At 37.2% G+C, this 144179-nt stretch overlaps 1 long non-coding RNA gene across 3 annotated transcripts; it reads right to left on the reverse strand.

The window, feature by feature from the left end:
* Nucleotides 1-29717: 29717 nt before the first annotated feature.
* On the reverse strand, nucleotides 29718-116941 carry LOC126936035 (uncharacterized). 3 transcript variants are annotated; one of them, XR_007719373.1, is made up of 6 exons: nucleotides 116867-116941; nucleotides 64861-64923; nucleotides 63535-63685; nucleotides 59853-59944; nucleotides 52521-52598; nucleotides 29718-29941 (listed from the first exon to the last, which is right to left on the reverse strand). It is a non-coding gene; the product is annotated as an uncharacterized LOC126936035 (long non-coding RNA). The 3 variants fall into 3 exon arrangements; XR_007719371.1 differs by lacking the exon at nucleotides 29718-29941 and adding an exon at nucleotides 46200-46299; XR_007719372.1 differs by lacking the exons at nucleotides 29718-29941; nucleotides 59853-59944; nucleotides 63535-63685 and adding an exon at nucleotides 46200-46299.
* Between the last annotated feature and the right edge of the window lie 27238 nt (nucleotides 116942-144179).

Genomic DNA, 144179 nt, shown 5'->3' on the forward strand with positions numbered 1-144179 from the left:
AAATTATTTTATTGTTTATTTAATTTCCATTACAATCTCATTAACTTTATATTATTAACAGTATCTGACTTAATTTCTAGGTTATGTCTTATCTTTAGTTATGTTTCTGATAATGATATTCAATTGTAATTACATTATGTTCAGAGGACATTGAGTGTAGAATAAAAAATGCTTGGAAGCAATTTGAATTTTTGCTTAAGAAGAAAAAATATTCTTAAACTGTTGTGTATAGGACTCAGTATATGTCTCTAAGATTAGCTACTACATTCTTACAATGTTTATCAATTATTCAAAGAAAAATGTTAAATTTTCTGAATTGATGAAAGATTTATATATTGTCTTGCAATTTGGGTAGGTTTTTTGCCTTATATTCTTGGTTCCTAAATCAGTAGCTGCTTATGATAGTCAAATTTTAAATTTCAATTTGAACCTCTTTAGTTCAAACAATAGTATTTTTTACCTTAAAGTTTATTTTTTCTCATATCAGTATAGACACTCCATATTAATTGCCTGTGTCCTTTTCCCCATTTTTGTTTAATTTTAAATACTCCTTTCTCTTTATGCTATAGTGTGGCTATAATATCCATGTAACTAGACTTTAAAAATCTAATCTGATGAACTCTTTTAAATAATCTTATTGATACATTTTATATATGTATATATAAAATACCATATCTGATTGGTACTTATTGTAATTACTGATATATTTTGATTCATTTATAGTCATTTTGTTTTATTTGTTCTGCTTTTTATTTTTCTTTTTTCCTGCCTTCTGCCTTATATTGAGTTAAGATTTATAATTAATTTTTCTTCTCATTCTATAAATTTAAAAGTTACACACACTTGTTTGTGTTTATTATTTTAAAAATTTCTTTGATCATATGAATGTCAGCATGGTCAGTTAACAAAGTCTAAATTTGTTACATTTTGTTACTCTACTTCAAAATAATATAATGAACATCTAAACTTCAATCTTCTTATGATCTTTATTTTTACTATATTTGGTCAAGATTTCAGGCATTTTATAATAATTTTTACTCCTAAATTAGACTGTATTGCTATAGCCTTATACAGTCATACACCTAATATCTGGGGTGATTTTTTTTGCTCCATTCTCCAATCATATTTTAGTTAGGAAATACAATTCTAGATCAAGAATTACTTTCTGTCAGCAACTGGAAAATGTTATTTTACATAAAATTTTTTAGTTCTTCACTTGAAGAATCTGCACCGGTATAATTGTTTTGATTTATTTATAATAAGATTTTTCTCATTGTATCTGAAAGCTTCTCTTTGTTTTTGGGTGTAGAAATTGTACTGCAATAAATATTTTGTGTATTGTTTTCATTTTAATTACTTTAGGTTTTTTATGTTTTGTCAATTAGAAGAAATGTGACTTTTATAAATTCTGGAAATTTTTCTTCTATATTTTTCCTTCCTTTTTAAAGGCTTTTATTTGTTTATCTTAATTGACACATAAACTTGTACAACTTTTTTTTGTACAGCATGATAATTTGAAATATGTATATGTATTGAAATGACTAAATCAAACTAATTATCATATTTATTACTTCATATATTTGCTTTTTTTGGGGTGAGAACACTTAAAATCTGTCAGCAATTTTCAAGAATACATACAATATATTGTTATTTAGTATAGTCACCATGTTGTGTAATGGAGCTCTTGAACTTACTCCTCTTATGTACCTGAAATTTTGTACACTTTGACCAATATCGTTCCAATACCTTTTCCCGGCCCCTAAAACCTGGTAACTTCTATTCTACTGTCTACTTCTATGAGTTCAACAGTTACAAGTGGAGTCATGCAGAATTTGTCTCTCTGTGCCTGTCTTTATTCACTTAACATAATGTCCTCCAGGTTTCCAATGACAGGATTTCTTTCTTTTTGAGGCTGAATAGTATTCCATATTATCTTTTTTCATTCATCCACTGAAGGACGCTTAGGTTGATTCCATATTTTGGCTGTTATAAATATCAATGGGTGTGCAGATATCTCTTTGATGTACTGATTTCATTTCTAGAAAAAAAATAAATGAATAAAACCATCCTATTTACAATAGCTGCAAAAACTACAATACTTAGGATAAATTTAACCAAAGACATACCAGACTTGTACATTAACAACCATAATAAAGTAGATAAAATAAATTGAAGACATAGTCATTCATTCCATGTTTAGAGATTATAAGAATTAATTTGTTAAAATGTTTATACTAATCAAAGTAATCTATAGGTTCAATGTAACCCCTATCAGAATAGCAATGCCCTCTTTCATAGAAAGAGAAAAAAATAATTTTAAAATTTATGTGGAACTACAAAAAAAAAAAAACAAACAAATAACCAAACAATCTTGAACAGAAAGAACAAAACTGGAAGTATCACACTACCTGACTTCCAAATTTAATACAAAGCTATAGTAATCAAAACAGCATGGTATTGGCATAAAAACAGACACATAAACCAATGGCACAGAAAGCACAGAAATAAACCCACATATTTACAGTCCATTGATTTTTGACAAAGGTACCAAGAACACACAGTGGAGAAAGGACAGTATCTTCCATGAATGATGTTGGACAACTGGATATCCATATGAAAAAGAATAAAATTAAAATCTTATATTATACTATATAGGAAAATATACTTAAAATGAATTAAAGACTCATAGGTAAGACTTGAAACTGTAAACCAACTAGAAGAAAACATAGGGGGAAGCTCCATGACATTGTTCTGGGCAATGATTTTTTTGGATATAAATCCAAAGGCACAGACAGCAAAAGTAAAAATAGACAAATGGGATTGCATCAGATTAAAAAGCAACGTAATCACAGAAAGCATGCATTGTATTTTCAGCAAGTACACAGAGGAAGAAGTATTTACAGGTCGTGTCATTTTGGATGTATTATTTAACCGTTTTACACAATAGTTTTCTTTTTTTTTAAGTTTTGTGGAACTTTTTTTTTTTTTTTTTTTTTTTTTTAAGATGGAGTCTTGCTATGTCACCCAGGCTAGAGTGCAGTGGTGCGATCTCGGCTCACTGCAAGCTCTGCCTCCTGGGTTCATGCCATTCTCCTGCCTCAGCCTCCCAAGTAGCTGGGACTGCAGGCGCCCACCACCATGCCCCACTAATTTTTTGTATTTTTAGTAGAGACAGGTTTTCACCGTGTTATCCAGTATGGTCTCAATCTCCTGACCTCGTGATCCACCCGCCTCAGCCTCCCAAAGTGCTGGGATTATAGGCGTGAGCCGCCTTGCCCAGCTTACACAGTAGTTTTCTTATCAGTGAGAATGGACATCATCATAACAAGCACAGGGGGATTTCAAAAAGTGCATGAAGATGTTTTTAAAGCAATGAGTTTTGTACCTAGTACATTGAAAACAGCAAAAAATGATATTTAGTTTTGGGTTACAACAACAATTATCATGGAAAATCTGCCTGGAAATGAAGATAAATGGATTCACATGAGAAAGGTAAGCAGGCGTTTCCCAGAGAGTGAGGAAACATGGAAGGGAAAATCTCCAAAAGGAGGAAAGCATTAGTTCATAAAGAGTTCATTCATATTCATTGAGCACTTACAATATGTCAGGCACTATAGCAGGGGTCAGTAAACTACCATCTGGTGCCAAATCCAGCCTGTTTGCTGCCTGCTTTTGTAAACAAGGCTTTATTGCAGCACAGCTGTAATCGATTGTATTTGTATTGTCTATGACTGTTTTCACACTACAACAGCAGGTAGAGTTGTAACAGAGACCATATGTCCTTTATTGCAGACAAAAATATTTATTATCTAGCCCTTTACAGTAAAAGTTTGCTGACCCTTGCACTGTATTAAGGAATAAAAGTAAAATTTCTCATTTAATTAGCTTTTGGCATCAAGGGAAATGAAAGGGTGCGGTCAGTTGCAGAAAAGTAATTATTTGAAATTGGCATAGTACCAGGGCACAGAGATGAAGAGTATGTATTGAAGAATAAAAATTGAGATAAGAAAGGTAAATTACAGATAGTGCTTAAATGTTTCATTCACCAACATTTGAAAATAATGACAAGGAATGTGTAAGACCAGGTGGGTCAGATAAAGTATAATTTTCTAAAAATATGTGCCCAGCTACCTGCTTCAGTGGCAAAGAAAAGACCTTATACGATTATTCCCCCCATTATAAGTTATTTTCTCTTCACACATTTGCTGTTTGTGTATCACCCCCTTTTTACTGCTTGCTTAGTCAGTATATGTCTCTCATTCCTAAGAATCTGTTTACAAAAATAACCTTCTTCATTCTTGCCAATACTTTCTTCAACACCCCATCCTACTCCCTCATCCATCTTCAGGATTTATATGTGTGGGTTATTTTTTTTTCTCCTTTTTTGCCCTATGTTTAGATCTTACATGAGCTTCTCGATTTTCAAACAGCCACATCCTACACAAACTCTGACTCTCATTCCAATCTATCTTGCCAAGATTTTTCTGAGCTTGTAAGTCAGTGTTTAAAATAACCTACAGGAACTGGGCTGTAATGATCTTAGGATATTTTACTCTCAGGGGAGTGTTACTGTTTCCTAAGACGGCAGACATACCTAAGTTGAGAATATCAACTCCAAGTCCCCAAAGCAAATCTGTTTGCATTGCAGGTCATTTTCAAGAAGGTTGCAATGCACCTACCTCTAGGAGCTCCCATAACACAATCTTTAGCATAACTGTTGAATTCTCATGAGTGAGATGAAGTCAGTATTTAAGATGTATATGAACTATATAGATCTAGAGGAGGAGAAAAAGGCAACACTGACTTAGTCAAGAAAGGCTTCCCAAAGGGGAGAAGCTGACATTAAAACAGGAACTGTGAAAAATGCATTATGGTCAAGTACAACTATAAGGATAATAACATATGGGAGGATATATAACCTTTGGGACTAATGAAGAATAGTGACAGCATTGTATTCTATCAATTTAGTTCGATTAATGTTTATCTATTTTTTTCATTCATTCATTATTTTGTTCATCCTATTTCCATTCAGCAATCATTTTAAGCACTATGCAAGTCAATGGAAATTTAGAGATAAAGAATTCATGGAGTCCAAAGCTCAGCATGGTCAACAAAGCATACACACACACGTAAACACATATACGCATATATAATTTATATGCATGCAATTACACAGCATATTTATACACATATACAGTAATTGCATAATGGTGACAACTACCATTTACCAAACATCTTATGTTGTTTGTTGCCATTCTCGTAACCCAGCAAATTTGATATTCATTTAGCCACAGAGGTTCATAAAAGTTAGCCAAATTGCTCAAGGATACACAGCTTATAAGTGGCAAAGCTGAAATTTTAACCTAAGTTTGTCTGTATCTAGAGCTGGCCATATATTTTTCCTCTATGTTGTGTTGCCTCTTTGAGAGATGTGGAAATTGCAACAACTTGAAACATATCCGAAGAATAGAGTTAGCAAAGAAGAGATGACCAGCAATAGATGTTGCCAGACAAGACAGTGAAGTGGTTGATAGGAAAATATTTAGCAAGATTTCTTAAGAACTGATAATACTTTTGGAGAGAAAATACCTCCTGCATGAATCAATTAAAGAACAGGCCTTTCTTTCATTTAGAATATTTTGCAACTTACATTTGAAGCTATGGGCTCCTCAAGCTAATGCTTTTTCCACTGGTTTTAAATCCCTGTCTTGGTTCTCTTCACTATATAATAGGAAGGTTGACCAGAGAGATCTTCTGGCCAGGTTCTCCATGTACCTTAGATTGGGGTTAATACGGGATAACTGAATTTGGCTATATTAAATTAAAAGAGCCCAGGGTGATTTACATTTCAACCTTTTCCAGTCTGAATTCCAGGCAGGCACTATGGTCTCTTATTCTGTTTAAGGAGTTCCACCATATAAGTAGCAAAAGCATGCTGAGAATAAGTTTAAAATCAAAATGAATTGAACTCGGGGATTTAGGTGTACATTGGCATTTTTTTTTTAGCAGCTGAAGCCCTGACTAATGAAATATGCTTCATGTTGCACTAAAGTTTTTAATGTTAGTGACATTCTTAGAAGCTTTGAAGTTTTTGACATTTTAGGAGCTTCCATATTAGTCTGAGCCAATGTACCTCGAACTTCAATGTGCTTACAAATCACCTGGGTTTGTTGTTAAAATTCTGCTTCTGATTCTGCAGGCCTGAGATTCTGCATTTCTAACCAGATGGTGCCCACATTGCTGATTAGCAGAGCTCATTTAACTAGCAGAGGTGAAGATATTGAAATAACAAGACACAAATATGGGTGGAACATGGTTTTCTAGTCATCTTGCTTGTTTTTTGTCTTGGAATATATAGTATTAACATATATATAGTGAAATTTATATAACACATAGAATATATCAACTATGAAAGGAACGTAATAGGTTGCCCAAAGCAGATTCTATTTTACTTCCAGATGCAATGAGGAAATACAGAGCTGGTCGAGAAATATTCCATACTCATGGCAGGGCCTCTGCACTATCTGTGGTGAGAACCAGTTTTCTTCCCATGCTCTCTTAGACGAATAGTTAATAAAATACATAAATTACTAGAAGAAGATACAAAAATAAGTATAAAATATAGTTTTAAAGTTATTTTTGAAATGCTACCTTCAGGATTTGAAAAGAAAAACATAATGTTTTTTAGGTCTGAAAAGAAAAAAATAACATTTTTTAATTTCAATGGTCATAAAATTTTCCTAATTTCATATAAAAGTTTTACAATGTTAACTCTAAATTTCTATAACAATTTCCTCGTAGACTGGCCCAATATGCAGACCACACTATGAGCAGCATGGTTCTTGTCATGACTAGTTCAGTAGGATACATAAATAAGTACATTCACCACAGGAGTGCGTATGACATGGTACAATGCTCTGCACACCACAAATACTTAGTAACAACCTGCTAACTGCTCACTGATGATTTTGGGTCTTTTTCATCTGAGTGATATTAAAATATTTTTATATTCTATATGTCATTTCTGTTTAGATTCCTTCAATTTGCTCCCTTTGGCCTTTTATTTTAAAAATACATCTAAACACCTTCACCGTTAGTGAATACAGAAAGAAATATAAGGTGAAGGATTACCCGTCTTGTGTGAGGTGATTACAGCAGAAAAGAACGATTATTTTAATAGGGTTTGACGGCTTCAGCAGAGAGTTGTCTGACGGCGACAAAGTTAAGGGGATATTTTTTTCCGGTCACGAATAGAGATAAATATACTTAAGTGATATGGGAGCAGGAATATAATGATTTCAATGACTCTAACAGGGTCATTATGACTAATAAAAAATTAGTAATAAAAGAACATGTGTCATATTTTCCAGTACTGGAGGAGTAAACACTGAAAATATAGGTAGTGTGATATGAGTGAAAGATGAGAACCCATTTTAATATAGACTGGCCAGAAGAGATTAAAATGCCATATTTGATGGTATTATCTTTTTCATTTTAAGAGACCTGGAGGCTGGGTAAAGAGATTGAATGTGTCTCATAATACGATGCAGATGTTGTCTCTCAAATTCACGATCAGAATCAAAAGGAGGTAGCAAATAAGAGCATTAGACTGGAGATAATTCTGGAGAGATTATCTTTATAAACTGTGAATTAGAAAAGGTGAGACATACCTGCTGATTTGAACATTTGCCTCAAAAACACCTTTCCTGCTCCATGTACCACTGTACATTCTCTTCAGCGGAAATAAAGTCTGACATATTTGGCTTGAGTATTCAATTATTGTGATACTGGGTGTTCTTAACTGTGTCTCCCCAGTGCAGCATTAATACAAGATTGGAATAAAAAAAACTATTCTTTTCCTTCTTTCACAGAGACCTCTCACCCAAACGGGTCATTGGAACCTGCTGGAGATGTTTTTTCACAACCCTCTTCATTTCATTTTCTGTTAGTCTTTGAGAAACATGAATGTATCACAATTTAGAAAATTGAGTAATACATTCAGAAATGACAACTCTGTACTTGGTTATGCCAAGAGGATTCCCAGATAATCTCCAAGATGTAAAGACTTAAGACATCATCAATAAACAAGGACTGGACGAGGAACGGTGGCTCACGCCTGTGGCTCCCAGCACTTTGGCAGGCCGTGGTAGGCAGATCATGAGGTCAAGAGATCGAGACAATCCTGGCCAACATGGTGAAACCCCGTCTCTACTAAAAATACAAAAATTAGGCCGGGCGCGGTGGCTCAAGCCTGTAATCCCAGCACTTTGGGAGGCCGAGACGGGCGGATCACAAGGTCAGGAGATCGAGACCATCCTGGCTAACACGGTGAAACCCCGTCTCTACTAAAAAAATACAAAAAACTAGCCGGGTGTGGTGGTAGGCGCCTGTAGTCCCATCTACTTGGGAGTCTGAGGCAGGAGAATGGCGTAAACACGAGAGGCGGAGCTTGCAGTGAGCTGAGATCCGGCCACTGCACTCCAGCCTGGGCGACAGAGCCAGACTCCGTCTCAGAAAAAAAAAAAAAAGATACAAAAATTAGCTGGGCATGGTGGCACGTGCCTGTAGTCCCAGCTACTCGGGAGGCTGAGGCAAGATAATTGCTTGAACCCAGGAGGTGGAGGTTGCAGTGAGTGGAGATCACACCACTACACTCCGGCCTGGGTGATACAGTGAGGCTCTGTCTCAAAAACAAAAACAAAAACAAAAACAAAAACCAAGAACTAGCTTTGAATATCTTGTTTTTTTGTTTTTTGGTTTCTTTTCAAAATATGACATTTTCACTCATATTTCTTGACTTTCTCGGGATCTCACATGATTTTCACAGGAATGCTCACTGTAAGAATTCCTTTTCAGACAACTAAATCTCTTTGTTATTGTTTGTTGTTTACATGTTAAATAATATCAGTTTATTGTAGCTTATTTCCTGGATACACTTTCATTAGACAAATAATGAATGGGTTTTCAATTTCTCTTTGTCATTGTTTCCTGTGGCCAGGTAAAGGATGCTGGACCACCAAGACATGGATGGCCAGTTTGGGAGAATCTAATTTCTTCATTATTTTTTCTTAATACTATTTATTTTGTAGAATCTGATAATGGAATATACTTCTTGGCATCACCTATATGCCATTTATAGATTTGTACAAAAGAGCAGTTTTTGCCATTGAAAGTAACGGCATATTACTTTTTCCATTGAAAGTAATAGCAAAAACTGTAATTACTTTATTGTAGTGTATCTTTATGCTGAATAAGTTTCATGGTTAAAAGTATTGAAGTCAATCAAATTCTGGTTCTACCCTTTACCAGCCACGAGAATTTAGGAATTCCTTTTTAGCTTTTCTGAACTTTAGTTTTCTCATCTTTGAGATGATTGTAATGACCAAATTTACATCACAGAGTTTTCCTGAGTGTGAAATGAAATATAACCTTTTAAATCCTTACCAGAGAATCTGGAATATAATAAACACTCAACAAATAGTAGCAACTATTTGTGAGTCTTTATTTACATATTTACAAAATGTATATGAGGTAAGTGACATTAACTCTTTTTTATCTATAAGGGAATAGACTAAGAAAGGTTAAGTGATTTTAACATCACACAGCCTGTTAATCCAAAATATTAAACCAATCTGAGGTATTGTTTTCCCTCTATATTATTCAGAAAATACCCTTTTCTATGCAATGCTATAGTTGGGTACCTCTGGCATCCAGCAATATCTTTGGGCTTGAATGCCACCTATTCCTCTCGCACCTATTCTATTGTTTATTTCCCAGATGTAGGAGCTAATGTTTATTAATCCACTAGTAACAGACCTGTAGATTTATATACATAATTCTGCTTTCAGCTATTTCATATCTAAAGTGTATTGAATAAAAATGTGAATTTCACTTCTACCGAGTGTATGCAATAATATTATCTTTTAAATTTTCAGCAAATTTTGAAGCCTGTGAACCATAGGGATATCTGACATGATGGAACTCTGAAAATACATATACATGCTTTTCTTTTGCCCTGCACAGCTTCCACCACAGTTGGGGATTGCCATGATCCTCAAATGGTGGCCAGATATTGATACAATGTGACTTTCTTGAAGTAATTATATCCCTAAAACCAGATCAAATAAGAGACTAAGGGGACCCAGTAGTTCAGATCCAGACTCTTCCCATAATGATCTCCTAGAATTAGGTTATTGGTAGTAATTAGAAATGATTGACCATATAGCACCTGTAAAGCCAAATAGGACAAGCTGACAAAAGCTAAAATGTCAAGAGAAGCTTCCAGTTTGGAAATCAAGGATTAGAACAAAGCCCAAAGGGCTTGGAATTTTCAATAAACAGAAATAAGTCCTTAATCTACGTGCAAGGGCATTTGGTCTATCAGGACCAGGGTAAGGCAATCCAGATAGTTCAAGACCAAAACACTGGAAAACAAATAATGTCTACTTCCTTCTAGGGGAGGATTTGTTTGGCAACTGCTCACCCTTCCGTGATTCCTCTTGGGTTTATATAGCTGTGGGTTGCCTCTTAAAAGTATAAATGATGTCTTTTGGTAGCTGTCAATCCAGAGTAATATTAAGTTCTATTTATGATAGCACTAAAAGAGGAGCCAGTGACTATATATTTAACAAACTGTTAGATGTTGGAACCTAATAAATTATTTCCCCCCAAATCTATCTCAACACCAATTCACCAAGAACCTGGATTGCTATTATGAGTTCAGAGGTCCCTGTTGCTCTTCTCCATAGCAAGAGTATATGACTTTCTCAAACCTCACTTAATGATACCAATTTCAGGTAACTACTGGAAGTCAACATTGTTCCAAGCACTAAATCTTAAAAATCAACTGTACAGACTCTAGTCTATATTTTCTGAGTTCACTCCAGGCTCTGCAATTTACTAACTCTGACCCTCAGCAAATTATTTAATTATGTTAATCTGTATATATTCAAAATAGGAATTGTAAGACTACATGCCTCAGATGATTGTTGTAAGAAGATAAAATGAGATAAAGCATATGAAATGTTCCAAATGATGATTGTCATCATTAATAGTGTGAGAGAAAAATAAAGTATTCAAAACAGATGGATGTATCAGGAACTGGCATGAAACTAAGAGGCCAGGCAGTCCTCCGAAAATTATACGAGAGCAAAATTTTCTGATGTAAGAGTATAAGGCAATCTCACATGAAATGGGTAAATAATGCAATGATAATTTCTTTAAACAATTTATCCTGAGAAAGACATTAAATTATAAAAAAGAATTCATTTAAAAAATGTGTCCAAAATGAGAAATTGACAAGAATCAAAAGTGGAATATCAAAAGAAAGAGAGCTACTGTCTGTTGCCCAACAATGAGCAAAGAACCAGTTTAAAACTTTTGCTTAACCACTGTAATGAATCCATCCCATCATCTCTGAAAACTCCATTTTCTGAATCAACATGGAAATAAAATTATTTGGAGTTTAAGAAGTAGTGTTTTGATGAGAAGAAGTTTCACAACTTTAGTAAGACTGGGTACTGAAGCTATAAACGGTCTTTTTGAGATAATGTTGCCTTGCTCAAACAATATTTCCAAATTTGGGAATATTTACGGAAATTTGGGAAATTTAATCTACAGAAATAAGTACACCAGGTTTTATATATACAGAAATCCATTTCAGTATTTTATGGCAACAAAAATAGAGATTATGCAGAAAGACAGAGTGGCAAAATGACGTATAATAATTTATCATATAAAATATTATGCAACTATTAAAAGCAATACATTAGATAAATATGCATTAATAAGGGAAGGAAATAGAAAGGAAAGAAGGAAGAGTGGGAAAAAGAAAAGAAGTGGTATCCCTGAATTTCTAAACTTAACAAATTAAGAAGCCCATTTCAACAAATCAGGAAAACCATGATACTTTCCCCCAGGGTTTATAAAAAACGTTCTACGTTTTTCGTTTTCTAGAGTTAATAACATGATTTAAAGCTGCAGCATTCACTGACTGTTGAATGAGAAGCAGTATACTCATCTAGATATCTGTGAAACTTCTTAATTTATTCGATATTAGCCTATCTATTTACATTTGTGCATAGTTCCCAGCTGTAAACCTGTAGTCCTCGCACTCTAACAGAATTAAGTTCTCATTTAAGAATATGATTTAAAGAAAAGAATGTAGCACATATACACAAATATAACTGAGGGAATATGTGTGAGAATGAGGCCAATAAAGCAGAACCAAGATAGGAGACAGAGCTCCGATGATATTGTTAGATAGACCTGTGCTGAAATTCAGCTCAATTTTCAGATGTTCGGATAAAATAAGCCAATACATTCTACTTTGAGCATGCTTGGGTTGGGTTTCTGAGACTGCAGGTAAATTCATTCTTTATCTAGTAGGAAGAAGAGATGGGTAAAGGTATGGTTAGGTGTTGATTTGGTGGCAGAAAGTCAGGATAATACCAATCTGTTGGCATCAGTTTTCTATATTAAAAGAAGTTAAGGTTATTCCTGAGAGAATAAAAAGATGATGGAGTTGGGTGTAACAAACAAACAAATTTGAAAGATAGTGGGAGAGTGCTGTAGAAAGCAACACAATGTAATGTCCTGGTTCAACTAATTTCTCAAGATCTAATTTCAAACATGCATTTCTTATTTTATTCAAAAACATATAAAAACCCAGCAATCTAGCAACTATTTAGAAGAAAATTAGAAAATATCCAAAATCCTACTACCTTAGGACGATATTTTTTTTACTATCTAAATCTCTTCTTGTGAGCAATGTTATTCTGTGTGGCAAAGATTTTACCATTTTCTGATCTTCCCTTTGTCGTTGAACAAGAACTCATATTGTACATGTAATTATTGTCTTAATAAGTAGATTGATTAAAAGATAAAATGAAAACCCATTACTTTCTGGTTTTAATTACTACCAAAATACAAATAGTATTTCCTTAGTATATTATTATAATTTTAAGGACTCACATATTTTAGTTTTTAATCTATATAATCATGAACATCTTCATATACAATGGTAAATATGGAATTTCACTGTTTTCTTTTCTTTCCCTTATAGTTACTCTGAAAATAGGTCCAATATATTTAATCACTTATTTCCCTAGGCTACTTCTTCAAAAGATGACACTAACAACTTGAATTCTATTTCCTAGTTCCTGTGAATTCTATTTAGTCATAGCATATATTTAGTCCCTTTCCTCCTAGGCCACTTCTTCAAAAGATGCCACCAACAACTTCAATTCTGTTTCCTAGTTCTTATTTTCCGTTTGAATCATTCTCATTTGTGTCACTGTACTGTGATGACAAAAAGACATTTGACAAGAAAAAAAATCAAGTACATTTTTCAGCCAGGTTCCAAAAACTGTACTTACAAAACTACAGTAACCTTAACATATATTTATATTCTTAAAAAATTTACATAGATTCGTCTTTCTAAAACTGTGCAAAAAGAAGGGCTAGCCGTAACCAATACAATACAAATGGGGAAGCAATTCCGTATTACATGGGCCCATTTATAAATACTGCTACCAATACTACTACATGCTAAACCATTTTATCTCTAAATATAATCCCCTTATTGATATCAAATTTTATGGGAAGAATGAGAATATGCATTTTTACAGGCCATTGAAATTTCTAATGCACTTTTGTTTTAAAGAGGAAGGCTTGCTATGTTGCCTAGCCTGAACTTGAATTCCTTGGCTCAAGGGATCCTACCACCTCAGCGTCCTGAGTAGCTGGGACTACAGACATGTACCACTGTGCCTGACTCCAATGCACTTTTAATTTCAGTTTTCTGTGTTTTTCCTTACAATCATCCTGGGGAGCAGATATGACCATTAATCTGCTTCTTCAGATGTAAAAACTGAGGTTCAAAGAAATTCGTTGATATATCCAATATCATACAGCTAAGAAGTAGTTGACTCAACACCTGCTTTTTCTGTTATGTAACACTGCTACGAGTTAGGGAGACAGATGTGAATTCAAATGCTTGCTTCAACATTTATTGCTTGTAATTCTAACCAAATTCACATATTTATGTTGGTCTCTGAAATTTTAGAGAACATTGTCTACACTATTGGTCTGGTAAGGATTTTATATTACTCCACTGCAATCTTTTAATGTAAAGTCATCAACTACCATTTTATTGACAATTTCAGTGGATGCTTTTTAACCTTCTGCTGTATTTGTCATTGCTGTCTTTTTCTTACTGAAGTACTCCATTCTTTTGATTTTTGAGACATCATAATATCATAATCACTTTTCCTCAGTCTTCTTAAATGTTTTGTTTCCCTTCAAAGTTCCATTCTTCACTCTGTCCCTGAGTAATCTACATCTTCTCCCTATGTAATCTCACCCTCTGCATGCCTTGTCATCCATGTGTTGTTATTTCACTGTATTTGGCTAAATTGTTTCTCCCAAAAAGATATGTCTAAGTACTAACCTGAGCACCTCAGAATGTAACTTTATTTGTAATAGGGACAGGGGGCAGAGAAATTCAAGGCAGAAAGGGGCAGATTCCTGGCAAAACCCCACCCTCAAGCCAAAAAGCCAGAAACTATGGCCCAAAGTGAGAACTTCTATCCCTGTTTTCTGGCTCGAATGTTGCCTTTTCCTAAGCCACCCATGGCCCCACCCTGCGCCATCCTGTGCCTATAAAAACCCCAGACTCAGCTGCTAGATGGGACTACAGCTGGACATCAGAGAGAAGTGGCTTGACATCAGAAGGACAGCTTGACAGCATAACTGTGGAGAAGAACCTGGCTGGAGATGACCGGACTTTGGGGAAAGATCGTCTACCCACCCAGTCCCCTTTCCAGTTTCCCTTCCCACTGAGAGCCACTTTCATCAGCAAAAAAATTCCCCACATTTACCATCCTTCAATTTATTCATGTGGTCTTTTTTTTCCCGGATGCCACACAAGAGCTTGGGAGCCACAAATGTGGATATGAAAGGCTGTCACACTGACTCTTTGCTCTTGCTGATTCAGGGCAACCACCTTACACAGAAAGGCAAAGGGTTCACTGAGCTGTTAACACTTAAGCTAAAAAGCACTGTGACGCACTCTCTGTGACTTCAGAAGTCACAGGCACCCCCACCTGGATACTGCAGTGGGACCTGCTTGGAGTTCACTCCTGCTGGTGCTAAATTGTCCGGCTGGTTCCTACACCTGCTCACCTGTGTGATCCCTCCTGCAAGGGGTGGAACACAATGGGTCCAAGTGAGTGGAGTTTGGTCCTGCTGGCACCGAAGGGGCTGGCTGGTTCCAGTGGTCATTCACTCCAGTTCCCACACTTGTTCATTCGTGCACTCCTTTCTGTGGAGTTGAGTGGGCTGAGTAAATGAAGCACCCCTGTTGTGAGTCCTGCAAAGGGGTCAGGAAAATCCTACTTCATCTGGAAATAAAGTATTTGCAGATGTAATTAAGAACCTCAAAACAAAATCATCCTGGACTTAGTGTGGCCTCTAAATCTAATGACTTGTGTCTTTAAAAAGGAAAAGACACACAGATGTAGAGAAGAAGGCAATGGGGCAATGTGAAGATGGAGGTTAAGATTGGAGTGATGTGTCTACAAACCAAGGGATGTCAACGATTGGCAGTAGCCACTAGAAGCTAGAAGAATGATATACAACAGCCTCTCCTCAAGAACCTCCTGAAAGAGCCAACCCGGTGACACCTTTATTTCAGACTCCTAGCTTTCAAAACTGTGAAAGAATACATTTCTGTTCTGTTAAGCCACCTAATATATGCTAATTTGTTACAGCAGCCCTAGAAATGAATATATTCCCTAACCTACCTTTTTAGCCCAATTTATTGGCTACATCAATGTCGTGTCCCCAGACAGGTAAACATTTTGTCCAAAACTGAGATTTTCAAATGCTATCCCCAAACTTGCTGTGTTTACTATGTTAGGCAAGAGTAAGATCATGTGTAGTCATAGCAATATCATCACTTAAGTAATGGCTTCTGTTCCTAGGGCTTCAGTTCAATGAGAAGTCTATGCAAATAACTATCAAATATATGTCTATAATCCTGATCTGTATTTCCAGCTCTGAATCAGTAAACTCTGCTACCTACTCAACATTTCCTTCTCCTTGGTATTTGAAAAACTACTTGTACCTAATACAACAAAAGAACAAATTGTGATGGCTCCTCCACTCCAAGCATCATCCTCTTGGTTCTCTAAATCAACTTTCTCAGTGTTTCCACCTTATATAAGCTTGAAAAAAAAAACCAAAAACCTAAGAGCCATCCTTTACACTTAATTCTCCCTAAGCCACTCCCAAAATATAGTCCACTTATGTTCAGTAACTCTTTAATGTACATCACCAGTCCCTCTTATATTCAATAACTCTTTAATGTGTTAAATTCTATCTCTGCTACCATCTCTTTGTGACCCACTCCTGTCATATCTTCCCCAGATTCTTGCAATAGTCTCCGGCCCAGTGAACTACAAATATTTTTGCTTTTCCCAGCAGCAAATCCAAAGAAAAACTAGATTGGTCCTTTTGATCACAATAGTGATCACATTTTACCTCAACACATCTACTACTCTTTGAAATACCCGAATGGATTCCTGTCACTTTTATCCAAAACCTGAACAAGTCCTCAAGACCCTATTGAGTCTGGCCTAATTCCTCAACCTCTAGTCAAAAAGTTCTTTCCTGTTTTCCACCCACAATCAGATACCGCTGGCTTTAAAAATGCATCATGCTGAATTCTGAATCTCATTTGCCTGGGATGCTCTTTCTCTTGCTTCTTGATTGATAATGTCTATTATTTTTTATCTTAGCTTAAAAGTTACTTTCTTGGAAGAGACTTTCTCTCTTTTTTTATTTTTACTTTTTTATTTTTTGAGACGGAGTCTCGCTCTGTCGCCCAGGCTGGAGTGCATTGGTGTGATCTCTGCTCACTGCAAGTTCCGCCTCCCGGGTTCATGCCATTCTCCTGCTTTAGCCTCCCGAGTAGCTGGGACTACAGGCGCCTGCCACCATGCCCAGATAATTTTTTTTTTATTTTTAGTAGAGACGGGGTTTCACTGTGTTAGCCAGGATGGTCTCTATCTCCTGACCTTGTGATCTGCCCACCTCAGCCTCCCAAAGTACTGGGATTACAGGCATGAGAGAATTTCTCATTCCCCCAGACTAGGTCAGGCTCATCTATTCTATGTTCTCCTAGCATTATTTTTCTTTATTCTATAGATGTCTTCATAGAATTCTACATTTATGTGCATGATTATTAGATTAATATTGGTCTGATCTTATATTCAGAATATGAGAATATGCCTGTCTTCTTTATTGTATTTCTATTGTCTTTGCCAAGCATAAAGTCTGGCAAGAGGAGAAGTTAAATAATTGTTGAACAAATGCTATTGAATGAATGTGCAAAAACATGCTTGGTGTGGGTATGAAACCAAGAACACATCAATCGCCATCTCTGAAATTATAGAGCTTTGATCTACAGAGATTACAGGAAATACCAATTTCCATTTCAGAGCTGGAAGTTAGAACTTTGATTCAAAATATGGCAGCATAGTACAAGGTAGTTGAATGACGCATAAACTGGAGCTCTAGTTAACTGTCTATTATCCAGCCCCAAACTGTGTCACTACAATGGAGGGGTGCAGAAAAACTGAGCCCCTCCATGGGGACACTGCTAATTTATGGAAACGTTCAACATCCAGGACTGCTTGTATGTTTCTTCCAGAGAGATATTTATTACTATCAGTGAAGGGAAATACAATAAAAACAATTATTCAAAAACCAATTTCCCTGGTCAGTTCCGTCATACACTGCTACTACTATCATGAATATTTGTGTTTTAAATAAGTGCTTTTTCATTCTTAACACCTGCTCCTGCTACTATGTGATTTCAAACCTGAGAAAACAGTTTACCTGGCTGTATTGACGAAGAGGTGCAATATGTCTTCTTAGGGGATTTTATTTCCAGTGTGTTAGAGTGTTACTTGTTTATGAAGAAAAATTTCCCACTTTTATTGAGAGTACATTGTCTTTCAGAAGAAAAAAGAGGGCCTACTTTAATTTTAGGTAGCAAATGAAGTTGGACATTTGGGAGGAACAGGCCAAGGAAATGTACCTTTAGACAAATCTAGAGAAAGAATTTTATGATTAAATCAGGGCTAAAAATGAGAAAGCTAATTTCTCCATCTGATTTGTATTTTATTTGCCATGAACTCCGTCAGGTCTTCTACTCTCCCCAGTTTACGTTCATGAAGAAAAGCATTCCTTTACACACAATTTTAACTCCCATACTTTACCTCTTTCATCTTCCTTCTCCTTCTCCACTTTGAATGTATTCATCTGTCAAAATCTAACTCTTCAACTGTGCTTTTCCTATTACTAAACATAATTGGAGAAAACACATAGGCATGCTTTTTAATTTTTGAATTTTTGACCACAAGCTGCAGATGAGAATGTATCTACCAGCCAATTCACCCTCTCACTTTCTACTCACTGTTGACTGCTAGTCTTACGTCTTATTTTACTGGGAAAATAGAAGCAATTATAAGTGAACTTACCTCATTTGCCCACCACTAAATCTAACAATAAACCCACATCTGTACCGAAGCATTTATCTTCCTTCTTGTTACAATGAATGAACCCTAGGTTCCTGTCTAAGAATAATTCTTCCATTTGTACACTGATTCTTACATTGCCATCAATGTAATAACATAGTTCTGAAATTAAGTATCTTTGTTTGTCATCAGTTTATCTTCTTCTACTGAATTATGTCCATCAGAATGAAAATCTACTGTAATATGTTCCATCAAAAAATAAAACAAAACAAAATGCCTACACCCATTGTTTCATGAAGCATCTGCAAATATCTGACCATTTCTCGGCTCCATTGCACAGCAAAACTTCTCAAAAGTATAGACTGTACTAATTTTCTTCTTTTCGTTTTCTTTTTCTTTTCTTTTTTTTAGACAGTCTCGCTCTGTCGCCCAGGGTGGAGTGCAGTGGCCGGATCTCAGCTCACTGCAAGCTCCGCCTCCCGGGTTTACGCCATTCTCCTGCCTCAGCCTCCCGAGTAGCTGGGACTACAGACGCCCACCAAATTTTCTTCTTTTCATCTCACCTTTTCTCTTGAACCCACTCTCTTCAGGCAGTACTCCATACAACTTGACTGCAATTACCCTTGTCACAAAAGACCACCATCTTGTCTAACTCAAATGTCATATCTTAGTCCTTGTTGACTTCTCAATAGCATTTTACAAAATAAATGTCCTTCTTGAAACATTTCCTTCGCTTGACTTCTGGAACACAGAATTCTGGTTTTATCTCTGCATGGTTCACACCTGTTTCTCAGTATTTTTAGCTACCCTCACTTCATTTTCCTTATTAATAAATATTGGCTGTTCCAAGATCCAGTCTTGGAATTCATCTCTCCTTTATCTTCACTAGTCCCGGAGATGAACTTATCTAATTGTATGCTTTTAAATATCATCTACCTGCTGAACATATAGTTCTAGCTGTATACATCTCCCAGGTTTCAAGCTTATATATGCAACTTTCCACTCACCAGCCCCTTGCAATTTTAATCTACCTCTCAACTATATCATTTCCAAGGCAGAGCTCTTCATTGTTCACCACAATTTTTTTTTTTCTTTCTCTGTCTTCCGTATTTTAGTGATGGGCAACACCATGTACTCAACTACTTGGCCCAAGAAATTTATTGCCATTTTTAACTTTTCTCATTTTCTTATTATCCTGCCAGATTTATCTTCAAAATATATCCTGAAGCATTTTTCCACCGTAATAAAAGCCACTTGTATCTATCACTAATACCAATATGAAGGCTTCTGAAGTGGCCTCCCTTGCCTTCATGTTTGCCCACTTCAGTCAATCATCCTCAAAGCGGCCAGTGTGGATTTTGTAAAATTTATAATAGTTTATGCCACACTTCTCCTCAAAATCCTGCAATGGCTTTTCATACTGTTTATAAGGTGCTATATCATCTGGCTCCTATGCAAGTCTCCAATGCCCTCTCTTACCCATTTAGATTTTTGACCTTCTTCTTATTAAAATACACCACACTTATTATTGCCTCAAAGGTTTTGCATTGTTGTTCCTCTTGCCTCAACATTCTTTACTAGACTAATGTTCATATATCCCTTTTCCTTATCCCTGACTCTTCTGTGACTACCCTATCTAAAATCAAATGTCTCTATTAGTCATTGTATTAGCCTGTTCTCATGCTGCTAATAAAGACATACCTGACACTGGGCAATTTATAAAGGAAAGGGGTTTAATTGACTCACAGTTCCACATGGCTGGGGAGGCCTCACAATCATGGTGGAAAGTGAAGGAGAAGCAAAGTCATGTCTTACATGGTGGCAGGCAAGAGGGTATGTCCAGAGGAGCTCCCCTTTATGAAACCAACAGATCTCATGAGACTTATTCATGATCACAAGAACAACATAGGAAAGACCCACCTCCATGATTCAATTACCTCCCACTGAGTCCCTCACATGACACATGGGAATTATGGGAGCTACAATTCAAGATGAGATTTGGGTGGGGACACAGACAAACCATATCAGTCTTTTTCCATTGTCTCATGTGGCTGGATTTTTATTCATATTATTTATATGACTTTTCATTACATTATAGGCTTGTCTGTTATTATTTGTTTCTTTACGACAAATAAGTTCCATAACATAAAGATTTATTCATATGTAATTTATTGTGCATTTCTGACACTGTTCTAGATTGTTGTACATTAATGTACATAAAGTACGTTACGTCTTTGTACATTACTTCTACATATATAATAAACAACAATCTAGAACAATGTCAGGAATGTGGTATGCTCTCAACAAATATTCATTGAATAATCAATGAATCTTAACATTTAGTTCATCAATTATGTTAACTATTAACTATTAACATTAGTTCAACATATAATCAATGAATCTTAACATTTAGTTCATCTGTTATACTGATCTGAGAGTATCTTCTATGGGTGTGCACAGATTAAACTGAATTATCAAACTATTTACCTACTATTTCAATAAATGTACACTAGGCCTTATGATCCAAAGCTGTCCACCTTTAAAATCTTCATTTCAAACATCAAAATATATGATAAAGATTACAACTAACTCACTCTAAAACCGAATTATCGGACTATTGACTGTTCTTAGGTCCTTTCAATACCCAAAATTTTAAAAGCAGTTTTTCAATGTCTTACATTTTTAAATTGTGGGTTACAACCCATACAAAGTATACTAAAATCAATTTGGTGACTATGACCAGTAGTTTTGAAAACTGAAAAAGAATGGAAAATACTATGGGATATTACATATATTGTAATGTTTCATAAAATGTTTCATAAAACATTGGTTTTAGTAGCATACTTGTTGTGAAAAATGGTCAGAATCAAAATTGAGTCACTAATCTTAAGAAAGCCCTAAAAACTAGAGTCAAGAAAGTCCCTAAGGAGAGAGTTTACATTCTTGAATGTCTGATAACAAAAAAGACTGCAAAGACCATAACCTTGCATAAAGGCCATCACAACCTTACACAAAAACACTTCTATAAGAACATCTGCCAAGAAATGGCCTATCCAACTTCAGACTAGCACCATCCTTGTTATTAATTATCCTTGTAGCCAAGAATAATTATTTCAAAACAACTATGTTATTCTCCTTTTTTTTTTCCTTTAAAAACATTTGCCTTTTCTGCCTCCCCAAATATACATAGTTTACCATGGCATATGTAGTCCCTTTGCAATGCCGTATTTCCAAATAAACATTACTTTCTGTTAGACAGTGTTTCTGTTTGTTATTCAGGTTGATATATATGATGTCAGAAATAGGATCTTAAGAAGTTCACTATATGAAGGAATTAGCAATTCTCAGAACCGGTGTGTAGTACACATTTGAGTTCTCCACTTTCACAGCTTGCTTTTTTTTGCCCTGGTGAGTCTTTACTCAGATTAATTCTCCATCCTTTTGGTAGAGATTTTTTTACTTTACTTGGTTTCTGGTTTGGCTAAGGTCATCTTAGTAAAGGACCATGTATACCTCCTGGGATGATAAAAGTCTTTTCATCTTTTCTGGTAGTGAGTCCTTTTTGGTATAAAGATAAGAAGTATCTTTCTAGATTAAATATTCTTTATTTCTACAGAATTTACATTCTGTCTGTGAGACATGTCTCCTCTGCTTTGCATGCCTAGTTCAAAATTTTGTTTCATCTGCATGCCTGGGTTAAAATGTTTTGAACACATTCATCTTAGTCTATTTTTATTTGGGTTGACTGCATTCCCTTGCTGTTTTCTAAAAATATTTTAAGAGTAAAAATAAACACTACGGAAAGGAATTCAGAATGGCTGATATAAAAGCAACTAGGGTAGTTGCCATCATCTAAAACACTGGTCTGAAATTCTGACATTTTCTGACAGGATTTATAAGATTTTCATTGTTCCCAAGGGATTAATGAGGAATGAAATGAAATTCTTACACTTAAGGCATGCCAAATTTTCTTGAACTCCAGTCAGCTACATATTACGGCCTACACTTGTGCATATTTTAAAACTGATAGACCAATTACATCAAGGATAATTCAGAACTGTTCATATTATCAATGACCATTCAGAGATGGTCATTATTTAAAAAACCTGCAGCTGTAGGGGGAACATACGGTGTCTTCTAATTTTTCTGTTTCTCTCTTTCTCTCTCTCTCTCTCTCTTTTTCTGTCTACTTTGAATCTACTGACTTTTCTACTAGTGTTGAGAAAAAACTCACTGCTTATGGAATTCCAACCAAGATTAAAAAGGAAAAAAAGTCTTAAAAGTCCTCCAAATTAATGGCCTTACAAATTACAACCTCTCCGTAGTAACCAACAGCCTAGACAACCTTTTAGAAATATAAATTCATAGTTGTCTAACATTGTATACAATGATGGAATGCTTAATTTAAAAATTAATAATCTAAAAAAACTAGATAATTGTTTATAAATGTTAGGCTCTCTGGTCAAAATCTTGAACTTAGCACAATAATACATCTCTGTCTAGCAAAAAACTTTTACTTTTTCTGCCCTAAAGAAGCTAAAAGGAAAAGGTGAAAAAAAAAAAAAAAAAAAAAAAAAAAAAACCTGCTAAAATTCTCACCTAGCTGCATTTGTTAATCAAGCAAACTAGACCATCTAACAAAAGATAGATTTGTTATAAATGTAACACTGCTTAGAGATTGTGTTTTTCTTATACAATTCAGCCAGTCCTAGCTAAATATAAATTTTAACAATTTAACCCTAAAGTTATTTTAAATTGATTTACAAAAAAGGGTAAAAGAATTTTTTTTAACTTAAATATTTTTACTTAAATAAATGAAAGTACCATGGAAATACCTTTACCCAAAATTTTAGTCTACTGGCTTTATTAGATTATCTGTCAAGACACATAAAGTTTAGCTGTGCAAACAGGTTTCAATTTTTTCAGAAATATAATTTGAATCTAAGGGTCTGTTATAAACTAGTGAGTTTTTGTTTTGTTTTGTTTTACTATCTTATGACTAAAATTCAGAAGAGAAAGCTATAATGTCTTTATTTGTGTGTGTATGTGTGTTTAGATGGGTTTACATACGTGTATGTTCATGTATTATGTTATATGGTATGTCTACATGGTCAAAGCTGGTGTAGTTGTTCAAAAATTTCTTAAGGATAAAAGAATGTTCATATATAAGAAAAAATATATAGCAATTAACCTAAATGCCTTTAGTTTGCATGACTCCAGTAAATTTTTAATAAATAAGCTGGTTTTAAAATTATCAGTAAAATTTAAAAAAAGGTTTTCAGAATTATCAGCCTGTATTTTTACCTGGATTTACTGTTCAGACAGCTTTATATGTGTCTCTGCTATATATTTAAGGTGTCGGTTTGAGATAAAGATTATCAAACTACACATGCAGCCTAAAATGGAATGATATTTATGTAATTTTTTGATAAATAAGACCTATTTAACATTATTAGTTTAGTGAAAATAGCTGTATCTTCTGAGTTACCAAGTGAAAATTTTTACTTAGGTGAACAACTAATATTCACAGGCTATAAAAATAGTTAACCAGGAAAGTATCTTAAAATAATTAACAGCTTTGTCTAATGTTGTTAAAAGGTAAATGTAAACGAGATAAACATTTATAAATAAATGTTTCATGTCAATTGAAATCTTAAAGTTATATTAAATAATAGATATTCATTAAATGCTGGATTATTTCCAAATAAGATTAAAACAAATTATGTTATAGGGAAGTATGTTTCTAAAATTATAAAATGCTTCTTGTCTATAACATATTGACATGTTACAGACAATTCAAGATTTCTTGCCTCCTAGGTCTTCACTAAATTTTAAAGTTACTAAGATTAAAAATTCTAATTTATATATATAATTTTTATGTAACTATATATAAATACATATAATTATATAAAATGTGCCAAAAAATATGTTTTTAATTTTTAAAAATTATGAATAAGATATAAAAACATGATATTTATTGAAAAAGCATAATTTTTTTCTAATTCAGAAGTCATTTGAAAGTTGCTTTAAAATATACATTTAGGAAGGAAATAGAAGCAACAGAGAAAGAAACCAAAAGTAGGAGAGAGAGAGATGTGGGGAAAGTTACAGATATGAAAATGTATTTTTGGTAAGAAAGGTTAAAATGAAGAGAAAAATTTTGTATAAAAAAGAATCTTGTATGGTAACTGTTTCTCCTAAAGTAAAATAACTGATTATTTAAGAAAGAGGAAGTATGGGACAGAAGAGAAATCCAAGGATGCCATATATGATCTGTGTAAGTCATAATAAGGTTCATGAAAAAGAAACTTATGAAAGGAGTTATGTGTGTGATCAAGTCGGCTAGAATTAAAAGGTGATTATTTATAGTAGTCTTTATAAAGATAGACTTTTGATATTAAAAACACATTAATACAAAACTAAAAACAAATGGGTGCCTAATGTTAGAACAAGGGTTCCTTAAAGTATTCATTTACTTTTAATTACATTGCATGAGGTATTAATTTTTAATTTGGAAATGTCTCGTTTTGAAATTTCTCACACGTGTATCTCAGAAGTTCAACTTTTGTTCTACCTTACTGCATGTAATTTGCAAATTATGCATTATTGTCTTTTTTTTCTTCTCTTGAAATCATGTATCTTTTTGCTTGGTTGGGGTGCTAACTCTCTTTTTCAACCTTTCATCAGCTCCTGTAACTATTTTTCTCTGGTTCCAACTTTTGTTGTGGCCAGATAATGAAATGTTTATCTTAAAGGCCTAGAAATGAAATGTTTTTACCCAGTATAACTTGATTCTATATTCTTGGCTTTTCTTGATATGTCTGAATAGTTTCATGTAACCAGGAAATTTCCTATGCTCTTACTAAGAGTCATGTACTCGGTGCTCAAGGTACTATTTTCTTTGTCTGTATTTCTCTATAATATGGTATACAGTCACGATTCTGTACACATTTTTCTTGTATCTGATTAAATGCAAGTACCATTTTCATTAGGTTTGACTTCCAGGTAATTTAAGAAGGCATCTCATAAGAATAAGAAATCATACTGCAGAAGGTTTTTCTTTACGTCTTTACCTTTTTGGTAGCTGACCTAAAAAACAAAGATATTTCACGTTTTATCAAAATAATTTTCTATGTTGTCTTTATTAGGTTTTTTGTTACTTAGGAAAACTGAGCTTTTAAAGGCTTAATGTTTTTATATCCATATAACTTTCTGTTTTGCTTTTGAAGTATTTTGACTATAACTCTGGATAAATAAATAATATTTTACACAACCTATAATTTTGGGTTTTTTTCTTTTCCGTTTTGTCGTCGTTGTTGTTGTTTTAATTTTGTTTTAATAGTTTTGGGGGCACGAGTATTATTTTGTTACATGGATGAATAATATAGTGGTGAGTTCTGAGATTCTCGTGTACCCATCACCAAACTAGTGTACATTGCACCTGATGGGTAGTTTTTTATATCTAACCACCCTCCTACCCTTCCTCTTCTGAGTGGCTACTGTCCATTATATCACTCTGTATGCCATTACATACTCTTAGCTTAGCCCCTACTTATAAGTGTGAACATACAATTTTTGGTTTTCCACTCTAGTGTTACTCCACTTAGAATAATGACCTCCAGCTGTATCAAAAGCTGATTTTGTTTTGATCAAGTGTTTTGAATCTTTTGAAATCTTTGGCAGGTTTCTCCAGAATCAAAATCCTAAATTAAATCTTTTGGGGCTAAAATTAAATTTGGAACTTTCTAGTTAAGTGCCTCTAATGCCTCAAAGAGTGTCTCTCTTCTCTTGTAGTGATGCTAAGTGATTCGACTTATTTGCCGAAGTATGCGGGAGATATTGTCAAATGATAGTGATACTATACACTCTTTCAGTTACATTTATGGGTATAAAGCTGTTAAATATGTTTGAAAAATTATACAAATTCATAAGTCTACTATATTATCAATCATAATTTTAAGTATGCTAAATCTTTTCTACAGTTCTATTTGTATGGATCTGTAATTAATGCTAATGTTCTAAAGATTTTATAGAATTTATTAAATCGGATGGTCCCAATGTTACACTATCTTGAATCTGGTTACCTTAAAATGCTACATGTAGTAAATTTAGTAAATTTCTTTGTCAATTGAAAATTTTCATCAGATTTTAACCATAAGCTATTTCAAGCTTTCACTATGCATAGTTATTGTTTCGAGTTCTCTAAAAGCATTTCCAATCAGCTCTATTCCAAAATTGCTTTTTTCTAACTAGTACTCTTAAACACAGATTTCTGATAACTTTAAAATAAACGGACTAAATAAAAATTTTCAGAACTCTAATTGTAAAAAATGGCTACATTCATATAACTGCTAACCAAGTTAAAGCAAAAATAAATTAATTACATGAAGTAATTGATAAAGACAATGTTTTATCACTTTTAATTAAAGCATTGCTGGTTATTTACTTAAATGTTTTGTTTTCCCGATTCAAGAAAATTTTCCTTTATAAGCTATCTATAGTTTTAAACAATCTGGTAAAGTATACTTTTGTGAACAATAGTGGAGAAATTTGCTTTTCCTCCCTACTTGATTTATCTAAAATTTGGAAGCTGTTTGTATATATTCTTACTTTTTATTTACATAAGTGTAATAAAAATCTGCTCTGTCTTTGTAAACAGAATACAATTAGAAACATTGGTTATGTTAAATATTTCCAAGGCTTTGACTAAACTGTCATCACATAAAATGTGCATAGAATGTCCAGCTTTAGGAGTTTGCAGCCTTACAGTAAGTAAAAATTGTCACTTCCTGGCAGTCTCAAGAACCTTTAGACACTATGAAAAATCTAAGGTATGCCTTAGTTTGGGTTCCTACCCTTAAAAGGTTTTTGTTTGTTTGTTTGTTTGTCTTTTTGAGACAGAGTCTTGCTCTGTCACCAGGCTGGAGTTCAGTGGCGCAATCTCAGCTCACTGCAAACTCCGCCTTCTAGGTTCAAGGGATTCTCCTGCCTCAGACTCCTGAGTAGCTGGGACTACAGGCGCGCAACCACACCCAGCTAATTTTTGTATTTTTAGTAGAGACGGGTTTTCACCATTTTGGCCAGGATGGTCTCAATCTCTTGACCTTGTGATCTGCCCACCTTGGCCTCCCAAAGTGCTGGGATTACAGGCATGAGCCACTGTGCCCAGCTTCAAGAGGTTTTAAATCTGAGATTCCTATATGATCAGTGTGGAAATAAAATGTTATATTTCCAGAGAAATCTATTAATACACCTGTGCTTTGTTTTATGTTCTTATTATCTCTGACTGAATCAGTTCCTGAAATTTCCTAATTTTCTCCAGTATTTGGCTACAAATCTGTAACTAAAACAAAAGCTACTCCATTCCTATAAAAAGCAATATAGAAGTTGAAACTAGATGAATTTTAAGAAACAAACCCTGTGTCTGATGTATGGACCACATAAAATGTTCGCTAAACTGCCAGATGTTGTGACCAGAAACACTCAAACTACAAACTAGAAGAAGTTAATGTTTTCATAGTATAAAAAGCTTTTCTCAAGACGCAGAGACAAGACTCCCAATCATAGTAAGAATCTTACCCCACTTGCTACCTTTTATACTTGACAAGGTAATGATTAATTGAAATTTCTGCTGGTAACTTAACATAAGCTAGCCTAAGAAATCCTTCAGTACCCATTGGTTGAATTTTTAAAAATATATATGTACTATTGCTAGTACTACATGCCAATCTAGATAAATTTCTCTGGGAAAAGTTGACACTCATATATACAAAATAAGCAAACAAGCCATGTGCTTACAAAATACTTCATCTAATTCCCTATGCTTATTTGATTCATGCAATTGGTGACCTTTAAGTCTAGGTTTATGGCTCAAAACCATTACGTAAACTGGAATTGTCACATTAATATTAATATTACTTCATATTTTCCTTGTTTGAACTTTATATCTTTTACTAATTAAAGTTTTGCAGAAGTGCAACTTCTAACAAAATGATACTGACCCTACACTTTGAGCTGGCACCAGAAGACTATGGAACAGACAAGATTGAACTTAATAGTGAACTCTGAGTAGACTTAGCATGAGAGCCACTCCTTTTAAACCTCCATTGTTGCTCAAATATGGCTAAAAGAATGTTGACACTGAATCCTACTTGCTCATCATTCTCCCCAGTGTGGAATGAGACCAGCAACTGGGACAGGTACATTCTGGAGTCAAGGGACAACAAGTCTTAACTGTAGTGTAATTTATCAGTGATACTTTCAGAGAAAGATCTTGATCAAAAGGAGGAAATGTGAAAGTCATCGGAATCCAAATGGAGCTACTAATGTTAAGAAAAGTATGACACAAAGAGGTGGGGAAGGCTATAAAGAGAGAAGGTTCTCATGCTCGTATACTTTATAATGAAAACACAACCTTGCCCAAAGTCCGTCACAACCTTATACAAAAAATATTTCTGCAAGGACATCCATTCAGCAGCTGTGTGGCCAAAATTGGACCAGTGTCACCTTTGTTTTAATCTCTGAAGCAATGGAGAATTATTTCAAAATGATTCGGTAATTTTTCTCATTTTTTTTCTGTAAAATTTTTGTCTTTCTTTACTTCCCTGAATAGGCATGTAGTTTACTATGGATGTATACTCCTTTTGCAATGCTCTATTCCCAAATAGACATCTTATTTTTGGACAGCCTCTCTGTGTCTGTTATTTTGATTGACAATGTATATGTGTGTGTCGAATAGTAAAGTAAAAATAAACATACATATTTTAATTTGGAATTGCAATTAAAAACTTTTAGAGTCACACTATAAAAATATTCCACTGCAACAGGAAATACAACTTTTTCCCTTGTCCATGGCAATGGTGAACCCAAGCTAGGAGGGAAACTCAGCTTTAATGAATACAGCATGATGGTAATAGAGAGTCTGATGTTGAACTACTCTTTTAATTGCTACCCTCTTTTGTTTTGTTTTGTTTTGTTTTGTTTTCCAAAGGCAAAAAGACCTTCAACTAAGCTTGTCCTGAGATTCCTATGTGTCATCTTTTGTGCTTTTCCTACATCACCTTCTAAATTCACTCTTCACTTTTAGAAGAAAATGAGACTCTCTCAGTGACTCTTCCCATAATTTGAGTTTTGGCAAACTAACAACTAGGAATCTGCCTTTGTAACTTTCTGTCTTTCTGTGTGTTCACTGAGATCTCCAATAAAAGACACAACAACCCAGTGTTGCCATGGTCTCCATGCTAGTGCTTGTCAATAGGAAACAAGATTGCTGTACCTCTTAGAAATGAAATTTCTTGTTGATATGTCTTTTTGTCATTTCTCAGAAATTTGCCCAAATTAACTTTCTTCTCATATTTTTCCAGACTCAGTCCTCTCGAGGGTTCTTTTTTATGTCAGCTCTAAATGGAAAGGACAGAAATGGAAGATAGCAGTCAATCTAAATGGTATATATTCCTAAGATTCCAGAGAAGTTTTCCATGATAAGTGACTGTATTTTCAACACTGCCACAAAATTTTACTATTGCCTGAGAAGTCAAGAAATACTAACATTTGTTAAATAATCATTATGTGCTAGGACCCCCATATGCACAACATAAATTAACCCTGTTCTATTTTATCTAGAGAGTTTTATCTTGCAATGTTTTAAATAAATTTGATTTAGCTTCTGAGATTTAAAAATCAGAGCTTTTAACCTAAAATCCAGTCTTCTGGGTTCTCTGGAACTATCTGAAGATATAGTAAAGTAATATACAATAGCTCCTGTATTAGTTTGCTATGATTGCCACAACAAAATACCACAGCCTGGGTGGGTTAAATGACAGAAATTTATTTTTTCACACTTCTGGAGACTAGAGTTCAAAATCAAAGTGTCAGCAGGTTTTAATTTCTTCTGAGGCCTTTCTCCTGGGCCTGCAGATGGCTGCCATCTCCCTGTGTCTTCACAGCATCCCCTCTCAGTCTTTGTGTGTGTCATAATCTTTCTTCTTATAAGTATCAATCATATTGAGTCAAGGCAGGTGGCTCACCTGAGGTCAGGAGCTGGAGACCAGCCTGGCCGACATGATGAAACCCCATCTCCACTTAAAAAAAAAAAAAAAGCCAGGCATGGTGGTGAGCACCTGCAATCCCATCTACTTTGGAGGCTGAGACAGGAGAATTGCTTGAACCCAGGAGGTGGAGGTTGAAGTGAACTAAGATTGTGCCACTGCACTCCAGCCTGGGCAACACTGCAAGACTCTGTCTCAAAAAAAAAAAAAAAAAAAAAAAAAAAAAAAAAAAAAAACAGGCAAGAAAAAAAGAGGTTATAGATGACCCTTTCTAGATGACGCTTTTGGCAGCAAATGTTAAAAAAAATATTATTTACATTACATAATTATATTTTATTATATTGAATATTATTTATATTAAAAGCATCACAAATAACTTACTGATTTTTTTTTTCTGGTTAAGCAATTTGGTTGTAGTTAGTACTTCCTAACTGTACATACAAGCAATTTTTCAGATCTTTTCAGATTTTTCAGGGTCTTTTCTAACTTAAGGAGACAAATGATGAAAACAATCATATGCAACCTGACTTAAAATCATTACCACAAAACATTCATTGATTTTTTTTAGGAGAAGAATTTTAGAAGAAAAAATAAAAAGATGAACCAGTTAAGCAAGTAATGACATTTAGGCAATAGGTTTGACAGAACCTTCCTTTTTTTTTTTTTTTTCTTGAGATGGAGTCTCACTCTGTCGCCCAGGCTGGAGTGCAGTGGCCTGATCTTCACTTCCTGCAACGTCCGCCTCCCAGGTGGTTCAAGCAGTTCTCCTGCCTCAGCCTTCTGAGTAACTGGGAATACAGGCGCCCACCACAGCGCCCAGCTAATTTTTGTATTTTTAGTAGAGACAGAGTTTCACCATCTTGGAGACTGGTCTCGAACTCCTGACCTCGTGATCCACCCGCCTCAACCTCCCAAAGTGCTGGGATTACAGGGGTGAGCCACGGCGCCCAGCCAACAGAACCTTTCTATGCAAAATGTAAAACACATGAAGACTGGAAAATATTCTAAATGGAATAGTGACTTTGTTGTTGTTGTTGTTGCTGTTTTTTGTTTGTTTGTTTGTGTCTTTTTTTTGAGATAAGGTCTTGCTCTGTCACCGAGGCTGGAGGTCAGTGGTGCGATCTCAGCTTACTCTAACCCTCACCCCTTGGGCTCAAGCGATTTTCCCACCTCAAGCGATTTTCCCACCTCAGCCTCCTAAGTCTCTGGAACCACAGGCGCGCACCACCACTTTTTCTTTCAGGCTTTTTTGTGTGTGTATTTTTAGTAAAGACGAGTCTCACCATGTTGCCAGGCTGGTCTTGAACTCCTGAGTTCAAGCAATCCGCCAGGCTCAGCCTCTCAAAGTGCTCAGATTACAGGTGTGAGCCACGCACCCAGCCAAACTAGTCTTTTTTTTTTTTTTTTTTTTTTTTTTTTTTTTGAGACAGAGTCTCGCTCTGTCACCCAGGCTGGAGTGCAGTGGTGCGTTCTCGGCTCACTGCAAGCTCCGCCTCCCGGGTTCACGCCGTTCTCCTGCCTCAGCCTCCCAAGTAGCTGGGACTACAGGCGCCCGCCACCGTGCCCAGCTAATTTTTTCTATTTTTAGTAGAGACGGGGTTTCACCGTGTTAGTCAGAATGGTCTAGATCTCCTGACTTTGTGATCTGCCCGCCTCGGCCTCCCCAAGTGCTGGGATTACAGGCCTGAGCCACCGCGCCCGGCCCAAACTAGTCATTTTTAAAATGGCAGTTGAATAGTCTTCAGTGAGTCCCGAGTTCCTTTTTCCTAATGGACTCTAAGTCTCAGAATTCTGACAATCTAGATGTTTAACCTGATGATGTCTATACGTATTAATGGCTTCTGTGGTTTTAGAAGAACCTTAGTCATAATTCCATATTTGTTGGCTTCTTAATGGTTCAAAGTATTGGGGAGATGATGATTGCTCATTCTCTTTTCTTAAATTTTTGAGATTTGACATGAAGGATAAGGTATGAACTGAGAAAAGCAATCTGATTAGAAAAAAACTGGAAATAAAAATCATAAGCTTCAGCTACTCCCTGAATAAATTAGTTGCCTTGGTAGATCCGCAATCCTCCCAAAAAGTACGAAGGGACTGCTTGGCTCTCTGAATGCTTTCATAGGTAATTACCTCAATTCATTTTTGCCCAGTATCACACAGTTTTAATCACATTGCTAACTTGAATTAAGCAGACAAGTTACCCCAGTATAACATTAATTCTATCACGGAATCAGTTGTTTGTCCTTGTTTAAAGAGGTGATCATTTGTTTCGGCATTCTAGGCAGACAAGCATGCTTGAGAATAAATATGAGAAAACTACAAAAAACAACTAAAACCTTTTTCTGATTCCCTTAAAAGAACGTCTCCACCACGGAGGTTACAGTGAGCCGACACGGTGCCACTGCACTCCAGCCTGGGCGACAGAGTGAGACTCTGCCTCAAAAAAATAAAAAAAAGAAAAAAGAACGTCTCCAATTTCAATGCATTTCATTGTTCATGGAAATATACAAAGTGTATTAAGGAAGTAAAAACACTTTAAATAATGTCACTTTTCAATCTAAGTGCGGAAGCAGTTTTCCTTTTTATAGGTTTTCTATTATTCTTACATGAATCAAGACAGTCGAGTGTTTTTATTTATCTTGAAACCTGTTCCTAATTCCTACTCTGCCAAGACCATAGATGTGTTTTCAAATAGTAAGCCCCTTTGCATATGTTGTTTATAGATAAACGACAATAATCAAACTTAATTTATAGCGAATTAACGTTGATCATAGTAATCGCAGATGTGCAATTAGCAGTTGGTTTCTACCTTTACTCAAAACCACAAAAACATTTTAAATCACAAAGATATTCACACTTTTTTAAATGTTGATTTGTTTGGTGGAGTAAGTTGCTGATATAAATTTGAGGTCAAATTCTGACCTCTACATAAATGTGAATGTTTTGGTTTGTTAGTTGTCCCTTTTTAAATCTGTACCTAATACAAAATGTTAGTTATTTGAGGAGGGGATCTTCTGCTAAGAAATGCCAGGAAAAGCTTTCTGAGCCTCTACTGATTTTTTGTGGTGGCAAATGTGAGCCATAAGCCAAGACTCTAGTGGCAAATAGTTATTTCATTGTTTTGTCTAACCGTACACAATTTCATGAGGCTTATTATTTTATTTATAAATGAGGAAATCAGAATTCAGAAAGATTAAATAAGTTAACTGAGGCTACTAGTGAATGGAAGTCAAGATTTAAACTAACTATGTTTAACTTTAAAGACCATAATTATCTCATTAAGTCAAATTGTATCTAGGAATGCTGCCTTTCCAAAATTCTATTGAAAAATGGCGGCATTGGCTGGGATTTGGATCCTGACTGCCAGTAGTCTCCTTCTCTCTAAATGTGACTAGACTCACTGGTGGGTTTGGGCCCCACCTGCAGTGGACTCATATGAGATAAAGTGGCTTATATTTTCCTGCCGAACCCTCACTGTACACACTCCATATTGTCTATTTTCCACAAGTCATGAAATGAACCTTTACCAATTGAATCCTATCCCACCTTGATGGAAAAGCACCTAACCATTTCAAGTGACAAACTGATTGACATCTCAACATCTTCTTTAGACCGGAAAAGACTATATAATGAGAGACATATTTGCCTCTTCCATCTTTTTCCCTATTCCTCCCTCTCTTTCAGTAGGAGGTCTCTGGCCACACTTCTTTCCTTTCTCTTCTACAAACTTGCCTATCTCATTTATGGCCCAGAGCCTCCGCACTTGCCTTCCCCTTCTCTTGGAACCATCTATTTCCAGATATGTGCAGGGCTTCTTTCATCTCATTAGGCATTTGTCAGCTTGTATATCACCACCTCTGAGAAGCCTTCCCTGACTGCCTTCGCCAAAATGACCTTAATGCTGTCAGGTTCTTAATCATCTAACATTACGTGTTTTGTTGTTTTCTTCTTGCACTAGAACAAATTAGGGAAAATGTCTTGTTCATTACTCTATCTGCAGTTCTTGAAGAGTGATGTGTGAGTATAGTAAGCAATCAGTAAATATTTGTGGAAGGAATGTATACATGAATTAATAAATTATGTAGCTCATTCTTGGTAAGTGATCAAAACACAATTTTTATTGAAATAAAAGCAATATACCTCCCTAGAAAACAGTTTGTTAATCTCTTGTAAAACTCAACATACAATTACCATTTGACATGGCATTTGCAATTTGGACATTTATCTTAGAGAAATGAAAATTTATATTCACGCAAACACCTGTACACAAATGTTGGTAACAGCTTTATTTATCACAGCTACAAACTGGAAATAAGCCAGGTGCCCTTCAGCTGGGTTCAACAATTAAACAAACTAGTATATCTATACCATGAAACACTACTCAATAATAAAAATAAACAAACTATTGACTATACTCATCCACTTGAAAGAATCTCTAGAAAGTTAGTTTGAGTGAAAAATCCAGTCACAGGGGTTACATGCAAAAAAACTCCATCTGATAACATTCTTGAAAAGATGAAATTATAGAGATTGAGATCAGATTAGTGGTTGTCAGGGTTAAGGACAGGGAAGGAAAAAATAGATGTGGGTAGGTTTATAAAAGGGAAAGATGAAGGATCTTTGTAGTGATGGAACTGTTTTGCATCTTGACTGTGGTGGTGGATAGAACAAGTCAGGTGATATACTTGCATAGAATTAAATGTACACACATTACGCACAAATTAGTGTAAGTAAAATTGGAGAACTCTGATTAAGATGGGTGAATTTTATCAATGTCAATATCCTGGTTGTTATATTTTGATACAATTTTGCAAGAAGTTACTTTTAGAAGAAATTGGAAAAAGGGTTCACAGGATCTTTTTTAAATTCTATTTTAAAACTATATATAAATGTACAATTATCTCAACATGCGAAGTTTAATGTTAAAAAAAATATATCCTTGAAATATAAGTAATTTTTAAACATTAACTGTTTGAAAAATGAACAAACTGCTGTCCACAAACAATATTGAAAGTTGTGTTAAACAATCTAATTTTATACTTAAATTGTTATTTGTGACCCTACTGAAAGAAAAATGCTTATGTATCTTTCTTTCTAGAATATCCTCCTTTTGTATTCCTCCTCTTTCCTTTCAAATCCAGAGTCAGATTTTTATCCACTTGGAATATACTTTTTTTTTTTTTTTTTTTTTTTTTTTTTTTTTGCCTAGACCCTAAGAAAGGCTACTTGTATGGTCAAGCTGGGAGGTAAATGCAAATTTCCAAAAGTGCACCATACGGACATGTAGTGAATATGCAATGCAATTCTTATTAGCTAAATAAATCCACAATTTGCTAAGGGATACTGTGGCAGTCATAGGTGTCAAGGTGCATGCATAGTGTTAGTATGGCTGGCTCACACCTGAGCACAGAATATCAGTTTGTTAGCTGAGTTCTCTGGAGAAAAACAACACTGAAAGTTTTGATTCTAACATATTCCTTTAATTCAGATGTAAAACTTCTACTTTGGGCCCATGAAATTGTCAGGTTTAATTATTGTGCCATATTTTACAATTTCATAAGAATTTTTCCTTTGAAAGTAGTATGACTTCAAAGTAAGCAAAAATGGGGTTTGAAGTCTAGTTCTGTCAATTATTAATTCATATTATTCATTATATTGACATAGTTATTAATTGTCAATTATTAATTTCCTTATGAAATCATAAGGAAGCCATATAACTCTGCACCTCTCATGTCCTTTCACACTTCTCCATTAATCCCCTATCCTATCTCAACCATTTCCTTCTGTGGTCATAACCTAGAGCTTGTCATTGTATAGCCCCCTCATAACCTCAGTTGTATGCATCCCATTCTCTGACTACACCTCCTCTCCTTCCACTGATACTTAGTTTCTATCACTTCAACTCAAACAATTCTATGATGTCAGCAAGACCTCTTTTCCTACTCTCAAACCATATAGTCTGTATTATTTTCTAAAAGTTTAGAGCATTACATTTTAGTGAAAATGTTTTTAGTCTTTTATTTTTGTCCAAACTTCATTTTGAATAGTTTCTGTTGCTGTATCTTCAAATTCATTCATTTTTTAATTCTGCAGTGGCCAATTGGCCATTAATCTCAATCAATATTTTTTTCATTTTATGTATTTATTTTTCAATTTCATGTAAGTCCTGTCTTACATCTTCCATTTCTTTCCAAATCAATTTCATGATGTACGCTTTCTTCCTTAATATATACAGCACATTTTAATAGCCACTTTAACATACTTTTCTGCAAAGTTCATCATCTTTATTACTTCCAGGTCTGTTTCTATTGATTAATTTTTTTCATGATTACAGATCAAACTTTTCTGCTTATTTGGATACCTGGTCATTTTTGCTTAGATGACAGATGTGATGTGTACATATATATCTACAATCCAACTAACTTATATATTGAGGTATTGTTGGGAGGTGGGGGAATCAAGTTTCATTTGTTCTTTTCCATGTAGATAGCTGAAGGTCAACGCACCACTTATTGAGATGAGACATTCATCTCTTCCATGGTTCTACAGTCCCCTTTTGTCAAAATTTAAATATTCACATGTGCTTATTGTTTCTGGTTTCTCCTATTCGGCTGGCCTACTTATCTTTTATTTGCCCAATATCACATTATCTTAATTACTCTACCTTTAGACAAAGTTTTATAACGAATAGCTTTATAATAACCCAGTAGACTTCATGTCTAAAACACCAAAAGCAACAGCAACAAAAGCCAAAATTGGCAAATGGGATCTAATTAAACTAAAGAGCTTCTGCGCAGCAAAAGAAACTACCATCAGAGTGAACAGGCAACCTACAGAATGGGAGAAAATTTTTTCTATCTACTCATCTGACAAAGGACTAATATCCAGAACCTACAAAGAACTCAAATTTATGAGAAAAAAAACACAAACAACCCCATCAAAAAGTGGGCAAAGGTTATGAACAGACATTTCTCAAAAGAAGACATTCGTACAGCCAACAGACACATGAAAAAATGCTCGTCATCACTGGCCATCAGAGAAATGCAAATCAAAACCACGATGAGATACCATCTCACACCAGTTAGAATGGCAATCATTAAAAAGTCAGGAAACAACAGGTGCTGAAGAGGATGTGGAGGAATAGGAACACTTTTACACTGTTGGTGGGATTGTAAACTGGTTCAACCATTGTGGAAAACAGTATGGCGATTCCTCAAGGATCTAGAACTAGAAATACCATATGACCCAGCCATCTCATTACTGGGTATATACCCAAAGGATTATAAATCATGCTGCTATAAAGACACATGCACACGTATGTTTATTGTGGCACTGTTCACAATAGCAAAGACTTGGAAGCAACCCAAATGTCCACCAGTGACAGACTGGATTAAGAAAATGTGGCACATATACACCATGGAATGCTATGCAGCCATAAAAAAGGATGAGTTCGTGTCCTTTGTAGGGACATGGATGCAGCTGGAAACCATCATTCTCAGTAAGCTATCGCAAGAACAGAAAACCAAACACTGCATGTTGTCATTCATAGGTGGGAACTGATCAATGAGATCACTTGGACTCTGGAAGGGGAACATCACACACCAGGGCCTATCATGGGAAGGGGGCTGGGGGGAGGATGGCATTGGGAGTTATACCTGATGTAAATGACGAGTTGATGGGTGCAGCACACCAACATGGCACAAGTATACATATGTAACAAACCTGCACATTGTGCACATGTACCCTAGGACTTAAAGTATAATAAAAAAATAAAAATAAAAAAATCCAGTAGAGCTTTTTTGTTTTGTTGAGACGGAGTCTCACCCTATCGCCCAGGCTGGAGTGTAGTGGTATGATTTCAGCTCACTGCAACCTCTGCCTCCTGGGTTCAAGCAATTCTCTTGCCCCAGCCTCTTAAGTAACTGGGACTACAGGCACGCACCACCACGCCTGGCTAATTTCGGTATTTTTAATAGAGACAGGGTTTCACCATATTGGCCAGGCTGGTTTTGAACTCCTGGCCTCAGGTGATCCGCCTGCCTCGGCCTCCCAAAGTGCTGGGATTATAGGCGTGAGCCACCATGCCTGGCCCAGTAGAGCTTATTTTTTATTCAGGAATATTACTTTTAAAAATACATCTGCCTAACAATCCAAGAGAATGCTCACTCAGGACGCAGTTTCAGCACCACCAAAACACAGTGTAGGTGCTACAAATCATGCAAAATAAAAATACAATATTTTCTAATACCTAGGACTATCTTCATTACATGCTTTCAAATATTTTGGCAGACAAACATTTCATCCTCAAAAACCTTTCTTTTAGATAGGCACATAGTTACTACTGGTTACACAAAAACATGTTTTACATCGTTAGACATATATATGATATTCCTCTTAGAAGACATTAAAATGTTATTTAAAACTTTACAGAACTGTATAAAACTTTTAAAGGCTTTTCTGCACTTTTTAAAAAAGTTTTATCCATGCTACTTTGGACAAATCAGTTACAGACTACTTTCTAATTGCATCACTCAAACCTAACAAAACTTTTTTTCAAGGATTCTAACCCTGTACCTCAACACACTTGCTTAAAAATGTAACAGCACAGGGCTATAGTTCTCCACTTACTTGTTCTTTGAAATTGCAAAAGCTATTGTTTAGCCAGAAGCTTCAAACTCAATGCCCTTAACTGTCTAGCAAAAGAAGTTATGTTTCAATCCTACAATTGGCATCTGCATTGTCTCAAGAGTGCAGCGTAAGAACAGAGAGTCAGGAAGATTGCTGCTCTATATAAATTGTTGGACTGCTTAAACTTCTTGCAACTTCTTAAGTAGGTGAAGAGATTTTTACCTGTGTCAACAGTATATGTGTTTCTTGCAAGCTATCAAGGTCTTGAAGCAGATTTTACGGGCACTTTTGTGAGCTCCCTCTATAATCAAGACATGGTGTTCCAGTAAGGCCTTTTTGTGCTTGGACAGTGCAACAACAGATGCCCTCACTACAGGTGTTTAAGTCCAAGCCGACAAGGATGGCCATGTTCTTCTGAGGATGTCACCCCATTCATCACTGTCAGGAAGTGGTGGAATTTAGGGGCAATCTATAAGATTTGGAAGAATGTTAAAACTAGCATTGTGTTGGTAATATAAAAAATTACTGGCTCCTTCTTTTGGGAAGTCTATCATTGTTGTGGAGGTAGAAGAGTAGAGCTCTAGATCAAATCTGGAAAAATAGATTCCAAAGTATTTCCTTTGGTAGCCTAAAGTCTGCACACATGGCATGTCCACATAGGCCTTTCCTACATGCATTTCCTACACAGGCCTAACAAAATGAAATCTGTGGGCTTACTGAGCAAGTTCCCCATGTTAGATCCAGAGACAGATAAGGGCCTCTGGACTCAACTAGTGCAGTTACTAGTGATGTTTGGGATATTATCATAGCTATTTTGGTATGTGCTAAAGTTAATCCCTTTGCTTTTTTAAAGCAAATTTAAAATTATAAAATTTGGCATGTGTCCTAGGTTATTTGTGTACTCCTGAATATGAGTATGACCTAACCTTCCAGTGCTAGTCTGGAGACCTAAAGTTCTCTGAGGTCTACTTTCTCAGCACCGATCACAGTTCCTCCCACATCCCAGATTCACTGTCTTCTGCTTATGAAGTTTCTTCGCTCACATTATCCCGAAGCTTACGGAACTCAGGAATTCTGATTTGGCCACCATTCTCACGTGTACCTTCTCATGGAGACCAACTACAGAATTTTAACATTAAAAGCTTCTTTTCACAGCTACAGCTTTCACATCAAAACTTTTTTCAATGTCAAATGTCATGGGAAATTATACCTTATTGACAACCCTGGTGTCACAGTGGCTGATCATGAAGATGTCTGGAGCACCAAAAAATTGGTCAAACATGATGGTACTGGTTTTCCGGTTGTTAGTTACACCATCTGACTCAAGGTTGTTCACAATATTTAGGAAATCTGGGAAAAGGAACTCATTCCTAGAGTGAACTATTATAGCTCATTCTCTGGTTTAGTGTCTGAAATGGCAGATGCATTAGAATGAATTGGAGGCACTGTCTAGCCCCCTTCTCTATAGACTAATTGTTCTTATTATCTGAAGACATCTCGTGAGGAAGGGTGCTTGCTGGTCCAAGTTACTGCACACTGATGAGCTTATGGGAGTTGGCTGCTGCTTGCCACTCTGGATGGAACTGATGGCTAAGCTTATGATGCTTTGTCTCAGTGACTGCACCCAAAAGGAGTTCTGCATGTTGGCACTTTGCTCTTGGACCTCCTCGCTTGGGAAGGCATGGACAGAATCCTTGATTTCAGGTCATGTTTACATGCCTTAACAAGAGGGTTCAAGTGCAGGTGAAGGGCTGCTAGAAGACACTCACAGCATCTTCCTCCCTCAGCCTAAGGGTGGAATTTACATCATGTAATTCAGTGTGGCAAAGGCCTCCATTGCCGATACCTTATCACCAACTGGATCATACTTGTGGTCTAATCTCCCTCTGACACAGAGCAGGGTTCAGAATTGTGTTCCACATGCTGTCAGCACAGAGAAGTGGGCTTAACCAAGTGTTTTCCCTATTACAGTGAGTCACAGAGCTGACCATAGAATATTCGGTAGTTCAGTTGCTAGATGATCTGTTCAAAGCATCCAAGAGAATTACACTCCTGAGTCAGGCCCTGTCCTCTTCCCTCTTCTCGGCTGGAGTGAGGCATTGACTTCTCTGTAACTGGACCTAACAGAGTAGGAGGAATTGAAAATATCCATGAAATTATTTCTCCTCTTTCTTCAACCTACCCTGTCATGATCCTTATTCTTCATTCCCCCAGTCTGTTCATAGAATAACTCTCATCTTCATTTCTAAAAGACAATTTTAATAAATATAGAATTCTATGTATTTAATAATATATCTCCCCTTTTGTCTTTTGGCATTAATAGTTTCTGATATAACGTCTGTTGTCCTTCCTAACCTTTCTCTTCTGTACATTATGTGTGCCTCCCTTCACTTACGGCTGATTTTATTTCTGAATTTATTTGTTTATGTTTATCACTGATATCTAGCAATTTGATTATTCTGTGTTTTGGCATATTGTCTTTACATTCACTCAGCTTGTGGTTTATTGGCCTTCTTGTTTTTGTGGTTACATAATTTTCTTAAAATTTGGAAACTGACCATTATTTCTTCAAATTTTTTTTTCTGTCCCTACTTCCCTCTTCTAGGAATTCAAATATGCATATATTTAACTACTTGATTCTATACTATGGGTGATTATTTTAGTCTTCTAATTATGATTCTGTGTTTTCATACATTTATTTGAAATATTTGAAATATTTATTTTTCAATTTCAGAAATTTTATGTTGGTATTTTAAAAATATTCTGTTTCTCTCCTTTTCAACTTACCTTCTTGAACATATGTTGATATTCATAATAACTCTTTTAAACTGCTTGCCTGCCAGATTCCATCATCTGTATACTTTCTATGTCTGTTTCTATTGATTCCCTCCTGGTTAAAGGTGAGATTTTCTTATTTGGATGACTGATTGCTTTTACCTGAATATCAAATACTATGAATTTTTTGTAGTTAGGTGCTGGATTTTGTTGTTTTTCTTTAAATAGTGTTAGTGGTTCTTAAAGAAACACAATTAAGTTACTTGGAATTGGTTTCACGTTTTTTAGTCCTACTTTTAAATTTTCTTTGCGCAGATGCAGGGAAAGCCTTACTCTAGGACTAAATCAGCCTCATTAGGAAGGTGACAACTTTCTGAGGTTTCTATTCCCAGCCCATTAACTACAAAATCTTTCTACTCAGCTGAAGGAAACATGAGCATTCATAGCTATATTAGCTTTTGAAATTGTTTTGTTTACTGCTTTCTGGTTACTCTTTTACTGAGTGGTTTTCATCACATTTACACAGATAATTCTTTCAGCTTAAAACCTGAGAGTACCTAATGCAACTCTCCAACCTTTCGTTTCTGTGTCTTCCACTTGTGTCAGTGAAGAAGAGGCAAAAGCCTAGATTGCAAAGCAATAAGACAAGGCATTCACTGGGTCTTAGGAATCTCAATTCAGAATACACTGACTCAGTTACAAGCCAAATTGTGTTCCAAAAAGAGGGATAGTCATGGAAGTCTTTTTTAAAAAGATGAGGGTGATAACAGAAGTTATTTTGAAGGAATTACCACTGGTTTAGGTGTCTGGCTTAGTACATGAATCCATAGTTCATTGGATGTTGCTGTTCAAGAGTCGCAGAGCTGGTGATGCTCAACTGCTTCCTGGGATGCTGTAGCTGGAGCAGTTTGGTCCAGTTCGAAAGTTTAAAACAGTCTCCTGGGTTTTTGCATTATTGCGGGATGGCCAGGTAGTCCTCCTTAGAACGGTTTCCTAACTCCACTTTAGAGCTCTGAACCAGAGTGAAACCATGTTGTATATCACATTCCACATTTCCCTTTCGATCAAGGTCTGACATGAGGAAGTATCACTAATCAATTGCCATTTGATTGGCACAGATTTGTAATTGATCGCCCTTGGAAATGCCTGTTTATCTAGAGTGTTGTGTACCATGAGAGAGACTGTTGGAAGTTAATGTACTTCCAAGACTTCAGAGATTGGCCAAACATGAATGACAAGGGAGCCACTCTAACTAGGAGGCCTGTATTATTCTATGATGATAAGCTCTACACCAGGAGAAGCATGTATTTAATTAACCATGTCTAAACATTGTGACATTATTATTTTAATATCCTGGATAGGCTAGCAGCAACAGAAAGTTCAGATGGTGCAATAAAAATTTCTCTGCTAGCTTGTCAGATCCTGGATTCCCTTGATTGTAGCTTCCAGATAAGCAGATCAACTTTGATATCCTGATGCACCAAAACTGTAGGAGCAGAAAGAAAACTTCACTTTGCTCTCTGAAGAGTTGCTAAAAATTAACTGCCAAAAGCCAAATTAATAAGAGAAAAGGCTTACAAATTTTATTAATGTGCATGGGGACAGAACATAGAGTAATTATTCCCAATCCCTAATGGGGCACAGAAGCTTATATAAGTCATTTTTTATAAGAGATAGAGGAGATGGGACATATAGACGATTAGGGAGAATGAAGGGACCAGGGAGACATAAATTAATTTGTAAATAAATTACTTTGGAATTTTAATGAGCCCCAGAGGCAGATATTATCTTGTTAAAAATTTCATCTGGCTATGGTTCCACTCTTTACTCCTCTTTTCTGAAATAATGAGATTTCTGGAAGGGGATAGAAGGCAATAGTGTTTCTTTTGGTAAGAAGCTTTCTTGGTCAGATTAGGAAATTCCAGAGAGAGTCTCTCCCTGCCATGAAGAGGAAGGAACAAAACAAGATTAGATGGACCTTGATTCTGAGACTTATTTCTGAGGCCTTTTAATTTTCAAAAGTGCTCGCCAAGCCCAAGAGCCATATTTTGGGGAATCATTTTGTGTTCCCCAACATTCCCCTATCTGAAACTTCCCTGGAAATTTGACACACTAAAGACTTAGTTGGTGGCTATGGAGAGAAAAATGGGGTTAATAGCTGAGTGATGAAGGATCTCATTAAACCATTTCTTATTTAACAATGATTTTTGTAAGATATTAACATCTCATATAAGCCTAATATGCCTCTCTTAGAGCTCCATGGGCTCTTTTTGAAATGTCCAACAGTAATTTGAGGTCAGAAAGACTTAATTTAGAATTTGAAATTTGAGGCTGGATGTGGCTCACACATGTAATCTCAGCACTTTGGGATACCGAGGTAGAAGGATCACGGGAAAGAAGGAATTCAAGACCAGCCTGGGCCACAAAGTGAGAGTCAAGACTTGCTCTCTATAAAAAATTGTTTTTTAAAACATTGGCCGGGTATGGTGGTGTGTGCCTGTAGTCCCAGCTACTTGGGAGGCTGAGGTGGGAGGATCACTTGAGCCCAGCAGTTTAAGGCTACAGTGAGCTAAGGTTGTGCCATTGTACTCCAGCCTGGGGGAAAGAGCAAGATCCTGTCTCAAACAAACAAACAAACAAAAAAAGGCCCAGGCATGGTGGCTCATGCCTGTAATCCCAGCACTTTGGGAGGCTGAGGCGGGCGGGTCATGAGGTCAGGAGATCAAGACCATCCTGCCTAACACACGGTGAAACCCCATCACTGCTAAAAAATACAAAAAATTAGCCAGGTGTGGTGGCAGGCAACTGTAGTCCCAGCTGCTCAGGAGGCAGAGGCAGGAGGATGGCATGAACCCGGGAAGCAGAGCTTGCAGTGAGCCGAGATCGTGCCACTGCACTCCAGCCTGGGCGACAGAGCAAGACTCCGTCTCACAGAAAGAAAAAAAAAAAAAAAAGGAATTTGATTTCGGGAAAGTTTATCAAATATCGATATTTTAAAACATTTGATAGTAAAATAGGGTCACAGATCACTGTAAAATAATAGTGATTCATTCAGCCAAATTGATCAAAGATTTTCAAAAGCAAAACAAACAAAACTAACAATTTTACTCTTTGATAGAGAATAACTTTGGTTTTCTCAAAAATCAAATGACCTAATTAAGGTAGTATGAAAGGCCAGGTATGGTGGCTCATGCCGGTAACCCCAACAATGTGGGAGGCCAAGGCAGGAGGATTACCTGAGTCCAGTAGTTTGAGACTAACCTGGGTAACATGGCAAAACCCCATCTCTACAAAAAAAAATTGCCAGGTGTGGTGGCACATACCTATAGACCCAAATACCAAGAAGGCTGAGGCAGGAGGATTGCTTGAGCCCAAAGGTTTGGGTTGAGGTTGCAATGACATTATCATACCACTGAACTTTAACCTGGGCAATAAAGTGAGACTTTGTTTTTTTTAAAAAAAAAAAAAAAAAAAGGCAAACTCTCCTGTTTTATTTTTGCAGTTTACTCCAAAGATGAACAAGTATTTTACTATTTCATATTAATACTGCACAAAATTTTTATTTAAAAAAATCACATTCTACCTTTGCATCAGTGTGTTATTAATACTAAATGTAATTCTAACAAAATCTTATAAACAAATTCATGCGCCGGGCGCGGTGGCTCAAGCCTGTAATCCCAGCACTTTGGGAGGCCGAGACAGGCAGATCACGAGGTCAGGAGATCGAGACCATCCTGGCTAACACGGTGAAACCCCGTCTCTACTAAAAAATACAAAAAACTAGCCGGGCGAGGTGGCGGGCGTCTGTGTTCCCAGCTACTCGGGAGGCTGAGGCAGGATAATGGCGTAAACCCAGAAGGCAGAGCTTGCAGTGAGCTGAGATCTGGCCACTGCACTCCAGCCCGGGCGACAGAGCCAGACTCCTTCTCAAAAAAAAAAAAAAAAAAAAAAAAAAAAAAAAAATTCATGCAATCTCAGTCACTTTTTTACCACATATGATAAAATTTTTATAACCCTTTCCTATCTTCTTATAATTTTTTATTCCCTTTCTATATCCATTCAGTTTTATCTATCATTCATTTTCTCTTCCTTCAATTTAAAACAATCTTTAAATAATCTGTAAACTAGACAAAATAATTTTTCCTTTAACAAAAATAACATTATTTGTTTTATAACCATCCTAATGAAAAACACGTCTTACTTTTCTTTCATACTTTGTGGGCAAAATTTTTTCTCTTATATCCAGTAGTTTTCATTACATATATTCACTGCAGTCTTAAACATCACTGTAATTTCCAGTGAAAAACCTAGGAGGCAAGCAATTTTAATTGTTATGTATCAAGAGTCCTGGAGAAAGGCACAGCTATTAAGACAATCCTCAGAGAATCTAATCCTTTGCAGCATGGCCAGGAGGCACACCTGGGCCAGAGGGGAGGTACTGGGCTCGGAGTCATTTCCCTTAAGCCCTGCTCCTCCAGGACCACCCCAATCTTCCTATACAGCTTCAGCCTTTCACTTGCCCATTCCTAGAAATACTTGCCTTAAACATGCCCCAGTCTCATTCTTACCCCTCCAACAAATGCCCAATGAATTTGGGCCCAGTAAGGTCTAGGTCTCCTTCTCCCATATCATTTCCCCCCTCTGAAAAGGTACATCTAACAGCTGTTAGAATATGGAAGATGACCAATTTTAGCTGATTCCTGCTGACAGGGGACATTGTTTTGGGGGATAACAACAGTCAGATTCCTACAGCAGGGGTCTATCTAAGGATTCCCAGCAAAGGGGAGCCATCAACCAAGGCTCCGGTTGCCTGACCATTTAGAGTTTGATGACTTCTAGGCATGAGAGAAAAAAAAATGTAATAAGGTTAAGCATGCATGGGTTAAACATGTGTATTATACAAGGAAAAAAGTTAATGTCATAGATTCAGAGACAAGAAGAAAAATACACTAACAACCACATTGTATCCTGAGCTTTCCACCTTGTTGAAAAAAATTAAATCTTGTATGGGAGCAGTTAAACTTTAGAAGAGAGATAAGTGTTCTTGCCATATCTTTAGCAGTTAACGGTGCACCCTGAGAATTCTGGGGTTTGTGGGCTTGCCTGGTGCCCATTAAAGCTTCTTTTTTTTTTGTTTTGTTTTGTTTTTCCTGTATTTCCTCTCTTTTTCCTGGGCCTCCCTGTCTCTATTACAAAAGACAGAGGTGGCCAGTTTCAGGAGGTGTTCTCCAGTGTACTGTCTGGGCCCATTTCTGCAACTCCCTCCTGATGTCAGGAGCTGCCTGATTAATAAATTTATCCTGTAGGATTTGTTGTCCCTCGACTGAATCAGGAGATAGAGAGGTATGCTTTACCAAGACCTCTCTTAGCCTCTCCAGGAAGGCAGTGGAATTTTCATCAAATCCCTGGTCGATCATGGACAATTTAGTATAACTGAGAGGCTTGGTCTTAGTCCTATGTAAGCCCTCCATTATGCATACCTGAAAATGTCTCCTCTTCCAATCTTCCATCTCATCACTGGGATCCCATTTAGGGTCATGCACTGGTACTGCTTCTTTTCCAGTTGGATAATGTTTACCCCCTTCCCCGACACTATATGTGACACAAAGCTCATCCCCAAATCTCTCTGCTGCTTTCAGGGCAGCCTGTTTCTCAGTGACCAGCAGGGTCTGATTCAAAAGTAACATAACATCTCTCAAGGAGAGTTCAAATATTTGAGTGAAATTCTGGAAAGCATCTATATCTCTACCAGGGTCATCTGATAATTTGCCATGATCCTCCTTAATTTGCTTTAAGGCCTGTATGGAGAAGGGGACCTGGACCTTACTGGGCCCAAATTCATTGGGCACTCACTGGAGGGGAAATAATGAGACTGGGGCTTAAGGCGAGTATTTCTAGGAGGGGGAAAGTGACAGGCTGAAGCTGGATAGGAAGGTCAAGGTGGACCTCGAGGAGCAGGGCTTGAGGGAGCTGGCTCCTCTGCTGGGGGTACCCCTGGGACATGAGTCTTTAATCCTCTGGGCTTGCCCCTTGCAGCCTTCCCTGAGATGGCAAACAGGACGGCTGGATCAATCCTATGTTGTCGGCAAAGGTCTCAATTACCTTGCAAGGTAAGGCACATATGGGGCCTCAGACCATCTGTCCTCACAGCTACAGAAAAGTTCCAACTGCTGGACGGTATCAAAATGAATGCTTCCTTCCTGAGGTCAAGCCAGTCCTCCCTGTAAATCACAATTTGGCCAAACTCTTGTGCAGAAGCCAATGAGGCGCTTTTCCTCCAGATTCTGAGAGTCAAAGCAGTCCCCATGGTTCAGGATCTACTCTATTTAAGTTAAAGCCGGGGGTGCTAAAGAGAACTGGTTGCCCATTCTGAAAGACAGGGAATAGGGGTGTCCCTCATTCCCTTCCTTCTTTCAGCTAACACTCAGCGTGTGATGGAGAGAGAAAGCAAGCATCCTCTCTTCACTTTCTATCCCTTATCCCTGAGCCCTAGTGACCTTGGCAGGTGCCAGCCATAGGTACTAATGCAATATGTACCCATGAAGCAGGGAAAACTTGGATAATAGGAATTAACCACCCTCACCTATGCCTCCATTTCTCCCTGCTGTCGGCAAATCTTGAGTTCCCTGGGCCTGTTTATTCCATGAAGTACGGGCTCCTTCCATGGGATGGGGTTGAGTCAGCAGGAATTGGCCTTGCCCACTTACATTGTGCCTGTTTCCTGGCTTTGGATACCTCAGATCTGGTTTTTTCTTTCTAGGACTTCAGCCTGAAGCTTGGAATCAAATTTGGGACTGAAAAGATATTTTAGAGGCTGTTTTTATCTCTTTAGAGTGTCTCAAATGTCCCCTACTATATTTGCATTTCTCAGCCAGCAGGGGTTGTGCTTCTTCCTCTGCTAACTTACCAATCAGAAACACAGCTGGCAGTGGGGAGCCCTCTCACTTAGAAAAGAAAAAAAATAAAAAAGAAAAACAGTTTAAGGGGCAAAATGGGAAGATCTTGGGGAAGAATCCTTCACTTAACACAGGTGGAGTGTGGATTCCTCTAATCCTTCCCCACAGTTCAAACTGGATTAAATTCCTCAGCCAGGGCAGAAATCTTCTGTTGGAGTGGCAGGTGAGAAGTGCCCGTCCACTGGCCACTCATGGCCGTTGGACTAGGCCTTTGCCTGCTGTGGGCATGCCCAGGTGCCAGAGCTGGGAAGGTAAAGGGCAGGAGGAGATACCCTGAGCTATGTGTGCCTGTGACTGTCCAGGTGAAGGCATACATGGCATCTATAGGAAAAATTAGTCTGATTTGCACCTTTGGCAGCTGAACCAAATGCTCATTTTATTGCCACAGCCTGTAGCAAACCTTTTAACATAAAGAGATAATAGCTGTTTTAAATCGTGTGAGGGAGAAAAAGAGGCAAAATCTGGGGGTTTTGACTGGCCTGGTTTTAGGGCAGGGTTTTTAAAAACTCTTTGAAGGGAAACAGAGCCTCTTACTCAGAGGAAAGAGAGAAAGGTGGCAGGGTCTTGGAAAAGAGGCAGACCTGACAGTTTCACATTCACTCACACTCACTTTCCACAATCCTGGACGAGCCACCAGTTGAAATGGGAAAAGTTCCCTTTTCACCATTGCAGGGCATGCAATGGGGATGTGGCTCACTTCTTCAGCACCCTGCTGCTCAGACCTCTAGGGGAGTATACAGATGGGCAGGCTCAAGGACTCCAACCCCACAGCAGTGTCTAGGGTGAACATTTACAGCTGAAGCCTCAGTGGGCATGTGTTACAGAGCACACTTTTAGTTTAGCTGTCCACAGGCAGCTTGTGTTAGTCAGTCAACTGGACCCCTGTCTTATATCAAGGACAGTGGACTTTCTGTACCCCAAGATTTTTGCCTTGGTGTACCAGAAGAATCAGATCACACATGGGTTTGGAGAATAAGTGCAAGGTTTTATCGAGTGGAAGTAGCTCTCAGCAGATGGGGGAGCCAGAAGGGAGATAGTTTTTCCGTGGAGTCAGGCTGCTCAGGCTCCTCTGACTGCCCTGGCCAAACTCCACTTCCTTCCCCTGGTCGATGGCCTGCTGGCATGTCAGCATCTGTCATGTGCTTTTCTGCCTGTGTGCTCCCCTTGATATCTTCTCACCATCCAGCTGCTTGTGTCTTCTTCCGCTGATGTGTTCCTCTCGATGTCCAGCCACTTGTGCATCTGCCCATTAGGGTCTTGGGGTTTCCATGGGCACAAGATGGGGGCATGATAGGCCAGGGTGGTCTTGGGAAATGCAACATTTGGGTGCAAAGGCAGGCGTGCCTGTCCTCAGCTAGGTCCATGGGCATAACCCTGGATGTGGAGCCCTAGACAGAGACCCACCCTTCTCCTCCCAGTACTTCCCTGCCCCCATTCTGCATCAATACCAGGTACCCCCAAAAACAAAAAGATTAGGTCATTCAATGCAAACGAGAGCAGAAGTTTAGAACTGAGGAAAACCTTGACATTGTTTTGGGAGCTCCATGAGGAAAACAAAACCCTAAAAAGGAGATTTGTGGTACCTTTTTTCACTTTCCTCAAAAAGTTTCAGAGTCCCTAGACATTTCTTCCAGATCTATTTATGTTGAATTGAAGGTGGAAAAGAGAAAAGAGAAGTGGAAGGAAATGAAAGAACAAGTCTTAGAAGAGCTAATTTAGAGATTTTAAATTTCCCAGAAAGGCCAATGACTTTTACACTTTTCTCAGCAAAAATTATGCCAACAAAAAAAGAAGCAAACAGAAGGAACAAATATATAATTAAAAAGTGGCTGTAGTTGACTTAAAAAAAAATCCCAGAAACAGGACCCGGAAGAAAAAAAACAGAAAGGTTCATATACATATATGTATATATGGACCTTTCTGTTTATATATATACACACACACACATATATATAACACACACATATATATATGTAGCCTGAATATCATCTTTTCATTAAGCTGACTTCTAACCATAGCTGACTTCTTATAATTTTTTTTCCAAATCTAGATTTTATCCAGGAAAAAAATCCAATATGCTTGGCTTTTGAACTTTTTACCAAATGTATCGTCCAAAGGACTCATCAAAACAAAAAAGCCTTAACTAAGGTTATACCTTAACCAAGAATGCACAAGCCTCTTCAAAGAGGTGCCAAGGAGTCCTCTCAACATCCAGAACCACTCAAAGACACGCCAAAGAAACGAAAGTTTTGCTAGCCACAACTGGGATACAATACACACTTTTGTCTTGTCTGGACATGTTCTCTAGAATCTTAGCTTCTCAGCTGATCTTCTCCACACAGACACTGACCATGTGCCCTGTAGATGAAAAACTAAAAGAGATAGTTGATAACACAGGAAATGAAAAGAAAGGGAAAGGATCGATAACAAATAGATATCCCAAAAAGTCAAGAGTCACACAAATATATCTGACCAATGTTTTACTCAGTCTTTCTTTTGCTGAGTTAAAGGACTTACATCTGCAGAGACTGTTTCCCTGAACAGGAATCAAACCTGAGCCTTGGCAGTGAAAGTGCAAATCCCAGCCACTAGACCACAGGGTGGAGTGTCTTATTTTTCAAATTCCACAGGGAATCAAGGGAGGTAGTTTGAGCATAGAAGGGATTTTAACTTGTTTTTAGGTCAGAGTCTGCTCTTTTATTATATTGAGATAATTTCTAAGTCTAGTCATGACACTATTAAGCATCTTTTTAAAAGTTATTTGATCTTTCCATAAATACAAATAAGGCAATTGTTTAAAATGAGAGATCAAGAAAATATTTTTTAAATATAGAAGTCATTCAAATTTAAAACATCGCTCTTTTGGCCACTGACAACCAGAATTTCCAATGGCGTACATATTCTAATAGTAACTTAATTCAATAAGCCTCTTCATTGAACCTGGGAAATAATTTTAAGGTTTACAATAAGTTTTCACCATATGAGCAAGAGGGTGCAGAGGGTGTCAGTGGTATGGGATGGGTAGAGCTAGGAGGGGTAGGTGACACAGGATAATGAAAAATAGATAAAGGCATATTTGATTCAGGATTTCTTTTCTTTTTAGAAGCTTGTGATCCCCCCCCCCCCCAAGTTTTTAATTTGGCATCTATATCTCTTACAGTTTCTCGTTCAGATTCTTAGAGTCTTTTAGATACCTCAAGATAACAAATTAAAGTAGAAGTTCCTTTCAGGCTGTTTAATCTTTCCATTTAGCTACTCAAATTGTCCAGGAAGGAAAACAAATTTTGGGAAATCAAAAGATCCCAGTTCATCACTGTCATTACAGAACACTTCTACTGATGTTGGTCCATTGAGAAAGAAATTTACAAGATGAAGTACTATAATTTTTGTGCATGAAACCAGCAGAGGTTCCAGAAGAGGGTGACTCAGCACCTATACCCTTAGAAATAAAGTCCCCATGAGTACTCCCCAAAAGGGGAAAAATCCCTTTTTTCGTTACCTGGCAACAAAGGACCCTCAATAAAGGCCCGACTCTAACAAAAGTGGGAGGTGAGGGAAATAAGAGGACTCACCAACAAGGTGTAGGGCATCTGGGAGGCGACGAAACACAAGAGGTTCTTGCAGGTTCTGTGCTCAAGTCTGCAGTCGCACTGGAACACGGAAAAGGAGAATCACTTTTTATCCCACTCTATTTGAACACCATATAGTGTCGACCAAGAAAAGGCAAAAGACCAAACTGTAAAGCAGTAAGTCAAGGTGTTTATTGGGGTCTTAAGAATTACAATTTGTGAGACACAGATTTGACTAGATGCTAAATTGTGTTCCAAAGAGATGGACAGCAGTAGGAGGTTTTAAAAAGGAAGCTAAAAGTGATGACACAAGTTGCTTTGAAAGAATTATCATTGTTGAAGGCAGCTAGCTTTGTACATGTGTCCATATTTCATGGGTTGTTTCTGTTCAGGAGTTGCAGTGCTGGTGAAATTCAGCTATTTTCTGGGATGTTGTGGTTGTAGTGGCTTGGCCGAGCTCAAAAGTTCAAGGCAATTTCCTGTGTTTTTGTGTTTGTTTGTTTTGTTTTGTTTTGTTTTTGCAACGTTGCAGGCCTTGCAGGTAGTCCTTTCTAGAATGGCTTTCCTATTCCATTTTAGAGCTCTCAACCAGAGTGATGCCATTTTGTATGTCACATTTTTACATTTGACTCCACTGCTCTCATCCATAAATTCTAGCAATTTTGTCCTCTGTATATTCTCTACTCTGATTTCTCGCCGCAACAAAACGTGTGGGCTTTATTTGAATTCTTCCCCTCTGCCTTGTGGCCTGGAAACTGCTTCTATACAGTAAGTTTGTGTAATCACAGGGTTTGTTAATGTTCTCTCAGGTATTGAGTTTTGTGCTGCCTGCTTTCCATTGTCTGAAAACCCTTGTTTTGTATATTTGATCTGATTTTCTAATTGTTTTTCACAGGAAGATAAATCCAGTCCTTGTTAACTCCATTATGTCCTGAAGTGAATGTCTTTAATTTACTCATTTACTTTATGTACTTTGTGAAAGTCTTACCTACACTAAAATGTAAGCTTAATAAGGGCTCAAATACCTATGATGGATTTATTTGGTGAGGTATGCCAATCATCTAGAATAGTTTCTGGTATGTAGTAAATGTTAAAAGTAGTTGTTGGATGAATAAGCAAATGAATAAATTAGTATCATTTGACAGTATGTGTTCTCATTCTTTATAGTATATTATTTTCATTTTTCAGAGAAAACACTGGTCCAAATGAAAATTTTTATCTACTTGACTAGTTTCCATATAGCCAACATTTTGCCACTGTTTAGCAAACTTACCTAAGTTAATACTTGGAAAGTTTTAAAAATTATTTAACCTTGATGATGATATTTATGATGATAAAGAGGTATAATGAAAAACCAACTCTTTTCTCTTTGCCATGCTTACATCTGATACTTCCAGAATACTTTCTTTCTGATACCAGATGTAAGGGATTTTTTCCCACAGCAAGCAATTCTCCAATTCTCTGGGAACACAAGCTATATGTCCTATAGTTCAATTCAATTCCAACACTATCTACCTGGAGTTAGTGCAGATCTCACAGATTAAGGACTTCACAATACTGTCCTCCACTCTCACTTCAGATGTGAGTCATAAGTCCAGGTCACTACTTGTGCTTCTGACAAACCAGGTATAAATCAGAGTTTTATACCCTCCTCAGTATCAGTTGTTTGTTAAAATGGTTCACAGAACTCAGAATTACAGTTTACTTACTAGATTCCTGGTTTATTACAAAGGATACAACTCAGAAATAGCCATATAGAAGAGATGCATAGGGCAAAGTATGGGGGAAGGGTGCAGAGATTCCATGCCCTCCCCAGACATGCCACCCTCCCAGTACTATGTGTTTGCCAAGCTGGATGCTCTCTGAAACCCATTTTTTGTGTTTGTTTGGAGGTTTCATTACTAGATATGATTAAATATCTCTGATCACTGGTGATCAACTCAACCTTCAGGTCCTCTCAGTCCCAGGAGGTCAGTGGTGGGACAAGAGTTGTAATCCTCTAATCACCTGAGTTGTAATCCTCTAATCACCTGATTGGTTCCCTGGCTGCCAGCCCCCATTCTCCAGGAGCACCCAGCCACCAGTCATCTCATTAGCATAAAAAAGACTCATCACTGGAGATTTCAAATATTTTAGAAGTAGTGTGCCAGGAAACAAAATAAAGATACCTATTCTTTATTATATCACAATATCTCAAGAGGAAAAGGTAACAGAGTATTCCAAAACTTCAAGGGTTTCATAAAGATCTACAATTAGGTAATAGAACATTTAAGGTCAGCTTTCTTGTAGGAAGAGATAGACTTGAATATATATGCTTAAATAATTTTGAAATCTCTCCTCCCTTTATTTCCTACTCCCCTTCCACTTACAGCAGGCATTCTGCAGCCAGGAATCTCTATTAATATGAAAACTCAGCTGGAGAAAACTTAATCAAACAGTCAGTCAATTTTTAAATTAAAAAAATAATAAAACACCTCTAGCCTTAAAAATTACTGTCATTAATCAGTACTGGGAACAGCGGCAAATAATAAATGAACCTAGAACACCAATGGCAAAGAAAAAAGTTTATGACTCTGTTCAGAAAGACTTGTCCTGGAAAGGCCTCAACTGACAGGAAAAAAAAAAAAAAAGTGCTGTTTGCCTCAAGACTCGAAGAGGATTAAAAAAAAAAAAAAAAAGTAGCAACAGAGACCATTAGGGGGAAAAATTGCCATCTTAAATACATTCCTACACATGTCAGAAACGAACTGACTTTTGAAAGCTATTACCTATTAATTGGAAAATCACAGAGCAGATGGAACCAATTAATCTACAATTACAGAATCACCACAATCCAAACAAAAATAATTAACTCATTTACAAGGTATAATTTTTTAGAAAACTCTTCCTAACATCTCTAAAATTGGGCAACAAATGCAACATTTCATAGGCATAGGAGACTTTAAGCCAACCCTGGGGGCTAAATTTCAGGACAAAAAGAGAGTTGAAGTGTGCAGTGTTTACTACTAAAGAAAAAATACAGAGATAATGTATGTGAAGACCATTTATTTTAGAATGCTTGCTTTATATTGACTGCACATGAGAGATTGTTTGAGGTGCTCATTATGCAACAGTGATCATCATCAAATATGGATCCTGCTATCATGAAGCCTGCAGTCTAGTGAGAGTCAAACAGCAAATCACTACCAATAATGTCAAATTGCCACTGACACTGTGAAGAAGAACTATATACTATATTATGAAACTGAAGGGTGAAGGTTTGCAAAAGTTAGGGAGGCTGATGAAAGCTTTCCCAAAGGTATCGTTTCAGCTTAAACACTTGGAATTATGAACAAGAAAGAAGGGCTAGGACAGGAAGGGCATTTTGACATATGGAACAGCCTATGCAAAGGCCTTATAGTAAAGGTAAATATTGCTACATGGGGGCCTTTAAAAGCCAGTGTGACCGAAATGCCGAAAGAAAGAGGAATTTTGCTTATAACTATAGTGTAAAGCTTTCTAAGACTTGCATAAAAAGTTTGATTTTGTTTTTCTATAAGCATTAGAAAATCATTGAAAGATTTCGGGGGCCATGGTATGCAGAGATTGAAGTGGTTGATTTATGCCTTACAAGAGAGCCCTAGCTGGAGTAAAGAAAATGATTAAACGGACTTCAGTAGTTGTGAATCGTATATTTTCTAGATCAGGATTTTCCACTTGACCATACTCCATTTTGAATTATGCCTTACCCTGTTTTCATAAGTGTTGCCTTCTCAAATAGATTTTCATCTCTCTCAGGGCAGGTCATTTAACTTTTATTTCTTTCTTCTCCATATAGCTACCCATGAAGCTTTCAAGAAGCTGCGATTTACTCATGCTTAAAATAAAGTTCACAACATTTAGAATGATGACCCAGGCTTTTTGTGATCCAACCAGATGTTATCTTTCTAGCTTTACCTTTACCTCTCTCTCTGTATCCATTGTGTTTCAATCTCATTAAACTACTTATTATTCCTGAGGTATAGCATGCTCTTCTTTCATATTTTTGTAAAATGTATTATTTAATCTCTCTTTCCAGAGTATCTTTGCTTTCTTCCCCACTACATAACATTTTACTTATTCTTTATTTTTCTGTGTGAACACGTATTTGGTACTTCTCCATTCCTGCCCATTTGTCTTATATTTTTGCATAGCGCTTTGTATATACCACTGTATGCAGTTCTAACCCTACGATTTGATGTGAGTACCCTGGATCCTGAGATTTTGTGCTATTTATTTTTGTTATCTGAGAGCTTACCATTATGCCTAGCACATACTAGTGTTTCAACAAATATTGTTTGTATTATTTCGTTTATTTCCTTACCAAGTTCAATACTGGGCAGAGTGTTTAATGATGTCAACAAGCAGAAAGTTAGGGATCACAAAGGAATAAAGAAAACTTTTGAAAGCCTCTAAAAGCTGTGACAAGTTCAGGTAATAGCAAAGGCCCACAGGGTAAAAAGTACCGTATTTTCTAAATGACTGGCAAAATAGATAAAATATTGTAGCAGATGCTGCAAGAGTTATGAACTTTGTGGTCTAGGACAAAACACTCAAAAAGATATCCAGGAAAATAAATATTTGCTAGACTGATATAGAGTCTAACAAACTCATCTGTATAGACAGATGAACTCATCTATATAGAAAAATAATAAGAGGGGTTGTCAATATTAGCATTCATATACATCCCCGATTCAGAAATTTCCCAATTCCCCTGGAGCCCTTCTTAGATTGCTTACTCCAATAACTGCAACCTGAACAATGTGGATTTCACTCTCTTTGGGGAGCTGACTATAGATGTCTCAATAACTATGTTTTTATAGGTATATACTGCTTTATACTATGTGGAAAATCTGCCAGCTGGTACCCAGAGCCATCATCTCCTTCTTTATTTCTTGGCTATTAAAAAGAAAGAAAGATAATTTGGCAAACATTTAAATAAATTTATGGATAGAAAGGTAATAGAAAAATTTACCCTTTGGGTGTTTCCATCAGATTAAATATTAATGAATATTAGCTGTATGAACAATATATTCTCAGATATGATGTTTTTATAGTATGATAGACAGAGCATTGATGATCTATTCCCTAAACAGACTACATGCATTTACTAAATGTAATGTCTTGGGACAAATGGAGATAAAGAAAATGTTTCCAGGTATAATGGCATGAGATCTAAGTGTCTCATTTTTGTATTTTCAGAACACAGTAACCCCCAAACACAGAATCTCAAAAAAAATAAGTTTCAAAGTTGAGTCATATTAATACTATATATGCCTTTGATAGATGTCATGAAAATGGCACTTTAGATTTGTGGATTTCCTCCCCAAAACATGTCACCTTCGTGTAATCATGATAAAAGCATCAGAAAAATACCAGTAAAGAAATAACCTACAAAATATCTGACCAGTACTTCTTAAAATTCTGAGGGTAACCAAAAACCAGTAAAGTCTGAAAAACTGTGACAGACAAAAGGAGCCTAAGGAGACTTGAGAGACAAATATAATGTAGTATCCTAGATGGTAGGCTGCAAGAGAAAGAAGACATTAGTCAAAAACTGAATGGGTGGCTGGGTGTGGTGGCTCATGCCTGTAATCCCAGCACTTTGGGAGGCTGAAGAGGGCAAATCATGAGGTGAGGAGTTTGAGTCCAGCCTGACCAACATGGTGAAACCCCATCTCTACTAAAAATACAAAAATTAGCCAGGCGTGGTGGTACACACCTGTAATCCAAGCTACTCAGGAGGCTGAGGCAGGAGAATTGCTTGAACCCAGGAGGTGGAGGTTGCAGTGAGCCGAGATGGCACCACTGCACTCCAGCCTGACCATCAGAGCAAAACTCCATCTCAAAAAGTAAATAAATAGGGAGGCTGAGGCAGGAGAATGGCATGAACCCCAGAGGTGGAGCTTGCAGTGAGCAGAGATTGTGCCACTGCACTCCAGGCTGAGTGACAGAGCAAGACTCTGTCTCAAAAATAATAATAATAATAATAAAATAAACAAATAAATAAAAACTGAATGAGTGAATGAAATCCGAAGTATGGACTTCAGTTAACAATGTACCAATATTGGTTTATTAATCATAACCAATATGTCATACTAACATTTGATGATGATGATGAGGGAAACTGTGTATAGAGTATATGGACAATCTCCATACTATCTTTGCAATTTGTCTGTAAATATAAATTCTGTAAATATAGAACTGTTCTAAAATAAAAAGGTTATTGAGATTTTTTTTAAATGTTCAGATAAATTGAAATTCAGACAATAAAGATATACTTTTTTTATACGAGTATTCCCCATGCATCTGGGGTGTATTTATAGTAAAATAAAAAATGGGGGGTTGTTTACCTAAATTTCAAATGTAACTGGGGACAGTGTATTTTATGTGGCAATTGAACATCTGGAGTTGATGTCTTCCAAAATAATGGTTTTCCACAAGTTTCATTCCAATATTATTGTATCCAGAAAAAAATAAAAACAAAATTAGTTTCAATGTAACCTAAGCAGAGAAATGTGAACTTTCCTCCAGGAAGTGATAGCCTCCTACTAAAGGAGCTGTGGGAACTATCACCATTGTAAACCAAGGTAAGGTGTTGACGATGTTATACTGTTGAGGCTGGGGCGTGAAAACGAGAGTGCTTTTTGATATGAGCACACTCAGTTATGATTTAGGATTCAGTGTTGCATTGAGGACAGATGGAACTGCTTCTAATATTTGCTGGTGTAAACAAAAAAGTATCTGAGGTAGGTCTCAATAAATTTGGAAATTTATTTTGCCAAGGTTAAGGACATGCCCAGAAGAAAAGAACACAGATTTACAGAAACAGTCTAAAGTCTGTGGCTTTTCTCCAAAAATGATTTTGAGAACTTCAATATTTAAAGAAAGAAAGTGGGCTGATGGGAAAAGAGGGAGAATATGGTAATCTACGAGTTGCAAGAGAAAAGGAGTAGAGGAATTGTCACTTATGCTCAGTAAATCAGCATTTTACATAAGATAAGGTGAACTTAAAGTAGCTACCTGTGGAGATATTTAATCTTTATTTGGACTCTCTGCTTAGGAATAAAAGAAAAGGCAATTTCTTGCCTGACAGATTTCAGCGTATTTTTTTCCTTTCGGCATAGTGAATTGGGGTCCTGAGGTTTTATTTTCCTTTAACATTGAGATAGTCTTTTAAAACTGGAATAAGAAAATGGTTTCCAGTCAAAGAAGTGGAGGCACCAAACTTCTTTTGAAGAGGAGAGATGAAGGGACCAGAAGGTCAAGGAGGTGGGCTGTTAGAAAAGATTTATTAAACAAGACTTAAGAACCTACCACTTGCAGCACTTTGGGAGTCCGAGGTGTGTGGATCACGAGGTCAGGAGATGGAGATCATCCTTGCTAACATGGTGAAATCCCCATCTCTACTAAAAATACAAAAAAATTAGATGGGCGTGGTGGTGGACGTCTGTAGTCCCAGCTGCTGGGGAGGCTGAGGCAGGAGAATAGTGTGAACCTGGGAGGCAGAGCTTGCAGCAAGCAGAGATCACGCCGCTGCATTCCAGCCTGGGTGACAGAGTGAGACTCCATTTCAAAAAAAAAAAAAAAGAAAAAAGAAAAAGAACCTACTTCCACTTGAACATGTTTCTCAGGGAATGCTTAAAATAACGGCTCCACAACTTTAATGTTGTCAACGAAAAGAGTTAAACTCTGTAAAATATTTGAAGAGATTTTTTCTGAGTCAAATATGAGTGACTCTGGCCCATGACACAGCCCTCAGGAGGTCCTGAGAACACGTGCCCAAGGTGGTCAGGGTGCAGCATCAGACATTAATCAAATATGTTTAAGAAATACATTGGTTTGGTCCAGAAAGGTGGGACAACTTAAAGGCTGGGGAAGTAGGGGTGTGGGGCTTCCAGTATATAGGTAAATTTAAATATTTTCTGGTTGACAATTGTTTGAGTTTGTCTAAAGATCTGGGATCAATAGAAAGGAAATGTTCTGGTTAAGACAAAAGATTGTGGAGACCAAGGTTCTTTTTAATTAATTAATTAATTAATTTATTTATTTAGGTGTTTTTTTAAATTGTACTTTAAGTTCCAGGGTACATATGCACAACGTGCAGGCTTCTTACATATGTTTACATGTGCCTTGTTGGTTTGCTGCACCCATTAACTCGTCATTTACATTAGGTATTTCTCCTAATGCTATCCCTCCCCCCTCCCCCACCCCATGACAGGCCCTGGTGTGTGATGTTCCCTGCCCTCTGTCCAGGTGTTCTCATTGTTCAGTTCCCACCTATGAGTGAGAACATGCGGTGTTTGGTTTTCTATCTTTGTGATAGTTTGCTCAGAATGGTTCTTTTGAAGTCTTATAGTGGCTTCCGTTAGAAAGACAATAAATGACAAATGTTTCCTATTCAGACCTTTAAAAAGTGCTAGACTCGGCCGGGCGCGGTGGCTCAAGCCTGTAATCCCAGCACTTTGGGAGGCCGAGACGGGCGGATCACGAGGTCAGGAGATCGAGACCATCCTGGCTAACACGGTGAAACCCCGTCTCTACTAAAAAATACAAAAAACTAGCCGGGCGAGGTGGAGGGCGCCTGTAGTCCCAGCTACTCGGGAGGCTGAGGCAGGAGAATGGCGTGAACCCGGGAGGCGGAGCTTGCAGTGAACTGAGATCCGGCCACTGCACCCCAGCCTGGGCGACAGAGCGAGACTCCGTCTCAAAAAAAAAAAAAAAAAAAAAAAAAAAAAAAAGTGCTAGACTCTTAGTTACTCTCCTCAGGATTAGGAGAGCCTGTAAGAAAAAGATCTAGTGAGCTTAATAGAGATTCATTACAGCTGCAAATTTTCCCCCACAAAGGATGACTTTGCAGGACCATTTCAAAATAAGGAAAAGAAACATGCTTTGGGGTAAAATATTTTGACTTTCTTCTTGGTCACATAATGTTATGCCAGAGTCAGATTGGAAGGTAAGTCATGATATATAGGCTTAAATAAAACCCATCTGATGAGAATATATGGTTTGTAGGGCATGACTCCCCAGACCACTTAGATAGGAATTTGGGCAAGATAAGAAAAAAACAAAATCAGATCTTAGTCCTAAATGTGCACCAAAAGTACCCAGAGATTTTGTTAAAATGCAAATTCTTATTCAGTATATCTAGAGTAGGACTTGAGATTGTGCTCCTGATATGAGAACCACACTTTTAGTGTAGACTGAACAGATAGTACCTTTAGTAAGATTTTAAGAAATACAGTTGTGCACCAGCATGCTGGAAAAGCTTGGAGTTGCCTATTTTCTGAAGGCTGGGGCTCATAGTGAGAGATGCCACATGAAATTGGTGTTTCTAATGTTGGAACCGAACTGTCGATTCCTTCCTGGGCAGGGGTCGCCGCGAAGGATCACCGACACGAGATTCACAGCAGAGAGTTATTTATTACTAGCGCGCTAGGGTCCCAAGCTCTAAGTTGGCCCTGGGACCCTGACTGCTTGTTACAGGCTGTTTATATAGGCAAACACAAGTTCAAACACAGCTTAGGGCGCGAAATTCAAACAAAGCTTTAGGCGTGTGGTAATTGGGTCTGTCTATGGCCTGAGCAAGGTGTCTTGTTCTAATTGGTTAGAGCAGGACCTTATGAGGTTTTTTCCTGGAGTTGTTGATTCCGGGAACTTCGAGGCAGGGTGGGACCCCCGGAATTGGCAGGGTGGGACCCCATGAGGTTGTTTCCCGGAATTGGCAGGGTGGGACCCTATCAGGGTGGGACCCTATTGAGGCAGGGTGGGACCTTATCCAGAGCCACCTGGTGTTAATTTTTTAAGTTCTTTTTTTATGAGGCCTAGTTTCTAAGTTTTATGCGGCCTAGTTTCACTAACATTACAGAGATGAAAAAATCTCATAATGGCAGACTACAATTGACAACACTGAATTGACATGGAAGCTAGAGTGAACATAGGGTTGGCTTTACCTGTAGGAATCTAGGATGATGGCTGATAGATAATAATGTTCCTATGAACAAAATGTATTGTTAACCCAACCATGGCATTGATTTGTGTAATAGAAAGAGAGCAGAGAGAGGGAGGAATGGAGAGAGAGAGAGAGAAAGAGAGAGAGAGAAGGAAGGAAGGAAGGAAAGAAAGGAAGGAAGGAAAGAGAGAGAAGAAAGAGAAAGAAGAAAAAGAAAGAAAGAAAGAAAGAAAGAAAGAAAGAAAGAAAGAAAGAAAGAAAGAAAGAAAGAAAGAAAGAAGGAAGGAAGGAAGGAAAGAGAAGAAAGAAAGGGAGGGAAGGAAGGAAGGAAGGAAAAGAGAGAAGGAAGGAAGGAGAGAAGGAAGGAAGGAGAAAGAGGGAAGGAAGAAAGGAAGGATGAAAGAAAGAAGAAAGAAAGAGAAAGAAAGAAAGAAAAAGAAAGAAAGAAAGAAAGAGAAACAGAAAGAAAAAATTGAGAACTCTAGTCAGCCACTGAATGAAAAATAACTCGCCCTAGCCCCGTTTCTAGATCTAAATCAGTTGAGCTCTAGAGCCTATTGATTCAAAGAGAAGCTGAGTGTAATTATGAAAAAGAATCCTGAAAATCTACTGCAAATGTATAAAAAATAGTTCCCTAATTCTTCTCTGAAGAGATCTAGGTCATTTATTGTGATTGGTGTATGTCCTAGAGAATAAATGATTATTGGGTTTTTTTCTTTCTTTGAACTTGCAGGTCAATAATATCAGCTATTGCTTTCAACCAGGGTTTGTTTCCAAATAGTCTTAAAATGTTCAAATTACTAATGAGGGCATCAAAGTTGGAGCGGAACTACGTTGTTTAGAAAATTTAAACCACTGCAGAAATGACTCGATACTCATACACCGACATTTCAGGACTCTACATTCATTTTAGGCAGGATGAGGGGCATAAGTTTGTGTGTGCAGCATGTTTAACATCACACATTTATATATATTCATGAACAAAAAAATAAAAATTAACACTTATTTGTCAAACCCAATTTATATTTTTCCAAGATAGAAACTTACGTTATTATCACTGTCTGTTGTGATAATTTATTTCTAAACAATTTTTGAAGACCCTGGAGGCTGAAATATTTCCTCATTATATGTAGTATGTACTTCTATTCATTCTTCCTTTGATTTTCCTCACTTTTCCCAGTGTCTGGACTTGATTATGCTAAATATTCAAATATAAAATAGTTTGAGGTTTTTTTCCTCTGAGTTCTACTAAATTACACAGATAATTTCTAGCAGTGAATAAATTTCTAGCAATGAATAAAACATTTGTGAAACTAAATGTAATTTTTTAAATAAATGGGGTTCTTTGGCTATGTGTGTTATTTTCATCTTTTTTTCTTTTTATTGAAGTATAGCATGCATAAATAAAAGGATACATATCCTGGTGTGCAGTACAATGGATTTCCAAAAAGGGATCACTCTCATGTAACAAGAAATATTAATATTGTCTGAATTAAGCAATATTAATATTTTGATACTATTTTAATATATTTTAAATTTTTCATTTTTAGATGCTTATTGTTGGTATATAAATTTAAAATTGATTATTAATTTTGAAAAAAAATAGAGCATCATCTGCATCCCAGCAGTCACCCTCACTCCCCATCCATGTCACCAGAAACACAAGGGCAACTATTACTCTCATTTCAGCACATTTAAATAATGTTTCCTGGTCTTCAATTGTATGTGAATGGAATTATGTATTATGTACTATGTTTGTATCCTGACTTCTTTTGCTCAACATATTGTTTTTGAAATCCACCCATGTTGCTGCATGTAATTGTAGTTTATTTACTTTCATTACTGGATTCCATTTCATTATAATCCTTTCCATTATTTATGGTTGTTTCCCTTTTTAGTCTATTACAAATAATGCTATGAACATAGTTGTGTAATATTTTGGTGAGTGTAAGTATGGAGTTCTTTTGGATATACACCAGGGAATGGAATTACTGTGCCCTAAATTGTGAGCTAATTCAGTTTTAGTATATACTGCCAAAGAGTTTTCTAAAGTGGCTCTTTCAATTTATACTCTCACCAGAAAAGTATGAAGATGCATACTAACATTTAGAATTGTCAAACTTATTTATTCATTTTAGTCTTTCTGGGAGTTTTAATTTGCATTTCCTTGATGGCATATAATGTTAAATATATTTTCCTAAGTTTACTGTACATTTGGATATTTTAAAAAATTAAATATCTGTGCAAGAATGTTGTCCTTTTTTTTTTGCTATTGTCATTTTCACATTTAGGTATAAAATTCTTTATACATCCTTAATATTGTTCTTTTAACAGATATATACATTAGAAATATTTTCTGTCATATTAGCTTACTTGTGACATGTTGCGGGAAGTCAGGGACTCCGAATGGAGAGACCAGCTGGAGTCAAGCTGGAGCTGCGGCAGAGGAACATAAATTGTGAAGATTTCATGGACATTTATCAGTTCCCAAATAATACTTCTATAATTTCTTATGCCTGTCTTTACTTTAATCTCTTAATCCTGTTATCTTCGTAAGCTGAGGATGTATGTCACCTCAGGACCACTGTGATAATTGTGTTAACTGTACACACTGATTATAAAATGTGTGTTTGAACAAGATGAAATCAGTGCACCTTGAGAAAGAACAGAATAACAGCAATTTTGTGGGGGGGAACGTTGAAGACAACCATAAGGTCTGACTGCCTACAGAGTTGGGCAAAAAGAGACATATTTTTCTTCTTGCAGAGAGCCTATAAATGGACATACAAATAGTGAAGATATTGCTAAACTCTTTTCCTAGAAAGGAATATTAATATTAATACCCTGGGGAAGGAATGCATTCCTCGGGGGAGGTCTATAAACAGCCGCTCTGGGAATGTTTGTCCTATGCGGTTGAGATAAGGACTGAGATACGCCCTGGTCTCCTGCAGTACCCTCAGGCTTACTAGGGTGGGGAAAAACTCCACCCTCATAAATTTGTGGTCAGACTGGTTCTCTGCTCTGAAGCCCTGTTTTCTGTTGTTTAAGATGTTTTTCAAGACAATACATGCACTGCTGAACATAGACTTTTATCAGTAGTTCTGCTTTTGCCCTTTGTCCTGCTCCCTCAGAAGCATGTGATCTTTGTTAGACCCTTATTAGTATTTTTGCTTTTTGCCCTTTGAAGCATGTGATCTTTGTACGTACTCCCTGTTCTTACACCCCCTCCCCTTTAGAAACCCTTAATAAAAACTTGCTGGTCTGAGACTCAGGTGGGCATCATGGTCCTACCAAAATGTGATGTCACTCTGGCAGCCCAGCTGTAAAATTCTTCTCTTTGTACTGTCTCTCTTTATTTATCACCCAACTGACACCTACGGAAAATAGAAAGAACCTATGTTGAAATATTGGGGGCAGGTTCCCCCAATAGTGACACTCTTAATTATGTCTTTAAATTCATTTTAACTTTAGTATACACCTCTTTATCAAGTTTTCTCTTTAAATGAATATTTTCTGTTCTTATTTAAAAAAAATCTGACTATCTTAAAATAGTAAGGGTATTTTTATATTTTTCTAAAAGCTTTATTGTTTTTTCCACATTTAGATCTACAAATCACCTATAGTTGATTTTTTTTTTTTTTTTTTGAGATGCAGTCTCGTTCTTGTCACCCAGGCTAGAGGGCAATCGCACAATATCGGCTCACTGCAACCTCTGTCTCCCAGGTTCAAGTGATTCTCCTGCCTCAGCCTCCCAAGTAGCTGGGATTACAGGCGTTCACCACTACACTCAGCTAATTTTTGCATTTTTAGTAGAGACAGGGTTTCACCATGTTTGCCAGGCTGGTCTCGAACTCCTGACCTCAGATGACCTGCTTACCTTGGCCTCCCAAAGTGCTGGGATTACAGACATGAGTCACTGCACCCAGTCAGTTGATTCTAATATATAGTGTAAGGAATGAGATAAGATTCATTATTTTTCTATGTGAATATTTATTAAAACTTACACCATTTATTGAAGATACAATTTTTTCCCCACTGAATTGCAGAGTTTCCTGCAATAAATAAAGAGATCACTGACATCTAAGTAAGTCCAGTTCTAGATTTTCTCCAGTTACTTTGGTCAATGTGCTTCTCTGTATGTCAACACCACACTATTTTAATTCTTACTATAGCATTATGTAAAGTGGACATTGATATGATAGTCCTCTGACTTCATTATTCAATATGGCCTTAGTTATTCTGTGTCCTTTGCATAAATTTCTGTACAACTTTTAGATTCAGAGTCTTAATTTTCACACACACACACGTATTGCACACATGCACACATATACAGACACACAAATCTGGTTATTTTATTTGAAAGGCATTTTAATCTACAGATAAATTTGGAGAGAATTTATGTCTTTAAAATATTGAGTCCTTCTATCCATGCACATTAAATGTTTCTTCATCTTTAAAATTAACTTTATTGTGATATAATTTACACAATAAACTCCTTCCATTTAAAGTGTTCAGTTTGCTAAAGTTGACAGATGTATATACTCATAAAACCATCACCACACTCAAGACACATAAAATTTCCTTCAGCTTCTAAAGATCCCCATATTTCTTTGTGGTTCATTCCTCCCTCAGCTTTTAGCTGCAGGCAAAACTGATCTGTTTCTTATCACAAGAAGTTATTGTGTATTTGCTACATATCTGGCTTCTTTCACTCAGTATAATGATTTTGAGATTCATCTATGTTACTGTGTTTATCAATAGTTAATTCCTTTATATTTCCTCTATTGTATAGATATAATATCATTTATCAATTCAATTGTGGTTGTTTCCAATTTGGGGCTCCCGTAAATAAAGCATTTCTTTTAGGTAAATACATAGTAGACTCTGTAGGTCATGTGATAGGTATATATTTGTGTTTTGATAATATCAGTAAATAGTTTTCCAAAGTGGTTATACCATTTTACATTCCAGAGGAATGTGAGAACTTCTTTACTATTTCAGAAACTTGCTAATAACTTTAAACAAGCAAGTTTTATGCTTTACCTGTAAAATTATATTTGTAAAATTCATGTTGTTTCCTTACTACTGTATAATCTCCCCACGATCTAAGCAATTCCTATTTCACTTAATCCTCACAAAATATTCTGATGTAGATGTTATTCCATTTTTATGTTTTATGAAACTCATGTATGCAGTTGAGCTGAGTACCTAAATTTTTGCAGCTAGAGAGTGGTGGAATTGGAGTTTGAATTCATGTATGACTGCTAGTCTTTGGGATCTTTTATTAAACCATGCCATTTTAGAAGGTACAGTCTTCAGTAAGAATAAAGATATATGTATACGATTTTGAATAAGCATTGTAATGTTACCTAATGTCTCCCTGCTGTACTAACAGAAAGATAGCATAGTGCCTGAGAGAAGCTCAGATTCTGGGTTCACATCATAGCTGATGTGGAGGCTAAAGCAACTCCATCTTGGATGCTAATTTGCCATGTTGGTTTCTGACTAGCCCCAGCTCCAGGAAGTCCTCTAAGATTTCCTGTTAACCTATTGTTTTTTATCTAAGAGCAGGTATTTACCATCAATCCTGCTCTCAGGTCAAGCAACCTTGATGTTATCCTACTTCAGTAGCATCCACTCCCTCTGAGAGTAAGAGCTATAACTACTGCATAAAGCTAGAGTTTCAAGTGGTCACATTTCCCATCAAAAGTGCTGTACAGAGAGTGCTTTATGTAGAAGAAAGCCAGAGAGAATATATCCAGTTGAGGACCTGGAGAACAATATGTAACTGACATTGCAAGATCACCTGAGGACAGGCTTACCTCACATATTTTTTGTTTGTTTCTGAGATAGATCAAATTGGATTTCTGACGATTATACTCAAAAGAGATTCACCTAATACACAGGTTCACTGTTTTTGCTGTGCAATCAACACCCCTTTCCTGAGCTTCTTCTCCTCATTGTAGTTTGTTTATCCATTTCTTCAAGGGATGCCACATTTTACTACAGATGTAGGAATTATCATTCAAAAGTTATTATTGAGAAAAAAATAAAAATTACTAATTTACTTAGTGGAAGAATATCAGGAGTTTATTTCCCAGGAATGATGAAGAGTGTAAGTGTATACCAGGTCAGACAGGTGATCACCATGCTGGCAGATCAGGCAATCCTGTGTCTATAGGCCATTTCACTACCCCAGTAGACTTTCTTAAAATATTACTAATAATTGTTAATTCAGAGTGTTTTTGCTTGTGTAACATACTGTTGTGGCTTTTTTACTCCCATCATTTGGCAAGCAGGAGCATTACAGCTCTTTTGCTTTGGCAGTTTGGCAAGTTCCAGGTTCTTGTCCCGCAACTGAGAGGAACAAGGTATGCAGAGGGGGTAAGGCGGAATAGAATTTGAGTGAAAGAAAAGCTCTCAACAGTGAGAAGGGACCTGAACATGTGTAGCCATCTGTGAGGCTGAGTCTGGAGTTTTCATGGGCTTAGAATTGGGGAATACATGCTGATTGGTTTATGGGTAGGCTTGGAAAACACGCCATTTGATTGGTTAAAAGACATCATTCAGAAAGAACCAACCAAGAGACAGTAAGACAGGATGGAAGACCTCATTCCAGTCTGTGGGTTCTTTTTTTTTTTTTTTTTTTTTTTGAGATAGAGTCTTGCTCTGATTCCTAGGCTGGAGTACAATGGTGTGATCTCAGCTCACTGCAACTTCTGCCTCCCAGGTTCAAGAGATTATCCTGCCTCAGCCTCCCAAGTAGCTGGGATTACAAGCACCCACTACCATGCCCGGTTTGTATTTTTTAGTAAAGACAGGGTTTTGCCAAGTTGGCCAGGCTGGTCTTGAACTCCTGACCTCAAGTGACCCACCTCCCTTGGCCTCCCAAAGTGCTGGGATTACAGGCATGAGCCACCGTGCCTGGCCCAGTCTGTGGATTCTATCCAGGACTGGTAGCTCAGTTTTCAGACTTTAGACAGCCCTTGACTTGAAGGTGGAGTTTCACTGGGTACCTGTCCCTGTCTGCCTAGGAATTTGCCTGTCTCCTGTCGCTATCAATATCAGGTACAAGCCTACTTTTCCCCAATACAGCTTTATTGATGTGTAATTAACTAATAAAATTATAACTGCATGAGGTGATAGATGGGCTAACTTGATTGTTGTGTTCATTTCACAATTTATACCAATATCAAATAATCACATTGTACTCCTTAATGGAGGAAGAGTACTTAAATATACAATACAGTATTATTAATTATAGTCACTATGCATTAGATCCATGGAACATATTCTACACGTAAGTGAAAGTGTATACCCTTTTACCAACATCTCACAGTTTCCCCTACTCCCTATCCCTTGGCAACCACAGTTCTGCTTTCTGAGTTTGACATTTTAAGATTTTATGTGTAAGTGAGATAATACAATATTAGCTTTTCTCTAACTGGCTTAGTTCACTTAGCATAAATGCCTGCCATATTTATCCATATTCTTGCAAATGGAAGGATTTCCTTCTTGTTTAAGGCTGAATAATATTTCATTGTATACACACACCACATTCTGTTTACTCACTCATTCAGCAGCAGACACATAGACTGTTTCCATTTTTTGGCCATTGTGAATAATGCTGCAATGAACATGGGAGTGCAGATATTTCTTTGAGATACTGATTACATTGCCTTTGAAGATATACCCAGAACTAGGATTGCTGGGCACTATTGTAGATCTTTGTAATTTTTTCAGGAGCCTTTATACTGTTTTCCACAACTCTAAACTGTTTTTCAAATGTACCAATTTACATTCCCACCAACAGCCAACAGTGTACAAGAGTTTTCTTTCCTCCACATCCTCTCCAGCACTTGTTATCTCTTATCATTTTGATAATGTCCATCCTTGCAAGTGTGAAGTGACATCTCATTGTGATTTTAATTTGCATTTCCCTGATAATTAGTGATATTAGAAACATCTCCACATACCTGTTGGCCATTTGTACATTTTCTTTACCTATATGAGTCCTTTGATAATTTTGTAATCTGAATATTCATTGGTTTTTGTGTGCGTTTGTTTGCTACAATATTGTATAATTTTCTTATGTATTTCAGATATTAACACATTATCAAATATATGGCTTCCAAATATTTTCTCTCATGTTACAGGTTGCCTTTTCATTTTGCTAATTGTTTCCTTTGCAGAGCAGAAGCTTTCTAGTTTGATATAATCCCATTTATTTCTTTTTACATTGTCCATGCTTTTGATGTTATATCCAAAAGTCATTGTCAGGATCGATGTCAAAGAGTTTTTCTCATTTTTAGGAGCTTTAAAAATTTCAGGTCATGTAATTAAGTCTGGAATCCATTTTGAAGAATTTTGCGGGGAGTGATGTAAAACAGGAATCCAATCATCTTTTTTTTTTTTTTTTAAATACATGGACATCCAGTTTTTCCAATATCATTTATTGAAGAATTTTACTTTCCTTAGTTTGTATTCTTGGTACCCTTCTCAAATATTAGTGGCTACATACACATGAGTGTATTTCTGAATGCTCTATTCTGTTCCATTTGTTTATGTGTCTGTTTATATGACAGTACTATACTGATTTGATTACTATGGCTTTACAATATAGTTTGAAATTGAAAAGTATGATGCCTCCATCTTTATTCTTCCTCAAGAATGCCTTGGCTATTTGGGGTCTTTTTGGTTGCATACAAATTTTAAGAATAAATTTAACCAACGAGGTAAAAGATTTATACTCTGAGAACTATGACATTGATAAAATAAATTGGAGAATATACAAATTAATGGAAATATATCCTGTGTTCATGAATTGTAAGACTTATTATTATTAAAAATGCCCATACTCCCTGCTACAGTTTGGAGATATGTTCTCCCAAACCTCACATTGAAATTTGATCCCCAGTGTGGGAGATAGGGCCTAATGGGAGGTGTTTGAGTCTTGGAGGTGGAATCCTAGTAAATGGCTTGGTGCCATCCTTGTGGTAATGAGTAAGATTTTGCTCTGTTAGTTCCTGTGAAATCTGGTTGTTAAAATAAAATATTTTTAGAAAGGCTGATATCTCCCTGTCCACTGCTTCTTTTTTTGCCATGTGATCTCTGCATATATTGGCTGTCCTCCATCTGCCATGACTGGAAGGAGTCTGAGGCATTCACCAGAAGCAGATGGTAGTACCATGCTTCTACCTGAAAATCTGTGAACCAAATAAGCCTCTTTTCTTTATAAATTACTCAGCCTCACATATTTCTTTATAGCAACACGAAGTGAGTAAGAACTACCCAAAATGATCTATAGCTTCATTGTAATCCTATCAAAATTCTAGCAGCATTTTCACAGAAATATCAAATACATTATCGAACATCATGTTCAAGGAAATAAATTGAAAACTTCACCTTTCTTTGATGGAGAAACTATATGAGACAATAATAGTATCATGTGATTCCCCATTAGACAGATCTACATTTCAAAGGGCAGGATTTATTTTCCTCTTTTTTCATTTTATTTATTGATGCAGCCTGAAAACCAAGAACAGTGATGGGAATGTACTAGTCATTCAATAAAGTTTTGTTGAGTAAATAAATAAGTTTTCATCTCAACTCCGTCAAATACTGACTGTGTTACATTGGAGAAATTATTTAATCTTTCTAAATGTGTTTTCTCCAAATGTCAGACTTGTAGTATTCCATTATAAACTGTAGGAAGATGCAAGAAGATTCTTTTAAAAACATGTAGAGTGATACCAAAATGTAACCCATAGAGAGAAACAAAAAAGAAGGTAAATATTCATAGTTTAAGCAATTTTTTTTAAGAAAAGATGGGGTGTAAACCAGAATTCCTATGGCCATAATAGTAAGATTTTGCAAGAACTGTATCTCTTGACCTAATTCTCAAATAAGTGTTTCAATGAATAAAAAGATTTAGCTTATAAAACCAAAGCAGAAATGATATGCCAATGTGGAGATCTTGCATACGTGAGAGTGTCAAAGTATAAGGATATTATTGGGTAAACCTTCAGAAATAATCTTCAGAAATAATTTGGTTACACTTTTAGACAATGTCTTGGCATAAATATTGCTAAGTGTTCCATCTATGTCTAATATCTTATGGATCCCATTGGAATTCAGTTCTTGTACTACAAAGAGAAAGATAATCTTTTGATTTATTGACAATCCCATAAGCTTGTATGTTTAAGTTCATGGGACCTAATGTACTGAAGAAAGAAAATATGAATTATGGTGAATCTTTTTTATCCTTCTGTATTATTATCTATATACTACAAGCAAATATTTATCAGGGAATTAACTTGGTGTCTTCCATTGTAATTATACTGTTATTCTTGCCATATGCATCCTATGCATTGTCTTTTTCTTTTTTTTTTTGCAACTTATGTCAATTGGATGATACTTATAACATAACTTTATTTTCAGAGGTAAGTTATTCAATTATTTGCTGAAATACATAAAGCTTACATGTAGTCTTCAGGTTTTTATTTAAAAGGGTGATACTTTATTATATTTTTCTTTGAAATCCACTTTTTCTAGTGTGGATATAGCTAATTAATCTTTCCTTAACTGGTGTTAACATGGTTCATGTTTTCCAACACAAATAAAGTACTTTAATATATATATATTTTTTTAATTTAAAGAATGTTGCTTATAACCACCAAATACTTAAGTTTTGCTTTTATATCCTATCTGATAATCTTTGTCTTTTTTATTGGAGTGCTGAGATTATGTACATGTAATGCAATTGATATGATTAGTTGTGTATATCATCTTTCTATTTGTTTTCTTTTTGCCTCAACTTATCTTTATTACTCTTTCTCACTGTTCTATGATTTCATTTCACCTTGTTTTTTGACCTATTGTAATAACTCTTGTTGTTACTGTTGTTTTTTTTTAAAGTTAGTGGTTAAGATTTATGGTACACATCTTTATTCTAGTCAACATTCAAGTGATATTATGCCACTTCATGCAAAAAAAATTCTTTGGAAATGAGGCTGCTGCCCTCCAGACACCAGAATTGTAGAAAAAAGAGCAGCATGCAATCTGAAAAGCTGTAGGCATTAAATTCTAACCCATGGAAATAGCCATGTGGTCTACACCCAAGAAAGCTATGGGACAGGGCAGCCCAAGGTTTTGGAGGCGCATTCTTTGCACCAGTATGGGATATGGAGTCAAAAGCAATTATTTTACAGCTTAAGGATTTAATGTCTGTTCCACTGTGTTTTAGACATGTATGGGCCTGTTACCCCTTTCTTTTGTCATGTCTCCATTTTGGAATGGGAACGTTTACCCAATGTCTCTTCCACCATTGTATCTTTGAAGTTAATAACTTGTTTTTCATTTTACAGGCTTATAGCCAGAAGAAACTTGTCTTGAGTTTCAGATGAGACTTTGGACTTAGGACTTTGGAGTTGATGCTAGAACAAGTTAAGAATTTTGGGGGATTGTTGGGAAGAAATTGTTGTATTTTGTAGTGTAACAAAGACATGAGGTTTAGGGTACAAGGGTGGGATGCTATAGTTTGGATATTTGGCCCTCCAAACCTCCCTATTGCTGAAGATGTGGCCTAATGGAAAATGTTTGGATCATGGAGATGGATCCCTTCTAAATGACTTGGTGCCATTCCTGCAGTAGCAATTGAGTTCTCAATTTGTTGGTTTCCAGATATATTACTTCCACTGAGAGTTCCCTGAGAGCTGGCTATTAAAAAGAGCCTGGCATCTTCCCCCTCTTCTATGCTTTCTCTCTCACCATGTCATCACATACCAGATTCCCTTTGCTTTCCACTGTGAATGAAAGCAGCCTAAAGCCCTCACCAGAAGCAGATGATGATGCCATGCTTCTTGTTCAGCTGCAGAACTGTGAGCTAAGTGAATGTATTTTCTTTATAAATGACCCAGCCTCAAGTAATCTTTTACAGCAACACAAAATGGGCTAAAACAAGATTGCTCCACTGTCTTCTCACTTGCAAGGTTCTTGGTGGCAAGTCTGTTCTCACCATTATCTTTGCTCCTCTGTCTTTTGTGCTCTGGCTTATTAAGATATTCCTTTTGTCACTGGTTATAAGTAATCTGATTATGATGTGTTTCTGAGTACTTTTAATCATGTCTTCTGTGCTTATGTGAATTTTGTTGAATTTTTTGGTTAGAGTTTTCATCAAAATTTAAAACTTTGGACATTATTTCTTCAAATGATTGTTATGTCCCTATTGCTCTTCTTTACTGGGGGAGGTCTCCAATTACACATTGCTTAAAGTTTTCCCACAGCTTACTGATGGTCTTCTCAATTTTTAAGGTTATTTTTTTCTTTGTTTAATTTTGAATGGGTTTCTTTGCCATGTCTTCAAGGTTACTAATCTTTTGCAAAGTTTAATTTGCCATTAATCCTATTCAGTGTTATTTCACTTCAGGTATCACCAGTTTTATCTCTAGAATTTCTATTTGATTCTTTAAAAAATCATCCATGGTTCTATTTAACTTTTTGGAAAACTGAAACTCAGATGTATTAACTATTTACTATCCATGTCTGCTAACTCTAATATCTGCATCATTACTGGGTCCCTTTTGATTTGTTGGTTCTTATCCTTATTATGGTTTGTATTTTCCTGCTCTTAACTAGCAATTTTTAACACACTTCTCGTCATTTTTTAATTCTAGCTTGTTGAGTGCTGAAATTTTTTGTATTCCTATAAATATTTTTGAATTTTGTTCTGGGACATGGTTAAATGGCTTGGAAACCATTTGATCTTTTTATATTTGATAGGTTGAACTACAGCAATATTGTTCTAGGGCTCATTATCTCCCATTATGGGGGCAGGAACCTTCTTAGTGCTCTGCTGAATACTCCACTAATCATGAGGCATTTTTTTTTTCTTCTTCTAGTGGGAAGAGGCACAACCGCCAGCCATTTATGTGCACTTTAAACTATTACAACTAACCCTCAAAGAGGTTCTTTCTCCACTGTCTGGCAGTTTCTTAAATTCATGTGCCAATTAGCACTCTGCTAAATATTTAAGAAATGCCTCTCAATATCTAGAATTATCTCTTCGCAGAGCTCTCTCTTCCCTGGGATTGTGTCCTGTGAACTATAGCCTCCGCATGCCTCCTTTTGTCTCTCTGGACTCTTGAATTTATCTCCTCAAATCTTACAATCCATCTGCTTTTTCCTGGATTTCCCTTCCCTGCAATTTGAAAAAAAACTAAAACAAAAACAAAAAACCCATATCAAGATAGTACTATAGTAAGCTGAGACAAGAGCAAGGTTTACCTCATTTGTTTTCCATCTCTGAGGAAACAATATCAATCAATATCAACATTAATATTTGTCTCCTATACCATGTAAAAAAGTATATTTTCTCAATTAAAAAATAACTATCTCTTTACCCCAATTTATGTTACAATTACATGTCCTTTTTCTACTTTCCTCTACAGAAAAGTCTGAAGAAGAGTTTTTTACTCATTGTCTCTATTTCCTGATTCTTTATTAAAGCTACTCCAGTCAAGCAATAGCTCGGAAAACTCTGCCTTAATGTAAGATTTTCTGGGGACTCAGTCTTTAATCTTTTCTTAAGTTCCGTTTATACTCCTTCCCATTGTGATCTCATTTAATCCCATGCCTTTAAATAATATTTATATCCTTATCATCCCAGGTTTTAAACTGTCTGCCCAGAACTGACCCTGAACTTTGGGTCAGTAACAAAAAATATCTTACTTAAAATTCAATATTTTTAATTGTGTTTCTAACAGCAATCTCAAACTTAAAAATGTACATCTGATCTTTCCATTCCAAACCTCTTCATCTTTCAGTCTTTTCTATTTCAATTACAAAATAATTATTTTACCTACATAGTCCTTAAACACTGGGGTCATAGTTGACTCTCCTCTAAAATATCTTCATGCAATTAGCAAATTCTGTTGACCCTATTCTTAAATAATTTCTCGAATCTGACCAATTTAGCCATTTCTTGCTCTCAGTTTGGACAAACACACCATCATGTCCTGTCTAAATTACTATAATTACTTTCTGACTGGTCTCTGTGTCTCTATTCTTCACTCAATTTATTCTGTTCTAAACTGAGCATCTAGAATCATCATATTAAATATATGAATAAGTCACATTTGTGGGGAAAGTCCTCCAGTGATGTTTCATTGCTCTAAGAGTAAAGTCAAAGTTCTTGTTACGACCTATGAGTCATTATGCAATTTGGACCTAAACTGATTCTTTGACTTAATCTCTTGATTTTCTCATTCTTTGATTCTGCTTTAGTCACACTGGTCATCTTGTGATTTATTTTTCTTTTATTAAAGCAGGCACTCTATCAGCGTGGGAGTTCTTAACACAAACAAAATAAGTTGCCAACATTCAGTTAATTAATTGAAAGAAGGGCTCTATTCTGGTTGGCATGAGAACTGTTAAACGGTCTGGGAAGTGGTGAAAGAAATAAACCTGTGCCTTGTTGCAAAAAGTAGACCATTTAAGAAGACGGCAGTTTAGTGGACACAAAAACTCCCGTGACTTACTTTACTTTCCTCCTGCTGCACCCACAGAAACAGGAACAGATCCTCTTAAGGTGACAGATCCTAAATTGATGATTTGCTAATATCTCTACTCAAAATTGAGTCAAGAACTGGAAAGTGCTAACCTGGTAGGTCAAAGTTTTTATATGATTTTTCTTGGAGAATACTGATTCTCCATTTTACTATAATCTTACTAAGAACATTTGAACATCACATGTACCCCATAAATATATACAATATGTGTCCATAATAATTAAAAAATTTTTAATTAAAAAGAATGTCTAAGTAATGGCTAGTAAATCAATGTTTTAAAGAAGCTTATTGTATAATTTTTATGCTTATCAAGGTGCAATCCTAGCTGCACAAAAATTTTCTGGTGATTTTTTTTAATGCCAGTAGTCAAGAATAACCTCAGAAATTTGATTTTAAAAGGAGCAGGATTGAGAACCCATGGTCAAACATAGGTAGAGATTAATATTTCTTGAATGAATAACTTATTAAAATATGAATAATTATATACCTACAATTATTGACAATTTTGTTGTCTCATTCTTTCTTCTACTATCTTTGTTTTATCACCATAAGGAAAAGATTAAGAAGCAAGTAACTCACTTTCACATTGTATTTCGGAAAGTCCTCATTAGTTATTTGCTGCAATTTTTACCCTTGTTCTGCCTTTGCCTTCTTAGGAAAACCAGAGTTATCTTTCTAGAGCACAACCAATTATATTATTTCTATATCTAATAATGTTCCCCTTTATTAATCAACAGCCTTTTGGTTGTAAGTGACAGAAACCCAACTCAAGCCAGCTAAATTTTTTTTAAATTATTGGCCAACATAACTAAACAGATTAGAGCTGAATGTAAGATTCCATAGAATTATATTTCTTTCTATTTTTCAGCCCTAATGTTTTCTGTTGGCTCATTTCTTAGTCATGCGCTTTCCTGTAATTCCAAAATCACTTGTTTCCCAGTTTAGCATCCTTGGTAATCTAAGCAAAATTTCTAGGATTAGCCCAGATTTATCCAATCTGAGTAACGTATAGATTTATTTTATGGCCAAACTATGGCCAGGGGTAAACTGATCTGATTAATCAAGTATGGACCTCTCACAAGTGTACATTTTTTTTGTTTTTGAATAAAACTGTTCATATAGGTTTGCTCCACTCAAGATATGTAGATTGAAAGCGACAAAAGAGTAGCTTCCCAGAAGAAAAATAGAAGATTTTTACTAGGAAAAGAAAGGGAAATCTATGGAAGACAAAATGACACAACAGAATATATTTAGAATAGTTTAATTAAAGCTTTATGCTAGTCCAAAACCTATTACTATTTGTACCCTATTTATCTCTAAAGCCCTAAAGGCAGTACTCCCCTCCCTTCACCTAATATTTCAGTCACATTGAGTCATTTGTTTCTGAAACACGCCATAGTCATTAATACACCTTCCTTTGTGTATGGTGTTTTTTATATTAAGAATACTAGCCAAATTTCTATTTCTCTTTCAAGTCATATATTTCAATTATCTATTGATACGTAACACACTATTCCAAAATTTAGTGACTTTCAAGAACCATATTACTTTCTCATTAATTTGCAATTTGCTCAATACTTGGTAGAAGCATCTCCCACTTCTGCTTAACACAGTGTCAGTCAGAGTAGCATGAAAGCTGGGGACTACCAGGAAGAAGTTGACTTGGGTCATACATCCATGACTTAAGTTATCACTGTCAAATGGGTGTTCAGCTGGAGCCCACTCACAAGGACATCTTTGTTCTATTCCATGTGGCTTGGTTTTCTCATAGAATGACACCTAGACTTCAGCGGGAAGAAGTGCAAGATGCTTGACTTTTTAAGACTTGGAAGCCCCCAGACTTTACTTCTGCTGTATATTCTTGGTCAAGAAGGGTTACAAGTCCAACTTAGATTTACAGGGAGAGAAAATAAGCTCTCTTCTTTATATGAGGAACATCTGAGGAACAGCCTACATATTTAAGTGGTGGTGGTGGTGTGATAGGGGGTTTGTATGGCTCTTCTTTGAAGATCACCTGCTGTGGCATAAGTGAAGCTTCAATATCTCAATTTTCAGTCAGGCTGTCTTTTATTTATTTATTTTTAATTAATTAATTTTTTTTTAATTGAGATGGAATCTCGCTCTGTCACCCAGGCTGGAGTGTAGTGGTACAATCTCAGCCCACTGCAACCTCCGCCTCCTGAGTTCAAGCAATTCTCCCACCTCAGCCTCCTGAGTAGCTGGGATTACAAGTGCGTGCCACCATGTCTAGGTAATATTTTTTCTTTTCAGTAGAGACAGGGTTTCGCCATGTTGGCCAGGCTAGTCTCAAACTCCTGACCTCAAGTGATTTGCCCGCCTTGGCCTCCCAAAGTGCTGGAATTACAGGTGTGAGCTAACACGCCCAGCCGAGACTGTCTTAACCTCTCAAAATCACCAAGTAAAGTAAATTATGTTCTTGTCTTCATTCTTTTAGAAGAGTGTTTTCATAGTATGTTTACAGATTTGTTGAGGAAGTGAATAGGCCCATTACAGAAAATGAAACAAAATACATAAATTTGGAAAGGACTTACCTAATAAATAGATTTCCCTATTGCAGTAATCATGAGAATTTCTAACATACTAATGTGCCTTATGAACCTCCCAGGGATAGAACATAAGTTGAATAAGACACAGGGAGAATTATAAAGTAGAACATTTCTTAATATACTTGACTTAGAACTCCTTATATAAAACAATTTCTGGGACAAGTATTTCATAACACATGTTTAATAAACCTGCCTTACCATTTTTACATTATAATTATTTGATTAATTATCTTAATTCCATTTGCAATCTTAACTCCATTTGCCAGACAAACTAATTGTAACAGGTTCTAGGATGTGGAGATCTTTTGGAGGAGGACATTATTCTTCCTAATACAAAAAAAATATGCAGGAACAACAGTTTTCATATATATATGTGTGTGTGTGTGTGTGTGTGTATATATACCCAAAGACAATCAAATTACATATGTAAGTGTGTGTGCATGTGTGTGTATTATATATACATATATATAAAAAACACTGTAACACTGTGACTCCCCAGTCATGGGAATTTTGTTGTCTTTGTCACTTTATTTTTAACACCCATTCCAGGGCCTAACACATAGTATACATTTAGTAAACATTTTAAAAATAAGAAATGAAGAAAAAGAGGGAGGTTGGAAGAGAGGAAAGTGAGTTTTAAAACCCTTCATTTTGTAAACACAGCCTTGATATATGCAATCTGACCATTTATGCAATGCCTAATTCATTTGTTAGAACTCAATCCTTCTGTGAAGATTCTTTAGGGAAACTTGTCATGATTTCAGGCTGGCTAAAACTAGGCTGCTCCTGTGTATTTCCATTACAGTATGAAGAATAACATCATCCTAAAAGGTTTCAACAACCTAGAATCAATTATAGTTAATCTGGCAAAGAGAATTAAGTTTGCAGATGGAATTAAGGTTGCTAATCAGTTGTCCTTAGAGAGGGAGGCAGATGACAAACCAGAGCATCATAATGTGAGAAGGACTTGGCCAGATGTTGCTGACTTTGAAAATAAAAGAAAAGAACAATGAGCCAGGAAATGTGGGTGACCTTTAGAGTCTGGAAAAGGCAAATAAGTGGATTTTCTCCTACAGCCTCCAGAAAGAAAACATTCCTACCAATACATTGATGTAAGTCTGGTGGAACCCATTATGGATTTATTACTTCTAGAACTGTAATATAATCAATTTGTGTTGTTTTTAAGCCACTATGTTCATAGCAATGTGTTACAGCAGTCATGGAAAACAAATATATTCATGTATAATTGCCATATTTTCAATTGACCAGCAAATGAAAATAAATTATATAGAAGCAACAATGGTACAACCTTGACTAAATAAATAAAAAATTATTTATGTATTTTAATAAATAATTTTAATAAAGTATTAAATATTTTAAATAAATTATTAAATTTTAAATAAATTATTAATATTTATTAAATAATAAATATTATTAAATTTAATAAATTTAATAAATAAATTTAATGAATTCTATGTAGTATGTTAGTAAATACACAATATACAACAGTAAACTTTTTAAAAGTTACTAACCTACATTAATAGAGAATCTCGGTATGGTTTTGGTCCTTTGGTAATTCATAAGAAAAGTACTACAGCAAAACATGAATGAGTATTTGAGGACTATGAAAATTATTTAGGCTATATAATTCCAAGAAGAATTATTTCTAAGGATGCTATTCAGCATACAGAAGCACAGTAGAAAATGTTTTATAAGAAAAAAATGCACATTTCAGAATGTGAAAATTTTAATAAGATATAAATAATGTACTCAAAGGATATTCAATTATTTAAACTTCCTTTCTTCAAGTAGCCATTGAGTATCTACTCTGTTATGGTGTAAGATAGGGTAATATACTCATAATTAATACATGGTCTCTTAAGGTTCAGATCTTTTATTGGAGGAAATAGACAAATATTTAATAGGAGTAAATGAGGCTCTAATAATAAGTAAAAAGTAATACAAAATTTCAAATGAGAGTTTATTCAGAATTTTTAAAAAGACTTTAACAATTGGATAATATTGCACTGAGTCTTCAAAGTTTTCAGATGAACATAGAAAAATAGATCCAATGAAGGGGAGAAGACACTCACAAAAGCATTTATACCTCAGAAATGGTTGGGATATGGAAGGTAACTGGTGGCAACTGGATAGAGACTGTGTATGGCTGATGGAGGCAAGATGGAAAGGATGGAGCACATTGGAAAATTATCCTGGAAAATCATGTAGGGACTAAGAACATGAAAGTCTTCAGAAACAATATTAAGAAAGTTGTACTTGTTCTGGAAGGAAATGGAAAACAGTTAAAGAACTTTTAAGCTGACATACAACATGACAAATTTGCTTCAGAGTAATTTAAGGGTGAAGACAATTGATTGAGAGATGTTACTATTTAATAAAATGAATGAGGGAGGATAGAAGGTAGGACTAGCTTGCAGATCCCACTTGGACAGATGAGCAGCATGTGGAAACTCGCATGATAAACTCTTGCTCCAAGAACTACCACAGCAACATAATAGGAAAGCTGAGAGATTCCACAGGCCCTTTGAAGAAACTGGTCACTGCTACAGGCTTTCTGAGATGCGAAAAAACTGTGAGTTGGCTTGTTTTCTCAGAGGGAAGGCTGGTGGTTTGGGGCAAGCTCTCAGCCCTGGTCACCAGCTGCCTGGAAATAGACTCAGTGCTGTTTGTGGGGCACAGCAGGAATGAGATTGGCCTTTAGGACTGTGGGCTGCATGGAGGTGGGGTGGGGCCCGTGACAGAGGGCTTTCCCCCATTTCCCTGGTGACTTGTATGACACAGCAGAGGCAGCCATAATCCCCCTTGGAACATAACTCCATTGGTCTGAGAATCACATTCTCATCCTCCACAGCAGCTTCAGCAAGCCCCACCCAAGGAGAGTCTGAGCTCAGACACTCCTAACCCTGGCCCCACCTGGTGACCTTTCTCTACTGGCCCTGGTAGCAAAAGACAAAGGACACAATCCCTTGAGAGTTCCATGGCCTTGTCCACCTCCTGAGAAACCTGAATACTTAACCAGCCCGCCACAGGGCAAGTTTGCTTTCTCCCTATAGTACCACAGTTGATGCACTCTTGAAAACATATGTCCTGGCTGCATGACAATCAACACAAAACTAGCACGCTAAACAAAAATACAGTAAAGGACTCTAACAGAGTCCACTTCACGTCCCTGGTGCCTTCACCAGAGCAGGTGCTGATATCCATGGCTGAAAGACCTGAGGAGAGATCACATCACAGGACTCTTTGCAGATACTCCACAGTACCAGCCCAGAGCCTGGTAGCTCTGCTGGGTGGCTAGACCCAGAAGGGAAAAACAATCACTGCAATTTGACTCTCAGGAAGCTCCATTCCTACGGGAAGCGGGAGAGCACCCACATCAAGGGAGCATGCCATGGGACAAAACAATCTGAACAGTAGCCCTTGAGTCCCAGATCTTCCCTCTGACATAGTCTACCCACATGAGAAGGAACCAAAAAACAATTCTGGTAATATGACAAAACAAGGTTCTTTTAACATCCCCAAAAGATCACACCAGATTACCAGCAATGAATGCAAACCAAGACGAAATCTCTGAATTGCCAGAAAAAAAATTCAGAAGGTTAATAATTAAGCTAATCAAGGAGGCATCAGAGAAAAATGAAGTTCAACTTAAAGAAATCAAAAACAAGACGGGCGCGGTGGCCCACACCTGTAATCCTAGCACTTTGGGAGGCTGAGGGGGGCAGATTACAAGGTCAAGAGATTGAGACCATCCTGACCAACATGGTGAAACCCCATCTCTGCCAAAAATAGAAAAATTAGCTGGGTGTGGGGGTGCACGCCTGTAGTCCCAGCTATTCAGGAGGCTGAGGCAGAAGAATCACTTGAACCTGGGAGGCAGAGGCTGCAGTGAGCCAAGATTGCGCCATTGCACTCCAGCCTGGGTGATAGAGACTCCAAAAAAAAAAAAAGAAAAAAAAAGAAAAAGAAAAGAAAAGAAAGAAAGAAAATCAAAAACATGTTACAGGATGTGAGGATAAGAGAGAAAAAATCTTCAGTGAAATAGCATAAACAAAAAACAATCACAACTTCTAGAAATGGTGATTTCCAGAAAGGGCACACTTAGAGAAATGAAAAATGCCCTGAAAGTCTCAGCAATAGAATCGAACAAACAGAAGAAAAATTTCAGAGCTCGAGGACAAGGCTTTCAAATTAACCCAGTCCACCAAAGACAAAGAAAAGCCTGGAAAATTTATTTGAAAGAATAATTGAGAAAAACTTCCCTGGCCTTGCTAGAGATCTACAAATTCAAATATAAGAAGCTCAAAGAACATCTGGGAACCTCATCACAAAAAGACAATCACCTAGGCACACATAGTCATCAGGTTATCTAAATGCAAGATGAAGGAAAGATTCTTTATAAAAACTTTTTTTATTTTTTTGAGATGGAGTTTCACTCATGTTGCCCAGGCTGGAATGCAATGCTGTGATCTCGGCTCACTGCAACCTCCACCTCCCAGGTTCAAGTGATTCTCCTGCCTCAGCCTCTTGAGTAGCTGGGATTACAGGCATGCACCACCACTTCTGACTTACTTTGTATTTTTAGTAGAGAGAGGGTTTCTCCATGTTGATCAGGCCGGTCTCAAACTCCTGACCTCATGATCTGCTCACCTCAGCCTCCCAAAGTGCTGGGATTACAGGCGTGAGCCACTGCGCCCAGTTTGAAAGATTCTTAACAGCTGTGAAGCAAAAGCATCAGGTAACAGGAAAACCTGTTAGAGTAACAGCAGATTTCTCAGCAGAAACCCTACAAGCTGGAAGGAATTGGGGTCCTATTTTTAGCCTCCTTAAACAAAACAATTATCAGCCAAGAATCTGTATCCAGTAAAACTAAGTTTTATAAATGAAGGAAAGATTCTGTTTTCTACAGACAAATACTGAGATAATTTACCATTACCAAGCCAGTACTACAGGAACTGCTAAAAGAAGCTTTATGTCTTGAAACAAATCCTCAGAATACACCATAATAAAACCTCCTTAAACCATAAATCTCACAGGACCAATATAACAATAACACAGTGAAAAAAAAAGATTTTCAGGCAACAAATAGCACAATGAGTAGAGTAGTACCTTACATCTCAGTACTAAGGTTGAATGCAAATGGCCTTAATGATCCACTTAAAAAAATACAGAATGGCAGAATGTATAAGAATTCACCAGCCAAGTTTCTGCTGTCTTCAGGAGACTAACATAAGGACTCACATAAACTTAAGGTAAAGGAGTTGAAAAAGATATTCCATGCAAATGGACACCAAAGGAAAGCAGGAGTAGCTATTCTTATAACAGACAAAGCAAACTTTAGAGCAATGAAAGTTAAAAAAGACAAAGAGGGATATTATATAATAATAAAAGGTCTAGCCTAATAGGAAAATAACAGAATCCTTAAAATCCTAAAAAATCTTAAATATGTATATGGATCTAACACTGAGCTCCCATATTTGTAAAACAATTACTACTAGATCTAAGAAATGAGACAGCATTGTAATAAATGTGGAGGAGTTCAATACTCCACTGGCAGTACTAGACAGATCATCAAGACAGAAAGTCAATGAAGAAGCAATGGATTTAAACTACATCCTAAAACAAATGGACTTAACAGATATTTACAGAACATTCTACCCAACAACTGCAGAATATACGTTTTATTTATCAGCACATGGTACATTTTCCAAGATTGGGCAGAAAACAAGTTTCAGCAAATTTAAGAAAATCGGGGTTATATCAAGTAATTTCTTAGACCACAGTAAAATAAAATTGAAAATCAACTCCAAAAGGAACCCTCAAAAGTATGCAAATACATGGAAATTAAATAACCTGCTTCTGAGTAATGGTTGGGTCAACAATGAAATCAAGACAATTATTTGAACTTTATGATAATAGTGACACAACTTATCAAAATCTCTGAGATACAGCAAAAGCAGTACTAGGAGGAAAAGTTCATAGCCTGAAATGCCTAAATCAAAAGTCTGAAAGAGTGCAAATAGACAATCTAGGGTCACACCTCATGGAACTGGAGAAACAAGAACAATCCAAAGCCAAACCCAGAAGAAGAAAAGAAATAAAGATCAGAGCAGAACTAAATGAAATTGAAACAAAAAAATACTAATGATAAATGAAACAAAAAGATGTTTTCTGAAAAGACAAATAAAATTGATTGTCATTAGTGAGAGTAATCAAGAAAAGAGAGAAGATCCAAATAAGCTCAATTAAAAATGAAACAGGAGATATTACTACTGGTACTACAGAAATACAAAAGATTATTCAAGGCTTCCGTGAACACCTTTACATGCATAAACTAGAAAACTTAGAGGAGATGGATAAATTCTTGGAAATATACAGCTCTTCTAGATTAAACCAGGAAGATATGGAAATTCTGAACAGACCAATACTAAGCAGTGAGATTTAAACAGTAAATAAAAACTTGCCAACAGAGAGTCCAGGACCAGAAAGATACACAGCTGAATTTTATCAGACATTCAAAGAATTGATACCAATCCTGTTGACACTATTCCACAGGATAAGAAAGAGGGAATCCTCCCTAAATCATTCTATGAAGCCAGTATCTCCCTAATACCAAAACCAAGGAAGGATATAACAAAAAACTACAGACAATATCCTTGATAAACATAGATGCAGGAATCCTCAACAAAATACTAGCTAAACAAATCCAATAGCATATCAAAAAGATCATCCACCATGATCAAGTGGGTTTTATTCCAGGGATGCAGGGAGGGTTTAACATTTGCAAGTCAATAAATGTGATACAGATAACATAAAGAGAACAAATACCACATAAATAGAACAAACATCACATGGTCCTTTCAATAGATGCAGAAAGAAACATTTGACACAATCCAGCATACCTTTATGATTAAAACCCTCAATAAAATTGGCAAGGAGGAGACATATAAGATAATAAAAGCCATCTATGACAAGCTCACAGCCAACATTATACTGGACAGGGAAAAGTTGAAAGCATTCCCTCTGAGAACTAGAACAAGACAAGAAGGCCCGCTTTCATCACTTCTATTCAACATAGTATTGGAAGTCCTACCAAGAGCAATCAGACAAGGGAAAGAAATAAAGCGCATCCAAATCAGTAAAGAGGAAGTAATACTGTTGCTATTTGCAGATGATACAGTCATATACCTAGAAAACTCTAAAGATACATTCAAAAATCTCCTAGAATTGGTAAATGATTCAGCAAAGTTTTAGGATAAAAAAATTAATGTACACAAATCAGTAGCTCTGCCATGCACCAACAGTGATCAAGCTGAGAATCAAATTAAAAATTCAACCACATTTACAATAGCTGCAAAAACAAAACTTAGGAATATACCTAAACAAAGAGGTGAAAGACCTCTACAAGGAAAACTACAAAACACTGCTGAAAGAAATCACAGATGACACAAACAAATAGAAACACACCCCATGCTCATGGATGGGTAGAATCAATGTTGTGAAAATAACCATACTGCCAAAAGCAATCTACAAATTCCATGCAATTCCCATCAAAATTTCACCATCATTCTTTGCAGAACTAGAAGAAAACAATTCTAAAATTCATATGGAACCAAAAAAGAGCCTGCATAGCCAAAAAATAAAAATAAAAATTAAATTAAATTAAAAAAGACTAAGCAGAAAGAACAAATCTGGATCATCACATTATCTGACTTCAAACTATACTATAAGGCCCATAATCACCAAACCAGCATGGTACTTGTATAAAAATAGGCACAAAGACCAATGGAACAAAATAGAGAACCTAGAAATAAAGCCAGATAGTTACAGCCAACTGATCTTCAACAAAGCAAACAAAAACATACAGTGGGGGAAACAACACCTTATTCAACAAATGGTGCTAGGATAATTGTCAAGCCACATGTAGAAGAATGAAACTGGATTCTCATCTCTCACCTTATATAAAAATCAACTCAAGATGGATCAAAGACATAAATATAAGACCTGAAACTGTAAAAATTCTAGAAGATAACATTGGAAAAACCCTTCTAGACATTGTTTCAGGTAAATATATCATAACCAAGAAGCCAAAAGTAAAGGCAACAAAAACAAAGATAACTATATGGGACTTAATTAAACAAAAAATCTTCTGCAGAGCAAAAGAAGTAATCAGCAGAGTTAACAGACAACCCACAGAGTGGGAGAAAATCTTCACAATCTGTATTGACAAAGGACTAATATTACTGAGCAATATAAAGAAATGAAATAATGGCATTTGCAGCAACCTGGATGGAATTGGAGACTATTATTCTAAGTGAAGTAACTCAGAAATGGAAAACCAAACATTGTATGTTCTCAGTCATAATTGAGAGCTATGCTATGAGGATGCAAAGGCATAAGAATGATACAATGGACATTGGGGACTCTGAGGGAGGTGAGGGATAAAAGACTACACATTGGGTGCAGTGTACACTGCTTGGGTGATGATGGGTTCACCAAAATCTCAGATATCACCACTAAAGAACTTATTCATGTAACCAAGCACCACCTGCTCCTCAAAAACCCAACGAAATAAAAAATTTTAAAAAATGGAATATATGTGATAAGTAATATATTAAAAATAAAATGTATCAGGATCACATGATGAAAACAGAAATAAGGAAGGTGGTGGTTGGTTGAGACTTCTCTGGAGATTAAGAAAATAGATATTTAAGAGTCAGATTCTGTAGGATTTGGTGACTAGGAAAAGCTGGAATGAAAAAACAACTCTAATGGTTATAGTTTAGGCAACTGGTGAAACTTTTTTTTTTTTTTTGAGACAGAGTTTCACTCTTGTTGCCCAGGCTGGAGTGCAATGGCACAATCTCAGCTCATTGCAACCTCCGCCTCCCAGGTTCAAGAAATTCTCTTGTCTCAGCCTCCCTAGTAGCTGGGATTACAAGCATGTGCCACCGCACCCGGCTACTTTTGTATTTTTAGTAGAGATGGGGTTTCTCCATGTTGGTCAAGCTAGTCTCGAACTCCTGACCTCAGGTAATCCACCTGCTTCGGCCTCCCAAACTGCTGGGATTACAGGCATAAGCCATGGAGCCCAGTCTCTCTTTCTTATTCAGATATCAGAATAAGGTAAAATACACACACACACACACACACACACACACACACACACACACACATATATAGTTTATCATAGGATTCTTTTTCATGTCAATAATAGAAAATGCAAATCAAATTTGTTGTATAAAATAAGGAAATGCAGAGCTTTATCAATCTGATTGCAATAAGAACTGTAAAGAGGCTTGAGGCAGTGAGTCAAATAATGTGATTCAAAAATAGTTTATATCTTCTTTCAACTCTGCTTCCATGGCTATTCTCTTTACATTCAGAGAACTGCCTCCAACAAATATTTTTACATGTTAAATCTTGATAAATAATGTCTTAATGATTGTTTCCTATATTCCATAATATTTATATAGCAAAAATCATAGGTCTCAATTCCATTCATTTCTAGAACTGAAAATAAATGAATACAATTTAAAGTAAGAGCCCCCTGAATGTATGCTTTCCAAAATTTAGAATTATACTAAAAAATAATTTTTAAAAAATATATTACTTTTATACTGATAAAATACACACAACATAAAATTTGCCATCTTCACTATTTTCAAGTACACAGTCCAGTGGTTTTAAATATACATGACATTGTTCAGCAATCACTAATATCAGTCTCCATAACCCTTTCTTCTTGCAAAACTAAAACTCTGTACCCATTAAACTGTAACTTCCCATTTCCCTGTGCCATCAGCTCCTGGCAACCAATATTCTACTGTATCTCTATGATGTTACTATTCTACTTCATATAAATGCAATCATGCAGTATTGGTCTTTTGGTTCCTGATTTATTTCACTTACCACTAATGTCTCCAAGATTCATCATGGTTATAGAATGTGTCGGAATTTCTTTCCTTCTTAAGGCTGAATAATTTCTTGTTGTACGTATATACCATATTTTCCTTATCCATTATATGAATGGATACTTAGGTTGCTTTACATTTTAGCTGTAATGAATATTGCTGCTATGAATCTTGGTGTGCAAATATCTCTTTAAGAGCCTGTAATACTTTTGGGTATATACACAAAAGTGAAATTGCTGGATTGTGTGGCAATTTTATTTTTATTTTTTTTAGGTACCATAATGTTTTCCATAGCAGCTATATTATTTTTATTCCCAGTGTGCAAGTTTTCAAAGTTTTTTACAACATCCTTGCCAACACTCATTTTCTGTTTTTTTTTTTAATTTTTTATAATAACCATTGTAATGGGTGTGTGTTGATATTTTATTGTAGTTTTGATTTGTATTTCTATAATGATCATGGGGTTGACCATCTTTCAATTTTCATATGGATCATCTACATATCTTTAGAGAAATGTCCATTCAAGTATTTTGCTCATATTTAAATTGGATTTTGTTACTGGGTTTTAGAAGTTCTCTATATATTCTTGATTTCAATAACTTACCAGATATATGATTTGCAATATTTTGTCCAATTTAGGGTTACCTTTTCACTCCATCAATAGTGTTGTTTGGTTTTTTGATTTTTATGAAATCCACATTTGTCTACATTTTTTTGTTGTTGCCTGTGCCTTTGACGTCATATACAAGACATTACTGCCAAATCCAGTGTTGGAAAGACTTTGACCTAGATTTTCTTCTAAGAGTTTTATAGCGTTATGTCTTCTAAGAGTTATATAGTGTTATGTCTTGAACTTTGATTCATTTTAAGTTTTGCATATGGTGTTAAGGATTCAGCTTCATTTTTTTGTTTTGTTTTGCATGTGAACATCCAGTTTTCCCAGCATCACTTGTTGAAAAACTGTTATTTTCTCATTGAATGGTCTTGGCATTCTTGTTAAAAATCATTTGTTCATATGAGTGGGGGTTTATTTCTGGGTTTTTATTCTATTCCATTGTTCTGTATGTCTGTCTTTATGCCAGTAGCACAGTATTTTAATTACTGTATCTTTGTAGTGAGTTTTGAAATAAGGAATTTTGAGTCCTCCAGCTTTGTTTTCATTCAATATTGCTGTTGCTATTCAGGGTTCCTTGAGATTCCATATAAATTTTGGATGGCCTTTTCTATTTTTGTAAAAAGAAAAAGGTCATTGGAATTGACAGAGCTTGCAGTAAATCTGTAAATTACTGTGAGACGTATTGACATCTTTATAATATTGTCTTCCAATTCATAAATGCAAGATACATTTCCATTTACTTATGGCTTTTTAAATTTTTTTTCAGCATTTTTTATAGTTTGAAGTTACAAGTTTTTATCACCTTAATTCCTAAACATCTCATTCTTTTTTAAAAAACAGCTATACTGAGATATAATAAACAGGCAATACAATTCACATACTTGATATATATAATTCAAGTTTTTAGTATATTTTCAGGGTTTTACATTTGGCCACCATGATTCACTTTTATAATATTTTTGTCTCTCAAAAAAAAAAAAAAAAAAAAAAAAAAAACAACAACAAAAACTATCTTTCAGGAGTCATTCCCATTTCAATTCAACCCATCTCCCAGCCTTAGGCACCCCTTAATCTACTTTCTAACTCTATTGATTTGTCTCTCTTGGACATTTAATATAAAAGGATCTAAGTATTTTATACTTACTATGATATGGTAAATGAGATTATTTTCACAATTTCTTTTCAGATTTTTCATTCTATATAGTGTATTGTAATACTTTGCCGAATTATTTTCTTCATTAGTTCTAAAATTTTTGTAGAATTTTTAGGATTCTCTACATATAAAATTATATAATCTCCAAACAGACATCATTTTCTGCCTTCCTTTTCAATTTGAATGCTGCTTAGTTTCTTATATTTCAATTTTTTTTCCTAATTGCTTTGGTTAAAACTTCCAGAACAATATGGATTATAAATGGCAAAACCGGGAATCCTGGCCTTGTTTCTGATCTTAGAGAAAAGGTCTTTATCCATCAAGCAGGATGTTTGCTGTGGGTTTTTTATATATGGCTTTTATTAAGATAAAGTAGTTTTCTTGTATTTCTAGTTTGTTGAGTGTTTTTCAATAATAAAACAGTGTTGCATTTTAACAAATGCTTTTTCTGCACCAACTGAAGTCATGTTTTCTCCCCTTTGTTCTGTTAATATGGTGATTACATAGATAGATTAATTTTTATATGTTGAACCATCCTTGCATTCTAGAATGTATACTTCTAATATCATGTATAATCCTGATAATATGTTGTTGAATTTAGTTTGATAGTATTTGTTAAAGATTTTTGAATTAATGTTCATAAAATGGATAGTCTGTAGTTTTATTTTCTTGTACTGCCTTTGACTGACTTTGGTTATCAGAGTAATTTTGGTCTCATAAAATGGCTTTGAAATTTACCTTCTAATATTCTGAAAAAGATTGAGGATTAGCATTAGTCCTAATTTAAATGTTTGGTAGAATTCACTAGTGAAGTCATTAGGTTCAGGGTTTTTGTGTGTGTGTGGAGATTTTTGATTACTGATTTAATCTCCTTACTGGTTATAGATTTATTTAGACTTTCTATCTCTTCATAATTTACTGATGGTAGGTTTTATAAATCTAGAATATTTTAAATTTCACCTAGGTTATCCATTTTGGGGACATACAATTGTTTATAGTACCCTAATAATCAATTTTTTCTTAGAATTAGTAATGTTCCCACTTTCATTTTTGATTTTAGTAATTTGAATCTTTTCTTAGTTCATCTAGCTAAATATTTGTAAATTTTGACTTTTTAAAAAAGCTTTTGATTTTACTGATTTTCTTTATTGTTTTCTAGCATCTATTTCATTTATGTCTGCTTTAATACTTATTATATCCTTTCCAATGCAAGCATGGATTTAGTATGTTCTTCTTTTTCTGGTTTCTTAAATTGTAAAAATTAGGTTAAGTAAAATAAAGATCTTTCTTTTTTATAATATAAGTATTTATAGCTATAAATTCACCACTAGCACTGCTTTTGTATGTGTCATATGCTTTTATGTTATGTTTTCATTTTCTTCCATCTCAAGTATATTCCACTTTCTCTTTTGCTTTCTTATTGATCCATTGGATATCTAAGAGTGTGTTGCTTAATCTCCATAAATTTGTACATTTTACACTTTACTTATTGATTTTTTAACTTTATCCTGTTGTGGTTGAAAACAATATTTTGTATAATTTCTGTCTTATTAAATCTATTGTGACTTGACTTTTGGATTAATATATGGTCTATCCTGGGAAGTCTCCCAAATGCACTTGAGAAAAATATGTGCAGAAGCCCACTCCTTTGTGAGAAAATACTTCCCAAGACCTCCAGTGGATATTTGAAACTGTACACAGATAGTACCAAACCCTTTATACTTGATATGGTTTGGCTCTGTGTCCCCATTCAAATCTCATGTTGAATTGTAACCTCAGTGTTGGATAAAGGACCTGGTGGGAGGTGATTGGATCATGGGGTCAGTTTCTAATAGTTTAGCATGAGCCCCCTAGTGCTGTCTTGTGATAGAGTTCTGACAAGATCTGATTGCTGTAAAGTATGTGGCACCTTTTCCCTCCCTTTCTCTCTCTCGTCAGTCATGTGGAAAGCATGGCTGCTTCTCCTTCCCCTTCCGCCATCATTGTAAGTTTCCTGAGACCTCCTCAAAAGTGGATGCCTGTACAGCCCTCAAAACTGTGAGCCAATTAAACCCCTTTCCTCTGTAAATTACCCAGTCTCAGGTATGTATTTTTAACATTGTGAGAATGTAACTAATACAAAAAATTTGTACTAGAGAAATGGAGCATTGCTATAAAGATACCTGAAAATGTGTAAGCAACTTTGGAACTGGGTAATGAGCAGAGGTTGGAACAGTTTGGAGGAATCAGAAGACAGGAAAATGAGGGAAAGTTTGGAATTTCCTGGGAACTTGAATGGTTGTGACCAAAATGCTAATAGCGATATGAACAGTAATGTCCAAGCTGAGAAGGTCTCAAATGGAGATGAGAAACTTATTGGGAACTAGAGTAAAGGTCACTCTTTCTGTGCTTTAGTAAAGAGACTGGCAGCATTGTGCTCCTGATCTAGAAATCTGTGAAACTTTGAACTTGAGAGAGACAATTTAGGGTATCTGGCAGAAGAAATGTATAAGGAGCAAAGTGTTAAAGATGTGGCCTGACTGCTTCTGAGAGTGAATGTTGATATTTATGAGTAAAAAGATTATCTGAAAGTGGAAGTTATATTTAAAAGGGACACAGAGGATAAGAGTTTAGAAAATTTGCAGCCTGGCCATGTGGGAGAAAAGAGAAACCCATTTTCTTTTAGAGAATTAAAGCTGCCTGCAGAAATTTGTAGAAGTAAAAAGGAGCCAAATGTTAATAGACAAGACAATGGAAAATAATGCCTCCAGAGCATTTCAGAGACATGCATGACAGCCTCTCCAATCAAAGGCCTGAAGGCATAGGAGGGAAAAATGATTTCATGGACCAGGCCCAGGACACCGCTGCTATGTGCAGTCTGCGGACATGATGCCCTGCATCCCAGCTGTTCCAGCTTCAGCTGTGGCTAAAAGGGCCCCAGACATGTCTCAGGCTTCTGCTCCAGAGGGTGCAAGCCATTAGAAGCCTTGATGGTTTCCACATGTTGTTAAGCCTGCAAGTGCACAGAGGGCAAGAGTTGAGGCTTGGGAGCCTCCATCAGGATTTCAGAAGATGTATGGAAATGCCTGGATGATCCCAGAGATGTCTGCTGCAGGGGCAGACCCCTCACGGAGAACCTCTACTAGGATAGCATAGAGGGAAAATGTGGGGTTGGAGCTCCCACACAAAGTCCCTCTTGGGGCACTGCCTAGTGAAACTGTGAGAAGAGGGCCAACATCCTCCAGATCCCAGAATGGAAGGTCCACTGACAGCTTGCATCATGCACCTTGAAAAGCTGCAAGTACTCAATGCTAGCCAGTGAAATCAGCTATGGCGGCTGTACACTGCAGAGCCAAAGGAGAGGAGCTCCTCAATGCCTTGGAAGCCCATGTTTTGCATCAGTGCAGCCTGGATGTGAGACATGGAGTCAAAGGAGAATATTTTGGAGCTTTAAAATATAATAACTGCCCTGCTGGAATTTGGACTTCTATGGGGCCTGTAGCCACTTTGTTTTGGCCAATTTCTCCCATTTGGAATTGGAACATTTAGCCAATGCCTGTACCCTCATGATATCTTGGAAGCAACTAACTTATTTTTATTTTACAGGCTCATAGGCAGAAGGGATTTATCTTGTATCAGATGAGACTTTGGATGTGGACTTTTATGTTAATGCAGGAATGAGTTAAGACTTTAGGGAACTGTTGGGAAGGCATGATTGATTTTGAAATGTGAGAAGGACATGAGATTTGGGAGGGGCCAGGGGTGGAATAATATACTTTGGGTCTATGTCCTCACCCAAGTCTCATGTTGAGTTGTAATCCCTAGTGTTGGAGGTGGAGCCTGGTGGGAGGTAAGCAGATCATGGGGTTTGTTTCTAATGGCTTAGCACCATCCCCCTAGTCCTGTCTTGTTACAGAGTTCTCATGAGATCTGGTTATTTAAAAGTGTTAAAAGTATGTGGTACCTTTCCCTTCTCTCTCTCTCTGTCTCTGTCTCTCTCTCTCTCCCTCCCTCCTGCCATCATGAGAAGATTCTTGCTTCCCCTTCACCTTCTGTCATGATTGCAAGTTTCCTGAGGCTTCCTGTTAAGCCTGCAGAACTGGGAGTCAATAAACCCTCTTTTTCCATAAATTACCCAATCTCAGGTAGTTTTTAGCAATGTGAAAATGAACTAACAGAGAGCAAAACAGTAGCTCTTTCTAAAGTAATTCAACAGGGATTAACTTTTTGAATTTGAATACCTGTAACAAATGAAACAAGTAAATAGTCATATATATCCATAATTATTAAAATCACTTGAATAAAAAAAGCAAGGATTATGAAAAGACTATTCATAGAGGAGAATGCTGAAATGTCATTTTAGTTTGATTGTACTGCTACAACAAAATACCTGAGGCTGGGTAATGTATAAAGAACAGAAATTTATTTTCTCAAATTTCTGGAGTGTTGGAAGGCCAATATTACAGTGCCAGGAGACTTGGTGTCTGGTGAGGAAAACTTCTTGCTGCTTCCACATATGGTGAGAGGGATGGAGGGACAAAAAAGGACAAGTTAGTTCCCTGGAACCCTATTAGAAGGAGCACTCATCTATTTATGAAGGTGGAAGCTCTCATGATCTTATCACCTCCTAGAGCACCCAATTCTTAATACTATTACATTGGGGATTAAATTTTAACATGAAATTTCAGGGACACTGATATAGTTTGAATGTGTGTCTCCACCCAAATCTCACATTGAAATGTAATCTCCAATGTTGGAAGTGGGTCCTGGTGGGAAATGATTGGATTATGGGTACAAATTTCTCATGAATGGTTTAGCAGCATCCCTCTTGGTACTCTCCTAATCATAATGTTATTGTGAGATCTGCTCATTTTAAAATGTGTAGCAACCCCTACCTTTCTCTCTCTTGCTCCTGCTCTGGCCATATGATGTGCCTGCTGCACCTTCACCCTCCATCATGACTGTAAGTTTCCTGAGGCCTCCCCAGAAGCCAAGTGAATGCCAGCATCATGCTTCCTGTATAGACTGCATAACTATGAGCCAATTAAACCTCTTTTCTTTATAAATTACCCAGTCTCAGGTATTTCTTTACAGCAATGTGAGGACAAACTAACATAGAAAAACACTCAAAATATAGCATTCATTAAACATATAAAATATTGTTCAACTTCACTGGTCTAGGAATTATAAACATGAGATAAACACAAATGAAATATATAAAATGACCCATTTTATATCCATTAGCTAAGCAAAAATAAAATTTGACAGTAGAATGTATTTTTTGTTTTCATTTTTGTTTTGAGATAGAGTCTCACTCTTTCGCCCAGGCTGGATTGGCATAATCTCAACTCACTGCAACCTCTTCCTCCTGGGTTCAAGCCATTCTCCTGCCTGAGCCTCCCACATAATCACAAAACTTAATTAAACTGGTAATTTGTAAACTCTATGAATGGCAATTGTACTTGATAACATAGTGTAGAAATTTTCTAACACATACAATATTTCTGTCTCAGGATATTTGGGGCAGCATTGTGTTAATAGTGATACAGTAAAAATGGCCAAATTGCTAAATACTGGGAGAATGGAAAAATAAAATGTGATATATTTGTATAATTCAATACTTCATATCAATTAAAAGGAATGAACTAGATTTCTAGAGTCATAGGTAGACTTGAAAACAAATGTTGAGAAAAATAGGCAATTTAAAGAATGAGACATAATGTATATGTGAATTTAAGGATAATACTAGACACAAATCCATATAAATAAGTGTGTCTATTTACCTATCATGTATATGTGAATTTAAAGATAATACTATTTGCAAATCTATATAAATGGGTTTGTCTATCTATTTACCTACTAGGAATCTTTACACATTCATGAATCTATTCATCTTTCAATCAACCCATTGCTATATTCATCCATCTAAAATATTTTTAAATGGGCTAGAATAATACACATTGAATTTATGAACATAGTTGCTTGGGGATGGGAATGCAGTTTGCTGAGATGGAACTGGAAAGTAAATTCAACTTCATTTGTAACGTATATGCTTTTATGATTAAAAAATAGACAAAGTAAATTTCACAAAATACTATTATTTGTTTTAGGTGGTACATACAGTTACACATTATACCATCCATGCTATTCTTTTATTTTAATCTTCTAACTTTTATGAAAATACTCCAAATGAAAGAATTTAACATATGTAATGATGAATTTTCAGCCCTTTAAACCTGAATATATCTTTATTGACTAGAGCAGTCAAATACGGTCATCCGTGTGCAACATCTGTAATGTGCTGAGAAACAATTCATAAGGGAATGAAACTGGCATTTTTCCAGAGTACCCAGATCTATGCAAACCTCACCCTGTTAATTACTTCTGCTGTGAGAGAGTTGGTTCCCAGAGATGAAGTAATTACGGAAAATCAGAAATAAAGGAGAACCCAAGAGACTGTCCTAAAAGAGCTTGTCATTGGAGGGATGAAGAAACTGAGGTTCATGCAGAAGAAGCAACTTGGCAAAAATTACACATTCTCATTATTGGCAGTAAGTTTCCTTTACTTCTAATTGGACACACTACGTAGAATTACAGGTGCTCTTTATGGGAACCTAAATTACTTTTTCCTGTTTCAATGACTTTTGCTTCTGGGTAAAAGCAATGAAGTCAGAAACACTACGAATTAGTCATTCCATAATCTGCCCTGAGCCAAGCACAGGGTAGAGCACATTTGACAGTGATTTACCCCAAGGTCTAGGTTGCCATCTCTCAGCTGTCAGGTCAACTCATGGGAGCCCCCTCCTTCCTATGTCCCCATTCTGGCTGTGCTTCCTGTGGCTTTGGCTTCCTTCTGATTTCAGGAAGACAAAAAGAGGGTAAACTTCCTTCTTGAAAGTTGCAATTTTGCAGGTTGGAGGCTAGAAAGGTTCTTCTTAATAAAGGCCAGGATTAATTAAGAGAAGGTCAAGAGGGTTTAACTACCTAGTGCTCTGGAAGGACAAGAGGTCACACATGAGTGACTGTTATTGATTAAGCATTTTGATTGCCTGCTTAGATAGTCAATCAATACCAAAGAGTTCGACTCTTCAAAATATTAAACAAAATGAAGACAAGGATTTTAGCTAAGAGACTGAATTTTTAATGCTTCAATAAATTTGGGAGGAAATTTCTGTGCATCCAGGTGAATTTCAGTGGAACAAGCAAAGGTGGAATGATGGATTATTGAGCTGCTTGGAAAGCAATAGTTGCTGCCTGTGGCTCTTGTAATTCACTCTGGAAAGATGCGTCTTGAGGCTTATGGTAAGAGTAGATCAGATGTAATGAGTATATTTTTCAGTATCAGAAAGTAAGGGACATTTTTCTTTCAATTAAGGATAGAAAAAGAAACTCCTTATTGGAGAATCTATTTCAAATGTTAAAGGAAAGTGATGACAATTTGTTGTTTTCATTGTATAACTGAAAATAGCCAAACAGTACAAAAGCAAGATTTTCAAGATGTCTAAAAGAGAGGCCGTGGCAGAACTAAAGGATCATGCCATTTCTTCCCCTAGAGGCAAGAACTAGTGTTTATATGATACTTAGTAGGGGCCAGGAAATGCTGATTCACTTGATTCTCATAATAAGCCTCTAAAGCAGATATTAATGTTATCCTCATTATATAGATTATATCATTATATCGATGCCTAATGTCACTCAGGTGTTAATAGCATAGATATTATTTGAATTGAGGAAGTCTGTATTCCCTACCACTAGAATAAAATTTTTCAAACATAAACGTACATTGAAATTATGTGGAGAACTTGTTAAAACAGACTGCTGGGTCCCACTTCTAGAGCTTTTGATTTAGTAGGGCTTGAGTTGGATCCAATAATTTGAAATCTAACAAGATCCCAATTAATGCAGATACAGCTGACCTACGATTCTACTGCCTTTGGTTATTGCACTAATAGAACTTGGTATGTCACTATTTTCCTACCTAGGATTCTGCAGCACTCATGCTGCAAATGGCACCACAGAAGTGAGATTATTATACTGTCAGTTCCTTAGGGTCATAATTAATCACCCAACCACACAACCACAGATATGTCAAACTTTTTCATCAATAGACTAGGTAAAAAAAAAAAAGAAACAAGTGTACTAATGAAAGGGTAAGTGTACCATGTATTTTATTATGCTTTAAGTTTAAATATGACAAACACTATAACTAACGCAAATCATTCATGAATTGAGTTATGAATATAGCTGTGTACCATTTTGTATCATTTGATGCTAGTGGCCCTATTCCCAATTATTTGGTGATGGTTCATCATGTATATTTTTATACCCCTAAGCTGTTTCTTTTGACTAGAAAACTCCCTCATTTCTTACTGACAAATAGACATAATATTCACCCTTCAAGGTCCCACTCAATCTCCACTGTAAAGTGTGAAGTTTCCTAGTTTAAAATGAATGTGAAATGATAGATCACTGTTCCCTGTACTAGATTATAGCAAAAACAGGCTGAACTCCAAGTCAGTAGCTTGAAATCATCAAAACACGAGCTTTGTTAATTCCTCTTGTCATATCAAGATGTCTTCATCTCTATCACTGTCCTTTTCCTATGTTTACTAACTTTTTCATTGACCTTAGGTAATGAGTAGCTTGAGTTTAGGAAACAGAATAAAGGAAATAAATGTATAACTGAGGTCTTGACTTTTGTGACATTCTAGGAAACAGTCAATATCAGCTTATCAAGGTACTCTAAATTTTCATGAAGTAATTTCCCAGAATTTCAACTAACAGAACGGCCTCACAGCCTTTGAAGTACAAAAACTTGAAAATGATATTCAGTCTAGCAAATTAAAGCCCTTGAAATGTGTAAAACCCAGCCATTCTTTAGTAGAGTTTGCTTTATCCTGGAATTCTCCATGACCCCATTCTTTTAGCCTTACAGAAACACCACCTAGCTTTGGAAGTTAAAATCAAATAAACATGAGGGCAACTTCTCAATCTTATGCAAAAACAATGAATGCTGACAATCTTGCTGTTTTACTCTTATTCAGACAATGAAGGGAAAAGTGAATTCCTCAAGATCGTTCTTCCTTTTTTCTAAGGCACCTGTGATGCTTTGGTGTTGATAGAACTTAGGGTCAAAATCAGAAAGAAATTAGCTACCTCTATACTGTCTGGAATGCAAGTTAGTCTTTCTTGTGTTTTGCAGTTAAAAAGGGAATTAGTAATGAAATACTTGAAATTCAGAGAGCATGAGGCGCCATAGAATCAGTACCTGTCATGATAAGTACTAACCATGTGAACAAAAAACATGAGTTTTACAGGGGACACTTGAAGCTTCAAGTTCTTGAGAAATCAGAGAAGTGGCAGATCCAAGATGCCAAGTTAAGTTTCATATTCCAGATTCTATGCATATAGATCTCCTTATTGGATGCTTCACATTGCCTGACTTCAAAATACGCTACAAATCTATAGACAAAAAACACCATGGCATTGCTATAAACACAGACACATAGACAAATGGAACAGAACAGAATATCCAGAAATAAATCTACATATTTATAGCCAACTGATTTTCAGCAAAAGAAAGGAAACCCTCTTCAATAAATGGTGCTGTGAAAACTGGATATTCATATGCACAAGAATACAACCAGACCCCTATCATTTGCTATATAGAAAAAATCAAATCAAAGGGGATTAATGACTTAAATGTGAGACCCCAGACTATAAAACTACCAGAATAAAACATAGGGGAAACACTTCAGGTCATTGGTCTAGGCAAAAATTATATAGGTAAGACTTCAAAAGCTTAGACAACAAAAACAAAAATAGACAAGTGGGATTAATAGTAAATGAAAAAGCTTCTGCACAGCAAATGAAACAATCAACAGAGTGAAGACGCAGCTTGAAAATGGGAGAAAATATTTGCATACTATTTATTCAATAAGTGACTAATGTCCAGAATATATGAGGAACTCAAATAACTCAACAGCAAAAAAACAAATAATTTGACTGAAAATGGACATAGGATTTCTCAAAGGGAGACATAAATGGCCAACATGTCTATCAAAAAATGTTCAACATCATCAGGAAAATGCAAATCAAAACCATAGTGACACGTCATCTTATTCCAGTTAGAAGGGCTGTCATCAAAAATAAAAAAAAAAAGCAAGCACTGGTGAGGATGTGAAGGAAAGGAAACATTTATACACTGTAGTTGGGAATGTAAATTAGTGCAGCTACTTTGGAAAACAGAATGGAGGTCTCACAGAACACTAAAAATAAAACTACCATGATATCCAGCAATCCTGCCACTGGGTATTTATTCAAAGGAAAGGACATCTCTATATCAAAGGGATACCCACACCACCACGTTTATCACAGCACTATTCACAATAGCCAAGGTTAAGAATCAATCTAAATATTCATCAACAGATGAACAGATGAAGAAAATATGTTATGTATTGTGAAAGGAAAATAAATCTTGGGGCCCCCAAATCACTAAGCTAAAGAAAGTAGTCAAGCTGGGAACTGCTTAAGGCAAACATGCCTTCTATTCAAAGTTACCCCTCTTCTCACTGAGATAAATGCATATCTGCCTCATTTGGAGAGGCTAATCAGAAACTCAAAGAAGGAAACCATATGTGTCCCTACGACCTGGAAACCCCTTCCCAACTTCAAGGTGTCTCGCCTTCACCTTGAGTTGTCTCACTTTTCCAATTGAACCAATGTACATTTTACACATATTGATTGATGTCTCATGTCTTCCTAAAATGTTTAAAACCAAGCTGTACCCCTACCACATTGGGCACATGTCATCAGGACCTCCAGAGGCACTGTCACAGGTGCAGGTCCTGAATCTTGGCAAAATAAAATTTTCTAAATTAACTGAGACCTGACTCAGATTTCCAGGGTTCACAATATGGACAATGGAATAGTATTCAGCCATTTAAAAAAACAATGAAAGTATGTCATTTACAGCAACATAATGAGCCTGGAGGACATTATGTTAAGTGAAGTACATCTGGCTCAGTAAGATAAGTACCACATGTTCTCACTCATATGTGAGAGCTGAGGAAAAAAAAAGTTGTACTTACAGAAGTAGAATGAAGAATTGTGGTTATTTGAGGCTGGGAAATTCAGGGGGAAAGAAAAGATAGAAATATGCTTTTTAATAGACACAAAGTTACAGCTTGTGGGAGGAATAAATCCTAGTGTCTTGTACTGCTGTACGATGATTATATTCAATAATAATTTAGTGTATATTTCCTTTTTTTGAGACAGTTTCACTCTTGTTGCCCAGGCTGCAGTGCAGTGGCACAATCTCAGCTCACTGCAACCTCCACCTTCTGATTTCAAGTGGTTCTCCTGCCTCAGCCTCCCAAGTAGCTGGGATTATAGGTGCCCACCACCACGCCCAGCTAATTTTTGTATTTTTAGTAGTTATGGGGTTTCTCACGTTGGCCAGGCTGATCTTGAACTCCTAACCTCATAATCTGCCCTCCTCGGCCTCCCAAAGTGCTGGGATTACAGGCATGAGCCACCACACCTGGTCTAGTGTATATTTTCAAAAAGTTAAAAGAGGATTTTGAGTGTTCACAACACAAAGAAGTGATATTTAAATGATAGATATGCTAATTACCCTAATTTGAACATTAGTGTATACATGTATAGAAATACTCTATTCCATATATATGTGCAATTATTACAAGTCATTTGAAATAGAAAAAAATTATGTAAAAAAAAGTAATGAAAAAGCAACACCAGCAACAACAAAATGAAACTCTACAGCAACAATCATACACATTGTGCTGTGCACACTATATTAACCTCAAAATATTACTAATGTTTTTAAAGATGGTCTTTATTAGTTCATTTTTATGCTGCTGATAGACATACCCAAAAATGGGAAAAAAATAGATTTAATGAACTCACAGTTTCATGTGACTGGGAGGCCTCACAGTCATGGTGGAAGAGAAAGGATCTTCTTACATGGTGGCAGCAAGAGGGAATGAAGCAGCAGTGAAAGTGGAAATCCCCTTAATAAAACCATCAGGAGGTATGTTCCAAGATGGCCGAATAAGAACAGCTGTGGTCTGCAGCTCCCAGCGTGATCAACTCAGAAGACAGGTGATTTCTGCATTTCCAACTGAGGTACGTGGTTCATCTCATTGGGACTGGTTGGACAGTGGGTGCAGCCCATGGAGGGTGAGCAGAAGCAGAGCGGGGTGTTGCCTAGCCCAGGAAGTGCAAGGGGTTGGGGGATTTTTCTTTCCTAGCCAAAGGAAGCCATGACAGACTGTACCTGGAAAAACAGGACACTTCCACCCAATTTCTGTGCTTTTCCCAAGGTCTTAGAAACTGGCAGACAAGGAGATTCTCTCCTGTGCCTGGCTTGGCAGGTCCCATGCCCATGGAGCCTTGCTTACTGCTAGCACAGCAGTCTGAGATGGAATTGCAAAGTAGCAGCCTGGCTGGGGGAGGGGCGTCCACCATTGTTGAGGTGTGAGTACATAAACAAATCTGCCAGGAAGCTTGAACTGGGCAGAGCCCACCACAGCTCAGCAAGGCCTACTGTCTCTGTAGATTCCACCTCTGTGGGGAGGGCATAGCTGAACAAAAGGCAGCAGAAAACTTCTGCAGACTTAAATAGCCCTGTCTGACAGCTCTAGAGAGAGCAGCAGTTCTCTCAGCATGGCATTTGAGCTCTGAGAACAGACAGACTGCCTCCTCAGTAGGTCCCTGACCCCGATATAACCTAACTGGGAGGTATCTCCCAGTAGTGGCCAACAGACACCTCATATACGCAGGTGCCCCTCAGGGAGGGAGCTTCCAGAGGAAGGATCAGGCAGCAATATTTGGTGTTCTGCAGCCTCCACTGGTGATATCCAGGCAAACAGGGTCTGCAGTGGACCTCTGGAAAACTCCAAAAGACCTGCAACTGAGGGACCTGACTGTTAGAAGGAAAACTAACCAACAGAAAGGAGTAGCATCAACATCAACAAAAAGGACATCTATACCAAAACCCCATCTGTAGGTCATCAACATCAAAGACCAAAGGTAGATAAAACCACAAAGATAGGGAGAAACCAGAGCAGAAACGCTGAAAATTCTAAAAACCAGAGCACCTCTTCTCCTCCAAAGGATCGCAGCTCCTCGCCAGCAATGGAACAAAGCTGGATGGAGAATGACTTTGACGAGTTGACAGAAGTAGGCTTCAGAAAGTCAGTAATAACAAACTTTTCTGAGCTAAAGGAACATGTTCTAACCCATCACAAGGAAGCTAAAAACATTGAAAAAATGTTAGATGAATGGCTAACTAGAATAAACAGTGCAGAGATGACCTTTAATGACCAGAAGGAGCTGAAAACCATGGCATGAGAACTTCATGACGCACACACAAATTTCAATAGCCAATTCGATCAAGTGTAAGAAAGGGTATCAGTGATTGAAGATCAAATGAACAAAAAAAAAGTGAGAACACAAGGTTAGAGAAAAAAACAGTAAAAAGAAACAAAGCCTCCAAGAAATATGGGACTATGTGAAAAGACCAAATCTACATTTGATAGGTGTACCTGAAAGTGACAGGGAAAATGGAACCCAGTTGGAAAACACTCTTCAGGATATTATCTAGAACATCCCCAACCTAGCAAGGCAGGCCAACTTTCAAATTCAGGAAATACAGAGAACACCACAAAGATACTCCTCAAATAGAGCAACTCCAAGACACATAACTGTTAGATTCGCCAAGGTTGAAATTAAGGAAAAAATGTCAAGGGCAGCCAGAGAGAAAGGTCGGGTTACCCACAAAGGGAAGCCCATCAGAATAACAGAGAATAAATCTCTCGGCAGAAACCCTATAAGCCAGAAGAGAGTGGGGGCCAACATTCACCATTCTTAAAAAAAGAATTTTCAACCCAGAATTTCATATCCAGCCAAACTAAGCTTCATAAGTGAAGGAGAAATAAAATTCATTACAGACAAGCAAATGCTGAAAGATTTTGTCACCACCAGGCCTGCCTTGTAAGAGCTCCTGAAGGAAGCACTAAACATGGAAAGGAACAACCAGTACCAGCCACTGAAAAAACATGTAAAGAACATTGATGCTATGAAGAAACTGCATCAATTAATGGGCAAAATAACCAGCTAATGTCATAATGACAGGATGAAATTCACACATAACAATATTAAGCTTAAATGTAAATGGGCTAAATGCCCCAATTAAAAGACATAGATTAGCAAATTGGATAAAAAGTCAAGATCCATCAGTGTGCTGTATTCAGGAGACCCATCTCATGGGCAGAGACACACATAGGCTCAAAATAAAGGGATGGAGGAAGATCTAACAAGCAAATGGAAAGCAGAAAAAAAAAGCAGGGGTTGCAATCCTAGTCTCTGATAAAACAGACTTTAAACCAACAAATATCAAAAGAGACAAAGAAGGCCATTACATAATGGTAAAAGGATCAATTCAACAGGAAGAGCTAACTATCCTAAATATATATGCACCCAATACAGGAGCACTCATATTTATAAAGCAAGTCCTGAGAGACCTACAAAGAGACTTAGACTCCCACACAATAATAATGGGAGATTTTATCACCCCACTGTCAATATTAGACAGATCAATGAGACAGAAGGTTAACAAGGATATCCAGGACTTGAACTCAGCTCTGCATCAAGCAGACATAATAGACATCTACAGAACTCTCCACCCCAAATCAACAGAATATACATTCTTCTCAGCACCACATCACACTCATTCTAAAATTGACCACATAATTGGAAGTAAAGCACTCCTCAGCAAATGTAAAAGAACAGAAATCACAACAAACTGTCTCTCAGACGACAGTGCAATCAAATTAGTACACAGGATTGAGAAACTCACTCAAAACCACTCAACTACATGGAAACTGAACAACCTGCTCCTGAATGACTACTGGGTAAATAACAACATGAAGGCAGAAATAAAGATGTTCTTTGAAACCATTGAGAACAAAGACACAATGTACCAGCATCTCTGGGACACATTTAAAGCAGTGTGTAGAGAGAAATTTATAGCACTAAATGCCCACAAGAGAAAGCAGGAATGACCTAAAATTGACACCCTAACATCACAATTAAAAGAACTAGATGAATTAAAAGCAAACAAATTCAAAAGCTAGAAGAAAGCAAGAAATAACGAAGATCAGAGCAGAACTGAAATAGATAGAGAGAGAAAAAACCCTTCAAAAAATTAATGAATCCAGCAGCTGGTTTTTTGAAAAGTTCAACAAAATTGATAGACTGATAGCAAGACTAATAAAGAAGAAAAGAGAGAAGAATCACATAGATGCAATAAAAACTGATAAAGGGGATATCACCACTGATCCCACTGAAATACAAACTACCATCAGAGAATACTATAAACACCTCTATGCAAATAAACTAGAAAATCTGGAAGAAATGGATAAATTTCTAGGTACATACACCCTCCCAAGACTAAACCAGGAAGAAGTTGAATCTCTGAAAAGAACAATAACAGGCTCTGAAATTGAGGCAATAATTAATAGCCTACCAACCAAATAAAAAGTCCAGGACCAAATGGATTCACAGCTGAATTCTACCAGATGTACAAAGAGGAGCTGGTACCATTCCTTCTGAAACTATTCCAATCAATAGAAAAAGAAGGCATCCTCCTTAACTCATTTTATGAGACCAGGATTATTCTGATATCAAAGCCTGGCAGAGACACAAGAAAAAAAGAGAATTTTAAAACAATATTCCTGATGAACATCAATGCAAAAATCCTCAACAAAATACTGGAAAACCGAATCCAGCAGCACATCAAAAAGCTTATACACCATGATCATTGGTTATCCCTGGGATGCAAGGATGGTTCAACATATGCAAATCAATAAACGTAATACATCACATACACAGAACCAATGACAAAAACCACATGATTATCTCAATAGATGCAGAAAAGGCTGTCACCAAAATTTAACAGCCCCTCATTGTAAAAACTCTCAAAAAACTAGGTATTGATGGAACGTATCTCAAAATAATAAGTTATTTTTGACAAACCCACAGCCAATATCACACTGAATGGGCAAAAACTAGAAGCATTCCCTTTGAAAACCAGTGCAAGACAAGCATGCCCTCTCTCACCATGACTCCTATTCAACATAGTGTTGGAAGTTCTGGCCAGAGCAATCAGGCAAGGGAAAGAAATAAAGGGTATTCAATTAGGAAAAGAGGAGGTCGAATTGTCCCTGTTTGCAGAAGACATGATTGTATAGTTAGAAAACCTCATTGTTTCAGCCCAAAATATTTTTAAGCTGATAAGCAACTTCAGCAAAGTCTCAGGATACAAAATCAATGTGCAAAAATCACATGCATTCCTATACACCAATAACAGACAAACAGAGAGCCAAATTATAAGTGAACTCCCATTCGCGATTGCTACAAAGTGAATGAAATACCTAGGAATCCAACTTACAAGGGATGTGAAGGAACTCTTCAAGGAGACCTACAAACCACTGCTCAATAAATTAAAAGAGGACACAAAAAAATGGAAGAACATTCCATGCTCATGGATAGGAAGAATCAATATCGTGAAAATGGCCATACTGCCCAAGGTAATTGATAGATTCAATGCCACCCCCATCAAGCTACCAATGACTTTCTTCCCTGAATTGGAAAAAACTGCTTTAAAGTTCATATGGAACCAAAAAAGACTCACATTGCCAAGACAATCCTAAGCCAAAAGAACAAAGCTGGAGGCAGCGTGCTACCTGACTTCAAACTATACTACAAGGCTACAGTACCCAAAACAGCAGGGTACTGGCACCAAAACAGATATATATATATACACATACACACACACACACACACACACACACCCCAATGGAACAGAACAGAAGCATCAGAAATACCACCACACATCTACAACCATCTGATCTTTGACAAACCTGACAACAACAAGAAATGGGGAAAGGATTCCCTATTTAATAAATGGTGCTGGGAAAATTGGCTAGCCATATGTAGAAAGCTGAAACTGGATCCCTTCCTTACATCTTATACAAAAATTAACTTGGGATGGATTAAAGACTTAAATGTTAGCCCTAAAAGCAGAAAAAACCCTGGAAGAAAACCCAGGCAATACCATTCAGGACATAGGCATGGACAAGGACTTCATGACTAAAATACCAAAAACAATGGCAACAAAAGCCAAAATAGACAAATGGGATCTAATTAAACTAAAGAGCTTCTGCACAGCAAAAGAACCCACCATCAGTGTTAACAGACATCCTACAGAATGGGAGAAAATTTTTGCAATCTACCCATCTGACAAAGATCTAATTTCCAGAATCTACAAAGAACTCAAACAAATTTACAAGAATAAAACAACCCCATCAAAACGTGGGCAAAGGATATGAACAGACACTTCTCAAAAGGAGATATTTATACAGCCAAGAGACACATGAAAAAATGGTAATCATCACTGGTCATCAGAGGCAAAGCAAAACCACAATGAGATACCATCTCATGCCAGTTAGAATGGCAATCATTAAAGTCAGGAAACAACCAGTGCTAGAGAAGATGTGGAGACAAAGGAATGCTTTTACCCTGTTAGTGGGAGTGTAAATTAGTTCAACCATTGTGGAAGATAGTGTGGTGATTCTTCAAGGATCTAGAACTAGAAATACCATTTGACCCAGCAATCCCATTACTGGGTATATACCCAAAGGATTACAAATCATGTTACTATAAAGATGCATACACACTTATATTTTTTGTGGCACTATTCACAATAGCAAAGACTTGGAACCAACCCAAATGTCCATCAATGATTGACTGGATTAAGAAAATGTGGCACATATACACCATGGAATACTATGCAGCCACAAAAAAGGATGAGTTCATGTCCTTTGTAGGGACATGGATGAAGCTGGAAACCATCATTCTCAGCAAACAATCACAAAGACATAAAACCAAACACTGTATGTTCTCACTCATAAGTGGGAATTGAACAATGAGAACATTTGGACACCTGGTGGGGAACATCACATGCCAGGGTCTGTCAGGGAGTGGGGGCCTGGGGGAAGGATAGCATTAGGAGAAATACCTAATGTAAGTGATGAATCAATGGGTGCAGCAAACCAACCTGCACATTGTGCACATGTACCCTAGAACTTAGAGTATAATAAAAATAAATCCATAAAATTAAAAAAAAACCATCAGATCTCATGAGACTTATTCACTACCATGAGAATGGAACGAGGGAAACCGGCCCCATGATTCAATTATCTCCTACAGAGTCCTTCCCATAACACATGGGAATTATGGGAGTGCCATTCAAGATGAGATTTGGGTGGGGACACAGAGCCAAACCATATCATGGTCCCTGTACTTAGATAACTTTATAAAAAAGTTATATCCGGTAATCTCCAGGGACTTCTCTCTCCAACCTTTACTCATCCATTCAAGAAATGCCCTATCTCTGAATCCCTCTTTTGCTCTGTGCTTCTAGAGATACTACTCCATCACTTCCACGTGCTCTGCACTGTGGCAAGTTTAGAAAGAGGTGCAGTAATGAAAATGACAGGAACTACAGGGCCATACACTCTTGTGTTTCAATTCTCAATCTGCCACTTTGATTAGATTGGGCTAATTACTTCTTCCAATCAAGCATTCTTTTTCTCAACTGATGTGGTGAGGTGGAAAGGTGAAAATGTATATCAAACTGTTTCATAAATATACTAAAAAAAAATTATAGATCCTACTTTAGAGGGGCAACACTAGTTATCACTATCAACCAGAAGAGTGAAATCTCTGTTACACTAAGCATTGTATAAGGATGTAAATAGAGTATTAACAGAGGAGGAAATGAACAACTTCTTTAGGCCAGCTCCCTAGAGGTGGCAATTACCAAGAACAATTAAGCAGAGCTTTCATCTTGCTGTCCAGCGAGTTCAGGCCCACAGCTGTTCACTGTCTCTGACATGGATTCTGCTGAGAGGCTTTGGAGAGAAGAGGATTACCTGGCAGATTCCCCACTGGGGATTGGAATATCGAAAACTGCAGCTTTTGCAAATAGTGCTATTAAAACCTTAAGCCACAACTCTCTCTGGTCCTTGCTGAGTGCAGGCAGTAGGCTTTCTTTCCTTCTTATGAATCATGAGACACTGCATGCTTTGGATCTTTTTAGCATCCTTGGTGAACTCAGGTACTTTAACATCCCAGTTCTGGGATAACCAGCCCATGGAGCTCAGTTCCTAAATACAGAAGCCAGAAACTGTGTACCTACTACGTGCCTGGCATGACATACCTCAGATAACTTCTGGAATTGTGTAACCTTTTAGCATTATATTGCAAAGTTTACATATTTTTCGGGCTCCCCATATGAGAGACTTTATGACAACATAGCCTACCACTAAAAAGTACACAAGTTCAAATATTTTCTTTCCTCATCCTCTGTAGTAACACCGTAGGTGCATGAGCTAGGCTTGGCCAATTGGCTATTTCTTACTGCCACTTTGAAGTGGAGCCAGTAGTATAAGGAAACATGAGTAGCATTTAGTAATAGCAGCGAAGATGCGTCAGCATCCATGGTGGCTGTGGCATCTGGGCTGGTGGTAGCTCCCAGGACTGACAACCTTCTTCCCATGGTGGTGTGAACATCATTGCAGTACCCTGACAATTGGGGAGGTTTCCTTAATTATTGACAATTCTTCACTTGATAAACTGTCTATGATGCTTCCAATAAATTACCTTTCTCCCTATGTTAAGCAGGTTTCTATTATTATTGGCAACTAAGATTTATGTAAATATTATAAGATTGATATTAGAAACCCTAAATTAAAAGAAATAAAAATTACATTCAGAGACATTTAAAAAATGTTTCTATAGACACAGCCTGACAACTAAAATATGTAGGTGCTTTCTCTTCTTCCAATTATATTGCATATTTTCACTAAAAATACCTCATTGATTCATAGAATTACAGAGCAGAAAGAACCATAAGAACCATCTTGTCCAAACAGTCCATTGTAAGGTAAGCGTGTGCTGAACTAGGCAGGTTGAGTATAGCAAATGCATGGCGAAGCAAACTCGAAAAAATATCAACCTCTTTTTCCCTAACTATGTACTCTTTCTAATGCAAAATTGTTTCTTGAATATGAGGGTGAGGAAACACATCTTAGATAGAGGTGAAGGGTGACGTTGAGCTTGATAGATTGAAAGGTTGACATGGTACTTTTTTCTGACTCTATGAAACTCAGTTCTGCTTCAGGCATAATGAGAGATGAACAGGTAAAGAGGTAAAGTAAAGGCAATCTGGAAAGTTTAGACTTTAACACCGTAAGCCTCAAAGAAAATTCTAAGCCCCCCAACTGACTGAAAAGTCAATCTCTTGGCCAAGGGGACCACAGAGTAACCTTGAAAACTGAGTTTTCAGCCATGACTAAATAGGAGTTCCTTATACCGTTCTCACTCACTACCACTAGGCTTTCTTCCCTACGGACTTACCAGAAACCAACTCTTTCAAAAGACTCCATCTGATATCAGCTAACAGCCTGATGCTTCCCCTATTTTATGGTTGATAATAGGCCAGGGACTACCGAGTGCTCCTGGCCAGTCTTTGGAGAATGCACAGTAAGGGTTTTCCTGTCCTCTGCTTCACCTTTTGATGTCAGAAGGCCAAAACCTTTATCCTCAGATCACGCTGGTGCCACCACCAATTTTGTACACAAGTCCAGTGAGGGGGCTGTATTTGTCAGGGTTCTCTAGAGGAACAGGACTAATAGGATAGATGTGTATATGAAAGGGAGTTTATTACAGGGAATTGACTCACACCATCACAAGATGTAGTCCCACGATAGACCTTCTGCAAGCTTGGGAGCAAGGAGGCCAGAGTCCCCAAACCTCAAAAGTAGGGACGCTGACAGTGCAGTCTTCCATCTGTGGCTGAAGGCCCAAGAGCCCCTGGCAAACCACTGGTGTAAGTCCAAGAGTCCAAAGGCTGAAGAATTTGGAGTCCTTTGAAGGCAGGAAGCATCCAGCACAAGAGAAAGACAGAGGCCAGAAGACTTAGCCAGTCTACTTCTACCTTCTTCTGCCTCCTTTTATTCTGGCCGTGCTGGCAGCTGATTAGATGGTGCTCATCCAGATTGAGGGTGGGTCTGCCTCTCTTACACCTGACTCAAATGTTAATCTTTTTTGGTAACACCCTTACAGACACACACAGGAATAATACTTTGCATCCTTCAATCCAATCAAGTTGACACTCAATATTGATTATCACAGGGGGATAAGGCTTGCCAGAATGGCCGCTATGCAGACTGAAATCCTTTATGAAAAATAAAGCTCTCTGCCAGGTGCAGTCGGTGGCTCACACCTGTAATCCCTGCGCTCTGGGAGGCCGAGGCAGGAGGATCACAAGGTCAGGAATTCAAGATCAACCTGACCAACATGGTGAAACCCCGTCTCTGCTAAAAATACAAAAATTAACTGGTGGGGGTGGGGGGTGGTGGTGTGCACCTGTAATCCCAGCTACTCAGGAGGCTGAGGCAGGAAAATCGCTTGAACCCAGGAGGTGGAGGTTGCAGTGAGCCGAGATCGTGCCACTGCACTCCAGTCTGGGTGACAGAGTGAGACTTTGTCTCAAAAAAAGAAAAAAAAAGGAAAGAAAAGAAAAGAGCTCTTTTTTCCAAATTTATGAACCTCATCATTCTTCAGTTGACAGTGCGTAGGTAGTGGTGATTCATGAAGGAATAGGAGAATGATCCCTTAATAATGCTATTTCACTTTACATTTATGTAGTGCTTTCTAGTTTATTAATGGTAGTATTGGGAAGAAAAAAAAACTGCTTTAATGCCTATGTTTCCCTTTTCTTACTCTCCAATACTGGCTTCAGGGCCTCTCTCTGGTTCCATCACTATGCTACTGTAAATAAAAAATAACATTTCTAAGTTCTCCCCCCAACAGTCATCTGAATACACCCCTCCTTTCAACCAACAGCATTCCAAAGTTAACCATGTGAACCCAAAAGTATCTGAAACTCAATCAATTTATAAGGTTTATCTTGCCAAGGTTAAGGATGCACCAGAGACACAGTCTCAGGAGGTCCTGATGCCAAAGGTGGTTGGGGTGCAGCTTGATTTTATACATTTTAGGGAGACATGAGACATCAATCAATACGTGAATGACATACCTTGGTTTGGTTCGAGAAGGTAGGACAAGTTCAAGTTAGGGAGAGGGCTTCCAAGCCATAGGTAGATAAGAAACAAACTTGCATTTTTTATTTTTGGGTCTCTGGTTAGCCTTTAACTAAATACACAATTTACATTTGAGTGAAAGGTAAAGGAATAGTCATTTATGCCTTAGTCTGGTTTAATGTAACAGTAGGGCAAAGGAAGCAATCAGATATGTGTTTGTCTCAGGTGGGAAGAGGGATGACTTTGAGGTCTGTCCTTTGTCCATAAGGAACTTCCTTGCGGGCAAATTTTGAGGGAGGTATGTGGCTTTAAAAAAAGTCTTTGTAGCTCTTTTATTTAGGAATAAAATGAAAGGCAGGTTTGCCTGTTGCAGTTCCCAGATTGACTTTACCCTTTGGCTTAGTGATTTGGGGGTCCCAAGATGTATTTTCCTTTCACAACCTGAAAACTATTTCAGGCTGTTACAGGTAGTTAGATAGGGATGGGCGGGGCAGGAGAGGGCTCTTCCCCACCTGCTAGAAATGTCAGGTGATGGTTTGACAATTATCAGACTGCCTCTCTAAAAATGAAAATTTGGCAGCCCTCCCAGGGCCAGGCGGAGACCATTTCCTGATGATCCACAGCTATTAACATTAAAGTGTTAATTGAAAGCAGATGCCAGGGAGAAAAAACTTCTTGGGCATGCGCACTAAGAGACAAAATGGTGAAATATGACCTTCCGGGTACAGTCCGCTGGAAAAAGGGAAGAAAGCCTCGGATGGGCGTGAGTGCAACTTTCTAAATGCAATGCGCAGTGCTCAGTTCCCAAGGGTAAGAAGGGCACTGGGCATTCAGGAAACCCACCCTAGGGGTCTATAGAATCACGGGAAAGAGGCAAACCTATTAAGCTCTAGGATCAAGGTTAAACATTCTCTTTGTCCTTCAGGAGCCCTCTTGAATCTCTTCCAAGTGAGCTTTCCTTTCTTTCCTGTTCTAAAGCCTTTTTTTTTTTTTTTTTTTTGGCTCTTGTTGTCCAGGCTAGAGTGCAATGGTGCAATCTTGGCTCACCGCAACCTCTGCCTTCCGTATTCAAGCAGTTTTCCTGCCTCAGCCTCCTGAGTAGCTGGTATCACAAGTATGCGCCACCACGCCGGGCTAATTTTGTATTTTCAGTAGAGATGTGGTTTCTCCATGTTGGTCAGGCTGGTCTCAAACTCCAGACCTCAGGTGATCCATCCGCCTCGGCCTCCCAAAGTGCAGGAATTACAGGCGTGAGCCACTGTGCCCGGCCTTAAAACCTTTTTAAATAAACTTCTACTCTTGCTCTGAAACTTCCCTCAGTATCACTTTCTGCTTTATGCCCCTCAGTCAAAGTCTTTCTTCTGAGGAGGCAAGAAGTTGCTGTGTACCCATGCAGATTCACCGCTGGTAACTCGGGGTAACTCAGATACCTACCACCAGTAACAAGGCCATGATGGGAAAGGGGAGTTGGACATGCCTCGTTATAGTCTCCTGTTTTTTGTAATTCAGGCACAGATGACCAGTATTAACATTAAAATAGATGTAAAGACTGATAAAGTAGACTCTTTGAAGCAATAAGACACCAAATTTTAGCCTGACTCTAGTGTAGCATCACATGGCAGATAGCAGGCCCTGACAGAAATTGAAGTATTTTACCCCAAATTATATTTTTTCTGACATATATTGAAATGGCCTGGCAAAGCTGTCTCTTGTGAGAAAAATTTACATTCTACAGAGAATCCCCATTAGCTCATTAGTTTCTTTTCCCTGATCCAGGAGAGAATCAACTCTGATAAGAAACATTGACAATCTATTTTTTTCTGAAGCTAGCTGCCTGGAGGCTTCCTCTGCATAATAGGAATCTTGGTTTCTGCAACCCCTTATCTTAACCCAAACATTCCCCTCTATTAGTTCTCTGTCTTTGGACAATACCTCACCTCTTTCAACCAATTGCCAATCAAAAAATCTTTGAATCTCTCTGTGAGCTGGAAACACCCCTCACATCGAGTTGTCCTTCCTTTCCAGACTGAACCAATGTACATTTTACACGTATTGATTGATTGATGTCTTTTTTTTTTTTTTTTTTTTTTTTTTTTTTTTGAGACGGAGTCTTGCTCTGTCACCCAGGCTGGACTGCAGTGGCACGATCTTGGCTCACTGCAAGCTCCCACTCCCGGGTTCACGCCATTCTCCTGCCTCAGCCTCCCGAGTAGCTGGGACTACAGGTGCCCGACACCACGCCTGGCTAATTTTTTGTATTTTTAGTAGAGATGGGGTTTCGCTGTGTTAGCCTGGATGGTCTTGGTCTCCTGACCTCGCAATCCACCCGCCTCGGCCTCCCGAGGTGCTGGGATTACAGGCATGAGCCACTGTGCCCAGCCTGATTGATATCTTATGTCTCCCTAAAATTTATAAAACCAAGCTGTAGTCTAACCACCTTGGGTACATGTTCTCGGAATCTCTTAAAGGCTGGTCACTCATATTTGGCTCATAAGAAATCTTTTTTTTTTTTTTTTTTTTTTTTTTTGAGACCGAGTCTTGTTCTGTTGCCCAGGCTGGAGTGCAAGTAGGGTGATCTCAGCTCATTTCAACCTCTGCCTCCCAGGTTCAGGCGATTCTCCTGCCTCAGCCTCCGGAGTAGCTGGGACTACAGGTCTGTGCCACCACGCCCAGCTAATTTTTGTATTTTTGGTAGAGACAGGGTTTCACTATGTTGGCCAGGATGGTCTCAATCTCTTGACCTCGTGATCCTTCTGCCTTGGCCTCCCAAAGTGCTGAGATTACAGGCATCAGCCACAGTGCCCGGTCTAAATCTCTTCAAATACTTTACAGAGTTTGACTCTTTTCATTGATACCATATACCTGAAAGAACTTACGACAAGACATTACTCTTCCAATTTCTTTTGGGCAGTGTCAACTGTGAACTCCTAAGGCTTTCCTTCCTCTGGTCCCTTTGTCCCAGGCCCCACTGACAATCTCCCGGCTACTATGTTGCAGCCACAAGATAAGCATGTTTTAACTCTTTGTTAAATAAATGAATAAATTAAAGGATGAGGTGAATATTAGGAGATAGATGAGACTGAGGGAGTACGTGCAGCAAGTATATTTTCATCAGCATAAATCAGATGTTCAATAAAAGTAAATCTTATTTTCTCTTGCTGCTCTCTTCTAATTAGAGTTCTCTCCTCAGATAATGTCAAGAGTTTAAAGTTGTCAATTAAAAGATAATGCCATCTCTTGACTTAAAAGAGTCTCCTTTGTTTATATGCTTAGTTTTAAGGGTTTTTTCCTCCCGTTTCCTCCCCATTTTCTTCCATTTGAGTAGATGATTCTTACAAGGAGAAAATCCAGAAACTATCAGTTGGCTACCTTGATCTGATCCTCTTCATGAAGAAGCTTGAACTTCTCCCTGCTTCACAGATGGGTTATGAGATAGTCCTGAGAAGCTGCGTTCTAAGAAGCATTATGACCTGTCTTATTAGAAACAACATGACATCACTTTTAACACATTCTTTTGGTCACAAGGAGAGGGAATTACACACCACCTGGTTTTGGATGCATGCTTGAGGTAAGGCTTAACATTAAGGCCCAAACTTATGTGGAACTGTAGCATAATAAATATATTTGGTCTTTGTTGCTGGTTCCTCGTACAGAGTTTTGAAAACTCTACTACGAATTTCCTGAATGATAGGAATGTCCCTTGTTATTCATGTGGTGGCGTACTTAATGACGCTTTATTTTATGCTAATGAATTGCCTTAAGGTGGGGTCCCTAGATAGCATCAGGATAGGGGTGGTCACCAGAAACAGGAAGAAATCAAAGCATTGGAACATTAAGTTCCACCCATATACTTTAGAGAAGAATGTAGGGGGAGGAGTTGAAGATTAAGCTCTATAAAAAAAAAAATGTGTAAACAATGAGCACTGATGAGCTTCCAGGTTGGTGAACACATTCATGTAAACGGGACGGAGGAGAGTCACTCATACCCTAACTCAACAAAGAGGCTCCTGGGCTCAGGACACCTCCAGACCTTGCCCTATGTATCTCTTAATCTGGCTATTTATGGGTATTTTTTATTGTATTCTTTCTAATAAACTGGTAGACATGAGTAGTGTTTCCCTGAGTTCTATGAGCAATTGTAGTAAATTATCGAGCCTGAGGGAGGGTTGTTGGAACCCCCAATTTATTGCCAGTTGGTCAGAAATAAGGAAGATGTGAACTTGTAATTGGAATCTGAAATTACAGGATTCTTGTGAGACTGAGCCCTTAATTTGTGGGATCTAATGATAACTCTAGGTAGAGAGTATCGAAATTAAATTGAATTATAGGACACTCCGCTGGTATCAGAAAATTGGTCAGTGTTGGGAAAAAAGCAATGTACATCTGATGTCAGAAGTAGAGAGTGTAGAAAAAAATAACCTTTGTTTTTTGAGCTGTCTTGGTATCTGGTGAACTTCAGAAGTCCTTGATTAGACTAATTACAAATTTCTCTCACTACTCTGCTTCCACACATAAGGTCTTCAAACCAAATAACCCTCCTTATCAAGAAGACTAGGCAGTTTCTACCGAGCAATGTGTTTCAGTTCCCCACTAGCCTGCAGAATTATTTAAACAAGCCAATCACATCCTCCTGAAGGAGCTGAGATCACATCATCTTCTTGATACTACAAAGACTGCCCTTCAAAGCCCCCCAGTTTTCACTCTGTTCCCAAGGGCAACCCCCATGTGGCAGCACATGGCATGTGGTATCCTCCTTCCCCAGGCTGTGAGTTCACATGTCTAATAAATTGCTATTGATTTCATGTGTCTAGTGTTATGTGTTGTATGTTCAGCCATCTCCATAACCAGTAGGTAGAAATCCCAGACTAACCCATAGGGGCTGATTGAGATAGCATTGCAAAATCACACTGCACAGAGCATGTTAGATATAGGAGGAAATATATTGTTGCAGTTATCTTTGGAAAATAAAATCCCCATTGATATTATTTTCTCTTCATAATGGGATAGGAGAACCTCTCTAATACACCCTCAATGAATTTAGAGAACATCATGAAAATTATGTTACTTAGCATTAATTCTTATCACTGTCTTTATCACCAAACTGCTTTGGATGGATAATCTCTATTGCAAAGCACCATTTTTGGCACTGTAGTACCCATCTTGAAAGATGAAGTGTGTGGGATATTTATTTATAATTTATGTATTTATTTTTATTTTTTAAATTAAAAATATTTAAAAATATTTAAATTAAAAATATTTTTGAGACAGAGTCTCACTCTGTTGCCCAGGCTAGAGTACAGTGGCATGATATCGGCTCACTGCAACCTCTGCCTACTGTTCAAGCAATTCTCTTCCTCAGCCTCCCGAGTAGCTGGGATTACAGGCACCCACCACCACACCCGGTTATTTTTTGTATTTTTAGTAGGGACGGGGTTTCACCATCTAGGCTGGGATGGTCTTGAACTCCTGACCTTGTGATCTACCCGCTTCAGCCTCCCAAAGTGCTGGAATTACAGGTTTGAGCCACCACACCCGACCTGTTTATTCTTTATTCTAGGTGTGCTACTCTACTCACCAGACATCTGAAACGACACCCAGATCATCTGGAAGTTAACATGTTCCAGGTGATGTCCCTATGTAAACCAAGGGTTGGTTTTCAGTGGTAAGTTCTCACTTAGCCTTAGTCTGTTTTAATTACAGGTTTTAAAGTCTTCTCTTCTGTGGCATCTTGACTGCTTCAGGGTTTTTTTTTTTAATTTTAATTTTTTAATGATGGAGTCTCTCTCTGTCACTCAGACTGGAGTGTACTGGCACAATCATGGCTCACTGTAGCCTCAAACTCCTGGGATCAAGTCATCTTCCCACCTCAGCCTTCTGAGCATCTAGGACTACAGGTGTGTGTCACTATACCTTGCTAATTAATTAATTAATTTTTTTTTTTTTAAGAGATGGGGCCTTGCTATGTTACCCAGGCTGGTCTTAAACTCCTGTACTCAAGTAGTCCTCATGCCTCAGCCTCCCAAAGTGCTGGAATTATAGGATGAACCACTGCACCCAGCCTATTTGGAGGTGTTAATAAGTGTTCTGTGCTGTTAAATGGGCCATGTTACTGTGGATCAGTTTGGAAGGGAATCATCAGAGACTTAGAGCAAGCATGGGTGTCACTTGTACTGAAAAACTCATGGGTGTCTCGCAGGCAGCTATACGATGAAGGCAACTGCATGCTAAAAAGCTAGTACGGCAACATGTGTGGCTAAAATTATAACCATTGATTAACAACCATGCAACTTTCTGACCATGGCGATGTTAATGGAAAAACAAAACACAATTAGATATTTTAAAGGGATTTATTCTGAGCCAATATGAGTCACCACAGCCAGAAAAAACGAAGTCTCCAAGAGTCCTAAGAAAACGCACCTGAGGTGGTTAGATTACAGTTTGGTTTTATACCTTTCAGGGAAGCAGGAGTAACAGGCAAAGACATAAATCAATACCTGGAAAATATATGCCCATTTGCTCCAGAAAGCTGGGATATCTTGAAGCAAGGGCTTATAGGTTATTGCTTTTAATGGCAAAAACCACAATTACTTTTGTACTAACTAGATATATGTGTGTTATATGTATTATATATGTGTGTATATACTATGTATGTATACATGTGTATGTATATATGTGTATATGTGCATGTGTGTATATATGTGTATATCTGTATGTGTATATGTGTGTATATGTATGTATGTGTATATGTGTGTATATGTATGTATGTGTGTATATATGTATGTGTGTGTATATGTGTGTGTATATATGTATGTATGTGTGTATATATATTTGTGCAGTCCCCTTAAACCCCAAGATCTACTCTCATGTCCTAGATATCCAAGATCATGCCCATTCATATTTCAGTCTCCTACCTCTTTCCAGACTAATTGATTCTCATTTCAATTACTTTGGATATAATTGTTTCTTTATTTTTTTTCACCTATTTTGAAGGCATATACTCTATATCTTATATCTTATTTCTTATAGGTTTTCTTTTCTGCTTTTCAATAGACTTCTCTTTTCTCAGAACTACCTGCCTCATGAAAATCAATTCCATTGACTTTCAAAGCTGTTTCTTACAAGGCCTTTGAGAGTCCACATTAGAAATCAAAAACTTAATATATTTCTCATTGCATTAGTGAATTATTCATTTAATTCTTCTTGAGTTTTATCACTGTATCTAGTACATAAATGCTCAATACATATTGCTTATTATAAGTTTATATTTTTATAACTGATAAAGCATCAAACAAGTATTTAAGAATAGAGGCGAAGCATAAACTCAGGCTTATTGGTTGTAAATCCAGCAATCATCTAAAGAAACAACCAAAAAACTCTTTAAAAAGGATCAATTTGTCAAAAGTATGCTACATGAGCTAGAGGAAATAGAGAATGGAAGAAAACTCTTCATATGTTTCCTAATGAGATGTTTTGTAAGCGTGGAATGAATAAATAAATGTTTCTTAATGTAGAAAAAATACTAAGGATAATGTTCAATGAGTAGACATAGACAAGGTAATAGTATAAACATTTTAGATTCACATGACAGAAAGCAAGTCTCAATTACAGATGATCACAGCTAAATAATAGATGCTGGATTTTAAAGTTTTGGTTTAAAAAAAAGTGGCATAAAGATAAATATCAGACTGGGAAATACTACAAGAAAAACTATATAATGGACTTATTAATTAAATGTCTTTACATAATTTTAATATAATTGTATAAATCATTATTGATCTAGCCCAGGATGTTTGATATTGGTCTTGTTGGAAACTGAAAATAAGTCTCCTTCTGGACCATTTTTTTCAGAAGTCTTTGGCTGGACCTGATACCATAGCTATTTCATTTCCAGAAAAAAAAAAAAATAGGAGAGAATACAGTAGTTGTTAGAGAAAAATCACTGTTCTGTAATTGCCCCCAAAATATTTCCAACTGAGGAACACACATATTTACACACACGTGTATTTATACACACACATAAAAGTCGGTGGTTCACACCTATAATCCCAGCACTTTGGGAGGCCGAGGTGGGCAGATCACGAGGTCAGGAGATGGAGACCATCCTGGCTAACATGGCGAAACCCCGTCTCTACTAAAAGTACAAAAAAGAATTAGCCGAGTATGGTGGCCTACACCGGTAGTCCCAGCTACTGGGGAGGTTGAGGCAATATAATCGCTTGAACCAGGAAGCGGAGGTTGCAGTGAGCTGAGATTGTGCCACTGCACTCCAGCCTGGGCAACAGACCGAGACGCCATCTCAAAAAAAAAAAAAAAAAAAAAAAAAAAAGGCTTTATTACAGGCACATCAGCTCTTACTCTCGTAAACATGTAATAAATGAAGAACTGGAGAGAGGAACTATAAAAAGAGAAGCAAAGGGGAAAAAGATGAGAGACAGGGCAGAGGAAAAGAGGAAAAGGAGTGGAAAAAAAGTAAAGAGAGATAGAAAAGGATTGAGATTAAATGATGATTTAGGAAAATCTCCTCAAAAAACAAAATCTCAATTATGGGTATCAGAACTTCCTAAATTACACAATTCATCTATTTACATGAATGTCTCCTCTTCCGTACTAGAATACAAGCTCCTTGGAACCAAGCAGTAGCTTTGCTAGGTTGACTTTTATAACTTCCTTAATGTGTTGTATAGAATGTGTACTCAATAAATTTAATGAGATTGAATAAATAATTGATTATTAATGAATACATTAAAAAAGCAACAGATTAGACACCCGAAATAATGAACTTTCTTAACAGAAATTATTATATATCAGGGATAGTCACACGAGTAAGACCGAGGCTTCTTAGGTGTGTCCTGAATACCTTCTGCAAAATTCTCCAGCTCAAAAAATTACTCCACTGCCTATCAAAAACCCTGTAGTTTTCTATTAGAATTTATTGCCTTGGCCTCAAAGGCTTTTTTGCCTTTAAGTGTTGTCTGTTAAATTACAGATATCTCTGGGATATATAAAATGTGAAGCTGTTATCAGATGAACCTCAGGAGGGATTAGTTGATGGCTGGTTTGGGTGAAGGTATGTGCCCAGGAAGAAAAGGGAGAAAAGGAAAAGACCTAGATTAATGGAAAGCTTAATATGTCAGGTGTTTTACATATGCTGTCTCCTTTATCCTAAAACAAATCCACACTGTGCCATAGCTATTATTATGTCAGTTTGTACCAAGAGGAGTCAAGGTTATAGAGGGTAAATCGCTAGCCTGAGATAATTCAGCCAAAAAGGAGCAGAGCTGGAATTTGAACAGAGATTAGACAGATTCCTTCTTTTCTTCAGGTAGTGCCTACTGACAAAGGCCAGGAGAAAATTTTAGGTCCTGCAAAGCAATAATTTTTATTCAGTGTGGGAAATACTATGGTATTTTCTGGCTTCTTTTTCTGAAAGGCAACTAACCATTTGTATTAGTTCACTAAAACTGCCATAACAAAGTACCCCAAACGGTTACCATCTCACGGTTCGAAAGGCTAGCTTTCCAAAATCTAGGTGTGTCAAAGCCATGCTCCCTCTGAAGCCTCTAGGGAAGGATTTTTTCCTGCCTCTTCCAGCTTCCAATGCCCCAGGAGTTCCTTGATTTGTGGCAGCATGACTTCAGTCTCTTCACGTCTTCTCTCTGTCTGTGTCCGTTTGGTTCTTCACATGGAGTTTCTTTCCCTGTATATCTGTTTTCTCTCCTTATAGGGACACCAGTCACATTAGATTAGGATCAACCCTAATTACATATGACCTAATTTTAGCCAGATAACATCAGCAAAGAACCTGTGTCCAAATAAGGTCACATTCACAGGTACAGAGCTTAGGATTTCAACGCAGCTTCTTAGGGGACGCAGTTCAACCCATACATAATTTATATCACTTGATTTATTCTGGAAATATAATATATAAAAACATACTTTCACCAAATGGATCATTTCAAAGAAAGGAAGAGAAAGGATGAAATCAAATAGAAAGAAGGGTTGGCGTTTGTTTCTCTTAAAAATGTTATTAGATGTTTTTGTTGGAAGCACGGGCCTCATGCATTTGCATTCACTCTAAACAAAAAGTTCCAGAGGGATTAGTGACTCTGAAAAGCTTGGCTCTGTGTACTATATGAATAAAATGTTGAGCAAGTGCTTCTTGGCTGTATTTCCAAGCAAAGCTACTCAATATATTATCATTTTGGAGATGAGACTGCTTCAAATGAGATTACCTCTGCATTGAATCTCGGTTGCTCTTGGAGGTGATTTATGCTTTCAAATGACCAACATATTTGAAAGACCCTCTAGAGTGATTGACTTTCTATTGCACACGTGCTGTTTTCTTATTTGTAGTAAGCAAAGACTTTAATGATCACAGCTGGAGCAAAAGCACTTTCAGTCTTAGGAGGACCTCAGACTCTTTGAAATTTATTTTTCGGAGTTTAGTTCATTTTTTGTTTGTTCCTGCATTTGTGGCGTAGAGGTTTCAAAGGCTCTGCCAATCCTGGCTTTATTCTTTTAGGGGCAAATAATTTACACTTGATATCTTTGGGGTATAAATTTGAGGGAATAAGCAATACAGGAGCTATTTGCCCAGTGCTCCTTTTCATAAGTAATCGGTCACAGCAATGGAGCAGTTTCAAAGAGATCTCTCTGTAGGTTGAGCAAGCTGTCCCCATTCTGCCACACCTTTCTCTGCGTCAGTCTTTATTTCTACAGCTGACACTGGAGAAGACTCTGGAAGGTCTGTCTCCCAACTGAAATATACTCTTGGTATTTCCTTGCAGAATGCCTTGCGTTACTGCCTCTTTTAACAGAGCCTTTCTGTGAGCAAATGGCATCTACTTCCATAGAAGTGTCTGTAAAGTGGGGAATTAATGTGGCTTGTCAGCACATCTTGGGGTCAGAAGATTAAAGTGAGTTCTTCCAAAGATTATTAGAATTCCATCTCTAATACTGCCTGTTATGGAGGGCAAATGAGCGCCTTGAAAGGGATAGTAAATGAATTCACACATAAACCTAAACACACACACACACACACATATATACACACACACTCTTAGCACTGTCTAGTACTTAACTTTGATTTAATTCATGTTCTTTTTCTCCTTTTAATTGCATCACTCCATTCAAGAGGTACAAACAGAGGCAAGGCACATTCCAGGCACTCATGAAGCTCACAATGCAAAACAAGAAATATGGCAGACAGGTACATGTCTTTAAAGGAGATAGGGCACTGACCAAGAAGTCGTCGTCATTTCCCTCAGCTAGACTAAACTTTAATCAGGCTTCTTTTTCACTCTAGGCCTCTGAACTTGCCCTCATCCTGGTCCTTACAGAATCCAGATGGCCTAATCACAGAGATCTCTTCTCTCCCTTTTATTAGAGCATTTACTTTAGAAAACTTGTAACTCTAAACTCTTTTTCTGCTCTTTTATGATGTAAATCTTTAAATACTGTTTTTGCGGCCAGGTGCAGTGGCTCATGCCTGTAATCCCAGCACTTTGGGAGGCCAAGGCAGGTGGATCACAAGGTCAAGAGATGGAGACCATCCTGGCCAACGTGGTGAAAACCCGTCTCTAAAAATACAAAAATTAGCTGGGCTTGGTGGTGCATGCTTGTAGTCCCAGCTACTCGGGAGGCTGAGGCAGGAGAATTGCTTGAGCCCAGGAGACAGAGGTTTCAGTGAGCCAAGACTATACCACAGTACTCCAGGCTGGTGACAGAGTGAGACTCTGTGTCAAATTTAAAAAAAAAAAAAACCAGTGTTTTTCCTAGTTTTACAACCCAAAATTATCTTTCTCAAGGACCTGGGAGCCACCCTTTGAAATGTAATCATTAAGGAAGATGCAACCCCTTTCTCCCCTGTCTGTGGGAAGGTAGGAGCTTAACTTAGGTGGGTACTTTGCTCCAAGTTGTAAAATTACCTCCTGTCATGAGGATAGAAGAAAGTTCACTTTTTCTCTGGGTAAGGCCAATTAACAAACACAGGTTACCTGGGATTTAAGGACCCCCTCACCAAACAACATCTCAGATCTTAAAAACTCACCTGCCCTTTCTTTGAGCAGAGTAGAGTTCAGACTACATTCAGGTTTCTCCCCTCTATTGCACTAGTTTTCAATTATATTCTTTCTTCCTGTTTAATTTTTTCCAGTGCAATTTTTGCTTTTGTTGGAACCGAACTGTCGATTCCCTCCTGGGCAGGGGTCGCCGTGAAGGATCACCGACACGAGATTCACAGCAGAGAGTTATTTATTACTAGCGCGCTAGGGTCCCAAGCTCTAAGTTGGCCCTGGGACCCCGACTGCTTGTTACAGGCTGTTTATATAGGCAAACACAAGTTCAAACACAGCTTATGGCGCGAAATTTAAACAAAGCTTAAGGCGCGAAATGATTGGGTCTAGCTATGGCCTGAGCAAGGTGTCTTGTTCTAATTGGTTAGAGCAGGACCTTATGAGGTTTTTTTCTTGGAGTTGCTGATTCCGGGAACTTCGAGGCAGGGTGGGACCCTCGGAATTGGCAGGGTAGGACCCCATGAAGTTGTTTCCCGGAATTGGCAGGGTGGGACCCTATCAGGGTGGGACCCTATCGAGGCAGGGTGGGACCTTATCCAGAGCCACCTGGTGTTAATTTTTTCTATATGAGGCCTAGTTTCTAAGTTTTATGAGGCCTAGTTTCACTTTCACAGAACTAAGATACATATTCTGGAAAGTTCCACATCAGAATAATATACCTCTTCTTGGGAAAGTCATGGAAGGTTTCAAAACACTGGGAAAACATAAGCCAAATCTTTGGATTTTAATGAGTAGTATTTTCGAAAGGAAAACTAAGACAAAAAATAAGCAAATATGAGAAGTAAAATTTACCAGCTGGTCAAAAATCAACTTGACACGTGATTTTCACCCAATTATTAAAACTGAATTTTGAGTTGCTAGTCATTCACAATGGTTGGATGCATGATGACTGTGACTACTAGAATTCCACAAGTGCAAGGCTCTCAGGCTGTCCTGCTTTTCTCATGATTCTCTGTACCTCTCAGTCTGACCATCTCTTTATTTATTTGCCCTTTAGTCTTTCTTCTGTCTCTCCCCTATCTTTATCTCTCTACATCTAGTCTCTTCCTTTGTACCCCTCAGCATTTCTTTCCACCCCATTTTCTCTTCTTGCAAAAAATGGAAACTGAAACAGAGAGAGGAAGCTAAACTCACAGGCAACTCTCAGTCACTGCTCTTTAAAAAGGGTGAAAAGTACAGAGCAGAGAAACCAGAGGCCTTGGGACACTGAGGGTGAGAATAAAGTAGAGATAAAAAAAAAAAGATAGCAATTTCAAATTAAGATAATTCAAAAGGTGTGTAAAAGGATATTATTTTAATGTTGTCAATAGAATATAGGAAAACCACACAGAATAATGCAATACCACTGAACTGCTATTCCAAGAGCAGAAGGCTAACCCTGTTTTTGAAGAATAAGGAGAGGAAGAAGTTTTTGGAGCATGTAGATGAAAAGCTGTATGGAAAATCACCCAAGAAGAGCCATGGCTTTTGGTTTGTGGATGGGGTCAGTCGTAGCTACTACATTGGAAAAAATATTTCAGCCTGTTCATCCTCCTTTCTTTCATTTTCTTGCTGGTATTTCCCATTGGCCTAACTCTTCTGAAAGACAGAAGTCAAGAGAGTCCATCAGTGCCATCCCTTCAGGTCAGTCTTGAGGCAGAGAGGGGATTGGAGAAGGGAAACTTCTTGGTTTAGAGGAAGATCAAGGAGTTGAAAACCCAGAGAGGGTGGGGGACACTAAGGAGCTGAGAAAAAGAAGATAAAGGACAGAAAGAAAGAAAACTGGAGTATGGAGGTAAGAGAAGCAGAAGGGCAGAGGTTTCTGAATGCGGAATTCTGACTCCCTGCAGTCCTCCTAGAATCTGTTAAAGCATTAAATAAAAATTCCCATAAACATTATAAATAGAAGCAATGAAGAAATAAGCCTTTAGGGAAATCAGTATCGTTGGTGAATTTGGCAAATTGTCATTGACAAATGATCTTTTGGCAAGTGGAATAGGCTTTCAATAAATTGATTTTCCTCAATTGGACTGCTTCCAAGAAAAGTTGTTTAATTAGAGAAGTTTGAAGAACATTAGGTTTGGTTTGGCTGAATATGTAGTATCTGATAGGAAATGTTGGTGTATTGTAGAGATTGGAGCTCATATCAGTCAAGAGGCTATCAACCTCTAAGTGTCTAACCCACTCACAGCCTCACCATCATGATAAGAGCTGATTGACCCAAAGATAACTGTAGACTTAATGTAATTTAATTATTAATAATAGTTAACATATATTGAGTATGTACTATATGCCAGGTGCTAAACTAAATGCTGTACACAGATTTCCTTTTCACTTAACTATCATAATAACCTGTGTTGGTTATTGTCAATTGGCCTCCTTCTATCCCAGATTCATCCTCTACCTTGTTCTGTTGCCCACATGATTGACTTCTTCAGATTTCATCCCTTGCCCTGACATTTGATTGGGTTTGATTGATGAGAAACACTCACAAGACAGGGGAGAATGAGAGAAGGGTTCAGATATGCAAGCTTACCTGTGTGTATCCTGCTCCCTCCTGACCTCACTACCAAAATTTCTGGCAGTGGCTGAGTCAATTCTTGTGATGTGACCCTTTTTCCAAGCGTTCAAACTTTCAACCCAACTCTGGTAACAACATCCCTTTTAAGCCAAAATGGGCAATGCGGTGGTAAATGAAGACTTGTCACTATCTTTAGTCTCTGGGTACTTGATTATTCTTTATTGCTGCCATTAACCTTGAATACATCTTCTGTAAATAGGCACTTTATTAACTTTTTTTAGTGTGAAATTTACTTCCTGCCAAGAGCATAAGAGATACCATAACTCAATAAGAAAGACATCATACAGGTCTTATTTTACTTTTATTATTATTTTATTATTATTATTATTATTATTATTATTATTTTGAGATGGAGTCTCATTCTTGTCACCTGGGCTGGAGTGCAATGGTGTGATCTCAGCTCACTGCAACCTCTGTCCCCCAGGTTCAAGCGATTCTCTTTCCTCAGCCTCCTGAGTAGCTGGGATTACAGGTGCCCACCACCACACCTGGCTAATTTTTGTATTTTTAAGTAGAGATGGGGTTTTACCATGTTGGCCAGGCTAGTCTTGAACACCTGGCCTCAGGTGATCAGCCCACGTTGGCCTCCCAAAGTGCTGGGATTACAGTCGTGAGCCACTGCATCCAGCCCCAAGCCTTATTTTATATATGAGAAAAGTAACCGAGGTATAAGGTAGTTTTTTACAAGACTACACTGCTAGTAAGTGATATGGCTAAAATTCAATGATAAGTAAGCATAAGTGGTCTCCAGAATCTTCTATAATAATTATTACCCCATATTTTTTCTCAATAACTGGGTTTTGAAGTATGAGGTTCACCACTATTCTACATAGATCTCAACTGTCAAAATCTGAACTCTCTGATACGGTAGCCACCAGCCACATGTATCTACTCAGTAATGGAAAAGTAACTAGAGCCACATGTTGAAATGATAATGTTTTAGATGTAATTTAGATATAATATTATATCTATTTTTTCTTCCTTTTAAGGGAATGTGGCTATTAAGTTTTCAAAATTACACATGTGGCTTGCATTGTATTTCCATTAGGTAATTGTAAAGGTCACCCACTGGTCTTTGGGATGGGTTGGCATAAGGAGCTCTCTCAGGATGAATAGTCCAAAGTGGCAGAAATTTGCTCAGCTAGATCGTATCTCAGAGGGTTTTGTGTGCCCGACATACAAAACAGCAGAATTCAGAGGCATTAGGTAAAAGTCAAAAGACACACAGAGGGAAGATAGAAAGCAGGTATGAGAGGAGCAGTTGTGATTTACCAGACCCATGAACAAGCATAAACCCATGCAGTAGAGAGAATACAGGCAACTTAGCTGATGGAGTAGAAACAGACGGGGAGAGGAGTTAGTTCCAAAATGGTTAAATAGCGTTGTAATGAAGCACTGAAGAACTTCTTGTTATCCATAAGAGAAAACAAATGTCTTATTAAAATAATCAATTGCATTATTCACAAAAGCATATTCTGGTTGTCTATAAAGGATGCCCTTTCATGAAGTCAACACTTTGTCATATATTACTTCCAATATATCCTCACTGTCAAGCCTCAGTGATTAAATGGCCCTCATTTCTTGTTCTTCTGTCTTAAAGAGCCTAAATAATCCAGAACCATACAATGGAAGGACTTCATTAGAATGGCCTATGATTGGATGTGGTGATACAAGTTTAAGGGTCCTCACAACCATCACTTCTGACACCAGTGAAAAGTTTCATGGTTCCCAAGAACCTCTTTACTTCTGACACTAATGACAAGTTTAGGGTTCCTAAAAATCACCTTCAAATTTGATAATTTGTTACATGAACTCTTAAAACTCATTGAAAGCTATTATACTCAGTTATAGCTTAGTACAGCAAAAGGATACGGATTAAAATCAGATAAAGGTAGAAGAACATAGGGCAGGGTCCTGAAGGGTTCTGAGAATGGAGCTTCCAATTGTCCTCTCCCAGTGGAATTGTGCAGATAGTGCTTACTTTGCCCAGCAATAATGTGTGACAATACATATGGAGTACTGAGTACAACCAACTCAAGTGTTGATATCTAGAATTTTTAATGGGGGCTTGGTCACATTGACAAAATTGACTTCTGATATGACTACCCTTAGCCTCCAGCCTCTGCAGATGTTGAGCTGACAAGCATGGCCCAAGGCCCCCCCACGTAAATCACATTGTAGCATTAGACTATCTAGTATGACCCAAGGCCTTTAGGTAAACAAAGACACTTTTATCAGGCAGGACATACCTAGGGTTTAGAGATGATCTTTTAGGAGCCCTAAGGAAGGGCCAAACAATTCTCCGGGCAAAGTCAATCTTTACTACACAGAGGATCTTGATTTCAGTAATCTATGATGAAGAGCCTTGAATGCAATGAAGTCTCTCTGCGCAAACATTGGTAGGCACAGGGGGATCTTTTGGATTCATGCCTTTTATTCAGTGTCAATATTAGATATGAGAAGACAGAAATGCATTTAACCTGCTGTATTTTCTTCTATGTATTTTCTTTTCCCTTCTATTTTTATCCTATTTTTATTGCCCCTCCTCTTTTTCTGCTTTCTGATTGTCGATGCCACATTTCCTTAGTCACCTAAACTGTTGGTGATCACCCAGTAGTTTATGCAGAACAAAGACTATTCTTCCTCTTTCTTTCAGAATATCAGAAAATGCTTTAATCTTGTACTTTTGACTGATATTATACAGAGAGGCAATATTCTAGAGAGAGGCCATATGTGCTTTCAAATACATACATTTTCCAATTTATATTGGTGGATTTCTTTTCTAATAAAAGCAATTTCTTTCCTTCAAAGATTTATGTCATCTCAAGAGATGGTAAAATCTATCTCTCCATTATTATAATATGTTATCAAGAAAAGTATCCAATTATTATTATACCACTTTTGCAAAAATTGTAACAGTGAAAGAAATCTAGCATGGCTGACTCCATCTTGCTTCCATACCTGCATGCTGGCTATCCTTGCTCATTTCTTGGTGTTGGCCAAGCTAACCATGGGAGTAGTTTAGTTTATTGTTTAACTCAGAAGCAAGGATGATAATAGTCTCTCCCTAAAATTGACTTGATTTCCTTTTAGTTTGGTGACTGAAATCACCTTTGTAAAACTAATTTAAAAACATAACATTAGGATTATGACAGGGGCCTTGATATGGTTTGGCGGTGTCCCCACCCAAATCTCATCTCAAATTATAGTTCCCATAATTTCCACATGTCATGGGAGGGACCTGGTGGTAGGTAATTGAATCATGGGGGCAGGTCTTTCCCATGCCCTTCTCATAATAGAGAATAAGTCTCATGAGATCTGATGTTCTTATGAAGAGGAGTTCCCCTACCTAAGCTCTCTCTTGGCTGCCAACATGTAAGACGTCTCTTTGCTCTTTCTTAATTGTCCATCATGATTGTGAGGCCTCCCCAGCCATGTGGAATTGTAAGTCCATCAAACCTCTTTTTCTTTATAAATTACCCAGCCTTGGGTATGTATTTATTAGCAGTGTGAAAACAGACTAATATGGGCCTGAATTCTAAGATGTAGGCATAGTTAAACAATAGCTCCCATTGATTTTCTGTAATCCCTTACAACTCAAGAGTCATGTGGCAATAGGTCAAAATGTTTGTGACTTCCTCAATTGCTCCTATAGATAACATCACTATTGTAGAATCTATGATTGGTCTTTTGGAATGTTTTTCAGCCTTTTGCATTCTGGTGACTGACTGTCTCCACCCAGGCCTGTGAGTCATTACTCAACTAGTCCTGTGGCTACCACCCATAGGCTATTTAGCACACAAGGACCATTCTTGACACCTCTATGATTTTATCTCCAATCAGAAGCACCCATTCCCTAGCCCCTTCCTGCCAAATTATTCATAGAAACTCTAGTTTGTGGTGAATTCTTGATGAGGCTGATTTGAGTAGTAAACTCCTGCTCCACTACCTTTCTGTTAATTTAACCTTTCTTTACCACAATGCCACCATCTCCATGAGTTAGTTTTGTCTGTGCAGCAGGCAATAAGGACCTGTCAGGCAATCACAGCCACATGGAAGACTATTCGGCAGGAGATAATCTTTTAAATTCATGTTCTTTTTAATTTTTAGGCACAAGATATTTTGCTCTGAGTCAAAGGTGTCTCCCAAACCCCAAATTTTAGAGACAATAGAAAAGATGACAACCAAAGAAGTTTTCTACATCCTACATAGCAAATAAAAGGAAGAAAAAAACATCAACTCTACCCTACTACAAATGGAGCCTATCACACATTCTAAGATAAAATGTAGTAGACTATCGCCAGGAATTATAGATAATAAGAGGGAGAAACAAATAAAAACAAAGGAGTGTGTAATGATAAAAACCTAACAATAAGGTTGACTGAAATAAGCTCTGCATTGCCAAACTGTATTCCACTGGAGGAGCCCCCATTTGAGGTTTTCTCATCTCTTTATACTTCCTTCCTCTTGAAGTTATAAAGCCTCATGCAATATGGTAGTAATCATTGCTGTGCATTAATCTTTTATACCCCATTACTTCCCAGACACAGATAGGATTATATTTCTTAGACTCCTTTGTTTGGCTGGGGCAAGTGACAGTCCTGGCCAAAGAGTAATGAGCACAAGAAATGTGTGTCACTTCCATTAGAATAATTTAATTGTTCATGCAAAGACTCTCCAGAGCTGTCTCTTCTTTTTTTAATGACAACTTTTGATTTCCAGATAGTGGTTTTTCCATGAGAATGAAATGTAATGACAATGAGCAACATGAGTGCCCAGCCAATCAGAGATGGACACGCAATATAAGTGAGGTATAAACCACCGATATTTTAAGTCAAAGATATTTGGTGATATTCACACAGCATAACCTGGCCCGTTCTCACCTATGCCCGCAGCTATAAGAAATGATAAGCAAAGTCAACCTAGCAGTGATTATAAATAAAATTATCTTCTTTCCCTAAGCTTTGACCCTGAAGAATGGTAATCTAAAACTGGACCCTATCTTCATGACAGATTTACACCTCTGAAAATGGTTAATTAAATTGTGTTGGCTGGGTGTGGTTGTTCATGCCTGTAATCCTAGCATTTTGGGAGGCCAAGTAGGTGGATCATTCGAGGCCTGGAGTTTGAGACCAGCCTGGCCAACATTTTTACCATCTCTACTGAAAATACAGAAGTTAGCTGGGTGTGTTGGCACATGCCTGTAATCCTAGCTCTTGGGAGGCTGAGGCATGAGAATCACTTGAACTTGAGAGGCAGAGGCTGCAGTGAGCTGAGATTGTACCACTTCACTCCAGCCTGGGCAACAGAGTGAAATTCTGTCCTAAATACTACTACTGCTACTACTAATAATAATACTAAATAAATGGTGTTTACTGTGGTTCATAGTGAAAAATGTAAATTGCATCTCATTCAAATGGACCCAAAATAAAGATAGCTCTCAAATTACATCACTCTGTACATTGCCAATGACTATTGGAAGATGTGGAAATATGGTCAATACATCCATTTGAAACATTTCAAGCATTCAGGAAAGAGTGTCATTTAAGGTGAATATCAGTGTTACTGGACTTCTACATTTACCATAGAATGGGTATGGATGGGATTGCAGCATTGCCCATCTTTCTTCCAGCAGCTCTGCTCTGCCACTACCTCTATTACATACCAGATGTGGACTTTATTTTACATACACTAATTTCTTTGAAATATAATTTCAAAATATATTTTAAACTAATCTAGTGCTTGACTTATTTGTTTATGCCTTTGACCTGCTGCAAGTAAACAGTTAAGGTGGCAGAAAGTAAACTTGGCAAATAACCATTCTTTTACTCATTTAGTCATTGGTCTTTGATGGCAGGATCCTTACACTTAGAAGCTGGTGTATAAACCTGGAAAGACAACTAGGAGAAGAAAGATAATGTGACCACAAATAATACACAGAACTTAATTCCAGATATATTTAGAGTGCCATCAAAACTTTATGCAGGAATAATTATGTGTGTGTGCAAACTGAGATGTGGTTAGATCCGAGGGCCTTTAATATGAATTGATCAACAAGAAAGAATTTATGAAGCTCCTGTGCTGTTTGATCTCAGTAAATGGGAGTGTCCTTTTAACCACTGTAGTCATCTGATGAAATATTTAAATAGCTATATATATATATATATATATATATATATATATATAAATACTGTCAAATTTAGAAGGCATCTGTTACCACAGTTACTCCATTTGTAGATGCCAGGGGAAAAATATGCATACGCATTATTGCTAAAATAGGTCTCTTTTAAGGTTTCCAAGGTTTCAATATTGTGACCCCAAATCAGGCAAATGAGTAATAATGAAAAACTGTAGATAAAGCAGGTGAGCTTTGGAATATGCTACATGATTAATGGTAAAATTAATGGGACTGGTAGAAAGTATCATCATTAAATGACTGTCCAGTGGCCCAGAGATCAGACCATACACATATTATCATGTCCTTTGACAGCACTATCCCAAACTCCTGGCGTCAAATGATCCTGTCACCTCTGCCTCCCAAAGCACTGGGATTGTAGGCTGAGCCACAGTTCCCAGCCTTTGACAACACTAGAAACTCACCTTGCATAAATAAAGCAACTATTAGAAGCATATGAGCAAGAAAACCACAAAATAATTATTATTGCAAGCTTTCTCATCAGTGACAGAGGCCCCAGCCTCATCACTGTCATTTGCTAATACTACTATGAAGCACCTATAATGTATTGGAGTTTTTGTACTGGGCACTGGGCACACTTGGCAGGACCAAGCAGGCAAACAAACAAGAGGCATATGCAACTCCTGCCCTCACTAAGCTTATAGACTAAGATAGGGGAGGCAGAAATCAAAGAATCATCAAATAAGTGAAGAGTCTCAATTGTGAAAAACATTACCAAGGACAGCATATTAAAGGAGGAATTGACCTAGTCAGACTCTCTTCTGCACATTGATATTTATACATGTATCTCAGGATTACTGTGAAGATTAACAAAAATAATATATATTAACAGTTCACATAAAATAAGAACTGTACAAATTTTCCCTTTGTTTTCTCTATTCTTCTAAATGCAAGTAAATGCAGTGCATTAATTTCCCTTTCTGTTTTCTCTACTCTTCTAAATACAGGTAAATGCAGTGCATTAATTTCCAGATAATTTTTCTTGCTTATTGCAGGATTCTGAAGTGTTATGAATGGTCTTTATTAGGAGGAAATGCTAATGGGCATATTTGATCTACACTATACTCTTCACTGTTACCAGTATGGGCACTTTCATTCTTTCCTCTTGACCTATCTCCGAAGCTGTGGGTTTTTTTGCTTGTTTGTTTGTTTTCTGTTTTGTTTTCCTTTCTTTTTTTTTTTTGAGACAGAGTTTCACTCTTGTTGCCCAGGCTGTGGTGCAATGGCGTGATCTCGGTGCAACCTGTCTTCTGGGTTCAAGCCATTCTCCTGCTTCAGGCTCCCAAGTAGCTGGGATTACAGGTATGTGCTATTACACCCAGCTAATTTTGTGTTTTTAGAAGAGATGGAATTTCTCCATGTTGGTCAGTCTGGTCTCGAACTCTCGACCTCAGGTGATCCTCCCGCCTTGGCGTCTCAAAGTGCTGGGATTACAGGCATGAACCACTGCGTCCGGCCCAAAAACTGTGTTTTAAAAAATTTTAATCAGAAGGTTACCATTTAGCAAACTAATTTTTCTATTCTCTTATGAAGTACAATGAGATCTTGCCTGAAAACATATTTAAGATAAAAAGAATCTTGAAAGTTGTCACGAATACATTTTGCAAATACCAAGGCAAGAGAGAAACTTTATAATAAATTTCAGTGTAGAGACAGGGAAATTGCAACTGTGTCAAAAATATAAGAAATAAAACTGTGAAAGATGAACTGAACCTCAGTGGTGGAAACAGAATTCTCATTTAGGCCTTATCTAGTTCTCTTTGAGGTGAATGAATAATGAAACACGGGGAAATTAGAAAATTTAATAACTCACTTTTTAAGAATTCACAGATGTTTCTTGAGAAATCTATCCAAATTTTTTAAAAACCTGCCTTTTTAAAGAGATCTTTTAATTTTGGAATAGGGTAGGGCACACATCATGTTGATCTAACAGTGACATTATGAAAACACAGCTAGAATGCTGATGGGTGAGACTAGTACTTGGGAGACACAATGGAATTTAATGTTCTGGGTTTGGGGAGGAGGCAACACCGAGTACCTGTATATCATAACACCTTGCCTCTTACACGGTAATAAAAATAGATATGAAAAGCTGACTGAAACCTAGACATTATCCATAGTTTGCTCAGGCTAACTGAACTAAGGAGATTCTGAAACTTAATAACAACAACAACAAATCCTTAAGCCTTTTGTCAAATGATGCACTTGGGAAATAAGTGAGCCGGAAGGGAATGTCTCTGTTTTTGCTAGGAGAGAAATATAGTAATTAACCCAAAAGAGCCCTAGATAAAGATTTTTAGTTTCTATAGCAGTATTCTATAGCAGTATAGTGATATGCATTAGGGAAGAGATGTGTAATATAAAGCAGGAGAAAAAAGCGTCTTTTCTTAGACCATATGGCTTGAAACATTTAGGCTCCTAAGGGAATCTAACTGTTGGCATGTAGGAAAAACTTGGGGAGAAAACAGTATGAAGTTGTGTGTCATGTACTCCTACCCACTCATTACTCTTTGTCTTTCATATTAGAAAGGACTCTCTAGAATGGTGGAGAAAAATTAGGTTCAGAGAAAGCACGAGAGCAGAGATGTGGGTAGGCCTTAGAGGAAGGGGCCCTGTGCCCACTCCCTAGGCCAAGTCCCAGAAAATGGTAAACTGTCAAATACATTCATAGAATTGAAAAGCAGAGTCCTGTGCCAGCAGTGAGATAGCAAAGGCAATTGAAGGAAAAGAGGGACTGGATTTGCCCTGGACATAGGCGACAAAGGAGTATAATGTCTGACATGAATTGAACAACAGCGATAAAACCAACTAGAAGTCTGCTGCTTTTTTTAAATCATCATTTGCAGGTTATTCTAAATAATGTTGAAAATAAAATGATTCTCCCAGATAAGAATATTTTCTCAGTGTTAAGTTTTAAATAACTGTTGCAGTTAATGTTGAATTTTTAAAATATATACATAAACTAACAATTAGCACGTACGTTTGAAAATTTATCTTTTAATATATATTGTATTCAACATAGAAGTTTTTCAGTGAACTCCTAGTTATCCCATTGGTCTCTGTAGTCAGTTAATGGTAGTTTCCAAAAAGATATATCCATGTCCTAATCCCCCAAACCTGTAAATGTTACCATTATTTCTAAAAGGATCTCTGTAGAAATAATTAAGGATCTTGAGATGAGACTATCCTGGATTACTGGGAGTGGAGGACCCTGAGTTCAATGACAAGTATTCTTAGAAGAGACACACTGGAGAGAGACACGTAGCTAAGTGGAGATTATATAAAGACAGAGGCAGAGATTGCAGTGAGGCAGCTGAATAAGCCCGGTAATGCTGACTAGCACCAGAAGCTGGAAGAGTCAAGAAAAGGATCTTCGCTAGAGTGAGTGGAGGAAATGTAGAGCTCCCAGCACCTTGATTCAAACTTCTGGCCTTCAGAACTGTAAAAGAATTAGTTTCTACTGTCCTAAGCCATCAATTAATTTCATCCAGCCACCCTAGAAAATTAACACAATCCCTAACCCACAAACTCAGCTACAAGAAAAGTCATTCCTACGGTAACGTTAAATGTTGAGAGCTATCCTTGTTCTTCTTTGTATCAGTTGATGATCTCACATGCCACCTTTAAAAAGAATGTTCAAAATCAGCAGTGATAGCACAATGATTGTAAAATTCTGAAAACAGGACTTGAATTACTTTACTTCTGCCGTAACGAATGATTAGTGACATATTTTATTTGTTCTTTAATATTTAAAACAGTAAAATAGAGCCTGAAGAATAACAATATTTTTGTTTGGTAAGTATATGTTTTCATTTGTAACATAAATATTTTATTGAATTTAGGTAATAGTCTTTATATTTAAATTTTCCATCTTTTTATTTTAATTTTTATTAAATTATAATAGTGTTATAGCAGTAGGGTACAAATTGTTTAAATATTTTTTCCCTTTTCCCCCATAAATTAATGTAATCAAAAAGCATAAATCTACTTTTTTTGTATTACCATTTTTATTAGTTATTTTTTACTGGCATAATTATATACACAAAGTTCAATAAGGGACAATTTTCACTGCTTTTCTTTTTTAAGCATTATTATTTATGATAATTACTGAATATAATTTTGAATATAGAGGACAGTTTTTAAAAATGAGCTCTTTGGGATGTAAATATGCTGAGAATGCCCATAGCTAGGCTGTATTCTGGTTAGAGCCCAGTGTAGGGCAAATTCTTACAGGAGAATTAGCAATTGCTTTACTAAGTAGTTGAGACCATAGTGTCACCAGGGTTCTCTTGGCCTGGAACTCTTCGGAATCTGGAGAAGTCTCGTGTGCCCCATGGTGGTAATAATGAAAAAAGAGTCATCAGACCCACAGACTGTGCTACAATAAATTTTGTGTACCAAAGTCTAAAGATAACGCTAAAAAATGCTGGGCTTACCTGATCCAGACAGATATTTAGAATTACTCCTTTTTATTGTTTACCACTGATGTCTTTGTAAGCTTTCTCAAACACCATAGCAAAAGGGGTGGGTGGTGGGGCAGCCAATTCAATAAAAATGTATCTCTACCTCCTTTCCATAGTGAGAGGTAAAAATAGAAATTTAGCTAAATTGAAAAAAAATAAAGTTGCCTTTCTTCCTCACCCACATTGTGGAATGGAATGCAAACTGTAACATACATTTCCTTAAAAAGTAAACCAAGATTTAGGTAATGTTACTGACATGATCTAAGGTCTCACAAGTAATTTTAAAAAGTCCTAAAATTCTGACCTACGTCCATCTCATTTAAAGAACACCAGCATTTCTACCATGTCAGACAATCACCCCAGAAACGACTAAAACTTCTGGTCCATAGAAAAATGATAATCTGGGACTATTACAGGGGTAGGACAAATTGTGGGCCTCTAGGTTTTAAGAGGATTAGTTCCTACTAAATTCCTGGTGATATTTATCCTTAGCTTACCTTGGAGAAGCAGGATTTCCCAGTATCAAGCTGGATTCATATTTCCAAATCTCAGCTCTAACTGTCATCAGCTGTGTGATTTGGGGGAAGTATCTCTAACTATCAGTCTCTCCTATTTTCATCTCTTAGATGAGGAGATAATGAATTCACAAATATTAGGAATTGTAAGTATAAAACACTTGGAATGTAGTAGTGTGTTATAAACTGAAGCTATTTTATACCTTTCTGAAGACATAGCATTCTAGAGTGGTGGTAAACACTACTATGATTCCACACATAACCTCTGGTAACTAGTATTTGAAAAGATGTCTTAACTGAGAATGAATGTTTTTATTTATTCATTGATTATTTTTTGTTTTTGCTGACAACATTGAGTATCCAGGCCTGCCTGATGGATACAGAGAAAGGTTCAACCTAGATAGGGTATTCATTTCCTTAAAATTGTCTTTCTGTTGTAACTTGCTGATCTTCTCAGCATGAAATTGATTAAGAAATTCACATCACTTAATTTTCTTCATAATCACCTAGTGTGAAACTTGCAAGGAAGAACTTTTTTAAAGAAAGGGCAATGAGCCAAGGGAGGCATGCAGAGGGGTTAGAGTTGGGTATTCACATGCAAGATTCTCCCTTCTTATGAAATGTCCAGATAAGCAGTATTCCCTGCTGGGCTTCACAGATGGATCAGAAATCTGGAAGTCTAGTACTTGGTAAAGACAGTGGGTTTAGAGGATAACAAGTAGAGAACAGGCACCAACAAATTGTGACAAACATGAAAATGGACAAAATTAAATAAGTCATCCTGGCTATTTGTGAAAGGAAGTTGTATAATAGGGAGTGAAGAGTACATCTGAGACCAGACTGTGTTAAAAAGAGGTCCTACAAAATAGTTTTATGGGAAAATAAAGGAGAAAAGGATGCAAGCAAGTATCTGTGACAGAAACTTCATTTCTCAGAAGATGGTTACCAGGAAATAGAAAGAACATGGGGTTTTGAAGACGGAAAGTTGTGGGACTGAATCTCTTCGAGGTTAATAATTGTGTGAGGTTTGTCAAGTTACTTAACTTCCCTGCATCAATGTATCTTTTTCTGTTAGGTATTATTTGTTATTTCTTCACTTTTTGATAATTTAGGAGTTAACTTCCCTCCACACACTGTTCTATGCCTTTGATTAAAGCTATTAAATTTGATAGGAATTCCATGTCCCTTCATGTATCAGTTCTGGCTGACTGAGCTCATTTAAGGCCATGGTGACATCTTCCGTCTCTGTGTTACATGAAGACATGTCAAGGTGAGAAGCTAATAATTTTTTCTTGTGCGTTTGCTTGGAGGGTGCATAGAAGGGGAACAGTACCTCTCTTAGACCTTTGCAAAAGGAGGTAGCCTTGTATCTTGTTTTTTAAAATTTTATTTTATTTTTGAGATGAAGTCTCTCTCTGTCTCCCAGGCTGGAGTGCAGTGGCGTGATCTCAGCTCACTGCAACTTCTGCCTCCCAGGTTCACACCATTCTCCTGCCTCAGCTTCCTCAGTAGCTAGAATACAGGTGCCCACCACCACACCTCGCTATTTGTGTGTGTGTGTGTGTGTTTTAGTAGACACGGGGTTTCACAGTGTTAGGATAGTTTCGATCTCCTGACCTCATGATCCGCCCGCCTCAGCCTCCCAAAGTGCTGGTATTACGGGCGTGAGCTACCGTGCCTGGCCTGTATCTTGTTCTTTAGAGGATTTGCTATGACCCTTCTTTAGGCATATTCTTTCCCATTAGGCAAGAATTCTCTGAGGCTCCAGAAATGTGCCCACACTTAACACATGTCCTCTTCTGGATCATTCTGTGGAGACTCGGAATGCAAGAATTCCCTCCCTTCGTTGACTCTGACGGGGCTTTCAAGGAGGGACCTGTCTGATGGGCTTCTCTGTTGACCTTTAGACCTCAAGTAAGGGTGTTTAGGTGAGGAAACATAAATGGGGTTGGGGACTCTGGGTTGAGGTAGCCCCCATAGCAAGTGAGGCTCCTAAATGCCATAGAGTAAAATATAGCAAAAAAAAAAAAAAAAAGGTTGCTGGACTCAGGCCAACCCTCCTCATGCAGCCAAGTCTGGCTGGGACTCTGAGGTGTCTTAGCATTCTAAAGTCAAACCTGAGCTTCCATGTCATTACATAGGTCAGGAATAGATTTTTTTTCAACAGCTTGATTTATATCTTTTAAATATTTAGATAAATGGCAAACTATTCTCCATTTGTACTCTTGCTGATATTAGGGGAGTACCTGGGGAAATTCATCCTCACCATCCTCCTTTTAATGGCGAAAGAAGGAAGCTGCATTATACAGCATGGATGCTAATTTCTGAATCACTTGGATATCCTGTTTATAGGGCATTGTCTCATTCCAGAATTCCAAGAGCTCCAAAACACAGAACTTCCTCTGTGTTTTGATCCCATGTATCTACCCTGGGCTTCTTTCCTTAGATAGACTTTTATGTTTGCCAATAAATAGATTGCAAAATGGTTGGTGAAACACCATGGTCTATTCCTGTTAAAGTTTTATAGGTAGTAGAGTGGCACTAAAATAAAGAAGTATCAAGGAGTGAAAGAAGTCATACAAAATTCAAAGTTCTCCCCATCTCCACATATTCCTCAAACAATGCCCAAGAAAAGGAGAAATTAAGCCTCAGCATTCCAAGGCACCTCATGCAAGTCAGCGGGTTAGAAAAACCATTACTATAGAGAAAAGAATGATTCATTAACGATGCTAGAAACTTAGAATATAATTGAATGTGCAGTGGCTTAGACATGTAATCTCTACAGTTCGGGAGGCCAAGGTAGGAGGCTCACTTAAGCCTAGGAGTTTGAGACCATCCTGGGCTACATAGCAAGCCGATCTCTACAAAACTTTTTTTGAGACAGAGTTTTGCTCTATCATCCATGCTGGATTGTAGTGGTGCTTTCTCGGCTTACTGCAACCTCTCCCTCCCAGGTTCAAGCGATTCTCCTGCCTCAGTCTCCCAAGTAGCTGGGACTGTAGAGGTGTGCCACCATGCCTGGCTAATATTTTTATTTTTAGTAGAGATGGAGTTTCACTGGGTTGCCCAGGCTGGTTGCGAACTCCTGACCACAGGTAATTTACCCGCCTCCGCCTCCAAAGTGCTGGGATTACAGGTGTGAGCCACCGCACCCAGTCACAAAATTAAAAAAAAAAAAAAAACCTAGTTGGACATGGTGGCACATGCCTGTAGTCCCAGCTACTTGGGAGGATGAAGTGGGGGAGCACTTGAGCCCAGGAAGCAGAGGTTGCAGTGAGCTGTGAATGTGTCGCTGCATTTCAGCCTGGGTGGCAGAGTAAGACCCTGTAGCAAACAATAATAATAATAATAAGAAGAAATAAAAATGAATGTAATTGGTACACTTGGGAAGCTGATGTTAAGGTGGGGGCTTGAGTAGGGAAGAATAATTTGTCTTCATTTAACTTAAATTATACTTAATATGGCTCATTAGAAAATACTTTCCTGGGTTTCTAAGCTTGTGGTAGGTCAGGGCCCAATGTCAAACACTTACATTGGGAGTAGAACTTTGTCTAAACCTTCTTCAATGAAGAGGACTTCCTTTATAAAGCCAGAACTAGGAATGGTGCATTCTGGGTTTTGGCCCTTTCAAATGCCCTTGTCATTTGCGGTCAGAAGACCAGGACTCCAATGCCTTGGACAAATCTTTGTACCTCTCTTAGCCTCAGCTTTCTACTTCACAGAATTGCTCTCAAATGGTACACGAATATGGCCTTAATAACCTTCAAAATGTTTTACTTGGTGGCTGTATGCATAACATAATTGGTTCTTACTTAAAAGTTATTATTAAGAATAGTTAGTTTAGGAATTTCTGCTTCAAGACAACTGGTCTACTCTCTTTTCCCTTGGCTCAGTTTGATTTCCCTTAGAACTTTAGAGCACAGCAACGATCATTTTACATATTTCTCAAAGTTATCTGGAAATTAATCTAGTGGGATTGTTATCTCTATTTTTAAAGTAAGAAAACTCACAGTCAGAACATCAGTGCTTTCTCATAAGACATACATTTACCAAACATGACAGGGTTGTCTGTAGTCTACAAACATGCCTTCTGCATATTATCTACTTGCTAATTCCTATTAACAAAAGGCTTAAATTGTCTTGTGTTTAGGTTTATTGCTCATGTGCTTTTCTTGTCAAATTCATTCTAGGATAATTCTATACTAAATATTTTTAAAAACAAAATTCATTTCCTAAGCCATTTCTAATTCTATAATTAGATTTCTAAAACATTTTAAAACAAATCTGAAGATCAGTATAACCATGTTGTATCCTAACCCCTCCCAAACTGCTTAGATTTTACATACTTCTGGGTAGAGGAAGGGGTTGTCAATTTCATGACTAAACATTAACAGCAGATCATGGCCAACAGCTGAGGAGGTAGCTGTGTTACATGATGGAAAAAGTTCTGACCCTAAAGACATGAGACCAGTTATCCAGTCATGTTTCTGACATTTGGTAGCTGTGTGCCTTATGAGAAAACACTGATGTTTATTTAATTAATTAATTAATCTTGAGACAGAGTTTTGCTCTTGTCACCCAGGCTGGAGTGCAATGGTGTGTTCTCGGCTTACTGCAACCTCTGCCTCCCAGGTTCAAGTGATTCTCCTGCCCCAGCCTCCCGAGCAGCTGGGATTACAGGCGCCCACCACCACACCTGGCTATTTTTTGTATTTTTAGTAGAAACGGGGTTTCACCACGTTGGCCAGGCTGGTGCACTGATGTTTCTGATTGTGAGTGTTCTTAAAAATAAAGATAATAGCTCACTATATTAATTTTCAGATAGCTTTGAGAAATATATCAGTGATCATTACTGTGCTCTAAAGTGAAGTCTA

This window comes from Macaca thibetana, chromosome 14 (assembly GCF_024542745.1).
Source record: "Macaca thibetana thibetana isolate TM-01 chromosome 14, ASM2454274v1, whole genome shotgun sequence".
NCBI lineage: Eukaryota > Metazoa > Chordata > Mammalia > Primates > Cercopithecidae > Macaca > Macaca thibetana.